This window comes from Dreissena polymorpha, chromosome 3 (assembly GCF_020536995.1).
Source record: "Dreissena polymorpha isolate Duluth1 chromosome 3, UMN_Dpol_1.0, whole genome shotgun sequence".
Taxonomy (NCBI): Eukaryota; Metazoa; Mollusca; class Bivalvia; order Myida; family Dreissenidae; genus Dreissena; species Dreissena polymorpha.
The window spans coordinates 110,528,647-110,672,244 of NC_068357.1; the positions used below are offsets into that span (position 1 = coordinate 110,528,647).

General features: G+C 33.9%; 5 protein-coding genes and 1 long non-coding RNA gene across 17 annotated transcripts; 5 read left to right on the forward strand and 1 right to left on the reverse strand.

The window, feature by feature from the left end:
- The first annotated feature begins 10,760 nt into the window (after positions 1-10,760).
- LOC127871004 (calmodulin-beta-like) lies at positions 10,761-18,851 on the forward strand. 2 transcript variants are annotated; one of them, XM_052413608.1, is made up of 6 exons: positions 10,761-10,839; positions 13,529-13,556; positions 14,560-14,703; positions 17,726-17,843; positions 18,268-18,395; positions 18,649-18,851. In XM_052413608.1, the coding sequence occupies exons 1-6, from the start codon at positions 10,837-10,839 to the stop codon at positions 18,675-18,677; spliced, it is 450 nt and encodes a 149-aa protein (XP_052269568.1). In that variant the 5' UTR covers positions 10,761-10,836; the 3' UTR covers positions 18,678-18,851. The 2 variants fall into 2 exon arrangements, with proteins under 2 accessions (XP_052269568.1, XP_052269567.1); XM_052413607.1 differs by lacking the exons at positions 10,761-10,839; positions 13,529-13,556 and having other exon boundaries at positions 14,520-14,703.
- A 16,406-nt stretch (positions 18,852-35,257) lies between these two features.
- On the forward strand, positions 35,258-36,930 carry LOC127873026 (uncharacterized). Its single transcript, XR_008045899.1, has 3 exons — positions 35,258-35,319; positions 35,640-35,686; positions 36,735-36,930. It is a non-coding gene; the product is annotated as an uncharacterized LOC127873026 (long non-coding RNA).
- A 1,985-nt stretch (positions 36,931-38,915) lies between these two features.
- On the forward strand, positions 38,916-40,859 carry LOC127874354 (uncharacterized). The gene is made up of 3 exons (XM_052418614.1): positions 38,916-39,029; positions 39,165-39,236; positions 40,452-40,859. The coding sequence occupies exons 1-3, from the start codon at positions 38,943-38,945 to the stop codon at positions 40,788-40,790; spliced, it is 498 nt and encodes a 165-aa protein (XP_052274574.1). The 5' UTR covers positions 38,916-38,942; the 3' UTR covers positions 40,791-40,859.
- Positions 40,860-42,575: 1,716 nt separating this feature from the next.
- Positions 42,576-70,661, forward strand: LOC127871006 (uncharacterized). 2 transcript variants are annotated; one of them, XM_052413617.1, is made up of 9 exons: positions 42,576-42,690; positions 44,648-44,675; positions 53,061-53,129; positions 53,526-53,575; positions 57,613-57,823; positions 58,214-58,297; positions 58,489-58,560; positions 60,894-61,160; positions 70,155-70,661. In XM_052413617.1, exons 5-9 carry the CDS (start codon positions 57,647-57,649, stop codon positions 70,251-70,253), a joined length of 699 nt encoding a protein of 232 aa, XP_052269577.1. In that variant the 5' UTR covers positions 42,576-42,690; positions 44,648-44,675; positions 53,061-53,129; positions 53,526-53,575; positions 57,613-57,646; the 3' UTR covers positions 70,254-70,661. The 2 variants fall into 2 exon arrangements, with proteins under 2 accessions (XP_052269577.1, XP_052269578.1); XM_052413618.1 differs by lacking the exon at positions 58,489-58,560 and having other exon boundaries at positions 70,155-70,652.
- Positions 70,662-70,815: 154 nt separating this feature from the next.
- LOC127871005 (paramyosin-like) lies at positions 70,816-102,569 on the forward strand. 7 transcript variants are annotated; one of them, XM_052413611.1, is made up of 18 exons: positions 70,816-70,892; positions 74,553-74,681; positions 75,192-75,254; positions 75,543-75,626; positions 77,061-77,144; positions 78,761-78,823; positions 79,623-79,685; positions 81,053-81,115; positions 81,905-81,967; positions 83,283-83,345; positions 84,717-84,779; positions 85,992-86,054; positions 91,489-91,531; positions 93,075-93,208; positions 95,633-95,834; positions 96,042-96,131; positions 96,240-96,311; positions 101,103-102,569. In XM_052413611.1, exons 2-18 carry the CDS (start codon positions 74,575-74,577, stop codon positions 101,439-101,441), a joined length of 1,659 nt encoding a protein of 552 aa, XP_052269571.1. In that variant the 5' UTR covers positions 70,816-70,892; positions 74,553-74,574; the 3' UTR covers positions 101,442-102,569. The 7 variants fall into 7 exon arrangements, with proteins under 7 accessions (XP_052269571.1, XP_052269569.1, XP_052269570.1 ...); XM_052413609.1 differs by having other exon boundaries at positions 70,863-70,892; positions 74,539-74,681; XM_052413610.1 differs by lacking the exon at positions 70,816-70,892 and adding an exon at positions 70,947-72,907.
- A 5,306-nt stretch (positions 102,570-107,875) lies between these two features.
- Positions 107,876-126,647, reverse strand: LOC127871007 (heat shock 70 kDa protein 12A-like). 4 transcript variants are annotated; one of them, XM_052413619.1, is made up of 10 exons: positions 126,510-126,647; positions 125,281-125,374; positions 123,098-123,184; positions 122,104-122,142; positions 121,621-121,788; positions 120,624-120,752; positions 120,049-120,279; positions 119,303-119,465; positions 118,729-118,949; positions 107,876-114,159 (listed from the first exon to the last, which is right to left on the reverse strand). In XM_052413619.1, exons 2-10 carry the CDS (start codon positions 125,344-125,346, stop codon positions 113,320-113,322), a joined length of 1,944 nt encoding a protein of 647 aa, XP_052269579.1. In that variant the 5' UTR covers positions 125,347-125,374; positions 126,510-126,647; the 3' UTR covers positions 107,876-113,319. The 4 variants fall into 4 exon arrangements, with proteins under 4 accessions (XP_052269579.1, XP_052269580.1, XP_052269581.1 ...); XM_052413620.1 differs by lacking the exon at positions 126,510-126,647 and adding an exon at positions 125,873-126,024; XM_052413622.1 differs by having other exon boundaries at positions 113,998-114,159; positions 118,863-118,949.
- Positions 126,648-143,598: the final 16,951 nt, after the last annotated feature.

Below are 143,598 nucleotides of genomic sequence, written 5' to 3' on the forward strand. Positions count from 1 at the left end.
ACGGATGTATTGAATTGTTACATCAAGAAAATTACAAAACTTCACGTCTGATATTTAGGAATGCTGTAATACAGTGGGTGCTATTTTTTTTATAAAGAAAATCGGTACAGTACTAACACAACAAGTGGGGCTTTGATAGACAATACTGTTGTGTTCCGAGCGATTGTAAATATAACTTGGTAGTGTAACCTTCAATGAACCGACAGACGACGTTTCTGTGTTTACAAAATTTATCGATGTGTAGCCGGGTTGTGTATTGAGAACACAAGTGGGTTGTCGTATATATGTTTTATTTTATAGATGTCTATAATATTGAAAATGATGGCCAGCGACCTGAGGACTTAAGTTTTAAAATAAATATATGCTGACAAATGGAAAATGCCAACATCTATCTCTTACGAGACTTCATGATGAAATGATTATAAACTAGAGTATAAAACCATTGAAACTCTATAGTTAAAACATCTCACATAAAAACATGCAGTGTTAGTAACTCATTCACTCACCACTTAGCACCCACACTGATACTCGCTCACATTCTTGCATGGGTTAGTAATATTAAAGGATTAGTGTCAGTGTGAATACCCTGTTACAGATGTAACTTATGAACACACATTACTATGGAACGATATGTTTAGGCAGATTGTCATTCAACAATGTGTAAAATAGCTCCTGCTCACAAGCATTAACATATAAGTTTGCAGTATCTAGACTTTATATTTAATTCAGTAAGAAAAATGTTCATTGTTTACATTGCGTAGATCAACTTAGAACTAAACACTGCGAGCCCAACATATACTTCAATAAGACGCTATAATGCATAATAATTGTCTTATTCTTTATATAAGCTTTTACATTACAAGTAGTAGTTTAAAATATTCAAAATAATCTCATAATAAATGTTATTTTATTATTTACTTCAACAAAGTGAAGGAGTTGCCTTTAAGATGTTACGTTGCAAACTGAAACTGACTGAAAAATCAGTCCCTTATATACTTAGAGCTCTAGGTCGACCAAAAACATGGTCGGTCGACCACAAACATGGTCGACCAAACGCTATCGACCTACCGAAATGTAAATGTCGACCAAAATGATGGTCGACCAGACGCTGACGACAAAAATAATCAGTCGATGACGTCAAAAACATGGTCGGTCGACCACAAACATGGTCGACCAAACGCTATCGACCTACCGAAATGTAAATGTCGACCAAAATGATGGTCGACCAGACGCTGACGACAAAAATAATCAGTCGATGACGTAGCATATGATACACGTATTCTACAGTTCCTAAGCAACGCTGGAAGCAATATGGCGGATGAAACATTTTCCGATTTTAACAACAAAGAGTTTAAAAATAAAAATGAGCTGTTTAAATACATTTATGACAAATTTTAACAGCAATGACATGGAATATATTGCATAGAGCCTGATCTATCTAGTAAGTACCATGAAATAAACGTAACTTGACTTTTAAACTGATATTTAAAAATCTTAAAGTCAGACATTTAGCGACTAAACAATGTTACCGTGGACATGAAACGGAGCGGCATTTACACTCACACTGTGGCTAAATACTAAACACAGAACCTACGTATCCCGAACTCGATAATCCAATATCGACAGAAGAAATTATAAAGGCAACAAAACGGTTGAAAAACAATAAAGCCCATGCGGGTGACAATATTATATATGAATATTTTACTGAAACAATACATGTCATCGTCAGACCGTTAGCAATATTGTTTAACTACATACTTGATAAAAAGCGTTTTCCACGCAGCTGGGCATCCGGAATCATAGTACCAATACATAAACGGGGTGACATATCAGACCCAAATAACTATCGCGGAATTACCTTAATAAGTTGTTTTGCAAAATTGTTTACAAGCATATTAAATGAACGCCTTAAACAATGGGCAGAAACAAATGACATTCTGACGGATGCACAATTCGGCTTTAAACCAAATTGTAGCACGGTCGATGCAATATTTATTCTTAATGCACTTATAGAAAAACAGTTTCAAAATAAAGATAAACTATTCTGCTGTTATATTGATTACCGGAAGGCATATGACGTCATCAATCGCGGTAAATTATGTTGTAAAATGATAAATGTGGGCATCGACGGTAAACTTTTAACACTTATTCGATCTATGTACGATGAAGTTAAATTACAGGTCAAACACATGGGTAACTTATCAGACATATTCAATAGTAACGTCGGCCTTTTTCAGGGGGAGATAACGTCGCCCATATTGTTTACTCTATTTATTAACGATATCGAATTCGACTTGCAAAATGGAATAAACGCCGGAATTACACTAGATCAAATATCGATTTATTTATTATTATTCGCTGACGACGCGGCTCTATTTTCTAAAACCCCGGAGTGTCTTCAAGAATCATTAAACAATTTAGAAACCTACTGCGATAAGTGGAATTTAACGGTTAACATTGAAAAAACTAAGGTGATGGTATTCCGGAAAGGAGGTACAATCAGTAGAACATTGAAATGGACATACAAAGGTCAAGAAGTAGTAATTGTGAATAATTTTAATTATCTGGGAATTGTCATGTCAAGCGGTGGATCTTTTGTACCCGCAACAAATACATTGTATGGCAAATCTTTAAAAGCCATGCATTCTTTGTTCAACTTAACAAAAGATATGGACGTACCTATAAATGTCATGTTAAATCTTTTTAACGCATATGTATCATCAATTCTAAACTATAATTGTGAGGTTTGGGGATTTATCAAAGCGGAAAACATTGAGCGCGTCCATCGTAAATTTTGTAAAAGAATATTAAATGTAAAGATGTCAACAAACTCATTATCGCTATATGCCGAAGTTGGTTAATTCCCCTTGTATTTAGACAGATATGTAAGAATCGTTCAATACTTTTTGAAATTATATACTGTAAAGCAGGGTAATTGTATTCTGAAACAAATTGTTATATCACAGAGATTAGACATTGAACGCAAACATAACACAAACAATTGGTCATCAAAAGTACGGGACATTCTTAACCAAACCGGTTTTAACGATGTTTGGTTATTCCCCGAATCTGTGAACCCTAATCAATTTATCCCGTTATTTAAAAACAGATTACGAGACCAGTATATCACTAACTGGAACGTAAGTGTCACATCATCTAGTTCAATGATTTTATATAAGGAATTTAAACCAGTATTCGAAAGATCGGCTTATATTGATATTGTTGAAAATAAAAAAACATAGGAACATTATAGCTAAATTACGTTTGTCATCTCACAAATTATTTATTGAAACGGGTAGACACCAGAACATTGTTAGAGATCAACGTAAATGTATTTTATGCAACCTTAATGATATTGAGGATGAATATCACTTTGTTCTTTCATGCCCTTACTATGCCGATGTTAGGAAAACATTAATTCCAAAGTATTACAGATGTCGCCCAAATATGTTTAAGTTTATCGAATTACTTAATAGTTCAAATAAAAATGTGTTAAGAAAATTAGCCATGTTTTGTTTAAAAGGCTTTGAAATGCGAGAAAATGTCTTATATATGTGAACATGTTTCATTGTAGTATATTTTATTTACTTGATTGTATTTGTAATTCATAGATGCACTTTGACTATACTGTGTTTACTTGTTTGTCAATGGTCAATTGCGTTTTGCCGATTTTTCCAACAAAAAAAACTGGAAACTTACTATATATTATATATCTTTCATAAAGCCACTAAGCGTATAAGAATGTTATACGTGTTGCAAGCATTAAACAACGTTTTTACAGTATGTGGTCACCCAGTATTAACCTCTTCCATGTGACATTCTCACTTAAACATGTTGTATGTCATTCTTTTTTGAATCGATCTTCCTTCGAATGATGTATATTTTGTATTTAATTATAACGCATGCTGTTATTGAATATGAATGTTAACGACGATGAGCTGTATATGCTTAAGTCAAATAAACTATTCTGTTCTGTTCTGTTCTGTTCTGTTCTGTTCTGTGAATGAACAAACCCTGTCACGTGACCCCAAAAGTCAACGTCAGTAAACGTTTTACGAAGGAAAACAACCGCACCAGGTAGGTTTTTTGTCAATATCTTCGCTGATCGTCCTCTGGCTTTCATACGACCTAGGGCGGGCAATAAGGCATGCATATAGCTTGCGATCGGTATATCACGCGTTGTGTGTGCTGCTTTGGTTTTCGAGAACACTTCTGCGCAAATTTTCATTTAAGTAGCAAACGTCAGTAGTAAAACATAAAAGAGTCGGTGTTTACACAAATAAACGATCACAGAACTATCTATGCGTTACCGGACGAACATATATTACATATTTCTTCGCGTAAATAAACGAAAATATGTATCGTATAATAAATACACGTTTAAAGAGAAGAAACAAATATGGCAAACGTCAGTAGTATATTTAAGAATGGCAAACGTCAGTAGCCAAAAAAAGCAAACGGCAGTAGCCGAATATATGCAGGCGTTTCATTTAATGCAAAACACGGAAATAATGCAATTTATACTAATTTAGAGTTAGATATTACAAATTCAGATTGATGCCACAATGCACGACATATATAACTTCCGCAAAAATCAACAAATGTAACCTTAATTATTTGTGCCTTATAATATGTTAACTGTTAGAATATTTTCTACATAAATTAGAAGACAACTGCAACCATAATTCTGCCTATTGCCTTATTATCTTAAACAAAAGTTAATAACGCAAAACAGTATCTTACATTGAAAACTTTACCGGAATAACAAAACATCGAAATGGTGAATTACTAGTCTTCTGAGTGAGATGTCTATACGTATAATTTGCATATTTTAATAAAATGCTGTCGCTAATAAACGAATTTTGTATACAGATTATTTACATCCATACAGAAATAGGCTTTATAGGATGTAAGCTGATGCAATTCATCAACACCATAACGTCTGAGAGCGTGTTTATCTTACTGAAATACCTATTATATAAAGCTAAGATTATTTTTTGTAACTTTTTTTGCATTCTCAAATCAACTAATTATGCAAAACAATTATACCAGTGTTATAAGGGATTAACTGTTTAATACAATCACGCAGAATGTCGCATAATCTCTGAGCATATACGTCACTTTGGTGTTAGCTTGTCTGTTTTCTGAACGCAATATCGCGTAATTAAGTGGGCGGAGTGATCGTCTTCGGACTTCCAGCCGAGATGATAATATAAACCCAAAGCGGGGATTAAGCTCATGAATTCGGGCTCAAATGAAGACATATCAGATTATCGATTTCTACTTAACTGTTAATGTTATGCAGAATATTAAACAGTATAACCTAACAAACTGAATAATAGTGTTAACTATTTCATCTTAAAATGACTTGATACATTTCACACGAAATATTCTCGTTATTATATCATGTTTTATTTACTAATATTATATTCTTCATTTCAGAGTTGTTGGGGTACTATAGTGACAGATGCCCGTTAAAGTAACAATCACGCTAAAAAATATCGAATATTTCGTTAAATAAAGCTAACCCATAAAAAAATCAATGTTCCTTTTAGCAAAATGCAAAATTTCAACGTTAGATGTTGTCTGGTAGAATTGATTTAACGAGATACAAAATGCTCGTTTTAATTTTTTTGTGGCCACAAATAATTCCATTTATATCTCCCGTGAAATATTCGAACATTTACGGGCGAACACGAGACTGGATACGGTAAGCGTCGGAAGCATGACGTAGCTCTCATGAACAATCATTCTGTGAAATCAAAATGAATTCTGGGTAACTGGAACTTAGCGAATGCGAAAAATTGCTAAATTATGCAAATGAACGCAACCCGAATGAATCCGATCCTGACTCGAAAGCGAAAGTAGATTACATCGTGGAACGATATTTAGATATTTAGATGCTTAAAACTTGCCGTATGCTTGTAATATAACGTTTTTTGCATCAATGTTACTTGTTTCTAGTGTCTTCCTATTGTCATTAACCATCGTATGGTACTACTTGTTGTCGAATGTTTTTATATAGCATAATACAGTAGACGTATGTATTGGTGAGCGTGATAGTGACTTTAATGACATTATGAATGTATTGGTGTGAACATGAATATGTTCCGATACTTATTAAAAATATCAGTTAATGCTTCTTGTCGTTTACTTAACAAATACTCACATGTGACTGGTGAGGTCCTCTTTTCTACTTCATTGCTTATCACAGCATGAATATTTTGACAAGCCGAGATGCCTGTCCTCGTGCAGCTTTAACCCCCACTTGGTTTTGAGGGCATCTCCACAAAAACGACACACATGTGACATACCTGAAATACAGGTTAAATATACCGATTAAACACTAACGGTATGCATTATGTTAAGAAACTTTACACAGCTAATGTATAATGTAAACACAGTATTCGAAGATATAGACATTGGATAGCGTTTAAGAATATAATTTTTACGGGGTAATTATTTCTTGTTACAATTAGAAATTCGAAACGAATAATAGGATTTTAAACTTCAAAAAGTCGCAAGTAAAATGTAATGTAATCATTTTATGGCATCAATGTATAATTTATAACAGCTGACAATGACTGTTGGGAAATTAAGGTAGCGCACCTCTAATGGGCACATATCCAAATATAATCTAAGTAATTATTTTCTTAATCAGCATCATTTCACTGAACTACATGCAAATTTGTAGGTAGGCTTTCCATGCTTTTTAAAAAAATATACCGATTTTTTCAAAACCACCCCCACGCTCGGCTTTTGTCCAGTTTATTTTCACCCCTGGGGTATATAAAAGTTCCATAATTCATTCAAATTTCCAAATATGGGCATGCAGTTGGTGTGTACAGATGCTGTAAAGGTGTTTAAAGTTTAAACAAGATGAAATAAGTATTCTTTTACAGACATTTATTTTTTACAAATTTTTATCTATGGAAGAGCGCCATGAAATGTTAGTGATTTCAGCCAAGTAAAAATTGGGTCGGTTAAAAACAAAGTGTCATAAATTCAAAATAGTATCATTTAAGTCATATTTTAAACTTAGTTTTTATAGAAACACTATATACAGCAAAAATACCAAGAAATAGACAGATTTACCGTTTACTTTTTGAAATAAAAATAAAAATGCAACATGCATGGTTCGTATTTTCAACAGTAAATCACCCAATTTCGCCATAACGTTGTTTTAATTTTAATAATTGAAGAATGTGCATAAAAATTGCAACATATTTAACGATAAATATAGCTTATATGCCATATTAAATCAAATTACGTTAGAAAATAAATAAAACGCGTCGCAAAAAAGTATACGTCGTCGGCAGGATTCGAACCTACGCGGGAATATCCCAAAAGATTTCTAGTCCATAGCCTTAACCACTAGGCTACGGCACCTAATAGTAGGCTCTTCAACCTTCGAAGAAATCGCGGGAAATCATTAGAGGTGCGCTACCTTAACATGAACAACACGCGTGTCGCGCTCGCACCATATCATTTACCATATTCGTTCATAAACGTGCAATTTCAAAGGAACTTGTTAACTTTTCGTACGTAAATTTATTTATACAGCACAGTTGCAGTTCTTGTGTGTGCGTGGTAATAAATACTACCAAGCTTATAAATCTTACTGTTTTGAACAGAAATATAATACGCGTTAAAATAAATGGCATTATATAAGTTAACATAGTTATGGGTGTGTCTAAAAGGTAGAAGGACCGCCTGCATATATTCGGCTACTTCCGTTTGCATTTTTTGGCTACTGACGTTTGCCATTCTTAAATGTACTACTGACGTTTGCCATATTTGTTTCTGCTCTTTAAACGTATATTTATTACCCGATACATATTTTCGTTTGTTTACGCGAAGAAATATGTAATATATGTTCGTCCGCTAACGCATAGATAGTTCTGTGATCGTTTATTTGTGTAAACACCGACTCTTTTATGTTTTACTACTGACGTTTGCTTCTTAAATAAAATTTTTCGCCGAAGTGTTCTCGAAAACCAAAGCAACACACACAACGCGTGATATACCGATCGCAAGCTTTACGCATCCCTTATTGCCCGTCCTAGGTCGTATGAAAGCCAGAGGACGATCAGCGAAGATATTGACAAAAAAACTACCTGGTGCGGCAGTTATCCTTCGTCAAACGCCTACTGACGTTGACTTTTGGGGTCACGTGACAGTTTTTGTACATTCACAGTGACTCAAGTATGAAAGAAAACATGGATTAAGGACTAAGATAGCCTGATTTTGGATATAACTGGAGCTTGGTTCTGGATCTTACGAAAATCGTACTGTTATAAATTACTGGAAGGGCTAAACAATGCCTTTTTTGTGAGTTGTATCAGTAATAATCTACAAAGCATGAAAGAAAGGTAAGTTTTTTTAGAATAATCACTCCCCATAGTAGAAGATTGCAACAATACTGTTGTTTCACGTTCCATCGATTATGTCTTATTTTGCGTTAAACAACTCATTTATTATGCCCGATTTCGAAGAAGAGGGGGTATATTGTTTTGCACATGTCAGTCGGTTGGTGCGTCGGTCGGTCGGTCCGTCGGTCCGTCCACCAGATAGTTTCTGGATAATAACTCAAGAACGCTTAGGCATAGGATCATGAAACGTCATATGTACATTGATCATGACTGGCAGATGACCCCTATTGATTTTTCAGGTCACTAAGTCAAAGGTCAAGGTCACAGTGACTCAAAATAGTAAAATGGATTCCAGATGATAACTCAAGAATGCTTGCGCCTAGGATCGTGAAACTTCATAGTTAGATTAATCATAACTGGCAGATGATCCCTATTGATTTTCAGGTCACTAGGTAAAAGGTCAAGGTCACAGTGACTCGAAACAGAAAAATGGTTTCCGGATGATAACTCAAGAATGCTTACGCCTAGGATCATTAAACTTCATAGGAACATTGCTCATGACCGGCAGATGACCCCTATTTATTTTCAGGTGACTAGGTCAAAGGTCAAGATCACAGTGAGTCAGTAACTCGAAAAATTAAAATGGTTTCCGGATGATAACTCAAGAATGCTTACGCCTAGGATCATGAAACTTCATAGGTACAATGACCATGACTGGCAGACGACCCCTATTAATTTTCAGGTCACTATGTCAAAGGTCAAGGTCACAGTGACTCGAAGCAGTAAAATGGTTTCCTGATGGTAACTCAAGAATAAAGAATAATTAGGACTAGGATCATGAAACTTCATAGGTACATTGATCATGACTAGCAGATGACCCTTATTGATTTTCAGGTCACTAGGTCAAAGGTCAAGGTCACAGTGACAAAAAACGTATTCACACAATGGCTGCCACTACAACTGACAGCCCATATGGGGGCATGCATGTTTTACAAACAGCCCTTGTTAGACTAGGTTCACTACGTTCGTTTATATATTAGCATGAGGTATATCAATAATGGGGTCAATTAGTGCGTTATTGAAAATGAAACATTACGATCAGTCAATATAATATTTATTCAAAAGAGGTACAAACAGGTAAATTGTAAGTTGTTGTTTCCACCAAAATCTCCAAATAGCAGGTAATCGGTCAAACGTATATTTTTTGTTGTTTACTTTTTGGGCCATTTTTAAGATACACACATGTATTTCCACTTTATTAAGTTTTTTTCTTATCATCAATAATAAAATCTCTAAGCAAAACATATATTGGTATATTATGTAACAGTGAAGTTTGCGAATATGATCTAATCTAGCAAACATTTTATCGGAAACTTAGCATGGAATAACAAAACCAGGTTCGGCACCAAAACAGAACTTTAGATCCCTAATTATGTATCGTGTTCTTATGCGACATAATAAAAACGTGGTCTCCAGGTGCATTGTGGTCTTCGTGATTCGGACTACGCCTCTTATTATCGAAACCCGACTGTATTCGAGCACCAATCACATAATCTAAGAAGCATAAACTATAAGAGCGACCGATGGTGGCGACTGCAAGAAGCATAAACTATAAGAGCGACCGATGGTGGCGACTGCCCGTATTTTAGTGGCAGATATCAGTCTAAGAAGCATAAACTATAAGAGCGACCGATGGTGGCGACTGCCCGTATTTTAGTGGCAGATATCAGTCGCATATTTAATAACATTACATATTCTTTTTTTATTTGTCACAAGAACAAAGTAAGAGTGTTTTTCTTAAACAAAAGTCAATGATAACGATTTATAGCGTCGGCAACATTTCTTTTGTACGTACACTAGTACTTGCCGATAAAAGAAACTAAAGAGTTGTTGTATTCTTGTAGATTGTCTTTTAAAAAACATCTTCCTTTAAAATTGACCCAATTAAAGAGAAGCTATTGGAAATACGTTGTTAAACAATTTAAAAATCACCACAAAAACACAATGTTAATAGTTGGCAAACATAAAATGCTGTATCACTCCCAAATATCAACGTAATCCTTATCATTATGCAATTTGAGGTAATTATAATTCAACAAATACACGTAAATCTGACAAATATTTACTCTGCGCTATTCACAATTGAAGAGATTAACCATAAATTATGTGGCATAATGACTCCATTATATGCGATCGAAATTTCGTATATCCACCTGTAAGTTCTATATTGTGTATTATGGTTTATAGGAAAATTTGGTTTCTCGTTAAATTTAGTTAATATTTAAGAGGCTTAAAAAATTAGAACTAAAATCCGAACTAAGCGCCCGGTTTGCCTTATAAACCGATTTAAGAAGGTAACAGTTGGCACCATTAATGTGTGTTGTAGGCGAGAAAAAATTTATTTATAACTGAGACATCATACATAGTGTTTACAAAACTAATTGGGTTATAACATCCTGCTATAATGGTAAGCCATGTGTTTGTTGCTAGTACTTTAACCGTGATTTCATGCGTGATTCAGATCTGTATGTTGGTTTTATGGTTTTCAATATCCGATAAAAATAGTTTTTATTTAGCTATGCCAATGTATTTTGACCAAAATAATTTTAATATATGTCGTATATCCACCTGTAAAGTCTGTATTGTGTATAATGGTTTATAGGAAAATTTGCTTTTTCGTTATAGTTCAGTTAATATTTAAGAGGCTTAAGAAATTAGAACTAAAATCCGAACTAAGCGCCCGGTTCGCCTTATTATCACGGGAGGGGAGAAGGAGTGGGCCCCACCATCCTGCTTTTCCATGGGGGGGGGGGGAGAAGGAGTGGTCTAACAACCTGCTATTTCACGGGGGGGGGGGGGGGGGGTCGAAGAAGTGGGCCGCAGCAACCTGAACCTGCTATTTTACGGAGGGAATGGGCGAGAAGTAGTTAGCCGCAGCAACCTGCTTTTTTACGGGGGTTACGGGGGGGGGGGGAAGGAGGTATGGGCAGCAGCAACCTGCTACTTCACGGGGATGGTAATGGGCCGAAGCAATCATCAATTTCAAAAGGGTGAGAGAAGGAGTGGGCCCCAGCAACCTGCTATTTCAGGGGTGGGGGTGGAGAGAAGGAGTGGGCCGCAGAAAACTGTTATTTCACGGGGGAAGGGAAGAGAAGCAGTGAGCCGCAGCAACCAGCTTTTTTACGGGGGAGGGGGAGAAGGAGTGGGTCAAAGCAACCTGCTTTTTCACGGGGTGGGGGATGAGTGGGCCGCAACAACCTGCTATTTTACGGGGGTGGGTGTGGTGAACAAGTGGCCACGGCAACCTGCTATTTCATTGGGGGCTGGGAAAAGGAAGGAGTGGGCCGTAGCAACCTGCAATTTCACGGGGGGGGGGAGAAGGAGTGGGGCCGCAGCAACCTGCAATTTCACAGGGGAGGAGGAGGAGTGTAAATTGGATTTTTGCTAAGAAGAAACGTCATTTAAACGAAAAATGTCATACAAGCGGAAAGTGTCGTCACTGATTAGCCTGTGTGGACTGCACAGGCTAATCTGGGACGACCCTTTACGCACATGCATTATTCCCATTTTCTCAGAACGCGACTCATATACATATAGAACGCCCTACCGGAACCAGCTTGCTCTGCTCCTTCTCTCTCTCTCTACCTTCAAAGCAAATCGAAACAATGAAAAAACAAAAAATCCACATGCATTACTACGACGGTGAGTGGACGCTTTATATTTTTCACAGACGTTTGCGAATACATTGTAGCAACTTAACGCGAAAAACATATTGGAAAGTCCATATTGCCATTGTGGAGTGATTGAACATACATATCGCTTTTTCGACATTTGCCCAGTTTATAATTAAAAAGAGCAATCATATTCACATTCTGTCCAGTTTCCAACCCTTAACTTTGCAACTTCTTCTCTTTTGTGTCAAAGACGGATCACACGAAAAAACAAAAACAAAAAAAAACACTGATATGTAAACAAACATGTTCATTCTTTCGTACACGAAATAATACATTTTAACATTACTCCAATATTCTCTACCAATTTGATGTCTTTTTATTACATAAAGCAAATTAATAATTATGATGTATGTAAACGTAAAATCTTTCCCTCGCTAGCTATATTATTATGTTACAGTGTTTGTATCATATCCTATATTATTTTCTTTTTCCTATACTGTGTATTTATATCTTCTTATATTCTACACTTTTTATAGTTTTGACATTTGTGTACGGTGTAGTTTCATGGTCATTTGTTTACACCTTATCAGCAGCACTTCCAACTGAAAGGAGAGAGACACTAGGGAAGCGGACAACGACAACGAGCGAGGCATGGTATTGTATTGCGCATGGGGGGTAGGGGGGGGGGGGTGGGGGGTTAGAGGGTAAGGGTAATGGTAAGGGTTAGGGGTCGAGTTTGGGTTAGGGTTAGCCTAAACCCTAACCTTAACCCTAACCCGACCCCTAATTCTAACCCTAACCTACCCATAACCCATGGTCTCCCCTATATCAGACCATGCTCGTTGTTGTTGTCCCCTCCCGAGACACTTGCAGTCCTAATGTTAATCATATTTTGTCCAAAGTAGTGTGTTTTTAATGTATTATATTGCTTAGATAATGTCTACGAATAGCTAAACTAATATTGTTTAAAACGAGAATGAATTCTTTTAAGAGCTCGAATAACATGTTTACACAATTCCAAAAGCATAACTTTAATTAGAAAACTGTACCGCAAATTGAAGTTTAATTTGCGGTCTCGCTGATAAGTCGTTGATAATATAATATAATATTTCCATATTCTTCTTTTAATATGGAAAGGAACAAACACTCGGCTATTGGTTGTTTATTATTGTTGGAATAATCCAGTACAACTTACAAAGGAGAAAAAAATCTTATTTAACTGAAATGGCTCATAAATTATACTTCTTATCTACAAAGAGGATTACGTTTGTCAAGTTCACAAAGCAGTTACAAAGTTAAATTTAAGGAATCCAAAATGTCTGTCAATCCGATCGCTTTATACTCGTTTTTTTTTTTCTAAAGTTCAATAACCACGTGTTTCACGTCTATTTGCGCGGGATAAATTGCAATAACCAGATCCCAAACGCTGCTTCGATGCTTTATACATGTTACAGCATTAACGTATTTCTATTGTCATTTCAGACCAATATCGACGCAGACAGACTAGCAGGTATGTGTTTGAAGTAGTGTAAATTACATCTCATTTGACACATTTAGGATCTGAAACAAATTTTCATTTCAAATTATATTATATTGAACTGGTTCGGTGTTTTTTTACCACATGTTATTCAACAAATGAGCAAAGAAAATTAGTATTTACTTAAACGACATAATAAACCCAAAGCGTAGGTTACACTGCGTGACGTCACTTTACTTTGAGACGCCATTTACAAAAACTAACTTTATTTGATTGGTCTGTCATACAAAATCTAATCAATGGCATCAGAAAGTTATATTTCACATGTTTAAGATAACCATATTTGTTAATGGTTTAATACATGGAAAATAAGGCATGGTATGCGAAAAAGTCGATACCGCTGCACTCTCTATCAGTAAAATAATACTGATGCACTTTGTTAGATAAGTCAATACCGATGCGCTAAATATTTTACAAGCCAATACCGAGGCACTATATAATTATGACGTAAACCAATACCGACTCTATATTAAATAGGCCAATAGAGACACGCTCTATAAGCGATACCGATGGCCTCTTTACTAGAATAGCCAAATCCGATGCATTCTATTTGAAATAATCCGACACCATTGTCCTGTATATGAAATAAGCATTAATGCACTTCATAATCATGAGATAAGCCAAAACAGACGCAATGTATATCAAATTAACAGACAGCAGATCGCTCTATACAATAATGTCATACACGAGATATATCAATATCGATGTACTCTATGAAGCCTATTGATGTACTCAGATTGTGATAAGCCTAAACTGATGCGACTATTACTATATAACCTTTGTGTGAAATTCGTTCCGACGAGTTAGTCATTCGTTAACTCGACATTATAAGTCGCTTAAAACATTTACACAGTCGCGGGAATGAGTAACTTTGTCGTTCTTATGATTACATAAAAACAGTTAAATGTCACTTAAGTATCACCGTACATGATACAGATGGCATGTACATGGCATGTACCAAAAACTTTTCTTTCAGAATACAAAGAAGTGTTTGCCATCTTCGACAAAGACAACGACGGTACGATCAACGTAAGCGAGCTCGGCAGGGCCCTCCGGTCTCTGGGTCAGAACCCCACGGAGAAAGAGGTGCAGGAGATGATTGAAGAGGTTGATGTCGACGGTATGGGATGAGGCCACGTGAAGGGTTAACTCTATTTATTTTATGCTTTCCGGTGGTTTATAGAGAGATATCAGTGAATTAAAACTGATAATTTCACTGTTTCAAACAGTGAAAATTAACAGTGAAAATTATTGATAATTTTCACTGTTTACTGTGAAATGACGTCATTTTTTAACGAAATAACGTTATTATCCCAGCGAAATTCTTTAGTTAAACTCTTTAACAATGTATAGAAACGGTGAAAAAAAGCATAAAATAAAAAGAAAATTTGTTGGATTCGGTGGAATATCGATTTCGATTCTGTCGTGATCATAGAATATATATATTATCAATCGTGTTTGGGCCACTCGTGAAAATTTTATTTTCTATCATCACTCGTGAATTTAAATCGATAATCAACCGAATCCAACAAATATCCTCTATGGGATTTATTCAACCAATAAGTGTTCATTCGGTTGTTTTAACATATTTATCAATGATAAATATAATGGTCCCCTTGTAGTTTTTGTGAGTATGTCTTTTTTTATTATTTACAACGCCGATCGTCTAAATGACAATCCTTGCTAAACCTACTACTATCACACATTATCATTAAAAGTAAGCACATATCATTTAAAACACATTTAAACAGACAACATTCTCTCTTCTGTCTTATTAAAAAGACCTTATGGTTGGATTTTGTTCTTTCGAAAATGACGATAATCGCTACGGATAGCTCAGTTGGTTGTACGCTGGATTACAATCCGGGGATTGCGGTTTCAATCCCAGACCCGGTCCAAATACTCTGGCATTGGCCATAACATCCCTTTTACGGCAATTTGTCCCCTTCTTCGGATTCAAGAAGGGCATTGCATAAAAATATGAGTCGCATTCTGAGAATACTGGGTATAATTCATGTGCGTAAACAGGCTAATCAGGGACGATAGTGTCCGCTTTTATATCATTTTTCATTTAAATGTCTCTTCTTAGCAAAAATCCAATTTAGGCGGAAAGTGTCGTCACTGATAAGCCTGTGCGCACAGGCTAATCTGGGACGACAGTTTACGCACATGCATTATGCCCAGTTTTCTCAGAACACTGCTCATATTCACCCAGATAAAGCGTGAGTTTGTAATCGGATCACCGTAATATGACTTAAATTACCGTAAGTTTTCGGACACTTAAATGGATTTTTTGTGTCCGAAAATTCAGAAATGAAAATTATAAAAAAATACAAGTGTTCGACACTTCTGAGACAAACCTTACAAGTTTTGAAAAATATTAAGACACACTAAAAAGATCGCATTCACGATACGAATATGCCATGTGTATATATATCGTGTTTTGTATATTTTTTTAGACAGACTTTGAACCGCGGTTTAAAGTCTTGAACCCGAGTTTAAGGAAATAATGTGCAAACGGCACTTTGAACCCGGGTTCAAAGTCTCTTAACTATATAGTTAACTGTTAAACCGTGGTTTAAGGCATTTAAAGTGCATTTCGCTTGCAATAGTCCGCAAACTTATTTACGGTAAAAACGGCAAAAACTCCAAATAAACAAATTCACCGACAAGCTTTCAAAAATTACTTTAAAGATCAGTGGACAGAATTATTCGCTGGTTCCTAATAGTAAGGGAATGTGCAAGAAACACCACCGAACATGCATGACATACTTATGTTATTAGAATCGGACCGTTTTTTCACCATTTCATAAAGATTATTAATAAGACGACATATAATTGATATTAAAGGGGCCTTTTCACAGATTTTGGCATTTTTTAACTTATTCATTAAATGCTTTATATTGATAAATGTAAACATTGGATCGTAAAAGTAAAAAATCAAGAATAAAATTTAAAAAAGGAAAAGAACATTGCCCGGAGCAGGTTTCGAACCAGTGACCCCTGGAGTCCTGCCAGAGTCCTGAAGTAAAAACGCTTTAACCTACTGAGCTATTCCGCCGAGTACACATTTTTGACGTATTTTATACCTTATATAAGCAATCTTCGTAGTTGCACAAAATTTAACGGCAAAAACAGAACTCTCCAAATTATTCAATCGTTTCGCGTTGCAACGCTTTATAATTTTTAGGTTTTAAAATCGTCAAAAGATGCATATAATGGCTATATAAGAGCATGGTAAATGTTCAGTATTACTGTTTCCTCACAAATATCATAACTAAAACGAAAATGTGCGAATCTGAAACAACTTTTTTCAATTTTGTCAATTTACCAAAGCGTGAAAAGATCCCTTTAAATACCACACCCTTGTTCAAAATAAAGCGAACATACCACCTATTCGTTTCGAAATATATTTGATATTAATCCCGTGTATATCCATATAGCTGCAACTTATAACCCCTATCCTTACGGCGAATAGCCGCTATATCCGCTGTCATGTGACCGTTTTGCTGCTTTTTTCTACATATATTACTTTCCAATTATTGACGTTGTTAAATATTGAAGGCTGCTTTACAAGGACTAAGATCTTATTTGAAGATTATGTTGGCATAATGTACTGATGTTGTAACTAATTGAACACACCGATAATAAATTGTCCCGGTTTCTATGATTACAGCCGCTATTGCTATGACCATTATCCCCCTTTGCTATGATCGAAGGCCTCAATCGCTATGACTATTATTGGATTTTGTATACATAATATTCGCTGTTTGGTGAACTAATAGCCGCTGTTTCAATGATTGACGGTCCTTATTGCTGCGACTTCCAGCCGCTGTTCATAAGACTAATAAACGATTCAGTAATTAGTTATCGCCTCTGTATGTATAACCAATAGCCATTGTTTCTCTCATTAGTATGCGCCGTTGCTATGACTGATAGCCGCTGTTGCTAAGAATAATAAGCATCGCGGATGTTGCAACGGTTACTAGTCGCAATTGCAGTGACAACTTTACGTCTATTATATGGCAAACAACAGCTATTGATACAATTGATAACATCTTGTGTCATGCTCAAAAGACACTGTTGATGTAAAAGATAACCGCTATTGCCACATCTTAAAGTCATTGTTGCCATGACTTCAGGAAGCGGATGTATAGAGTTTGATGAGTTCTGCAATATGATGGAGAAAAAGCGCGAGGACGCAGGCGACCCGGAAGAGGAAATGAGGGAGGCTTTCAAGGTGTTCGACAAGGATGGCAGGTAGTGATACATTGAGTAACAATTATATCGGGCGCTTATACCTTCGTCATTAATTTGCAAGCAAACTATTATTTATTCTAAGTTTTTCGTGTGTTTGTTCGTTAATTCATTCATGACATCATATATTAATTCATTAATTTATTCCGTAAATTAATTAATAATTTATGGACACACTGTTTCCAATGCAATCACAAGAAGATTGTGTTTGTGCTAATGGTCAGTGGTTATGATGGCGATATCAAACCTATCTGATTAGGATAGAACATTTTGACCTATTTTTATTTCATCCTTTTTTGTATTTATGATGTAAAAATAATTCTGATTGGATGACTGAAACCCATTCTTAATTGATGATTATGACGCCCTATCGCTTGTGATTTGATTATGATGTAAACTGCTTCTGATTGGTTGGTGATGTTTTCAGCGGAACAATCAGCGCAGAGGAACTCCGGTTCGTGATGGCCAACCTGGGAGAAAAGCTTTCCGATGCGGACATCGACGACATGATGAAGGCAGCAGACACAGACGGGGACGGAGAAATCAATTACCAAGGTATGTCGTTATTTGACCTAATGTCATTGGACTGTTCTGTATCAAAGAATAGTTCGATTTAAGACGTAACAACTTCAAATTTTAAGGAGAGCGACGGTCTCTTAACACACGAAACGGTTGATACACGCAATTTTAAATACAAACTTGATTGGTTTTGGTCTTATCAATGTAAAACTTTCCTTTCCTTCTTCTCTAACTCACCCTTCGTAATAATCGTCAGCTTTTGTTGCAGTCATTTTATTTTTATTTTCAGAATTCTGCGCCATGATGAGTTCACAATAGCTAAAAGGGATTGTACGTTTCCATTTGGTAGTTATTTATACACATTTCTGCGTTTCATGCATTTTAATTGTGGCTTTATTTAAGTCATTAATAATATACATTTAATCGTGTTCAATCATTTTATCACACACATTGTTAAGTAACGATTTCTTATTTGTAAAAATGCAATACATTCACGAGAGAATAAATTTAATTTAAACAAAAGGTTTTCGTTTACGAAACGGCACAAACACCTTGTTAATTGAAAATGATAAGTTGCATATTGGTTATATTAATTAGCGGGATTATCTGCCTGCGCCTGTATGATAATGAAAAGTCCTGGTGTGTTTGTTTCGTTTATATTTTTGTCGTTTTCAAAAGTATTTAAGTCCCATCATGGAAGTTTCTAAAAAATACTTCAAACTTCCTAGGTTAGATTGTTTACAGGTGATTGGTTCACATACCTAGGCCATTAACTGACCACTGCCCTAACTGAAACAAAATTATATGGGAAAACCCGTAGAAAGGTTTTCATAAAGCATCCTCACACATGTTCCATTGCGGGATGGTTATCGAACCCGCAATCCTCGGAGCTATTGAGCTATTGACATTTACATTCTCTTGTGTTCTGATGGAAACGGCATTTCATCTTGCTTTCTTCTCAATGCTCATACTTCTTCTTACATGAACAATGCTGTGTTCTTTTTAATTATTCCTTTTTAATATAGATGCAAAAGCTTTTGTTTTGCATGTCAGTTAATTTCTTTCATAGAATGGACATATTTCTTTGTTTTTACTCGCGATAAATTACCAAGTCGACCTTTCAGAGCATTGTTATAAGTTGCAGTTCGCCGAAATTATTCTGATTAATCTGAGTCATCTCTATAAGCATTAATTACTAGTACGTTATCATTTAACTCGTAAAACACGTGAACGAACAAACCCAATTATGAATACAGACTGAATATATGCCTAAAAAATTCCCACGCATCAGGTTAATGTGGGCGAGCTATACATTACGGTCAGTGACAGATAATGTTGGCAAGTTACCCATAACGGTCAGTGTCAAGTTATTGTTGGCGAGCTATGCATAATGGTCAGTGTCGGGGGTAAGTGTTAGCGAGCTAAGCATAACGGTCATTGTCGGGAAAGTGTTGACGAGTTATGCATTACTGTAAATGCCCGGTTAATATTGCTGAGCCATGCATAAGGGTCAGTGTCGGGAGGTGTTGGCGAGCTATGCAGGACTGTCAATGTCATGTTAATGTCTGCGAGCTATGCATAACGGTCAGTGTAAATTTAATGTTGTGAGGTATGCCTTACAGTAAGTTTCATGTTAGTGTTTCCGAGCTCTGCATACTTTTCAGTGTTAGTTTAATGTTGGCGAGCTATGCACAACGGTCAAGTCCGTGTTGGGGAGATGTGCATAACGGTCAATGTCTGATTAGTGTTGGCGAGTTATTCATAACGGTTAATGTTTCAGAGCTATGAATGGTAAGTTTTGACCAGCTATACAACTGTACACGGAACAAATATACAAGTTTGACTTAAAAAGTGCAGATTATGGGAGGCAATGTGGTCTTTTCTGGTTTTATACTGCTTTTGCGTCTTTTCTAGTTTTGTTGTAAGAATGTTTCATATAGAAATGTTCTTGTTAAGAATAAACTAATTGATTACATTAATAAAAAAATCATTATATTTTTGAATTACAAATCAAACATAAAATCATAAGCAAAAGTAAAATGAGTTAAATGCGAATCAAAACACATTGTAATGTGAATGTGCATCTTTATTCGAATTTATTAAAGCCGTAGGTAAAATAATAGTTTTTTAAGTCGTAAACACAGACGGACGGATAGCGAATAACAAAGCCAGGTGGCTAGAGGAAATATTATATCTTATTTAATTTTGTTTCCAATTTATTAAAATCAAATGCTTCAAGAAAACCACGTGTTTTACGCATGGGTAACGTTAAAGTCGACTTGCGTGCAATTCATGGGGGAGCACGTGTATTAGCCAGCAACAAAGACGCATTGATAATATTGCAACGCCAAGATTTAAGAATGAATAAAGATGTCATTATTATCCCAAGAATGATGAAATTAAACGTTTGTTTTTTAAGTTAAATGGATTTATTTCTTAAATTAAATTGCAATGACAAACTTTTTGCTATCAATCGATGACTAAAAAATGAATGATTTTTTTTTTCTCCAAAAGAGCGTGGGAATTAAACGGTTTTTGTGTGTCGTGCATCTATGTGCACATGACAGTCAAACGGAACCCCGTTAACATGATCATTTAATGTGTTTCATTTGTTTCTGCATTTCCACTTGTTCCAAAATAGACGAATTGCGCCCAATTAAGATACACAAATATCTCAAATAGGGAAAATGTCACCGATAGAAATATTTCAGGGGTCCCCTTCTTCTGCATTGTGGGTTACTAAACTCAAAACTATTCGCCGTGCACAATTTAATTTTATTTTGCTATACGCCGTACACATCAGGTTCTATTTGCCGTACACAACGAAGTGTATATTTTAGCCAAACATTTGCATACAAACTAGATTTTTGGGCTGAAACTTGCAAAAACCGATTGTTTTTATAATTCTACTTGCACACCATTGAAAAATTCGGCAAAATTAGCATACTTTCCTCGGACAAAAGGAAAAAAGATGTCCGAATGAACTTAACTTTCGGTACCAGATAGCTGATGATTGATCTATTTCAACACTCGAATGTATTTATAAAGTCCAACTACTTACGATAAAAGTTTGCTATGTCCACTATTAATTTGTCACACAGTTCTTGGAAAACGTTCGCGATAAAAATGGTACAACTTATTCTTTTCAAGAGCACTGCCTCTTGCGTGATGTTTACTTTCGCTTCGCTGGTCATCTATTTCCGGTGGTGATGATAGACGGTGAGTAAGTTCTACTCCCGACCGCGGTGAGTAAACATATCTCAGTAAGCATATAAAGATCTTTACAATTTCAGGCTGAGTTTCAATTTGGATCTCGTGCGTCCAAAAACAAGGTCACCAGGTCAAATCTTAGAAAAACAATGTAACTGCTCTTGACATTTCAGATTCAGTTTTTAAGAAACTTGTTCATAAGGCTTATTTCGGCAATACCAATAACTAGTGCGAGTCTTGGTAACGTGCATTAAAATGAGCTCATCAGGCAAATGTAAGAAGAACATTTTAATCCCTATAGGAGTAACATTTGTTACGTAATGTGTCTTAAATCGGTAAGATTGTTATCTTTAAAATGTTTATTCAAATTTAGATCTGGGTCAGATACGTTTGAAAACTTGGCCACTAGGTCAAATTAACCAAACTAAGGCCACATTATTGAATCAGGTTTGGTTTAATTTGGTCAGAACGTTTATCTTTACAGTTTGAAGGCCACGTTTGAAACTGTGTCAAGTGTGGTAAAATACTAGATCACCTGCTCAAGTCTTCATCGATTGGTGTGCTTAGGGCGCTAAAGGGCCCGTATGACCTTCCTGCTTTATATATTTATTTGCTGGCTTGAAATAAATTGTGTTGGAAAAAAATGGAGATTGTATTTGAAATGATGCTTTCCTGGATCGCTTATTAAAAGATGTTTCCTACGGAATCCGGTTAGGCCGTCTTTAATGACGTATTTTACGAAAATATGCGAACCAACATTTATAGGTGCGCAGGTTCACATGCTGGTTAATAAGTTTGCATTATTTCAGTCTTCTAGCACAAATATTTTTTGTATTTACGCGTGACACGAAAACAGTGCGACGAACGGTTTACGGCCTCAAAGACAGGTACAATTATATGCCCCCCCCACACACACACTCCCTTCTAAAGTGAGCAAAATATTAAGTCCAATTATGTAACTTCGTCAAAAAAATAAATGGACCAGAACAAAACTCGAATTTTATCAGTAGGTCACGTAGGTAGCCCGAAACTTCGTAAAAAAATCAATGGATTATTACGATTACAACTCAATCATGGATTTAAAAACTGTCTTTTTTTAACTTTCCAGGACGTTTAAGTCCGTTCTTCTTAAATCAGTTTCGCGTACGCAGTAATTTATGTCAACGGTAACAATGTTAATCAGCATTGCATTTCACAGCCTAACAGTTAAGTGCATTTAAAACATTTCAATGTATTGTAATTGCCTTCCTTTTCTATGTTTGGTAATGTATTCTTAAACGATTGCGTGTTACTCAAAGAACTCAAATTTACTCACTTAAAACAGACATTACAGAACTTCGTTAGAGGATGTGTGCCTGCAGCAAGGTGCATCATCCAAACTCACATACAATCTTCAAAGAAAAACGAATTATCGTCAAATATAAGTATCAAGGTTCAATAAAGAATAACTAAATAAATAGCTAAATAACTGAATTGTCGCTTATCAACTTGCTTGAAAAAAAAAACACCAGAGTTTTCTCCCCCGGTGGGAGTGGCAAAGTTCGCAATCAGAGGAGCAATATACTGCGTGGCGGTTAAATATTTGTGGATAAAAGAGCTTATATATAAGAGACCTATTACGGAATGGAATATTTTGTCACTTACAAAATACATTTTGGCCGTGCTCTGTAAAAAGGGTGAATAATGCATGTGCGCAAAGTGTCGCCCCAGATTAGCCGGGCTACACAGGGACGACACTTTCCGCTTTTATGTGTTTTTTTCTTTCATTTAAAGAAAATGTCTTCTTAGCAAAAATCCAGTTTATGCGGAAAGTAACGTCCCTGGTTAGCCTGTTCGGACTGCACAGGCTAATCTGGGACAACACTTTACGCACATGCATTAAACCCTATTTTCACAGAGCACGGCTCATTTGCAATCAACGTTATTATAAAAAAGTATGTATTTAAATTATGAAACCAAAATTATTCGTCGGGGTCTAATTTTCTAGGATTTGTCTGGGTCTGCTCAACCCCGAATTCTAATGTTCTTACATCGATTTCTTCCTGAATCTTCTGACCAGACGTTATAAAATTTCCAAGAATTAAAAATCCAACAAAAATGCCCGATTTAAATGAATCGACAGTATTATGTCACATTACTCTGATAGCAATTTACATACGTCTTTTATGCAATTTTCAGGGAAAAGGTTTGGAGCAAAATTTTATCCTCATTTGCATCAATTTAATAAATATTTAACAAGAATACAAGCACAACGGTCACAATAAGTGTGTAATATAATAAAACATGTTGATGGCCAAATAAAGAATATATTGCAACAGACAATAAATAAAGGTACTACAAAAGGGCAACTTTATAATGGATTTAGCTAAAGCAGAATAGCAGGGTTCCCCCTTCTACTTGTTAGCCTCACCCAGTTAAAATATTTGACCCCTTATATGGTTATACAATTGCCTGTCCATACAGCGTAACCCCATTAACCTAATGCCTATTGAATAGCATAACCTGAGTCTTATCGGGCGTATGGCGTTAGTTAAGCTGGTAGGAGAATTGTTACGGTGTTTGCAAAAAAAGCAGCATTCTTTTGTTATACAGAATTTAAAGATAAGAATTGTGTTGAATCTAACATATTATATATATTAAAAAACAAAACAGAAACGAATCTAAATTTACGGGATCAGTGAGCTTGGGCAAAGCGATATGCATGCGTATATACAGTCGAATAATACAATCAGCGTGCATTCACTTGAACATCGACGCTTGATATTTCATGTTACTTCTGCGAGATGACCGGGGAATGCGGCTTGAAGATCAAGCTCGCACGTGTATCTCGCGGACAGCTGTATGAAGTGCCGCGGGTTTGTCTGTACCGGGTTAGGCCTAGAAAGTTGTTTGTTTCCACAAACCAGACGGAGCCTTATTTCTAGAACCTACCCTAGAGGCCTAGATTTTTTATTCATGGCTGAGTTCCGATCTGCGTTTTATCATATTCGCTAGACTGACATTAAAACAAATGTTAAACACCGATCTGAAATATGTCTCATGGCATTACGTATCCTTATCAAAGTAGGGATAACATGTTGCATCGTTAATCTCCTTTGAGTTTGAACGCATTGCACGAAATGCAGTGACATATGTTTAGCGAGCCTGTCTACCCTTTCTTTGGAGATATAAATGGAAGCCAACACAATTTTGTTTTGGTTTTACAATTAATAACTTACAATCAAACGCATTTACGTTATTTTCACCTGTCTTCGTTATAATACTTTAGAATTTCGATTTTCAAACCGCGTTCCATGTTCACAGATTTGCCCATCGAGAAGATATTGTTCCTAATGAATAACTAGGAAGACAAGTCTGTTCAAATTCTTGTTTATAACAAAGTTTTGTTTGTAATCTCAAGAACTGCTACCAATACTTGGTTAAAACTACCTGTTTGATTTGTAACTAAAGTGTACTTACGCCATCTATTGGCGGTAATAATCAAGACATTTTATTGTCTTACATGTTTTTGAACTCGGTGCGAGGAGAAATAGAGAGTTTTTTAATATTGTATAGGTTTCATCAACAAAGACGTCAGTATTAAGTGATTCTTTGCATGAGTTGAAATTAAATTGTGGCTGATTTCTGTCATATCGCATTAAATTGTGGCTGATTTCTGTCATATTGTTCTGGTATGTTGGCGTACATGCACACGTCAAATCCACCAACACACCAGAGTCATATGGGTGTAAAAAGCGAGCAGAACATTGTTTTTTTTATAAATTGTGTTAGCCCGCACTGATTATGCTGCGCGTGTTCAAATATTGGCCAAGAAATGTCAACACGCGTCTGTGTTACACGTGCTCTGAATACATGTATAACAAACAGCACCAAATACAACAACAATCTGTGCGTTGTGACAGGCTCAGGCGTATGACAGAGAAGCTGGCGCTCCCGGACCACTGCAAGATAATGCCGGACGGCTAAAAATGCCTTTTGGTCAGCAAGGTCAGTCGTTTCCGGGATTTCGATAACAAGCCGCTATATTTCGGAACTCTCTCTAGGGACCATCATCATCATCATCATCATCAACATCATCACCATTACCATCATCATCATCATTATCATCATCATCATCATTATCATCATCATCATCATCATCATCATCATCATCATCATCATCATCATCATCATCATCATCATCATCATCATCATCATCATCATTCCCTTGACTTGTTTTGCCGTTGGGCTTTGCATAACAGTCTTGCACAGATTGTCGTGCCTGGTGACGTGTGTCGGACCGTATTTGGTACAAAAACGAATATGTACAAGTTTGTACCATATTCGGCCGAATATGGTACAACTGTCTAATTGTACCATATACGTATCTGCAGTTTTGGGGTAAAATGCCTGACCGAATATGGTACAAACTTGTACCATATTCGGATGAAAAATGTACCACATTCGTTCCGAATATGATACACACTCATCATCGTAATCATCATCATCATCATCATCGTTATCTCATCATCATCATCATCATCATCGTTATCTCATCATCATCATCATCATCATCATCATCATCATCATCATCATCATCATCATCATCATCACATCAATTATCAACACCCCAATGATCATCATCGTTGTTATCTTTACCAACACCACCATCATCATCACCATCAAAACCAACATCATCATATCCATTATCATGATCGTAATGGTGATCACAAAAGTTTTTTTTGTGATGATAATGACAGCGATGTTTTCGGTCGATAATGAGGATGTTGTGATGATGATGACGACGATGAGAATATCATCATCATCATCGGCCAATAAACATCGCCATCATCATCATCACAAATATTTTGTTATCATCATCATCATTATCATCATCGTCGGCCGATAAACATCGCCGTCATCATCATCTAAAAACTTATCATCATCATTATAACCATCATCATCGTCCGATAAACATCGCTGTCATCATCATCCCAAAACGTTTGTTATCATCATCATCATCATCATTATCATCATCATCATCATCATCACCACAATCATCAAACCCCAATCATCATAACCACTGTCATCATCATCACCACCACCATCATCATCACAATTTTTTTACCATCATCATCATCACAAATGTTTTGTCATCATCATCATCACATATTCATTTTACATTTTGTATTTTATAATTTGTTTCATTCAAGAGATTCAACAAACTTGTACTTTTTTCATTTATTGGTATACTGACAGGATTTTTCAAAGTAATATTGAAGAACATAGAACAGCATTTAAATTTTAATCCAACTGTAGCATTTTGACAAGACATAATATACATATATACATTCATTTTAGTAGCAGCCAAAATATCCCAAATGTGCTTCGTAAAAAGTTACCAGTAAATGAGCAAATGACAACAAATTTCCGGTAGAAGAACATAATCATCAATCACAAAAATAACATAACAGGTTTCCAAACACCGATATACATGTATATTTCACCTGTAATGTCTGTACATGACATCTATGATATCATACCAACCGATTCCACTAACACGCAAACGCAGCCATGCGTTTGCCCATTTTGGCCCCTTGATGATTTCTTTTATTGCCGAAATAAGACCGCTGTTTCTGCCCGCTCTTGTTAATAGGAAACGAACGCTAACAGGATTTCTGTTACTAGTATCTAGTCCAATATCCGGCCGAATGTAAATTCTAGGTGTTTGCAAACTCATTGACCTTATTAAATCTCTAAAGGGTTTGCCGACCTTCGCCAACACAAACTGGATTGACGGGTTTGATTGTATGCAGAACTTAAAAATTTCAACTTGAATGTGAAGTGGTAACATCAGAAATGGAAAAGTCGTTCGCTTCTGTGCCCTCCTATTGTTTATCATATCTTGAAGCTCTTTCAGGGCTGAACACACAGAGACGTCACCGTTGTCGCCAGAGTCACCGTTGTCGCCGGAGTCACCGTTGTCGCCAGACGCAGCGTTGTCGCCGGAGTCACCGTTGTCGCCGGAGTCACCGTTGTCGCTGGAGTCACCGTTGTCGCCGGAGTCACCGTTGTCGCAAGAGTCACCGTTGTCGCCAGACGCAGCGTTGTCGCCAGATGCAGTGTTGTCGCCAGACGCAGCGTTGTCGCCGGAGTCACCGTTGTCGCCAGACGCAGCGTTGTCGCCGGAGTCACCGTTGTCGCCGGAGTCACCGTTGTCGCTGGAGTCACCGTTGTCGCCGGAGTCACCGTTGTCGCAAGAGTCACCGTTGTCGCCAGACGCAGCGTTGTCGCCAGATGCAGTGTTGTCGCCAGACGCAGCGGTGTCGCCGGAGTCACCGTTGTCGCCAGAGTCACCGTTGTCGCCAGACGCAGCGTTGTCGCCTGACGCAGCGTTGTCGCCAGACGCAGCGCTGTCGCCAGAGTCACCGTTGTCATACGACTGTTCTAAGCGTGATATTATGTCCTTGTACACGCGTTGATTGATACGGATACTAACGTAATGCATGCCAAATCCTTCTGGGAAATACCCCAATGCAATTGTTCCAACATCACCATCGAACTTTCCATCTGCTGACACAATTGATGAGTGTTCTAGTCCTCGGGTAGAAACTACCAGGCACTGCAAATTATATTCTCTCATAAGTGCAATGAGCGTGAGGTTGTCGCCGTATGTCCCATTCTTAGACATATTCTTAACGTATTCATCAAATGTTTCATCATAGACAAAAGTTTCATAGAAATATCTGTTTTCTACAATGTGATGGACTGCTTCCTTACGTAAAGCATCTACGTCTTTGTATATACCAATTTTACCAAGTTGATGCGATATAGCAGCAAATTGACAATTTCCATCCGGATTTGGGTCCATGGCAATATTCACCCCATCCAACAACTGCAGATTTTCATGGTGTGTTAAAACATGATAGTACTTAGTTCTGTGATTTTGTTTCTCTGAGCGGTTCTGTTTTAATGAATGTTTTTTAATTTTTCGTTGTTTCTCTAACGCAACAGTTAGGCTAGTCATGTTTTCGACCCCAACCGATTTGCTTACGAATCCAAGTTCGGGTTTGTTCGGTACTTGAAATGACACGATATAAACACCATTTCGTTTTACTTTTTCTACCTTGCCTTCGATAACATATCTTTTGGTTGGCACCCTGGATTTTCGAAAGGGATAGCGAATTATTACTGTCTCTCCTACTTTGTACTTGCTTGGGGAAGTTGCGTTTTTCAACAGCGACCTGTAAGCCTTTTTATTTGCTCGCCGTATGGTTTTCTTTATTTCACGAGAACTATGACGTTCTTTGGTAAAAACATGACTTCTTCCGTAGTAGGCTTCAAAGGGCGTGAGACCCCCAAGAACTCGTTTGAAACTTGTGATTATGGCATAGGCTAAATCTTGAAGCCCTTCGACCCAGTTAAATCCACGTTTACTTTTTGTTGCAAATAGAATCTTGGCCTTTATAACACTGTTTGACCTTTCACACTTGCCCTGTGATTGAGGATGATACGGCCTACTATTGATCATTTTGATGTTGTACTTGTTCAACAAAAGTTTCATACTAGGGCCTTTAAATTCCAGTCCGTTGTCACATTGGATGATGTCAGGGGCAAGGTTAACCATCAACACGTCCTCTAATGCCTTTGCAACTTCACGCGAACTCTTCGTTTTCAGGGGTTTTGGCATAACGTACCTAGAATAAACGTCCACGACTTGTAGAATATAACTGTATGTGGACCCCTTGTAGCTAACACTTTGATTTTTCATGTTAATTATGTCAATCTGCCATCTTTTGCCTGGTTCCTCTTCTGTAATTGTCTTTGGCTTTGGCTTGTTTGTAAATCTCGGATACTTCTCATGGTAATACTTGCTATTGTACAGTATTTCAAGGATAGCTTGTTCCGAGAACCCCGTGTAATTTACTTTCAGTTTGTTGTAAATAACCCTTGCTCCACATCCTTTGTTTTCCATGAACATCTTCTCAACAAATCTAGGAAGATCTTCTTTCACAAGGACTTGCTTTCCGCCACACAATAAAGAACCCCGGTCACCAAGCTCGAAGTCCTTACGTTTTCTAATCATGGCCAAACAATTATTCTCTTCAGGTGTCCGTTTCTTCACAGGGACATCGAACGATCCGTTTAAACATCTGACAATAATGTCGTACTTCGACCTGGGCAAGCACCCTAATTGCTTCCTTTTTCTCCTAATTGCTTCCTTCATCTGAAATAATATAATAAGTTATTATACATTTATACTTCATTAGTTAATAGAGCTTGTATTGAACACCGCGTGTCGAAAACGAATGTCTCACGACATGAGCTGAGCTAAAATCACTCGTCTGATAGCTCCGCTAAAATTTACAATCCGAACTTCCGGGCAATATGCGCAATGAAAGTAGCAAGTACTTCATGTAAAGTTTCATTGAAATCCAACCGAATTCAAATTCAGGGGAAAAATAGCGGGCAAACTTATGGCGGTCAACGGACAAACGGTCTGTAGAAACCAATGCTACGTGGATGGAAGGGATATAAAGAAGGGGCCCTGGGGGCCTAGGTCGCTCACCAGAAGTCACGACTAGGCAGGGTTCGAAGGTCAAAGACCTATAAACTCCATAAAATTTAAAATGTTCAAATCTACAGATTACAGGAGCTCGATCTGATTTTGGTGGAAAATACACTTTCGAAAAAATGACTGTAGCTTAAATATTTTAGCAGTTTAGGAGTTACGCACCCGGAAGGAATGCCACGGACAATTGGATAGACGGACGGACAACTGCAAATGCACTCTGAGGGGGGGGGGGCATAAAACATAAAAATCAATGCATGTTAAAACATCAATGCATATTAAGACAACTGAAAATTAAAATTATGTACAGTACTTACTGTCAAGAATTCTTTTGAAGTTTGAAGAAAGTTTGGATTTCAATTCTTTCTAGTCGAAAATCACAACTTTTCTTGCCGACCGCCAAGTCAAATATGGTTACTGACTTCTGAGTAAGACTCGTGTGCAAAATTCCCGCCTTTTTAAAGCGGCACGTTATCAAAGAAAAAATCGGAAACTTCAAAGCTTTGTCGGCTTCTCAGCAATATGACGTCGGAACGACAAATCAACTTTACAAAGTAATGTTTAGGAATACAGTCACACCTGTCTAAAGCAGCCAGTCAAACATCCTTATTTTTGGAGAGATATATTCATTTAAAAGAGCTCAAAATCTCTTAAATCGGATTTTGGTGAAAATACACTTTCGAAAAAAAAAGTTTTAAAAATTTGAAAATTGCTATTAATGATCTCCACGAAAGTATCTGGCCCGCCCGGGAATCGAACCCAGGCCGCCTGCGTGCCAATCTGACGCGCAACCGACTGAGCTAGCCGGCGAAACAGTTACACAACCAGCAAAATCCATGTAAAGTGTGGTTAGGTTAGCTGTTTCTGTTACTGCTAGTTACGACGACGACGACGACGACGACGACGATGATGATGATGATGATGATGATGATGATGATGATGATGATGATACTTTTGTCACTTCCAATATTAGGTTAATACAATGTATTTGAGTTTGAAAAAAAGTTTACACATCGGCAGACTATTTCATTTATTAAGAAATACATAATTTATGTACCATATACGTAGGCCATTTTCATTTTTATGAGTTTTTTTGGTATGTACCAAATACGTTTTGGCGAGCATAGAAAAACTTATTCCAACCGAATATGGTACAATGTTTGTACCATATTCGGTCGAAAATTGTACCATCTTCGGTCCGAGTATGGTACATTTGTACCATATTCGGCCGAATATGGTACAAATGTACCATATTCGTTTTTGTACCAAATACGGTCCGACAGACGTGTCCAAACCAAGCCAGCTTTCGTCATTTAACGAGCCCAGTAGGGGCTCTTGTAGACTAACAAGTGTTGCTGCCATGTTCTTGACGTACTCGTTGGTCTTGTTCTCCGTGTAGGAGATGCGGAGCAGTTGTCGGAGACATCAATGTTACAATGCCTGTATCCTGCGTTCTGTGCGCGTGAAGCGTCAAGTGTCGCAGCCGTAGAGTTCTTACTCAGTAACAGTGTTAACGGCAACGTTAACTCGGTCTGTCACCTAGCGTCACCTTTGCTCCAGATTGCATTACGAGACCCTAGCCTAGCCCTAGCCATGCTGGACGTGGCCCGCTCTACAACAGATATAATTCTCAGCTTATGCAAGAAATTCAAGGCCGAATAGGGAGTCTCAGCGGCAAATGCGATTGGAATCCAGCTTGATCGAGACTTCCAAATCTCTCTCAGATACCACTTGACCATTAAAATGAAGCATCAAACACAATTTAATAAACAACACCATAATCTCAGTTACACATTTAATCCAACGCTTATAACGATACAAATACAATGAAATGTACATTCACTTTCTGTGCCCATTTCCATTAATCTTTACTCTATTTAAACCACACAATTTTGGGGAATTTTCGTATCGTACTCTGACCAAAAACACGATCTACAAAATCGAATCACTGATCAGAGCGATGTTATTTCTTTTCAAGTTTCCAAATTTTCATGACCAACACATCATCCGAAATATGTTTTGGATTTAAAGGGGCCTTTTCACGTTTTGGTAAATTGACAAAATAAAAAAAAGTTTCAGATTCGCAAATTTTCGTTGCAGTTATGATATTTGTGAGGAAAAAGTAATACTGAACATACCATGCTCTAAAATATCCATTATATGTTTCTTTTGACGATTTAAAATCCTGAAAATTATAAAGCGTTGCAACGCGAAACGATGTAATAATTTGGAGAGTTCTGTCGTAGCCGAGTGGTCTAAGCGATATACTTTTACTCCAGGGGTCAGTGGTTCGAATCCAGTTGAGGACTACCTTTTTTTCTTTCTTTAATCTTATTCTAGTTTTTTTACTGAGACTTTTTAGATCCAATATTTACATTTATCAATATAAAACATTTAATGAAAAACTTCAATACATGCCAAAATCTGTGAAAAGGCCCTTTTAATCGATGCTTAAACGTAGATTTGACATTCCGAACGACATAATTATTCACCAGTGAGATAAACGTTTAGTATGGTCGCCGTCCGATTGTGAATTTCCGTTGGCAACACTAGAAGTTTAAAGAACTCGTGGCTATATTGAGAAGTACCGTACACTTATGGGTTTTCTTTCACGCAAATGTATAGTCATTAGACGGTTTTTGCGGTGGTCATTAACAACTCCAGACTGAAGCAGTACACAAAGATACCCTTTCTGTTATTTATACAGTAACTTGTCATCCATGTTCGTTGCATGACTTTAACATTCTTTGTTTAAGTTTAAACTTTCTTTACCCATTAACTCGGCAGTCCCCTTAAGTGATGAATGAGACTGATGTGTAACCTTTCTCACCTATCTAAACGGAGGTAGTTAACGCCACGCGTATCGCGCACCTCGCGGTAAGAACTCCACCGTACATCATTTGTTATAAGTAGGGATGGCAAACCTAAGCAAATCCGTTACCGGTTAACCTGTTTCGATAATCGAGCGTTTAACCGGTTAACCGTCTGTCTTTGTACCGCATGAATGAAATAAAAACATCCGAAAAACGTATACGTTCATAAACAATTACATGTATGCAAATATACTCTATCATGCCTTTCTTATTGTGTAAATTTAAGTTCTTTGAGTAACACGCAATTATTTGAGAATACAGTACCAAACATAGTAAAGAAAGGCAATTACAATAAATGGAAATGTTTCAAATGCACTTAACTGTTATATAGTAGGGGTAAATAACCCCGATTTTGGCCGGTTTTGTTACCGGTTTTACACTACCCCGATATTTCACATATCTATACCTAACACCTTACTCGATCTTTTTAAGATGGGAGCAGCACTTTCCGCTAAGTATTTGTTTCGGAATATGAGTTTCCATGGCAACAGGTTTGAAAATGATGGGCACTATTTAAAATCAATGTCAGTCTGGTCGCATGTGTGATTTTGATGTAATTTAATAAACCATATTTATGAGGGATAAGTAAATTATATTTTCAATTATATTGTTTTCCATTTTGTCCTCCTCTAAAGGATACCATGGCAACCAAATTCTAATTTCTCCTTATTTTTTTAAACTTTTTTTAATGGAGCACATATCATTTTAATCCTTCTTTCTAATCAATAGATGATTATCTGGTCTTAATGTTTGCTTATTAAATTAATCAACAATTATAACAATACATTTGGACACACATTTAATTGCTATGGTTACCAGAATATTCATAAATAAATCCAAAACTCGGTAACTATGCTTATAATTTACTCATTTATCAGTGGTTAAAGAATCAAATTTTCCAATAATAATGCCAAAAGTTTTGAGTTTATTCACTATACAGTTTTTGTCTTATTATTCATATAAATTACATATTTAGGGGACTGTTGATTTCCTTTTTTTAATAAATATTATTGAAAATGTTCTGTGTTGCCATGGTAACCACCCTGAAATACATCTTATTTTGGTGTAAAATGTTTTGCATTAACAGTTTTATTGATTGTTTTGCTTAACCATGTGTTTTATGATTTTCATATCGATAAAATCAGGTAGATTAAAAAAAATAAAGAAAATTTAATGTGGTAACTAAGGAAATTCTTATTTGTTTTCATAGCAACAGACAAACATACACACAAGTCAGTTGGCATTGTGATGAAAATACATCATCAGACACGTTTCAGACATTATTGTGCGGAAGGTTTGACTCAAATGCAAACACAACATGTAAGAACTGCTGTCGCTCAGTGGTAGCATATATCACTTTTCATGTACAAAAGTTACTCAGTTACTTCCTTTTGAAATATTACACCATTTGTACATTATCAACTGAGAAGCAGACAATAGTTTACTGATTATCCAAGGAGGGATTTTCTGCCATTTCAAAGGGTAAAATTGTTATATATATAATATTGTAATATTGTAAAATTGTTAAAAAATTTTAAAATTATTTTAATTATTTTAAATTTTAATTATTTTAATTATTTAATTTAAAATATTTAAAATTTAAAATAAAATATTTAATTTTAATTTATTTTAATTATTTAATTATTTTAATTATTTTAAATTTTTAAATTTTTAAATTGTTAAAATTGTTATATATATAATATTGTAATATTATAATATTGTAAAAGGTTTTTTGTAGTACTTAAACTGGAAAAGACCCTGCAACTCCAACCCCCAAGTTTAAATTTCGGGGCTGATTTTATGAAAGCCAAAACCTGAGCTTTCATTTAACGATTGGCACAATTGCGGATGGTTATACTAATTTAAATGTCATTTTTTTAAGTAAAGTGTTTAACACACGGCTTTGGAGCTTGCACAATCAACAAAGTCTATATTCTTTGAGGTTTTTGAAATTAATTCAAATGTTAACATTACGTTCACGGTTGTATTTCAAGGGCATATGTCAAACAAAATCATTTAAATGATGCAATAAAGCTCGTTCAAGCTATAGTTCCCTCATTTATTAGGACTCCAAAATATCTTGGTAAACAATCTTAACCTCTATTAGACGGCGTTTGTTACAAAAAAAAAAACAAGCAGCTAGGTAAAGGTCTTTAAATTTTAAAAGGTATCCCTTTTAAAACAATGCCATACCTTTCTGGACGGGTTATTATTGTAAAATAAGACTTTGCTTACACTGACACAAGTACTACTCTTATCATATTACAGATGTTACTCTCATGAAGAACACATCAGCAAACTGTGCAGTGACGCGAACAACTATAAAGTAGGGTCATAGTATATTAAAAGTCAAATTCATGTTTATTTCTTAAGATGCAGTTTCAACGATGCAATTTAGTCAGCTAAGACGGGTTTGATATCTATCTACGAATATTATCTATTTAACACTTTAAATGATGTTCACGTATTTCAATAATTTTAACTTTCTCATCTTGATCTGCATTATGATGTATATAGCTCACCACAATATTAAGCAGATGCACCAATCGCTTTCCGAATACTTCGGTCTTATTTCTCTTCAGATGTGCAACTCGCTTTATTATTGCTTGCTATTGTTTGAACTGCCCTATTATTGAATCTTTTTAGGTCAAAAATATACAACTTGAAGAACACAAGAAGCTGCTACAGGACAAGTTAGTGAATATTTATTTCTTGTTGTACAATTATTATGTAAACATAGACCTTAAGCTGACAATATACGATGACACTACTCCTCTAACGGGACAATTTTTAAGTGACAGACCAACGCTTTCATTCGCCGATTGAATTCACAATGGCGATTGGTTAGTTTAAGGTCGTTGTAATATGTAAAGGTTAAGGTTTGACATATAGCATTTAAAGCGTGTCTGACCTATAAACTCTACAAGCCTAAAAGGTTTGCGAACAAATAATTTCACTCGTGTTTTAAATACTATAATATTTCTTGGAATAAAATTTTAAACTTTGTAAGAAAACAAAAACAAAAACAGATGGATGTCTTCATGGTCAATGACAGACGTACATGTTAAGAAGGCTTCCTTTTTAGACTCGGTCATTCTTTGACATTAGAGGTAAAACTAAAGTAATTATATCTAACATACTGTTATTGTTCCCCAACGATGTGATCACGCTTGGTAATAATGTATTTCAGTCGGTTAAACAAATCCGAGTACTTGCTCGATTCGAACTTAAATTTGTGGAACTGTTTTCCTTGGAAATCGACAAAATGTATTGTATCACAATTAATAATAGCACGGCAGTATTCGATTATATGGCTGGCCATAATATTAATAAGATTGATTAAGATTCGATATAAAATAAAGTTTATATCACACCGCACACGTAATTGTTGACGTGTTACATAAATGGTTACTTTTGTAGGGACCCATTTTAAATAGGGCATTAATTACAAAATTATCAACACATTGTGCTGTAAACCGGATAGTAATCGGTAAAATGGGGCTTTCAGTAAAATAAATTGCTCCATACATTCTTTCTGGACGCGTTTGGGGAGCTAGTGTCCTAATCGCCAGCGGTCTCTTTAGTGTTTTTTTTTTAAACGTTTCGTCTCTTTACAACTTTATTTAATCAGAAACGTGTGTGATCGTTTTTTTTTCAATTCGCAGAACGCGAATCGTTAATTATGAATTGGAACTTATCCGTATCGATGCTTATTTATAAAATCGCATTGTTATTTAATAGGGTCGACGTATTGTATCTAAATGCTTCAAAATCAATGGCCAAAAGTGAACACTTAGAAAATACCAACGATAAGTATTCAAACACACGACTGGCGGAACGATTTGATGGGAAGGTTTAGGATTCATGGTTGGATTTATGTGACCTTCTGAACGACGTTTTAACGGAATGGGAACGTGTGCAAGCATTGTCTAGAATTATTAAGGTAAGACAATATATTAAAAATGTGTAAGAAAAACAGGAGATGACCTGATGATAATATGATATGATTCTCATCCGAAATGCGTTGGGACATAGAAATGTAAGTCGTTATTCCGTGTGTCCGTTCGTGCGTGTGTCCGACTGTCACAATCTGGCTCCTTAGATAACTCGCTCAATTTCAATAAATGATAATTAATTGGATACACTGTCTTCGACTGCTTCTTGTTTATATTGTTAGTCATGTATTGAAATACTGCTCCAAACTGCGTTTTCTAGTCTTATTAAAGAGTTTAACGATTTTTTCACGTCACAATTTAAGCATGAGTTTGTATTAGAAGGCGAAATGAACCTGGTAAAATAAGGAATTATAGTACCAATTGTTTTTTTTACAATTGATTTAAACCCAATCAGAATAACGCCTTTAAATATACCGAATTATTTAGTATATGCTCTACAACTATTAATGAAATGATGCTGTTAATCACGAAAATATCTAAGAAATATTGGTACGGATGAAAATATTTTTGTCAGTATACAATCTTTAAACAAACCCCTCCCTTCTCGCGAAACAAATATTTTAAATTGGGATATATTGGTGTTTTTCCGAAGGAGATTGTTGTGTCCACTCCGTTCGTTTATTGTTTTATTTAGGTGTAAGGTAAGACCGCTGTTACTAAAATGCTGTATACATTAAAAGATTCATATAAATCATCAAATATGTGGTCTGTCAGCACAAACTGAAATAATTAGGAACGCACGCAAGACACTACCAATTTATATGCACATTAAGAATTATAACACGGTTATACATGACCATTTATCTCTCAAGAGTCCGGCGACAATGTGACCGTTAATTAACAAATGCATTGGAGAATGGCACTAAGTACTGCAATAAGCAAAGTATTATAATAAAACTTGCGGTGACCGTTCAGATCGTTTGGAATTTCTACGAAGCCTTTATTATCCAGATGTCGAACCATAAATTTGCTACTACTGATGTAACACAAGGAAATTGGGTTTGATAACGAAACGTTTTACGGGCAAAAAAAAACAACAGAACATAAGAGTGATACCCAAATTTCATTGACACATATTTCACAGAAGGGACTCATGTATTGTTTTTAATACTACCAATGCGTTGATTTTCATCGGTAGAGTGGTAGATAACAATCCAAAACGTCTAGTTGAAAATAAATCAGCCAGTTTTGCGAAAACACGAAATAAATACAGAAGGCAGCACAGAACGGGCAGAGCCTTTGTTCAACATAATGAGTATTGCGAAATTGTGTGTGTTTTTACGATTGATATTCGCGATAGATAATACATATAACTAATATGCGAAAATCAAATTAACGCAAAGGGTCACCGGCTTTATTTTTAATTAACTTTAAGATACCCAGTATAACAAGGCATGACTGCTGCTTAATATATACTTGTGTCAAACTGATGTATTACCCATGATTAAAGCTTAAACTGACACAATTCCTGTAATTTCGTGGACAGGAATTTATATTGAATAAAAACTTACATCATTTAAATGGATTTAATTATACAAATGTTAAATACAAATGTTTTTAAAAATTGAATTATTATAATTCATTTCATTTTCAAGTGAATGCTGAATTTTATGAGAAGAGTACTAACCAAGAAGGTATATTTAAACTTAATCAATCAAACTGTTTTTTATAAACACAGGGCCAAATCATGTCATTGTTTCGATCGAAAATGTCCAAAAACGCTTTTGATTGTATTTGAACTTTTAAGATTTTAGTAGTGTGTTTCTGCATTTTATAGATATATACACTGCCTGGCAAATTAAGCCGAATCGATGCATAAACGCCATCGGCGTTTAACGAAGTAATACGTCATTTTCCTAACAGTTTATACACCAATGCAGTGCAGAAAAAGTATATGCACACTTAAATGAAATAAAAATATACTTCCAAGCTTACTTTATATTCTGTGTTCGATTATTAATTGTGTGAAACAAAATTCAGCTTGGTATCCGGAATGTTTCAGAACATATCGACTAAATGCACCGAAAAGGCTGATACAGATCTTCAGGGCATCACCTGCAGCTCTGAAGTGGATGAGATGGTAATCAACACATTCATTACAAGACTGTATTTCATTTCGTTTGTGGGTATGCTTTGTAAAACATATATACCCCGACAAAATTGTAAGTTAATCCAGCTTAAGAACTTGAATCCTACACACCTTATTCGTATTCAGGAAATGAACACCTTAATGGACATCCGCAGAAGATGTGGTCAAACCGAAAGTAAAATGGAGGCCGTCGTCAAGGTACAATCATAATCGTTCTCAAATCCAAGAGTGTAATTCTTGTTGAAATCTGAGTTAATGGGTTGGCACGATTTGCTTGAAAAATCTGTGTCGATAAGGTGCTGAATAAAATAAATGATTAAAAACATAAAACAATAGCAACAACCCATAAACATACATCATTTATTCAATCATCAGGCATGCATTGTCGACATAAACAACCGATTAGTAAACAGTTAATCAGTTATTTCGGCATCGCCAAGAAACCCTGCGTAGAACAATAAGGTAGTTTTCTTTGTCATAATGACGTCATCGTATGTGTATCTTCCTTTTTTAACCAGGTTTTCCGAAGGAAAAAACTGGTTATTAGATTGCCGAATATCGGCGGGCGGGCGGACGGGCGGGCGAAACAAGCTTGTCCGGGCCATAACTTTGTCATTCATTGTGAGATATAACAATCATTTGGCACATTTGTTCACCATCATTAGACGATGTGTCGCGTTAAAGAATTACGTCAATATCTCAAAGGTCAAGGTCACACTTTGAGTTCAAAGGTAAAAAATGGCCATAAATGAGCTTGTCCGGGCCATAACTATGTCATTCATTGTGAGATTTTAAAATCATTTAGCGCATTTGTTCACCATCATTGGACGGTGTGTCGCGCAAACGAATAACGCCAATATCTCCAAGGTCAAGGTCGCCACGACTACAAATATATTTATTTTCAAACAAAGGGGGGGGGGTAACTTTGAACAATCAGTAACAATGCACATTTTGAGTAGGTCTCCCTTTATCAGACTTTTTTTCAAATTGAAATCAAGGTCGCCATGAGTAAAAATAGATTGAATCTTACACAAGGGGGTAACACTGCACATTTTGAATTGTTTCCCCTTATCAGACTTTTTTTCAAATTAAAAACCTTGTTTTGTGACAATGTTGCCCCTTGTCTTGCTATATCCTTTGGTTTTTTACAAAATAAAACGTTTTGTTTGAGAAAATGATGGTGTAAATGTCGAGTAAAGATAAGTTTATTTCCATTCCACAAAAAGAGGAAACACTCGACAAGACTTATGTTTAAGATTTGCTCGCTTATATTATATGTATACAACACTAACCCAGTATAGTGTATTTAACAACAAGGGCATATTTACGGTGTTGTATTTGACATGGTTGATATTGTGTGTATCGAAAGAAGTTGTTCCTTACGTATCATATATTAGAATTAAATGTTTGCAGGAAATGGCTGATAGTGTATGGAGTACTGAAGATGTTCTGATAATAACTGAAGCAAATCCTACTGACGAAACCATACAAAGCCTCCGTAATTTTATACACGATGTAATAAAGATTTGCTGGTTAATGGCCATATCACAGCCTCCCCTGATGCTCAATTTTGAAGTTGAAGGCACCATGTATACACCCCATGTCAAGGAAAGGTTTACGGAATATTTGACCGAGGATGCTGTGGAATCGATCTACAAGCCGGGTACCATTTTGCTAGTTGTGTGGCCATCAGTAGAAAAAAGGAACAAAAGGGGATTTTTGAAGAAAGGAGAAGTTATCGTTAAACCTTAATCTGTTGTGATCGTTTAATATTTTAAAACGCGTTTGATGTTTCTACATCAATATGGCAATAATGTAAAGTTTGTTGCTTAATGGCATAATATTTATCGGGTTGTGTTTCTTCTAAGCATATATTGTTTGCAATTAGGTAGTAGCAAGTGGTCTTATGTATTTAGTGTTTTGAAGAAATGAAACTTACGTGATTTTAATACTTAGTTGTATGAACCCAACTTCTGTTGTTCATTGTATGTGGAATTTTAGTTTACAGCGTGATGCACACGCTCCTTATCGTATTCAGGATGTGAATTTGCTTGGTTGTATCAATTATAATCTATTTATGTTTGTTTTATTTCCTTTTTAAATGTAACTTGCAATATATATTAACGATGGAGCGCTTTTATATTTAGGTGCAGTTGTTACTTTTTAAACAGCTTTTTAGAATATGCAAAAGCAGAAACGTCTTAACGGTTAATTAGGAAATACAAATCTAAAACATCGCAAAAATGTTTATTTGATTCTATTATTAGAAATGGCCAAAGTCACTGGAAGAAAAACAATGTAATAAACAGACTTACAATTAAGCATAGGGTTATGTTAATGGTCATACGTTCAACGCGCAAATAACTGCGTTCACTAATCCGCTGAAACTATTGAAAACATTGACGTTCATAAGTATGGAACTCGAAATTTCACAGAAATCAATATTGAACACACTACGCTGTGTATGACAATAAAATAACTGTTTTGATGGTTTCTTCAAAATGGAAACTTATTCCCATTATCAAATTCTTTTAGTGTGTGTGTATGTTGTCTTAGTACAGTCTTCAGATGCTGTTACCATTAGAACTATTTTTCGTGCGTGGATGAAACATATTTGCAATCTTTCTTATTTTAAGATTTGTTAAAAACACATGTCTGTCACAAACTTGTTAGCTTTTAAATACAAATACAAAAGTATTTTGTTTAAAAAATTAGCAAAGAATGCTATTTATTTGATTCATGTCATGTATATTAACGAATATAACAAAACAGGCAAAATGTAATTCAAAAATGTATATAGATGGGCTATCAAAAGTAAATAAGTCGGTACAGCATGTATTGCACGGTTAAAATATGTTTTTCCTGGGAATGATGTGTTCATTCACGGATGATGACGAACGTTTTGAACAGAGCAGTGTGAGAGAAGGCTAAACGTGAATAGTATAGATCTACTTCGATAGAAAGTATGGTTTTACATGTTATGGTTCCACAAAAATAACGATGCAAGTTTATGTTGGTGCATTTAAACAACACATAGAGCGGATATATTTATAGTAGTGTGACTGCAAACATAAGAGCTTTCAACCATAGATGCACATTTATATTTCAATGTTGATATTTGCAACAACCTCAAGTAAATTCGCAGTATTTTCCCCAAATTGTCAGAAAATTACAACACAATTCCTTGCGTTTTAAAGCCAAAATACTATCTTATAATGACCGATATTTAAAACTTACCGTAAATGTTTAAAGTTTTGTTAATAAATACAAGTGCTGAAAATGTCGACCACCGACTTTTGTAGTTTGTTTTATCTGCAACCCGTTGGTTTATCGACGTACATAAGGCGTATTTGCGTGCATTCAGATACAATATATATCGTCAAAATGACGTTAAGTGTACTTTTTCGAAAAAACATGGTGCTTTAATCATTAACGGGGATTGTGATTTGTCACGATTCAAGTATTATTAAAGCAATTTACGATTTCAAACCTAATATAAAGAACTATACCTACAGCAGTTGCGACAGTTGTTCCCCTTTATCTTTGATTGACATGAGTATAATCCAAAACGAAGGTAAACTATATACAAATCGAAAGTAAACTGTACTTTTAAAAATGGGTAAGGGATTTAGCACGTGTAGTTACAAAATAGGTAAGCTATTTTATTGATTAGAAGTGTGTCTGTAATGAATAAATAATGTCCTTCTTCTGATAAGTATCATTCAGTAAATGTTGGACATTAAACTAGTTTTGTATTTGATTTTCCGTTTGTTTGGTTTGTTACTATTTTTGGCTAAGGCGATCACAGTTGTACCCTTGAAACATTTTAGGAATATAGTATTAGATGCAATATAATGTGTCATACATAAATTTGAAATCTTTGGAAAACAATGCAAATGATGACATGAACATTCACGACCGCCTATTGTACTAAGTCAGAACGTATTAACGCTTACCGAGCTTAGTCTTTTATATTTATGCATTTATTAGCGTGGTTACACAATTTAACGTCGTGTTATTATATTGCGAATCCTTCGTGTTTAGAATAAACTTAATCATAAAATTGGGCATTATTCGATTTATGTTGTCAATTTATGAAGATGATTAATAGTAAAACGCATATGGTATTATTGTTTAATGGCCAGGTATAACAATGATCTTGACTTGATTAGAAATCTACACATGATCTGATAATTGGGGACAGCATATCAATTTCAAGTATTCAATTCGCATGAACTACTAAGATAAAAAGGCAATGGCAAAGCATTCTTCGAGAACAAGAATTAAATTGGAAACAAATATTTATCATGCCATATAAAACAACTATAGATAGCACAATGAGAAACTTTCAATATAAATATGTCCACAGAATCATAGCTACAAATAAATACCTTTTTAAGTGCAACCTATCCAACACAAATTTATGTGATATATGCAGCGAACACATTGAAACAATAGAACACCTTTTCTGGGAGTGCAAACATATTCAAACTCTATGGAACCAGTTAACAACTTTTCTAGAGAAACAACAATTAAAATTAAAACTGTCTCTCTTAAATATCAGTTTCGGTGTGAATACTTTTAAAATACCAGAAATTAATAACACTGTGAATCACATTATCATATTAATGAAATTTTTTATAATTAGCTTCAAATACAAAAAACAAATACCTACTTTCAACTGTTTTATAAACTATTTAAAACTAAAGATCCAAATTGAAAAAGAAATAGCCATCAACAACGATAAACTTCATATTTTTGAACAAAAATGGAAACGCATAAACTTTCATAACCCAGTCCAGTTGTCATCCACCTAACTCTACGCAACTCATCTATAGGATTGATTATTACATTTAAAAATAACAGCATACACCACATGCAACCAAAGCAAAAAAAAAACATTATATCCTAGCATATCATGTATAATATGTGTTTGATATTATTACTGTTGTATTATACCACCTTTGTTTTTGCTTATGCACATATTTACATTGTATGTTTTATATTGAATAAAAAAAAAAAGATAAAAAGGCAAGTTAGTCGAACATTAGAGAGCTGTGGTTTAAACTAGTTTTGAACCTTACGAACTGTAAACACTTGTACAAAGAAATAAAACGTCGCGTTATGGATATGGTGTCCGCCTAGCGACAGGGTAGTCACGGGTTCAACCCCCACTACGGGAGCGTTCTTTAGATCTTCCTCAAAAACACCAATTACTGGTTCTAGGCCCAGGAAACGGACACGATAGCATTTCAAATTAGCCTATGGCTTTCTATACAATCGAGCTAATATATGTATAGGTTTGCAACTGAAAATAAATAAGATCAAAGTATCAAATACAATGTTTGTATTATTTAAAAAGTAAGTACTGACAATTTTAAGGTTTCGGTTGTTGTTTGATACACTGTGTAACACGGGTATAATTTTCAAATGATTGATAAATCTTTTTAAAATACAAAACATTAAACAAATCGACAGAACTATATGCATTTAAAACTCCATGTTCAATAAGCAATTTAACGAGCAATAATCCGAAATGAAAATGGTATTCCATTTTTGTATAATGTTTTATAATATAATGACTGAATGCGATGCTTTTTATTTTTAAGACCATGGGTATTCCACAGGCAGCAGGAGGTAAGCATTGTTCATTATCATTTAATTTGGCAATTATATAATCTTAGTATTATTGTTTTTGTGTGTCTTTGTTATATTCAGCTTGCATCGGCGTTAAAACAAACCTGTATGAATATTGATATATATTGTCTCTTTCCTTAACCTTCTTTTTAAAACATGCCTCTTGAGACTACAATATAAATAGATAAAGCTAACGTTTTATTATTATTAAGTCTCTATAAATGAAAAACTATTTACATTCAGGTTACAATATAACCTTAAAAAGTTTAATGTGTAGTAAAACTTTATCATAGACTGTGCATTTAATTGTAAAAGACTTTGTTTTATTTTGTTGACCCTGTAAAAATTCAGTACAATTTTGGTACAATAATTAAATCGACAATGTTAATAATATGCAAATAATAAGTTTCAATGCACATTTTACAATTATTTAGCACTGATCATTCATATAAAGCTCATTATATGTGTATAATTTATACATTTTAAGACCAACATGTATACTTATTTATGAATATATATTATGCAGCAAAAATTTAGAAATCTATAACAACATAAACGTGTCAACGTAACTACGTGGTTTCACATAATCACTCGATAGGATGGACGCATTAGACAGACAATTTTAAATTGACGTAAACTTGGTTATAATGATACCTTCCCAGATACACGCCCATACTGCTGCTAGATGATATATCTGTTTCAAAATGCTAAGTATATAATTTCACAAAATTTCATATCAATACATTGGTGATATTAAAAAGGTCAAAGCAACTAATTTCTTATCCGTTATTGAAGGTCGCTCCCACTAAGGCATCCAAAGTTTTGCACACACAATTGCGCTTTATTATCCCCACGCTTTTTGAAAAAAAGGTGGGGATATTGTGGTTATCTCCGCCGTCCGTCCGTCTGTCTGTCTGTCTGTCCGTCCGTCCTGGCCACTATCTCCTCCTACACTAAAAGCACTAGAACCTTGAAACTTACACACATGGTAGCTATGAGCATATGTGCGACCCTGCACTATTTGGAATTTTGATCTGACCCCTGGGTCAAAAGTTATAGCGGTTGGGGTGGGGCCGCGTCAGAAATTATCACTCATTTTTTTAGGTTATTTTACATTTACTTCTTTATTTCTACACCGATTCACTTCAAATTGATACTGGACCTCTCTTATGACAATACGGTCAATCTCAACCATGCATGGCCCCATTCCCAACCCTGGGGCGCCCCGCCCACATAGGCCACACACCAAAAATTTCCATTTACTATAATTTTTTCATTTCTACACGGATTCACTTCAAATTGATACTGAACTTTTGTTATGACATTAGGGTCAATCTCAACTATGCATGGCCCCAATCCCAACCCTGGGGCGCCCGCCCACATAGGCCACACCCACCAAAAAATTCCATTTACTATAATTTTTTCATTTCTACACGGATTCACTTCAAATTGATACTGAACTTCTCTTATGACATTAGGGTCAATCTCAACTATGCATGGCCCCATAACCAACCCTGGGGCCCCGCCCACATAGACCACACCCACCCAAAATTGCCTTTACTATAATTTCTTCATTTCTACACCGATTCACTTCAAATTGATATTGAACTTCTCTTATGACAATACAGTCAATCTCAACTATGCATGGCCCCATTACCAACCCTGGGGCGCCCCGACCACATAGACCACATCCACCCAAAATTGCCTTTTACTATAATTTCTTCATTTCTACACCGATTCACTTCAAATTGATACTGAACCTCTCTTATGACAATACGGTCAATCTCAACTATGCATGGCCCCATTACCAACCCTGGGGCCCCGCCCACATAGACCACACCCGCCCAAAATTGCCTTTTACTATAATTTCTTCATTTCTACACCGATTCACTTCAAATTGATACTGAACTTCTCTTATGACAATACGGTCAATCTCAACTATGCATGGCACAATCACCAACCCTGGGGCGCCCTGCCCACATATGTCACACCCACCCAAAATTGCCTTTTACTATAACTTCTTCATTTCTACACCAATTCACCTCTAATTGATGATGAACTTCTCTTATGACAATACGGTCAATCTCAGCTATGCATGGCCCCATTATCAACCCTGGGGCACACCTAGGTCAAACATTCGGCGTGGGGATACGCGTCGGCCTCTGCCGCGCCATTTCTAGTATAAATATTGTGGTGATAATTGCTTCAAGCATTAGGCCCCAAGTCATTAACAGCCGGCAGCCGGCTAAATTGACCGTTTCGAACACAAAATGGGTACCTTAAGTACCTACTCTATACCGTATTTATGTATACACCATTTCACCTTATAAGCGCACGCTGACTTATTTAATATTGGTAATAATGGTTTATTAATCAGAATATACCTTCAAAATCAATATCCGATAACTTGTTTTGAAAATGATGCTTACTGTATAAACACAAATTTGTATTATTGGAATTGTATTTTACTTCATGATTGTTCATGTAATGTTATGAGTGGTTGTTTAACGAATTACAGTGCATTATATAGAGAAAAAAAAACAAAAAAAACTTGTGTTTGTGAGTTTTGAGCAAAAATAGGTTATAAAGACAGTTTAGATCACTTTGAAATGGTATTGGAATAGATGCAATTTTTGTGCCTGATTACAATTACTTTAAATTGTGTTGTTGTGTTTCAAGGTGTTCTGATAACAGTTTGTGTTTCTTTAAGTTTGCAAATTAAATTCCTGCTTCGCATATCGATGATTCTTAATGGTATACTCCATATGAAAGAAACGTGTCAAGTAATGAGAAGTCGTAAATTTGATGAATCTAAAATTGTGAATTGTGTATCCAAATTAGCTCAAATTAAAAAAACAAAAATAAATTGGTGAGAGGCATGACCTTCAAAATTAACGCGCGAAATTACAATTACAGTACTGAATTTACAACATTAATTCATGAAAAACGGGTAATTGATAGACAACATATGGATATATTTTTTTTAATTTTACATTAAATTCTAAAGATTAGATTTTGCATAATCATTGTATAACCCTCCTAGAAAATTAACAAATCCAAACGGCTTGCCGCCTAAAATCTCACATTAAACTTCCAGAAAGGATCGTAATGACATCCCTGTTATCAGAATATTGAGTCCGTTTTAGGAATTGAGTCTGCATTTACAAAAACAACGAGCCCGTGTATTGAACAAAAGTATCAAAATACGAGATAGTTGAATTTCTTAACGATATCCAACTAATTTTACTATTCACTGAAAAGAGATTTTCCGATATACAAGTCATTTATCTTCGTTTCGCTACTATTAACTGTAACCCAAAGATAGCCTTATCTCCTTAGTTGATTGAACTTTTTTTAAACTTTACACTTTCAAACTTACAGCATTTCATCAGAAACAAATATTTATCATAAATATCAAAGCAATTTGTACCAGGCACGATTTCTATAATAAGAAACTGTACTCTTAATAAAATCTTGACCAAACTATACAGACTGTGCTTTTAGTTCACCTGAGCACAACGTGCTCATGGTGAGCTATTGTGATCGCCTTTTGTCCGTCGTCCGTCGTGCGTCCGTCGTCAACATTTGCCTTGTGAACACTCTAGAGGCCACATTTATTTTCCGATCTACATGAAACTTGGTGAGAACATTTGTCCCATTGATACCTCGACCGAGTTCGAAACTGGGTCATGCTGGGTCAAAAACTAGGTCACTAGGTCAAAAAACAGAACAACCTTGTGAACACTGTAGAAGTCACATTTGATGCCCAATCTTCATGTAACTTTGTCAAAATGTTTGTTTTAATGATATGTTGTTTGAGTTAAAAAATTGTTCCGGTCCATTGAAAAGCATGGCCGCCAGGAGGCGGGCAGTATTCCTTATATGGCTATATAGAAACCTTGTGAACACTCTAGAAGTCACAATTTTTTCCCAATCATCGTGAAACTTGGTCAAAACATTAGTTTTATTGATATCTCGGACGTGTTTGAAAATGGTCCAGATCGGTGAACAAACATGGCCGCCAGGAGGCGGGGCAGTTTTCTCTATATGTATATAATAGTGAAAACATTCCTTATATGGCTATATAGAAGTCACATTTTTGGTCCAATCTTCATGAAATATGGTCAGAACATTTATTTCGTGGATACGACGGTTGAGTTTGAAAATGGTTAGGATAAGTAAAAAGACATGGCCGCCAGGGGGCAGGGCAGTTTTGCTTTTATGGCTATAGCTAAACCTTGTTAACACTCTAGAAGTCACATTTATAGTCCAATCTTCATGAAACTTGGTCTGAACATTTGGTTTTATTACAGCTTGGCTGAGTTTGAAAATGGTTTCGGTCTGTTGAAAATATGGCCGCCAGGGAACGGGGCAGCTTTGCTTATATGGCTATAGTGAAACCTTGTTAACACTCTAGAAGTTACATATATAGCCCAATCTTCATGGAACTTGGTCCGAAGATTTGTTGTATTGATAGCTTGGCTGAGTTCGAAAATGGTTACGGTTTGTTGAAAAACGTGGCCGACTAGGTAGCGGCAGTTTTCATAAAATGACTATATTAAAACCATGATTACATTCTAGTTGTAATGCGGATGTTGGTGCATAATGATGATGATGATGATGATGATGATGATGATGATGATGATGATGATGATGATAATGATGATAATGATGATAATTATGATGATACTGGTAATGGATTCAGAAACATTAATGTCAAACCCAAATATCTAATTATAATTATTGCATTACTCAAATTAATTATTGCCATTACTTATGATTGTTATCTATATCTTTGCAGAAATTTAACATAGTGGTAAAACCAATTAAACAACAAGAAGGTTTACATATGAATCTTATTTGACTTTTCATTCACTTATCCTAGGCTACTCTCTATTAAACTCATTTATACCTGTGCCTGCATTGTGGCAAGGTGGTAATTGTGTAACACTCCTTGAAATCGACCCCCATTAACTGGTCACTTTCATCAAAGACCTTTGTGTTGATGTCAGATGGAAACCATTCATAAGATACATAAGACATTACAACTTGAAATGTTTTACCCCTACAATTTCCAGTTAGTCAGTAGTTTGTGTGTGATTATGAAAGATTTGTGATTTTAGCAGGTTTTATTGTTGTTTCAATTGGAAATATCAATGCAAGTCGAGTCCTAAAATTGTTCCAGTTGTTTCAAAACACTTTGTCAAAAATGTGAACAATTTGCTAGTAAAAAACAACAACTTATCACATCTTTTAAGAAGCACAAACTACTGTTTGAAGAAAAGTTGATTTGCATTTGTTTTTGCCAAAATAATATATTTGTGCTACAGATTTTTTTTGCATTTTAATTACAAATAGTTTGATAGTTGTTTTGATATGATACGTTTTCAAATGTCTTGTGTGTTTTTACTTCTATATTTGCACACATTAATAAATATAAGAAAGATCAAGTGATGTTTTGTACTATAAAAGATTAATATTGAATTTCTAGTAGCTGTACATATTCTAATACTCATTTACTTTTGAGCTCACCTGAGCACAACGTGCTCATGGTGAGCTTTTGGGATCGCCTTTTGTCCGTCGTCCGTCGTGCGTCAGTCGTGCGTCGTCAACATTTTACCTTGTGAACACTCTAGAGGCCACATTTCTTATCCGATCTTCATGAAACTTGGTCAGAACATTTGTCCCGATGATACCTCGACTGAGTTCGAAACTGGGTCATGGTGGGTCAAAAACTAGGTCACTAGGTAAAAAATAGAAAAACCTTGTGGACACTGTAGAAGTCACATTCGATGCCCAATCTTCATGTAAATTTTGCCAAAATGTTTGTCTTTATGATATGTTGGTTGAGTTCAAAAATTGTTCCGGTCCGTTGAAAAACATGGCCACCAGGGGGCGGGGCAGTATTCCTTATATGGCTATATAGAAACCTTGTGAACACTCTAGAAGTCACAATTTTTGCCTAATCATCATGAAACTTAGTCAAAACATTTGTGTTATTGATATCTCGGATAAGTTCGAAAATGTTCCAGATCGGTGAAAAAACATGGCCGCCAGGGGGAGGGGCAGTTTTCTCAATATGTATATAGTGAAAACATTTGATCACTCTAGAAGTCACATTTTTGATCCAATCTTCATGAAATTTGGTCAGAACATTTGTTTCCTGGATACGACGGTTGAGTTTGAAAATGGTATAGATCGGTAAAATAACATGGCTGCCAGGGGGTGGGTCTTTTTCCTTATATTTATATTTTAAAAAAGCTTGTGAACACTCTAGAAGTCACATTTTTTGCCTAATCATCATGAAATTTGGTCAAAACATTGGTTATGTGGATACCTCGGACGAGTTTGAAAATAGTCGTGAACATTTGAAAAACATCATAACAGAGGATTATTATGTTGATGATTGGTTGGGGATGAAGTGCAACAAACGTATTTTTGCCATATGAAAACCCTTTATTAAATAATCTCAAAATTTTAAGTAGTTATATTGATTTCACAGAAAATTACTTAGGGGAGAAACAACTGTATATAACAGTTTAGAGTCAGGCCCCAAATTCCTGTGCTGGCCACTTTTCACACATTTTGTTGCATGTAATTTAATGACCGCAGACCAATGAAATTACCATTAGCCACAGCAGGTACCTTATTATCTCTGACAGTTGCTTGATGCCTATACCCTTGTTTACAGCCCTTTGCAGTGAACAGCATGGAACAACAATACAGTGGTATCAATATAGAGATAAACACATAAATACATCTGTCTGGCATTTATTTTCGTATAAAAATCAGCATGCATACTGCATAAAAAGAACAGATTACAACATTGAAGCAAGCTCTTGAAATAGCAAAATTATATATTTCCAAGAACGGTTTATACAATATATATAAATTTAATGGACGTGATATTTCATATTTCTAAGCTTTAAGTACAGTGATGCCTGATTAAACTTACTCAATATGGCTATTATTTAACTTATAACTATCACAAAGTCCCAGTGTATATTATGAATATCAAGCAGAAAAAGTAAAGATATGTACGTAAAAATATCCTTTACAGCTTAGGCAACAACTGTTGTCAAAATTCAATTATATTGATCAATAAAAAATAGATTGAAATATTCTCCAACTTTACCGTTGAACATTTTTTGACAAAAAACTATCGTGTCTACATGTACACATATCATATCACAGATATACTTTGTTCAAGAATTAAAGAGATAGAGAAAATGTTCTTAAAACCAACTATTTGCGATACTTATGATATTAAATGCAACTTGTATTTGAGAATAAATTTCACAATTAAAATGCATTTTAGTTTTGCATGGGTTGTAAATAAAGAGTAGAAGCGTAGAGGAATTGTTTACAAACAACACTTACAAATGTGAATAATTAACAAAAATTAAATGAAGGATGAAATTTCATTTTAAATCAGAAATACAGATTGATATACAAAAGTCATGTAGGCCTATATGGATGATATGTGAAATACAGTATTATGTGAAAGTCAGAAATACCATTATTCTAATTAATTTTATATACAGACGTACGTCATGTATGATATGTGAAATACTTGAAAATCAGAGTATCATTGTTCTTAATAACTTTGATTGGAAAAACAGTGAAAACGTATTTTAATAATAGAGCACACTAAGTCTGTACTACCGCCTGTATGCTCAGCACTCGTCCTCTTTTGAAGATTTTACACTACATAATCGAACTATAAAGCGCAAGTTAAGTATGTACACCCGTCTGTATGAAGTACTTTTATTATTTTGAACTCCACCTTCCAAGAATAGTTTAGTTCCTTTGGGTCTCAGGTGAGCGCCTTAGGGCCTATGGCCCTCTTGTTCTATAATTCTATTAGATATTTCGATAACGAGCCAGATCGGAAAAAGAACATATGAGTTATTGCTTTTTCTAATGAAAACATACTGCAGCCAAAATTAATGCATTTCGTGCAACGAACACTCATTTTTAAGAACTTTACCAGAGTTCCAATGATCTAAATGAAAATTAACAGCGCATTAACTTTTGTTTGCGAAAAACTGCAACTTCATCGTTACACTTGTCGTTTGCAAGAACCAAAGTTTAACATTAAATTTTCAATCGAATGTGGGGAAGTTTTTCGTAGGCCATGTTATGTAGCTAGCATAGCTTCTCTATTTCATTGGTACTCGCATGCTTCGTTTGTAATTTCTTGTTTAGTTGTCAGTTGTCAATATACGGCTTTGTTTAACGTATTATTAAGATTGTCGCAAGAAAGTTATACGTTGCAACGACAGTTAATCTCTCATATGAATGCATTATCGCTTTGCAATTATCATGTTGACTTAATATTATGATATTTACTTCATAATTTATATTGTTATTGCTTTATTTCAGGATTTGCAAGCGCGGCTCTTTGAGTATGAAAAGGAAATATCGACGTTGACAGAAAAAGAACAACACTATGTAAATTCAAAACATTTAATCGTGTACATGTATATGTTAAAGTATGACACATGCTTGTTTTCAAAAGACAAAGTTTGTATTACAAGAGTGTAAAAAATGTAAATACGTTTACAAGCATGACATTTTCTATAAAGTTCCTTAGATAGAGTAAGAAGCTTTTGTTATTGAACAAATCACACGTTTTGAATAATAAAATAAATAGTGTGTGGTGATGTTTGCATTTCGATTGCTGGAAACAAATAACATGTAAATAAGAGATGCATATGATAATATATTTAAACTTGTTATTCACAAATACATATAATATAATTATCAAACGTTCATGAAACATATAAATGTGTGACCATACACGCGTTTTCGTATAGAGTCTAACATATTTACAACTATGTTTTTCAGGCGTTGCAACGGGAGCAATTTGAAAACGAAATATCGAGGTTGAAACGAAAGTACGTAATTAAAGCTTAACAAAATTTGTTGTTGCACATTTTACTTAAATATTAAAGTGACTTATATATACAGTCCATTTATATAATTGGGTATATCTGTACTACATTATATTTATACTCAATTTAAATATTTACTTATCACCAATGTCTTTTTTACCGAACTGTGACGTGCTATTTTACACCCATAAACAAAGCTTTTTCTGTGTTTTTATGTTAATTGATTGTAACATTATTGTGGTTCCATCTGATTTAACAACTGCAAGCGTAGCTCTTATGTTGAAACAAACAACATTTTTTTCTTAGATTATTTTTGAGGACTAATGTGTGAACTTGTTTATTGTTAAAACTTGAAATGTGAATATATGGTTGTTTGGATATAACATATGTATCAATAATATGAGTACGTATTAAAACGGATGTACAATTATTTGCTGATTATCTTAGACATTTTCTTCAGGCTTTCCGTTTTATTATTCTAAACCAAACCTAACAAAGGAAAATCTAAGGTCATCTCTGCTTGGCTACTTAAGTTGGACAATAATGACCGAACTGAACTTTGAAAAAGGATCTCGATCTGTAGAAAGGTCTAAGAGGAAAGTAACAGCAAAATGAGAAGACAGATTGAATCATACATTTAAAAGCAATCATATTCCGTATAAAAAGGGTCATGACAATAAAATATATGCCTTATTAAGCATGGTGCATTTAGTAACCCGGTTATTTACCCTGTATTAGTTGTTCAGCCTGTATAATTATTGGGTTTATGTATGATGTATATGTAAATATTATACACACTTGGTATTAATGTAGAATATAGTTATTTACATAATATTAACCTGTACTCTTTTGTCGAAACTAAGATATGCAATGTGTTACAATTAAGTAAGCTGTTTCATTTGGGATGATCTCAATAATGATAACAACATAATGAAACATGTTTTTTATTGTGGTAATCATATAGTACAATACAACAGGACTGAACTTTTCAATTACAAAAGCTTGGCACTTCAACTTAGATACCTTCAACGCCTGGTCTTACCCAGGATTGTGTTACGGCAAATAGGCATATATCCATAGTTGGCATTTGGTTGCATTGTTTTTCAAATTATATTTGTCATATAATGTACTTTCTACATTACTCCAGGGCTTAAAAAAGCACACACCGCCAATAATCTGAATTTTAAGTCCAGGGGTTAACCTGAGTTGAAATTTTAGTAATCGTCTCGTCTTATTAGCTCATCTATTTTTTTTATTATGAGCTATTGTCATCACCTTGGCGTCGGCGTCGGTGTCGGCGTCGGCGTCCGGTTAAGTTTTGCGTTTAGGTCCACTTTTCTCATAAAGTATCAATGCTATTGCATTCAAACTTGGTACACTTACTTACTATCATGAGGGGACTGGGCAGGCAAAGTTAGATAACTCTGGCTTGCATTTTGACAGAATTATGTTCTCTTTTTATACTTAGAAAATTGAAAAATTTGGATAAGTTTTGTGTTTAGGTCCATTTTATTCCTTAAGTATCAAAGCTATTGCTTTCATACTTGCAACACTTACTAACTATCATAAGGGGAATGTGCAGGCAAAGTTATGTAACTCTGACTGGCTTTTTGACAGAATTATGTACCCTTTTTATACTTAGAAAATTGAAAATTTGGTTAAGTTTTGTGTTTAGGTCCAATTTTTTCCTAAAATATCAAAGCTATTGCTTTCATACTTGCAACACTTACTAACTATCGTAAAGGGACTGTGCAGGCAAAGTTATGTAACTCTGACTGGCATTTTGACGGAATTATGGGCCCTTTATACTTGAATATTTGGTTAAGTTTTGTGTTTTGGTCAACTTTACCCCTAAAGTATCATAGATATTGCTCTTATACTTGGAACACTCGCTAACTATCATAAGGGGACAGTAAAGAACAAGTTGCATAACTGTGGTTGTCATTTTTACGGAATTATGGCCCTTTTTTGACTTAGTAACTTTGAATAAATGGTACATTTTGTGTACAGATCCACTTTACTTTTAAAGTATCAAGGCTATTGCTTTTAAACTTTAAATACTTTCATGCTATCATGAGGGTACTGTACCTGGCAAGTTGAATTTTACCTTGACCTTTGAATGACCTTGACTCTCAAGGTCAAATTATTAAATTTTGCTAAAATTGCCATAACTTCTTTATTTATGATTAGATTCGATTGATACTTTGACAAAACAACTCTTACCTGACATACCACAATATATTCCACCCAAACCATCCCCACGCCCCCCCCGAATCCCCCCTCAATCCCCCCCATTTAATTTTTTTTAAAGATCATCTAATAAATGACCATCACACCCTCACACTATACCCCCCTCACTCCCCACCCCAAAAAAATAATTTTTATGCCCCCGGTAGGGTGGCATATAGCAGTTGAACTGTCCGTCAGTATGTCAGTCAGTCCGTCCGTCCGTCCGAAAAAAAACTTTAACATTGGCCATAACTTTTTCACTTTTGAAGATAGCAACTTGATATTTGGCATGCATGTGTATCTCATGGAGCTGCACATTTTGAGTGGTGAAAGGTCAAGGTCATCCTTCAAAGTCAAATGTCAAATTTATGGTGTCTGTCCGTCCGAAAACTTTAACACTGGCCATAACTTTTTCAATATTGAAGATAGCAACTTGATATTTGGCATGCATGTGTATCTCATGGAGCTGAACATTTTGAGTGGTGAAAGGTGAAGGTCAAGGTCATCGTTCAAGGTAAAATGTCAAATATATGGCGTCTGTCCGACCTAAAACTTTAACATTGGTCAAAACTTTTTTAATATTGAAGATAGCAACTTGATATTTGGCATGCATGTGTATCTCATGAAGCTGCACATTTTGAGTGGTGAAAGTTCAAGGTCAAGGTCATCCTTCAAGGTAAAAAATAATAATTTTTTTTCAAAGCGACGTTCTCATGAAGCTGCACATTTTGAGTGGTGGAAGCTCAAGGTCAAGGTCATCCTTCAAGGTCAAGGTCATCCTTCAAGGTCAAAGGTAAAATTTTTTTTTTTTCAAAGCGACGTTCTCATGAAGCTGCAGATTTTGAGTGGTGCAAGTTCAAGGTCTAGGTCACTCTTCAAGGTCAAGGTCATCCTTCAAGGTCAAAGGTAAAAAAATAATAATTCAAAGCGGCGTTATCATGAAGCTGCACAATTTGAGTGGTGGAAGGTCAAGGTCATCCTTCAAGGTCAAGGTCATCCTTCAAGGTCAAAGTTAAAAAAATATAAATAAATTCAAAGCGGCGTTATCATGAAGCTGCACATTTTGAGTGGTGGAAGTTCAAGGTCAAGGTCATCCTTCAAGGTAATTTTTTTTAAAAAAACATTCAAAGCGGCATACTCATGAAGCTGCACATTTTGAGTGGTGGAAGTTCAAGGTCAAGGTCATCCTTCAATGTCAAGGTCATCCTTCAAGGACAAAGGTCTTTTTTTTCAAAGCGGCGTTCTCATGAAGCTGCACTTTTTGAGTGGTGGAAGTTTAAGGTCAAGGTCATCCTTCAAGGTCAAAGGTAAAAAAAAACATTTTTTTTTCAAAGCCGCGCAATAGGGGGCATTGTGTCTCTGACAAACACATCTCTTGTTTTTTTCAAACATGGTTAAAAAACACAAATATTTATTTTTATTATTTTATTTTTGAAATACCGTCCAACCATCCCACCCAAGAACCCCCCCCCCAATTTTTTTTTTGTTTTTTGCATTTTTTTGGCATTTTTGGAAGATAATGTAATAACTGACCACACCCCCACACTTTACACCCCTCTCCACTCCACCCCTCCCGCCTTTGTGATTGAAATTGAGATAGGTCCCTACACCTTTGAAAAGAAAAATAGATGAGCGGTCTGCACCCGCAAGGCGGTGCTCTTGTTATATTTGTCATTGAGAATGTCTCTGCTTTTCCTACTTTTCCTCAAACAGCCTCTCTTTTGCCGTATTGTATAATGGAAACTAGTTGAAGGCTTGCGTGCATTGTTTACTAAGTATCAACATTTTAAACATAGTGTCCATCTGTGCAGATTAGACACTTGGTACGCTGCTTGTTCTGAGGAAATGGAGAGAAGCGGATGTATGGAGAACACCAACGATGTGCACAAGAACAGTAACCTGGCCGACCGGTTCGACGGCAAAGTCAAGGACTTGTGGCTGGACCTGTGTGACCTTATATCCCTTTACTTTCCAAATTTGTCAGAGCTAGATCGGTTGAAAATATTGTCCTATATTACTCAGGTTAGCGCCTCGCCATTGTTCGGTATTTGCATATGCACAAAACATGTGATGAAATGGTTATAGCAGCTATAATTATTGTGGCACTTGCGACCTAATCATGGTTGTCTAACTGGATATGATTTGTTTTGTTTAGGATTTCTACTTGTCCTTTTAAAATCATTTTTTTTTTTAATTTACGTAGGCATGATTGTCTTAGAGGTTAGCTAATCATTTACCGCTCGTCAGGGCGATCAGTATAGTCCGAAGTCGATCTTAAAATATTTAGTTATTCTATTGAATACGGGTAACATAAGATACCACATTATCTCGGTATGAAACATTTATAATAGGATAAAAAGTTCTGTACTATTCTTTGTTATTATGAGACTGCGTTGATTTTGCAATTTTCAGTTCGTGTATCAACAATGTTCTCGTAAAGCTGAGAAGGCCATTCAAAGTTTTACATTTGGACATGTCGAAATGGTGACGAAAAAGGTGGTTATAACTCTACACTTGTATCTCTTAAGTTAAGTGTTTGTTTATATGAGCTTTTCAAAGTGTTAAAACAGAAATTACATAACTTTACATCATATGAAAAGAATCCATTAATACCCAAATTGCCTTTCTTAAACAAATATGATTCTACATGTAATATTATGTGTTTATTTATGTTCATATGAATATAGGAGCTTAACATACTTCTTGCCATCCGAAAAAGAGCAGGTAAAGCGGAAAGAACTAGGGATGCTATTGTGCAGGTAAACAATTATTATGTGTGTGTTTTTATTATGAATTATTGTCCATGGGGCCTGGTCGGGTCGGCGGGCGTCTTTATCCTTGTATCAAATTATAACGTTTGCACAATATGAATGGATTTTCATATAATGTGATAAATTATATAGTCTTTGAACTTATTACGAACATAAGTTGAATTTTTCATCTTTCTTGTACATTGACTGATACATTATTTTGGTTTAACATTATAAAAGGTGTATTTGCAATTCGTTTTTTAACAGAATATTACATAACAAATATCGGACGTAAAGTCCAAACTATGTTATGAACGTGCTGCAACATGGTTGTTGCCCTAGCGACGTTATGATTATCTTTCTAAAGTAATCCTCCTTAAAATTATTTTTATACAAATTCAAGAGTTCTTTTAGCGATAAGACATACATTTGTCTTACACATTATTCTATATGAATCCGATTTTTGACATGTTATTAATTGTGTATGAGTATGATAAAATAAACCTATCAATGTTATAAATTCGTTTTTTTTAAACTGAAATACCACGATTGACGCCCCTTTCGTGTTTCGTTAATTTATAGTTTAAGTAGCTGGACACATTTTTCGGTCGACACTTTGATACGTTGAAGTAAATGTCGTTTTGCGGAACACAAATAATTCTTGGTTTAAAATAGTTCTAGATTTGTTTTGAACTTAATTAGTAATAAGCAAAAAAGGATAATAACAAATGAAGTAAAACATTACAATGATAATCTGGGTGTAATCAGTCACGTTGAATGTGTAAAGTAAAATCGCATTTTAGGCTGTGTCATTCGTGCGATACTATTTCACTGAACCAACTCGACTGATACAAGTTCTCAATGCAGCAGACTAGAATGTTATTCTGTATGACGTGTGCTCATTGTCCTGTGTTTAGTGTACATAATTGATTGCTTTAAACCGAGTACAATTTAAAATGACTTGAGATGACAAGTCTAATTGAAATGATTATCGTGCATAATAATACAAGATCAAGGTCACTTAAACGGTCAACATTCGGATATACTAATGAACGGATTTTCTGAAGTGACCATAATGATAACAACTTGCAGAAACGACATGCATGGAGTGAAAGTGTGGCGGGGAAGCATTATTCCAAGTGAGCCAATAGTAAAGCCTAAAACGAAATATAATTTGCATACATCCGTTTCACTCGTTCAATTTATTGCATATATAATTTTGAAATCAATTGGAAATAATGGTAGGCTTGTGGTGACGGCGCGTTACGTGCTAGAACAAAAATTCTTAAATAAGTTTCTCCAACAGAAAAAAATAACTCTTGGTCAATAATAATTATAATAATTTGTCAAGAAATGATGGGCGAATAACCATATTAATAATGTGCCTAAAGAGTGACCATGGCGATTATGAATATTTTGCGTAAGCGCCAGTTTCTTAATCAAGGCCAACGGAACATGTCGCAGTAAAAGTCAAATATTTGTTTTAATACTATTAGACTTTGCATTTGGACTTACACGGGTTATTTTAGACAAACTTTTCAATGGCATACATCATTAAAATAATGTAATGAACTCTTCTATATTAACCTGTTATTAATGAGTTGATTTTTTTTTTTTAAGACAATGTCTTTGCTGAAGACAGCAGGCTACCAAAACTGTTCGAAGCTCAATATTAAGGCAAATATATATTCAGCAAATTAATGAAAGTTTAATTATTTGACTCGATAACGTCATGAAGCATATTGCAGTGAGAATACCATCTAATTTTCACGTTTTTCTTTTTAAATAATAATGTACTTAATTCTTACATGGATAAGATTCTATAGCTAGCAGGAAAACACAGAATTTATTTCAAAACCATACCAAGACCATTAACCAAAGATATTTTAAGGGTTTACAATATTTCATTATGTGTGTTCTGGTTGTTTTTGTAAATGCTTTGCAAGGCCTTCTCTTCACTCGGATACTTATGCCAAAGCATCACTCTTTTATTTAGTGTTTTTTAATCAAAACGGGATAATCCACCTTAGAAGTCTTAGATTATTGAGATATTGATCGTAATCAAAACATGTAAAATGTATTGGTAGAGCGAATCCTGAATTTTTATTTTACAAATTTATTATAGTTCGTGATTATTTTAATTTTTGATTGGCTGAATCTCGTATTAGCCGAGTTTTCATATTTATTGGCGAAGTTCACGCTATATCACGCTAGCCAAAACAACTATATTCTAGTCCTATTATTACATGTCAAATAGACTAATACTGATAACATTATTTAGTTAATCGTGGAAATGAATTATTAATAAAGCACTTTCTATAATCATAATGTTATACTTTCAGGAAATATACGACAAGACAATGAAAACGGAGAATGTAAAGAAAATAGTGAAGCCTCAACATTCCAAACTTACGTCTACGTTAACAAATTTCATAAAAGAACTTGCGGATGTTTGTTGGTTGATGTCGATCTCGCAACCAGTATTGTTCCTTAATTTTGAGTTTAAAGCTTCAATGACAGAAAAGTTTGTAGAGTATTCCGCGGAAGTTGCGCCAGATGTCGATGGAAATCTAAAAACCGGGGATGTTTTGTTGGTGGTGCGACCATCGGTAGAATATAAAGACGGAAGTGGATATTTAAAGAAAGGTTTAGTAGTTGTAGTTCCTAAATGTGTGGAAATCATTGTTTAAAATAGAAAGTTTTATTTATTTGCGTTTCTGTGATATTGTTAATAAAAGAAACTTGTCAAAATATATACGGTATTGAACATTTAAATTCATTGTGTATTATAGTTTTTGTCATTACTTTCATCAATATTGTGAAGAACATTACACAAACCAATAGTATTATTCTAATGCTTTTATAGAAAGAATATTATTACAGAAGATGCTATAATATGTTAGAAATTAGATTTACAAAAATGTGAACTAATTATAATATGACGTAAAACGATACTTGATGTAAAAAAGCAAATCAAACGTCAAAACTAAAACCTAAGTGGGAGTCGAACTTACGACTATGTAGCCATACAAAGCAACAGAGCATACATATAGCGCTTAAACTATCTGCTTACCGGGTTGGCTAACTCAGTACGTCGCTTGACTACATAGATCGCGAGTTCAAACCTTAGCCCGGCTTCGCATCGCTTTGCGCTCTTCGGCATTAACCTATAATATATATATATATACAGGATTTTGAAATACTTATATATGTGTAACGCTTAACGCCAAAGTATTTTATCTCATAAATATCGACTCCAAATAACGCAGTGTTATAAATTTTAATAAAGACCGAAACAAGCTTCAATTGGCTGCAATCTGTTTTCTTCCACCCTTATATAGTTATATCTCTCTTTGGCAATAACTAGAATTGAGATATAAATACATTCTGCTTCATAAAACCTCTATATTGTGTAAGTTGATCACAGTTAATTTATTGCAATAATATATACACTAATCTAGACAGAAATCTTTAGTATGCATGTATGTAAACAAATAATTAAGATTAGCCCAGTTATTATCACGATAAGTGCGGTGAGGTTTGTTGTGCGTATTGGAATGCGATGTGGTAGCATGTGTACATGTTGTCAAAATTTAAGAACCTCTGCGTATCCACTGTTGCTTTTCAAAGTGTTGTCTCAGATATAATTTTCTATGATTAATATACGTTTTTGGTATCAACGTTTTACAAATAATAACCATTCATCAACTATGAAGGGCTTTTTTTAAGTTTTATGCTCAACCAGTGTGCACTTAAATGTGTATGTTATCGATTTGTTTAGATAAGGACGTAAAGATTTGCACCAGTATGTCCTTGCGTTCGTCAGCCGTCAGATCTTTGCTAAGCGCGTACATTAAATATGCATAACAGAGTGGACGATAAAACAGTCTTAAGAAGCATAACATTAACATATAAAATTGCGTTCTAGTGTTATGGTGCAGTATTTGTGTTTTCGACATAAGGAGAGTTAAGTCCCTTTTTTGCACACACGCCATATTTTGAACTTGTATTGCGCTTTAGTTGTAAAAATGGTTTCTGACGTTTTGAAACTTAAGCTTATATTTACTAGTATAAAATTTGCACCTGTGTTTTTTACTAATGGTTTCCCAGGCATTCTTTGCAAAGCATACTATTAGTGTCTCCTTAAATGCAACAAGTAATATTGCTTGTTCGTAGTTTCATTTTATCGTTCCTCAAAAAGTTGTAACTCTGTTGCTCTGGTATCTTTCCTACCATTGAGTAATTAAATGGTAATCAAATGGTAATTAAATTGAATGCGTTTTAATTCCCTTTTATTATTGTTTAATTTGACTTACAATGTTATGAGGTTAAATTTTATTTACACTTAAATGTATCATGAATATTACTGGGCCAAGTGTGAGGTTTAAACCCCCAATGCCGTTTTGTTCTGTTTTGTACTGTTTGGGCAATCGGCCGCTTATAAAGGACCAACTAATTGTTTATAATAAGAATTCAATACTGCTCCAGCAGCTGGAGTTTCACTTCTTTACATTGTGAGATTAACTGTATTGGCATATAAATCACCTTATTTAAGAATGCAAATGGGTACTTGTATGACTTTCTTCGCCATCAGAAGAGCTATATCCGTGTTAAGTGTCGGCAGGTGATGACATGTGTACCGACGGACCACGACTGGAACCCGCGACTAGTCGTTACTAATGCGAGTAAGATTTCCGGGCCGCTTACACATCAAATTCCCGTATCCAGTTTTAGTTCGGTACCATGACACTGACAAAAATACCTTTTGGATATTCTGTTAGATTTACGCCATGTTATATTCATGAAAATTATCATATCTAAATGTACCTTTGTGTATCGTGTAGCTTTTTCCTTTCGACATTTGTGGAGTTTTGATAGAACATTGCATACGGCGGTGTTTGTGTTAGGTGGACACACCGTTTATCGGTGTTATAAATTACACAAATAAAAATGGTTAACAATGTGGGTTATTGATAAAAACGCCGAAATATAGCTTTCTAAACATTTAATACACGTTTTGCGAGTAATTGATCACATTCCGGGTCCCCATACTATATTTGGTAGCATGGGAGTTGTCGTCTGAATGACCACTGTCAAGAGGTTTGTATTGACCGCTCGTTTATTGAGAATATGCGTTTGCAGTGTTCAACTTCGCTTTGAGCGTTAACAACACATATGCCGATTCTCAGTTGATATCTAACTTAATATTGTGTTTTACAACATGACGAGATTCTTGTACATACAAAGCATATATTACAGCTATATAAATCGGGATACTATGATACAAAATAGCTTATTTTATGTCACAGTCGAAGCCATTTTCATAGTCACATGTAAGGTATAAAGCAACACAACTAATTATTTTATCCATTTATCTGTTTTGTTTTAGAATATGGAAATTTATCACATTGTGAACAGTGTAATCTACGGCATACACTGCTTGTTAACGATTTTACAATTGTATTGTTAATTTAAATCACAATTGTTTAATTATTCGAGTTTCCTATTGTCTATGATTTTGATTTGTACACTAATCATTATAACTGTTTCTTTTTGCCTTGCACCTAGTTTCCTTCGTTTGTCTCTCTCTCTCTCTGTCCTGAATACAGCGCTGGGCAAGTTTTTTTTGTCGCTTTTTACAAAGAGACGGATAGAGTTTCGATCAGCGTTTTGCTATTCAATTAGACTTACTCTTGCACTTCTTCTTCAATTGCAACGTTTTTGAATTTCAACCTTTTTTGAGTGTTTGTCGTTGTCGAACAAACATTAAATAATGAAAAATAAAAAGGAATGAAATTATGAGTTAACATGTTATTAGACGATGCTGTCAGTGTTCAATTAATTAAATATTCAGTAACATGTATAAGCCATTTATAAACTATGAATAATGCATATGCCTCTCCATTTTTCAACTAAGCTTTAACCGTAGACAACACTTATCAATTGTCAACCATTGGTGAAACTTCAAAGCTCGTTACTTGAATTTGATCAATTGGGCGCCACCGAAGCACCTCGTTTAAAACACATTCAGTATGAAACCCACCCGAATTAACTTACATTAGCGTTGATAACACGTAATAGACCAGGGCGGATAAAGAACTGTTCGATTCAAGCAATAGCTTGTATTGAAAACAACACATGAAGACACGATACATTTTAGATTCGGAGTAAATAATTGGCACTTACAACAGACGAAAATTTACTGAAAAGCATTCGAAGACCTGTGCGAGAGAAAACAATAAAGCAAGGCATTAGGCCAACATTTTTTTATTGTTTGTTTTACGGGAGCGCCAGACCCTATATTGCGACAAATACAAATAAATATAAAAGTCACTTTCGGGTTTTTTTTTTACATTTCACACGCCGACCTGGTATTTTATTCAAAGCTTGAAAAAAAATAGCACAGCTTGCCGAAAGTGGTTTTAAAAACTTGTTCATAATACGGATTGTTTCGTTGTGCCCAAGTGACTTGTAAAGCGTCAGCGATTTTAATTGGCTACTTCAGCCAAGTCCACACGCTATTAGCCAATCGGTGAGTAGTTTACAAATGATTTTCATTTTGTATTTTTGTAAACGACATACGTGAACAATAATGTGGAGCCTGGCGAATATTTTAAGATAAAATTAATTAAAGATGGAGAAGAAGTCAATTCAATTCAAAAACTAAATCTTCATAACACAGCTGCTGACTAATATTAAGATAATTAGCGTGTTTGCAGAGGTTGCACCGAACATAACAATGTTGTTAGAAGTTTTGGATAGGTTTATGCGTATTTATTGCTACTTATTAAAATGTATATCCTTTAATATTTTTATTGATACAAATCCACATCCCGAAAATGTCCAAGAATTAATACTCTACGTAAATTTATGATGAACTTGAGGACTAAACCACAGGCACTTGCATCAATAATCCCATTTTCCAACCACCCGTATATAATTATACTATTTTTAGAGAAAAGTATGCAACACATCTTCTGAAGAAAATGACAGTAGGTACAGATTTTACTATGTTAGTCAAAGTCACACAAATAGGCGTATAGAATCGGTCAGTTTTGGCTGAATTATGGCCCTTTGTCTTTTTTTTTAACTTTAGATTTGTTTGTGTCAAAACACGTGTTGTGGGGGCATCAGTGTCTGTTACACATTTCTAGTTTAATTTAGTGTCTAGACCAAGGATATTATTGTATACATTTTTAAAATCTGATGCCCGTGAGCTATTGTTCTACTTTTGATGAAAATAACTTTAAAATTGACAACATTCAGTACTATTATAAATAAATGTTTGTTACTTTTTCCAAGGTTAAAAGATGCTGCTTGACGACATATGCTTCTACTGTGGTGATGCTACAGATTTGGTGGACGATGATGACATAGCAAGACTGAGAGATCAGTTTGGGATAGTTCACCCGATATGCAGTGTGTGTAAACTGACCAAACCAGTGAAGACAAGAAATGTTATAAAATCTATCAAGCAAAAATAGTCTTGTCATGTGATGTGTGTCTCAGTTAACATGGTGATATTGTGTTAACATAGTGATATATGGTCAAATATATTTGACTCCAAAGTTGAATAGTAAGATGTTGTTTGTCTATTATGCTGATTTTCATAATTTGTCAAAACATCATTTTTTGTCCCCAGATGTGAAGTTACATTAATTTGATAATTGATATAGAGAAGAAAAGTGTTTAATATTCTATTCCGAATTAGATCTCTTTGAAATAATTTTCTGTCCATGGTTACTTACACATTGTGTTAATAAAAATCTGATATATAGTTAAATGATACTGTAAATATATTAAGTTATACCCCTGCGAACAAAGTTTGATAGGGAGTATATTGGAGTCACTCTGTCGGTCAGGTCATTTGTAAGCATACACATTTCAATGTGTTAAGTTTGTGAAGCAAACTACTTGCACATATTTAGCGACTAAATTAAAACTTCACATATGTCATCACCATGAAATGTGCAACACCCTTGTGTCAGTAGTGATTTGCCCTTAAACATAACGCAACAAAACGCTATGGAGAGTATTTAGAATGAAACCAAGCCTTAAAGATTTTGGAGCCAAAATGGTCGCAATCGCCCCAAGGGCCATTTACCTGTTACATGGCTCAGTTTTTTCTCATGATTGATACAAATTATCATGATATACATGTAAAGCAAGTCTGTTGTATAAAAAGTAGTTTTTACTGTGCATATTCCACCCATGGATGAAAGATAGAAAGTTGGTTGTTAAAGCTATTAAACAATGTCAAAAGTGTTTAAGTCTTTTTTTATTTAAGTCAAAGGCATGCTATATGTGTTATAAACATACATATGATATACACTCAACAAAAGTTTAACGATATCTATACTACACTACACACCTGGCTTGTTTAGTCTCTATTAAAGCAATATACATGTAAAAGGTGCTTTTACATATAAATGTATATAAAAGTATGTTTACTATTATTATAAATAGCTTCTTAAACAGAGTAATGAAAAACACTTAAAGGTTAATGCAAGTTAACATAATGTTAAATTGGCTGAGATTTTAAATTTTCAAAAATAAAATAAAATTCGGTTAAGACAGTTTTATTTTTATTATTTTGGTGGGCTGCTCACTTTTCATTATTTTATTTTTATTTATTCCCCCCGACTCATTTTGTTTTTGAAAAATTTCCCGTAAAAAAGATAATAAAAAGATGTTGGCCTTAGCTATAAGCATGCACTGCTAAAATAGCTTTCTCGGAATAAGCCTGATTCCTTAAAACAATTCTGAATACAGAGATGATCCACTTTCAATATCCAATTTCTTACTAGATAATTTCCTACTTTCCTAGACAATTGCTTGCGGATTAATATCTTGTGATACTAATTTTTCTTTCAAAAAAATATGCACTCAAAGCCTACAAAATAATGACCTACGGGCCACACAAATCAGGTGTATGCCATCCTATACGCGACCCATGACTACTAAAGGGGAATCCGTTTTTGTTAGCTTAAACATTGTAAACCACTTAATGTTTATCTTAACATTATAAACATATATTGTTGTACTTATGTCGTTAGCAATAAATCATGGTGAATTCATATGTTGATGTTTTGTTAACATTGTTAACAAAAATTGTAATAAAATACAAAATAGTATATGTGTTACAATATAATGGGTAGATGCGATTATTAACTGTATGTAAAAGGGGGTGAATGTTTTTTAAATCGTGGCCATTAGGTGGCGGTAATTAGTCGCAGGGCGGAAGCGATGATTAAGAACAGAATAGAACAGAACAGAACTTTATTTAACTCAAGTTACAATTGCAAAACATGAGTATACAGAACAATATAGTAATATAAACATATTTTTCACATGGCATGGTTAGGTGAGATCTTCTAAGGCAAACTAACATACATTTTCCTAGGTAAAAATTATTTAGGGAATCGGAAAGGGGGGTGGGTGTCCAATTGATTATTTGACCTAGTTATTGGACTTTTACCTGGGCGTAGTACATTTTAAATGTATAGTATCCTCAAATATTAAAACATAATATAGGTTATTAGCAAGCGCGTTGTGGAGTGATTGGCGGGTGAAGTAGACATGGTCACGTGATTTAATCAGGTCAGTGTAACAGACTTTAAAGTTTTGTTGACCATTATATATAAAAATAATAGTTCCAAGGGTCCATTAAATAGGCAAGATTCCTGTGTTCACAATCAGGGTGAAAAGATAAACATATAGGGGAAGCAATTTATGGCTGGTTGCTTTTATATATTCATTACAAATGTTATCTATTCCTGTTGCTTTACCATTTTTGAGAGATTTCATGCATTAAGTGCTTTCTTCTAGGGTTGTTTATGAGTTAAGAATATTTAGTGAGTTATTTGCTATATTAAAATTATTTAGGATATCGGTTTCATCCGTGCAATGATTATAGTTATTACAAGCTTCTTTAAAATGTTTATAAATGGCTTCTTCTGTTGGCATTTCTGTGGACTGCCTTCATTAATTCTATATATATATATTTCAAGTAGTAGTTTTCGGGCATTTACTCTGCATATTTCGTAATTTATTTTTATTATTTCTATTTAAATACATTTATAAATTTATTCATTGTACTTTAAATATTTTTTACAAAATGATTTAAGTATAAATGTATTTTCTTCAGATGGGTTTTGATTATATTTTCCCTGCCTTGTTATTGCGCTTTTTTGCCTTTTTGCAATGTATTCCAAACCACGGCTTATTTTTATTATGTTTGGTAACATATTTATTGTTTAGGGCGGGAATGTTTTTTCAGCACTATTAATAAAAAGTAAGTTTAAATTTTCTGTTACATTATCAAGATAGGATTGGTTAGCTGTCACTATATTTTCTGTAATATGTTTAATGATATTATTTATTACATCATCAGGTATATTTGAAATGCTGTTTGAGCATTATGATCTCCAAATAAATATACATATGAATATTTGTTACATATATTTGGAATTTCGTGTTCAAACATTTCATAGTCATCATTACTATAAAAACGTGACGTCATTGGAGGCACATAGACTGTACCAAATAATAGATCCTCGTCTTAATTTTTAAATTTACTACATAATGTTAACCAAATTTAGTTCTCACATTGAGTTTCAATAACTTCAATATATGGAAATATACAGTTTTTGACAAATGCTCCTATGCCGCCGGATTTTCTTAGTGGTTTTTACTTTCTATGTATATTAATATATGTGTAACCGTCAATTTGGATGACATCATACTAATCAAGTTTAGATTCTTATTCAAACAATATGTCATAGTCATGTACAAGGAAGATAATTATTTATTAAACTTGTTCAATGTCATACATCATTTAAATTATGTAGTTTATTATTCTTATATTAACATGTTATTAATGTGTTGAATTGATGACCTTATTTTTGCTGAAGACAGCAAGCCAAAACTGTTCGAAGTTTAATAAAAGCGAAAATGATAGTTGAATTATTTTACTCGATAACGGCATGCAGCATAATGCAGTGTGAATACCATCTGAATGAACGTGTTTTTTTTAAATGATAATTTACTTACTTCACACATTGATACAATTCTATAGCTAGCAGGTAAACAACACATTTAAAAAAAAATAACAAGACAATAAACCAAAATATAGTTCAATTGATTTACAAATTTCATTCTGTGTGTTCCGGGTTGTTTTTGTATATACTTTGCAATGCCTTTTCTTCGCTCGGATACACATGCAAAAGTAAAAATCACATCATTATTTTGTGTTTTTAAATTAAAACGGTTTGATAAAACACAAAAGTCTTTAAATAGTGAGCGTTATCAAAACATATTTAGAGTTTTGGTAGAGCAAATCCTGATTTGTTTATTTTACAAATCTCGTATTGTTCCTGCTTATTATAAATTTTGATTGGTCGAATCTCTATTAGCCGCGGGTGTCCTGTATTGGCTGAGTTTTCATATTTATTGGCGAGGATCACGCTGTATCACACAAGGCAAAAAACCAGATTCTCGTCAAATATTTACATGTCTGTCTTAGACTTATAACCCTATTTAGTTCATCATGGAAAATAATTGTAAATAAAGCACGTTCTATAATCATAATGTTACACTTTCAGGAAATATACGCCAAGACAAAGACAACGGAGCATGTACAGAATATAGTGACGCCTCAACATTCCGAACTTACGTTTACTCTAACTAAGTTCATAAAATAACTTGCGGATGTTTGTTGGTTGATGTCTATCTCGCAACCAGTATTGTCCCTTTAGTTTAAGTTTGAAGCTTCAATAAGAGAAAAGTTTGTAGAGTATTCCGCGGAAGTAACGCCAGCTGTCGAGGGAAAGCTAAAAACCGGAGATGTTATGTTGGTGGAGCGACCATCGGTAGAATATAAAGACGCAAGTGGATATTTAAAGAAAGGGGAAGTAGTTATAGTTCCTCAATCTGTGGGAACGACCGTTAAAATAGAACGTTTTGTTAATTTGCGTTTCTGTGATATCATAATAAATAGAAACTTTAGGACAATATATACGCTATTGTACATTTTAAATCATTTTTCATTTTATATTATATATATATTATTTTTATTATATTTTTTTATTCGCATCTAAACTTTCTTTATCGTATTTTTTATTCGACACATTTTTTAAACGGATTGAATAAATATATTCGATCTAGATTATTGCAATTGTTTCTAGCATTAATGACTTCTCTAGCTTCTTGAACGGCCTCAATTGTTTTGTAAGTAAACCACGGTTTTATTTGCCGCTGAACACAGCGAACGACAACTCTGTCTTATACTTCGCCAGTTCTATTTGTAGAAATCGAAAGTTGGTACATTTGCTGTAGAGCAGGTAAGAATTAACTATTTTTACGAACATTTGTTACTGTCTAATTTTAATATTTCGTTTCAAATGTTCATCAATCAATTTAAGCATGATGTGTGTATACAAGACATAAAATGCAAGATTAAGAAGTTAAGTTAAGGTGTTGAGACAGAAATTTCTGGAAAACATTATGAGTATAGTGTATTCTACTAAATTGCTTTAGTAAACATATCTTATTATCAGCTATTACGTTTCTTTTAAAATTATTCTTTACCAAGGAACAATACAAACATATAAGTTCGTAACGGTAACAGTTAATATATTAATCATTAATTGTTTTCGGTCGAGAAATAGGGTTTTACTTAGACTAAAGTAGAATGTTTTGTATTCTATTTAGCAGTTAATTAGTAATAGTTATACATTGTGCAAATAAAATATCACCAGTGTTTGAATTGAATATAGCATCTTATCTTTGTTGATATTGATAGAGGATACAAATTGCGATTTATTCGTGGGTAGATCACTGATAGCCCAAATTAAGTACGGTTTTGAGTTGTTAGCTGACGATAATGAAATAAAACTTTAACTGTAAACTTTATATGTTTGAATCTATCAATACAGCACAATGTGAATAACTACTTACAATAAATTTAGCATTTAATGCAAGTACCACATAATAATTCATTTTAGTAGACGTTCACAACTTTAAATTGAAATGTATTAGATCTTCGTTTATTAACACAACATTCTAACCAGATAGACGATGCGGACATGACACGAGACAAAAGGCCCCGTAACTGTTAGATACAACTTTCTATCTGTATTGCCCTCTGCATCAGGGGTTGCCTTGAAAACTGAACTCTTAGACTGAATCGGATGTACTAGCTTTGTTTGATACTACAATGCTAAGGCAGTTCGGCTCGAACATCTATTAACAATAACATATTGCAAAATTACGCCCGTCTTCTCTACATTTGACCTAGTATAAGCAACACACATTATTCAAAACATATTATGAAATCGTATCCTTGTTTCACGTGTTGCGAAATACTTATTTGTGAACAAGAAACTGAGCTCTGACTTATTTGTTTTATCTGCTGATTGGCCTGACGTATTGATATCGGTTGGTATTTTTAAAGTACTGTCTGGCATGTTTTGACTGTTTTTATTTATTGATTAAGTTTCAGTCAGAGTTTCTCTATGACTTTTACCCATATTGACAGTTTAATGTGTGCCTTTATCAAGTGGCTCATTGAACACACTCATATATATTCCAAACTGGTTTGGAAGTCTTTGTGTGACAACTTCCGCAAAAGATGTAAAACTAATCGTAATGCAATAAAATGAAATAACGTTTTATCTTTAATGAGTTAATCACTACAAATTATCTTCATAGAATTTTATTGTAAATTGTATCGATATCACTTTTGCGTATCTAACATTAAAAAAGACACATCGCATTGAGTTTTATTAATATTTGTGTTGTTGTTTTACTTGACTTGTTTTTGTTTTTGTATATTTATATTTAGTGCACGTTTTGACATGACCTTTGATCGGTGACATTTCCATAGGAAGGTGTGTCTAAAAAGTAGTCCCTTTTTTACATAACGTCATCAGCATAAACACATTCATTCTTAATATTTGCAAAATATGTTTTTGGCTGTTGTTGATGCTTTCCGGTGTTTAAATGTCAGACATCGTGGTATTTAATTGTTTGTTTTGATGAATCTGATTCCTTGTTTTCACAATAAGATATAACTTATTTGTTAAATCTAAGTAATATGACCTTCCTCCACATATCGACCGATATATGACCTTCATGTTGAACATGATAACAAAATGTATAGTGCATCGTTATATCAGGCAGATATCAATGTAGTGGTATGATAAATTAGTGGTATGATAAATCATGGTTCTTCCTTTAATGGACTGTAACGAATATATTTTGCAACACAATGATTATTGATATTTAAAAGAGTTTAACAACGGCAGTGTGCACTGGATACGTACAAAAACACGCCCACAGTACTACTATGTCCGAGGTAAAATTAATATAAAGTGTGTGCCAAAACTGAATTGGTTTATGTTTCGCGGACCAGTTGATGTCTATTGTAAACCATTATTCTGTATGATAGTTATCGTAACACATGTATTACCATAAAATAATATTTGCTTAGATATCGACTATATCATTGTATATAACTTACATGTTCCGTATTATATTAGCCGTGAATACCCCCCCCCTTTGTAGAATAACAGATTGGCTTGTTGTCTAGTTTACAGTTATATTCAATTAATGTTATTTCCTGTGGACGAACAATTCTCATTAAATGTAATATGGGCATTATGCGCATGTATATATAGAAACAAAAAAGATTATCAATGCTGATGATGTTGTTTATTTTCCACAAGACAACACGAATCCATAATTTAACATTTGTTGTTCAGCTATGTACAGAGTCATTTTACAAAAATGAAATCAGTCTGAAAAGAACAATTTATTGCAGAATCACAAACGACAAGTAAACAACTTCATTAATACTCGGTAATACAATGGTGTATGTTATATATACGCATAGATATATGTGTATATTGATAATAATCTTATTACAAATAAAAATAACATATAACGCTAAGAAAAACAACAATTCAATCAAAAACATTGCAAAATAACCTACCGAAAATAACCTTAATTATAAATGCCAAATCAATAGAACGTTTTGTAACATAGAAAACACAGAACTACTATACTTTGGAATTGTTTTGCAATAAACACGCATCAACATTTACTAATATTTACTAAATAAATGTTAAAAACGTCTTTGTATTCTCATTGTTCTGTTTATTTTTTTTTATCAGATCTTTGTAGTACTTTATTTACATTTAATTGCATATGCTTGACATAGTTTAAATATCGCACACTAAATCCCTAATTTCACGTTCAATGCAATGCGTACCCATTCTGTTCGCAGGTATACACGAACAGCTAGACTTTATCAAACAACGACATGCATTTTGTTAATACAATCGTTGCTATTTACTACCATTCACTAGACTAGCAATATTTGATCATACAAATCGTAACTAGAATTGTATTGAGTAGTTCGACAAATTTAATTTCGGATTTGAAGGAAAGGTGAATGCAGATATAAGTTTTAAATTGAATACAATCACTTGCATTTAAAGGAATATGTTGTACGTGTAAGCATAAATTGAACGTGTTCGTATGTTCTTTATAACATGACATCAAAACTAATATTACTTTTCTCTTTTTTCGTATACTTATTCCTACTTTCGATTTCAATGACATTACAATGAGTGTAACTCAGATGATTCTTGTTCCATGTTTAACATATATTATTGAATGATCCCAGTAATTTTGTGTTTTTTTTTTTGAATTCATAACCTGATATTTAGCATAATTGATCGCCTTGTGTATAAGATACGTGTTGTAAAGTTCTTATAAAAGTTGTTTCCGGATTTTTTGTTATGACCTAAAAGATTCAGCGATTGCTGTGACAAACATTTGGTATATAGAGATCCCGGTTGTAAAAACAAACGTTCATTGTTATTGTTAATACTGTTTTGCTTCTATGAATGAGTACTTATTATCCTTTTCAAAGTAGCAGCTGTCATCTGTTATTATAGCACTTGTTAGTGTATTCACCTGTAGGTTCTTTTGAGTAGAAAACTACATATCGCAATCAAAATGTCGTCTGACCTATCAAGACCAATTAAGCCAACTGGTCGTGGGAAAATCAACAACGATCAGCCTCCATTGACAGAAAAGCCTGGTAGTCGAAATTCAACTCGCAAGTAAGCCATCTTCGAATTAATTGTAACGTGTAAATATACACAACAATAAAATTATTCACTGGCAACATGTCAGTCTCAAATAATTCTGTTAAAGATAAAAGGATAACGATAACAACTGGACGATAAAGATATATTGTATAATTTCATGATAGTTCGTAAAGCGCACTGTCGATTAAATATATCTTTAGTGAAGTTCAAGTTTTCGACCGATCTCCTTAATGTACGTGTTGCTATTAAGTTACGAGTACGACAGTTAATTGGATACTGGAATCAGGCGCTATGGATGTCTAAATATGCTCATTAAATGTTGCAAAATCATTTAAAAATATGTCAATTCTTCAGCCTGTGAATTTTGACTTTATGGTATGTTCTTTTCTTTTATTCTTTGATACAGCAATTACGACTTGAAGCTTGTCTACAAATGTCAAACAAGAGTTCAGGACAGTATGTGACCATGCAATGCGCTGTTGGAATTATACCATTTACAAATACTTAAATTTATTATTTAAGGTCTCCTTCAGCATATGCTGGAAGTGATATCGTAGAGGATGACATTGAGAATATGCAAATGCAGTAAGATTTTTTTTCGTGGATGTTTATCAGCTTTAAACGTTGGAACGTTAAAGAAATATTCCGGTAATAGATCGTACAAAACTTTATATTTCTTGCTATTTTATCTCAACTTTTCTTAAAAATACTACGAATCAAATATATGTTAAGCTAGTTATGTCAAAGATATTTGATAGCTTGCAAAGGTTCTTACATTTAGTAAACCAAAATTACATGTCAATCCCACATAATGTTTCTGAGGTTGATCCCATCTGCCAAACGTACAATCACAGAATTGCAAATGAATTTTAGACTGCAGAAAGTTTCGGCAGAAAAGGAGAAACAAAAGGAAGATTTGGACCAAGCGAAAAAAGAAGTGTCTGAAATCCATAACAAGTAACTGTCAGCATTTATGTATGTTCTATATTGTGTATGTGATTCTATCATATAGCGCTTTTTGTTCCTTTTTGTTTTGAACAAAAACATGTAAAGAATTACATTTAACGAATCAACCATTTTATCACTTGTGATCATGTTTTAACGTGATCAAAAACATGTTTGGTTATGGTATTTAATCTGACTTTGAATCTTGTCGATTGTGATCATCAGTTACCATGATATGCCTATGGTCTGACTGTGGTATGCCTGACCATGTTTGTTTACATTAATATATTTAATGAAATTTGCCATGATTGTGGACACTTTTTCAAGGTTTTTCTATGAATTACAATAAACTATGGTAACTTTTTTTTTTACCATGATATCATCTATTACATATAGAGGATATTTGTTGGGTTCGGTGGTAAATCGATTTTATTTCACGAGTGATCATAAAAATAATATTTTCACGAGAGGCGCAGCCACGAGTGAAAATATTTATTTTTTATGATCACGACTGAATTAAAATCGGTATTCCACCGAATCCAACAAATTTTCTTTTTATTTTATGCCTTTTTTCACCGTTTATTTACATTGTAAAAGAGTTTAACTGGAGAATTTCGCTGGAATAATGACGTCATTTCTTCGAAAAAATTACGTCATTTCACAGTAAAACAATATTATAATATAATATCGATAAAGAAATATCCATATTTTTCACTGTTATTTTTCACTGTTTGAAACAGTGAAATATCAGTTTTATATAACTGATATTTCTTTATAAACCACCGGAAAGCATAAAATAAATATACATATTATTACATTTCATATTAGCAGCATGTTTCCATTGATACACTTTATTCTTAAATGATAGTCTAAACGTTAATCATTGTCACGGGGTTACCTTTTTCGTGGTTGACCGTAGACTACAGTCGGAAATAAATACATTTTATTAGAAAAGTATCTTTAACGAAAAATCGATAATTAAAATCTAAACTCTATATATCAGCTAAGTTCTAATTTAAAAAAATGAACTCATTAGACATAAACAGCGTTCATCCTCAGCAAAGTTTTAATACCACGCCTTTCCTTACAATGCTCCTTATTGGAAGTGCGTTGCTTTAGATAATAAAATGATTCAAACTACCCTCGTAGGAAAATTACAAAATTACTTGTATTTCAATAAAATAGTTTCTTGATATTTAAAACATGTTCAAGCAGGTATTGACTGTATTTTTTTCAAAGTGTTGAAAGGCAGAAGGAAACTATATAAAATAATGTAAAACTATTTGTGTACATTTTACTAATTATTCAATGCGTTAACAGTTCTAAATTTATTTAGTCGTTTTCTTAATAAATTCAGGACGATACCATTAAGAAAACTTAGTACTTATTGCAGAGAACCTTATCTTAGTAATGGAATCAACTATTAATTAATAAACTATATTGCAGGTTGCAGATCGTAATCCACGAGAAGGAGAAACAACAGAAAGCATTAGACAAATCTACAAAAGACCTGTCGGAACTACAAAAGAAGTAAACTGTTTTGTAAAAAACACTACTCAAATAGACAATTTATCACTCTTACCAACTTTTGCAGCAATATACTATTATAAGAAAAACATATTTTAATAGTTCTAAGTTGTTTATTTATGTTAATGACTTAGGAATAATATTGTATTCGTTGTATATAAACTTAATAGCAGTCACGTGACAAACCAGGTTGTATTACCTGTTGTTGCGTAATATATGTGTGACGTCACAACTTCGTTCTCAACTTGTACAATCACGAGTTAGGACGCCATTTTTTAAATGGAAGAAAAATGGAGAAGTTTATGGGTTTAGTGACCGAGAAACTGGACAAAGTCGAACATATACTGAATAACGGAGTAGCAAAGATGTATAGTTCACCAGTGGACGAGAATCCAGGCGGATTATCAGTGGGTCCTAGCAGTTTTGCTCCCACGAGAGACAGCCACGTTCCTGTGGCCCCCGGGGCCGGTTTTTTTACCGCAGCCGGGACATTGCCGACGAACATCCAGTGGGAATTTTCAGCGTTGAAGGACTCTCTTTCGCGAGTGAGGCTTCCGGCTGAGCTCAAACCTAACGAATCCCGTCAAGGAGTCCTGAGATCAGAACAACCGGTCTTGAACATTCTTACAAAGTGCAGCCGGTATAGTGAGACGTCAGCAAAGTTGTTGGCCACGCTCGAGCCAGGTCAATCTTTGACACAAAACACATTGGATAAGTTGTTCCTGATTTCCCACGCTCAGTGCATATACTTGCAGGACAAATACGCGGCTGTGATTGTCAAAAGCCAGTTTGACCATACAACCTCTAGATTGTTTCGTGCTCTTCAAAAGAACACATCAGGGTTGAACTCGCAATCATTAGAAACGTTGCGGTCGACCGCAACGTTAGCTGCAGCTAGCCGGCCGCAACAAGCAGGTTACTCTAACAATCAGCCAGCTAGAGGTCGTGGACGTGGATACGGTCAGCGCTCTGGAGACGTTTTCAGTGGATTTCCTCATCGAGGCTTCCCGCATAACCGCAGGGAAGACAATTCTTCATCAGCGGCAGCTGGGTTAAAGGACGAGTAGCTTTCCTTGGATTTTGATAACCAATCACTGGTGCGTGTGAATTACGGATCGTAAGAACTACATCAAGCATGTGACGTAAAATGTGTGTTTTCTTTTGAGATTGTTCGTGTAGTCCATCCTTTATTCTGCATGTATGTATGTTTCACGTTTTAAACCAAACAATGACTCATGGGCAAATATATTTTAGCAATCGCGGAAGCGCGAAGCGCATTTTCCTTACGCAGTGTATAAAACTAAATACTGTTCTGAAACATATACATAGTCAAACGATGCTGTTTTTTCATAACGTTGGCGAAAAATGCTTCATATTTATGCAAGCGGTATTCTTTGATTAATGTTGAGTTGCTGACAAACATGTATTGGAATGATAAATTATAGCATTGTATACGATTTCTAAATTTCAGGTAATCATATTATAACATTAAATAACATTTACATTTGGAATTAATATGGTATCTTCAAAAGGGCTGAATAAATTATATGTTACTTCTTTGAATTTGTTTAGCCAGTAAATACACATTATGTTAATTCAGTGCTGTAAATTGTGTTTAGGCTAAATGCTGCTGAAACTAAGATTGCGCAACGCGAGAAAGAGTTCTATGAACTTCAGTCAAGGTAAGAACATATATTTGTTAGTTATAGCAAACACTTAATTGCAATAACCTGTGTAGGGGTATATAGATTATGTAAAAGGTTAAACTTGCATCGCTCAATTTTGTGTCATTATATTATAACGATACAACAACACTTACATTATCTTTCCGTTTTATGTTCAACAATGATGAGGATATATACGTTGTATGTGATAAATATATCATTTCTCGTGTAAATAAATACACCAGTTCAACTCATTGTGTAATCAGATTAAACGTTGCTGAAGTTTAACGTACGAACACCCAAAAGAGCTCAAAGTTCTTCAGTCAAATTAAACACATACTTTCCAGTTCATCTTATTATGATAAATGGCATCGGTAAGTAAAATAACAAACATAATTATTTACAACTAGTATGACCTTTGCTTACGCTATGGTTAACATGTAATTCTCTTTAGAAACATGAACTAAATACTAAAATGTGTTTGCGTGTACGTAATTCCAAAACTTGTCGTTCTAGTGTGTATAATTTTCTTTCTATTATGTTCTAGTGTTCTTGTGGTCTATGAAATAAAACAGAGTTAAAGTTAGATTCATATATATATTATGTATGGTGTATGTGCTTATTACTGTTGTGTTAGTATATTAATTTGATACAGTTTGTGTAAACAATGTATTACGATTAAATTCGAGTTACCTTTCGGTATTCATACCGTGTTTTCGTTGGGTCTTTAACATATTATGAATACACATATTTTGTAATTTTAAGTCGTTTGTAATTAAAATTATCAATGCCTGTTAGGGTATTGTTTTGGTTTAAGGTCAAGACAAGCTGAAGCTGAGTGTAATCTACATGAAAGAAAGCTCAATGATCTTCAAACAAAGTAAGAACGCATTGTCTCCGATAATGTGCATATGGAACCACTGAAGTAATAACTAATACTTATATGTGATATCATGTATTTTGCATACGAAGTGGCTTACAGACCAGACGTAAATATCATATTCAAAAAGTATTATACATTTAGACAAATTATAAAACAGTGGATTATGGATTATAAAATTATAAATTATAAATATAAAATATAAAATTATGGATTTTAATTCGCATAATTTTGTCTATCATGCTTGTAACGAAAACCTGAGACACATTATAATTTTGCCATTCTGTCGTGTCTAATGTAAAAACACACGCACAATCGCACACGCACGCACACACACACACACGCACGCACACACGCACGCACACACACACACACACGCACACACACACGCACACGCGCACACACTCACACACAGAACCACTGGTAAGAATGATTGTTAGCAACACGTATAACAGGTCAATGATCTTCAGACGAAGTAAGAATATACCTTCAAATACAAGTTTTATGATACTGTGCACCTGACATCATTAGATAAACACTTCTATAAACTGCTGAAGCGGCGCATTTTTCTTACGAAGTGGATATAACTTAATAATTTTATGAAATATAATACATTACCAAACGATGCTGTTTTCTTCATAGCGTCATGGTACAATGTTTGGTGTTTATTTAAGCGGCATACTCTGATTTATGTTGAGTTGCTGATAAACAAACATGTTTTGGAATGAATTAAGTATACCTCCACAAACGAAGTTTAGGGGGGTATATAGGAGTGAGCTTGTCTGTCGGCCTGTCTGTCGGTCTGTCTGTTGGTCTGTCGGTCGGTCCGAATTAAGTGTCCGCTCTCTAATTTAAGTTGTTTTCATCCGATCTTCACCAAACTTGGTCAGATGTTGTATCTAGATGATGTCTAGGTCAAGTTCGAATATGGGTCATGCCGAGTTCAAAACCACGTCACGGGGTCACGCTTTGCACATTCAGCATGGTGTCCGCTCTCTGATTCAAGTAGTTTTCATTCGATCTTCACCACACTTGGTCAGAAGTTGTATCTAGATGATGTGTAGGTAAAGTTCGAACATCGGCCATACCGGGTCAAAAACTAGGTCAGGGAGTCACTTAGTGCGTTTTAAACATTGAGCATGGTGTCCGCTGTGTTTGAAAAGACAACATGCACAATATTCTGTGTCAATGCGGCATGTTGGGGTATTCGTCATGTCTGTTACAAAAGCTCTAGAAATATGATTGTTAATAAGAAATATTTCAGTCTCTCCGATCACAGTTCATTATCACTTAAGGTATCGGCGCAATATTATAGATTTGATTGACCTGTAAAATGTACATTTGCAATCGGTGACTATTTATTCCAGACTTAAAACTGCTCTGGCTGAATGTAACAGAGGCAAGCAAGAGTACAAGGATCTCAAGGCACAGTAAGATTATATTTTCTGGTGCTCAAATTTACAAATCGAGATAAGCATTTAAATCATTTATAGAACATTTTGCATTAACATATGCATACGTCTTTCAAAATTGATTGCAGAAGCTATAATTACACTATAACCGGTCAGACATAATATTAAGTGAAGGCGCCACTGGTTTGTCCATCGGCAAGTTGTTTTGTTTTTTCATGAGTTTACATCTTTCATCTTATTTCCGTGGTGTTTTTCCTTACGCCGTTGTTAACACTCACAACCCTTAAGTAACTTACCTGCGCGGTTAATGCGACCGTGTTTTTTCCCGCTCTACTTGATTGGTAAATGTGTTCTATGGTTATCGTTGTCTTTCTTGTATTATCTAAGGATATGGATAATATTTAGTGAAAGTTAGTTGCAGAGATAAATTACATATTGTGATTTATTAGTATTTTCTTCATTGTATTAAACATCATTTTATAAGTAGGACATTGTTGGAAATAATAAGCTCACTTGCATTCTTCGGTGAAAATTAATACAAGGGCTATTGTCATAATCGACGTAAATTGTTCGTTAATATAAACACTTGTCCTGTAGTTTGTTGTGGTTTAGAGGGGGTATGTATTTCATCGCAACTTTGAATTTATTAAGTATTCATTCTTGTTTCTTTATGTTACTAACCACTTGAGCTGTTTTGTATAAATTAAAAATCTTCAAAAGGGCTGAATAAATTATATGTTACTTCTTTGAATTTGTTTAGCCTGTAAATACACATTATGTTAATTCAGTGCTGTAAATTGTGTTTAGGCTAAATGCTGCTGAAACTAAGATTGCGCAACGCGAGAAAGAGTTCTATGAACTTCAGTCAAGGTAAGAACATATATTTGTTAGTTATAGCAAACACTTAATTGCAATAACCTGTGTAGGGATATATAGATTATGTAAAAGGTTAAACTTGCATCGCTCAATTTTGTGTCATTATATTATAACGATACAACAACACTTACATTATCTTTCCGTTTTATGTTCAACAATGATGAGGATATATACGTTGTATGTGATACATATATCATTTCTCGTGTAAATAAATACACCAGTTCAACTCATTGTGTAATCAGATTAAACGTTGCTGAAGTTTAACGTACGCAACACCCAAAAGAGCTCAAAGTTCTTTAGTCAAATTAAACACATACTTTCCAGTACATCTTATTATGATAAATGGCATCGGTAAGTAAAATAACAAATATAATTATTTACAACTAGTATGACCTTTGCTTACACTATGGTTAACATGTAATTCTCTTTAGAAACATGAACTAAATACTAAAATGTGTTTGCGTGTACGTAATTCCAAAACTTGTCGTTCTAGTGTGTATAATTTTCTTTCTTTTATGTTCTAGTGTTCTTGTGGTCTATGAAATAAAACACAGTTAAAGTTAGATTCATATATATATTATGTATGGTGTATGTGCTTATAACTGTTGTGTTAGTATATTAATTTGATACAGTTTGTGTAAACAATGTATTACGATTAAATTCGAGTTACCTTTCGGTATTCATACCGTGTTTTTGTTGGGTCTTTAAAGGGGCCTTTTCACAGATTTTGGCCTTTTTTTTAACTTATTCATTAAATGCTTTATATTGATAAATGTAAACATTGGATCGTAAAAGCTCCAGTAAAAAATCAAGAAAAAAAAGAAAAAAAGGAAAAGAACATTGCCCGGAGCAGGTTTCGAACCAGTGACCCCTGGAGTCCTGCCAGAGTCCTGAAGTAAAAACGCTCTAGCCTACTGAGCTATTCCGCCGAATACACATATTTGACGTATTTTATACCTTATATAAGCAATCTTCGTAGTTTCACAAAATTTAACGACAAAAACAGAACTCTCCAAATTATTCAATCGTTTCGCGTTGCAACGCTTTATAATTTTTAGGTTTTAAAATCGTCAAAAGATGCATATAATGGCTATATTAGAACATGGTTAATGTTCAGTATTACTGTTTCCTCACAAATATCATAACTAAAACGAAAACTTACGAATCTGAAACAACTTTTTTCAATTTTGTCAATTTACCAAAGCGTGAAAAGATCCCTTTAACATATTATGAATACACATATTTTGTAATTTTAAGTCGTTTGTAATTAAAATTATCAATGCCTGTTAGGGTATTGTTTTGGTTTAAGGTCAAGACAAGCTGAAGCTGAGTGTAATCTACATGAAAGAAAGCTCAATGATCTTCAAACAAAGTAAGAACGCATTGTCTCCGATAATGTGCATATGGAACCACTGAAGTAATAACTAATACTTATATGTGATATCATGTATTTTGCATACGAAGTGGCTTACAGACCAGACGTAAATATCATATTCAAAAAGTTTTATACATTTAGACAAATTATAAAACAGTGGATTATGGATTATAAAATTATAAATTATAAATATAAAATATAAAATTATAGATTTTAATTCGCATAATTTTGTCTATCATGCTTGTAACGAAAACCTGAGACACATTATAATTATGCCATTCTGTCGTGTCTAATGTAAAAACACACGCACAATCGCACACGCACGCACACACACACACACACACGCACGCACACACGCACGCACACACACACGCACACACACACACACACGCACACGCGCACACACTCACACACAGAACAACTGGTAAGAATGATTGTTAGCAACACGTATAACAGGTCAATGATCTTCAGACGAAGTAAGAATATACCTTCAAATACAAGTTTTATGATACTGTGCACCTGGCATCATTAGATAAACACTTCTATAAACTGCTGAAGCGGCGCATTTTTCTTACGAAGTGGATATAACTTAATAATTTTATGAAATATAATACATTACCAAACGATGCTGTTTTCTTCATAGCGTCATGGTACAATGTTTGGTGTTTATTTAAGCGGTATACTCTGATTTATGTTGAGTTGCTGATAAACAAACATGTTTTGGAATGAATTAATTATACCTCCACAAACGAAGTTTAGGGGGGTATATAGGAGTGAGCTTGTCGGTCGGCCTGTCTGTCGGTCTGTCTGTTGGTCTGTCGGTCGGTCCGAATTAAGTGTCCGCTCTCTAATTTAAGTTGTTTTCATCCGATCTTCACCAAACTTGGTCAGATGTTGTATCTAGATGATGTCTAGGTCAAGTTCGAATATGGGTCATGCCGAGTTCAAAACCACGTCACGGGGTCACGCTTTGCACATTCAGCATGGTGTCCGCTCTCTGATTCAAGTAGTTTTCATTCGATCTTCACCACACTTGGTCAGAAGTTGTATCTAGATGATGTGTAGGTAAAGTTCGAACATCGGCCATACCGGGTCAAAAACTAGGTCAGGGAGTCACTTAGTGCGTTTTAAACATTGAGCATGGTGTCCGCTGTGTTTGAAAAGACAACATGCACAATATTCTGTGTCAATGCGGCATGTTGGGGTATTCGTCATGTCTGTTACAAAAGCTCTAGAAATATGATTGTTAATAAGAAATATTTCAGTCTCTCCGATCACAGTTCATTATCACTTAAGGTATCGGCGCAATATTATAGATTTGATTGACCTGTAAAATGTACATTTGCAATCGGTGACTATTTATTCCAGACTTAAAACTGCTCTGGCTGAATGTAACAGAGGCAAGCAAGTGTACAAGGATCTCAAGGAACAGTAAGATTATATTTTCTGGTGCTCAAATTTACAAAATCGAGATAAGCATTTAAATCATTTATAGAACATTTTGCATTAACATATGCATACGTCTTTCAAAATTGATTGCAGAAGCTATAATTACACTATAACCGGTCAGACATAATATTAAGTGAAGGCGCCACTGGTTTGTTCATCGGAAAGTTGTTTTGTTTTTTCATGAGTTTACATCTTTTATCTTATTTCCGTGGTGTTTTCCTTACGCCGTTGTTAACACTCACAACCCTTTAGTAACTTACCTGCGCGGTTAATGCGACCGTGTTTTTTTCCGCTCTACTTGATTGGTAAATGTGTTCTATAATTATCGTTGTCTTTCTTGTATTATCTAAGGATATGAATAATATTTAGTGAAAGTTAGTTGCAGAGATAAATTACATATTGTGATTTATTAGTATTTTCTTCATTGTATTAAACATCATTTTATAAGTAGGACATTGTTGGAAATAATAAGCTCACTTGCATTCTTCGGTGAAAATTAATACAAGGGCTATTGTCATAATCGACGTAAATTGTTCGTTAATATAAACACTTGTCCTGTAGTTTGTTGTGGTTTAGAGGGGGTATGTATTTCATCGCAACTTTGAATTTATTAAGTATTCATTCTTGTTTCTTTATGTTACTAACCACTTGAGCTGTTTTGTACAAATTAAAAACGTGTTGTCTCCTCATCGTTATTTGGTTCTACATGTTTTATATTAATATACGCTTTTGTAACTATCATGAACGTACACATGTCGCTTTGTTTTGTGAACCTTTTCATATGATTGCGAATCGATCATGTTTAAGAAGTGTGATACATGTAATAAAATGATAGGAGTGACATACCTGAACGCATATTTCTCCTTTGTTTCTCAATTCGTATTCCGTACTTTGACGGAAAGCATAGTATATAAAACAATAATCAGTAAATCATAGTTTATCAGTTGTTCATTGCATGATTGAAAGTGCTGATGCTGATTTTATGAAACAAGAGCACGAGCTGCACAATCTTAAGGGAGAGTAAGCTCATTTGTTTATTATTGTATGGCAAAAAAGAAACATTTTAGTCACTCCAATCACTTGAGGTATCGGCGCAATATTATAGATTGGAAGTTACATAAATATACAACGGTATATCATTGTTGTTATTGACCTGTAAAATGTACATTTGCAATTAGTAACTGTTTATTCCAGACTTCAATCTGCTCTGACTGAGTGTAGCAGAGGAGAAAAAGAGTTCAGAGATTTCAAGGAACAGTAAGAATATAGTTTTTGATGATGACATCTTTATAATAAAAACAAACGTGCAAATCATTCAATGAACGATTTGCATTTTCATATACAAACGTCTTAAACATAGATGGCAACATTCATAATGACACAATGGCCGTCAATACGTAATAGCAACCGATTTAATTAAAGATATTCTTATATATCGAGGAAGTGTATGCGCTATGGTATATACACGCGATTAAGTAGGTAATGCGGGCGACCAAACACTCGAAGCGCCATAAATATCCCTAAAACAGATACCAAGTAATGACTTTACCCAGAAAACGTACACAATAGTCTCTTAATACGACATGCTAGGTTGTGTTTTATATTATTTATTTACTTATGTATTTATTTTTGTATATACTTATAACAGCGGATCATTCGCTGCGATCTGCTTTAAAGTAAAAAGTGTTAACCATTAATTAGCAAAATACATTCATTCTATTGCCAACGGAATATAGAACTTTAGTTAAACACAAAAACAACCTCAATGTTTGGTGAAAACATATTTTAATTGATATTTAACGACATATCTTTCGTGACCGATCATCTAAAAATACAGGTTAAAATCACTTAAGATTGTTATATACAAGTAACAGGTAACATTATAAATAGCTGACGAAAGTATAATACATGAATTTAAAGTGTATATTGTTGAGAACGTGTTTGACAAGTGCATGTCATTTCCTTGCTAAAGTCACTGTTAAACATTGCAATGTGGGTGTGTCATCAGGTCAACTATCATTTAAAAACTGAAAAATAGAATGTCGTGAATTACAAGATAAAGCGTTAACAAAATTAGCTTAGCGCAAATTGAAGATGTCATTACCCGCGCCAGTTTAGTGATATCGGATGCATATTGTTATATGACCGATAACAGTGCGTAAATAACTGAAATGCCACTTGTATTAGGGTTATCAAGTGTTAACGGACAGATTGGTTAAATAATGTTTGTTTATTTATATAAATACAACGATTAGATTATAGGAACATAATCACAAGTGAGCTAGCCGGCCCGGTGCAATGCTTGACGCTGAATCAATTGAGGTAAACTTGAAAAATATTTTAGTGAAACTATATTTGCATAAATTGCATACCTATAATATTACAAATACTACTGCTGAAACATGGGATAATGACCATTTCGCCACATATGTCGAACTTAGCATGTGTTCCAATCTATCTCAGTTTAGATCCAGTGACTAAAAAGTGTATTCGTTCATGAACCTTAGACTCAATACCATTCTATGTTTTGCATGAGCAGTTTCAATTCGGTCATAACTGAAATTTCATTGATAGGACACCGACTTAAGTCTGTCAGGAATAATAATACTGCTTTTAATAGGTAAACATCCAATTAAACCTGTATGCGACACAGTACTAATAAATCTTAACAGTGTTTGTACAGCAATATTTATCGAATATACTTGTCTATCTGGTTTCGTGACGCTTAAATGCATGTTCTTAAAAGTTAGCTTAAGATCAAATTCCCTTTATTATAAACTTCAAATGTATATCTCATATTCTTTATAAACGCGTCCATTATGATAGAGAGTCGTCCGGTTCTTTTGATTGAAATCGAAACAAACGTGAATAAAAATATGCTCTGCGTGTTTTTGATTTTCTACACTAGACTACATGTTAAATAAAGTTTTACACAAAACAAAAATGAAGAAAAAACTGCAATAAAAGAAAAGAAATATATAATAAAAACATGTTCAATTTCATTTTCACCCCCTGTGATTGTCGTTTATTTCAAATCTGAATTTAAACGTGTATAACTTGTTATTATTGCTGCCGCATGTATGAGTTGCGACAAGCCTTTTCAACATTTTAAGCCATGGTTATGTTTGCTCATGTTCCGTTCTATAGCGGTTACACCAAAGTTCATCACTTTTGTGCATTTGTGTTTATGCTGAGAATGTATTTGGGTACTTTCCCCTTTAAGCTACGAATGGCATTAATAATGTGTTCTTCATGACATGCTACGTATTTTATAAAGCAATGCTTGATACAAACCGTTCCAAGGCGGTAAATGTTTTTTGTTATTTAGTGTACAGTCGCTCAGTCACTAACCTTTTATAAAAACAATGGCGGATGAAAACAAGCATTTCTCTCTTGATGTTGTTCTGGACTTCCAGAAGCCCTTTTTTAAAAATTCATCCTGATCATTCTGTCAAAATACGAAATCTCTGTTAATCATGTACAATTAACAACGCATTATCTTCTGCTGCCTGTTTAACAATTCGCACGAGGTGCTCATGATTTATTGTGGTGACAATTTGGTGTCATTCATTGTGTTTCTTGTGGCACCCAACAGCTTGCTTCAAACGACTTCTCTTAAACTACTTTACATGATTTGATGAACCTATACAGGATTTATCTTTCGATGATCCTCTTTTCAGAGCTCACAGGTCCGTGGAATATATAGATAAACAGGCCTAAAACTAAATTGTATAAGGGGAAACACTTCAATGAAACTGTGAAACCGTAATGCTCCTAGGTTTCATATTATGTATTTGTTAATGTAAAATACTCATTTACAAAGTTTGCACCAATCATGTTCAATTGCAATTTTAATTGCGGCGATGTATGACGTTGATTTATCACAATTCACACGATTAATCGATGTTTTATTTCTCATCATTGGTGAGGAAGCGGCTTTAAATTAACTGTATATATCACTTAATCGGGTACCTGATCTTTGCTGCCATGTTGTAGTGTAGGTATTGATACGACCAAAGCTCTTAACATAACACCGGTTTAACGCAAATTGGTGACTGTACGTTATGTTATATATGTACAATGTATACGATTGAAATGAATGAAGTAGCTACGGGATTAACTGAAGAGTTCATATCAGCACTTTTAGGTATACATGCATACTGCAACAAGCGCTTTCAAAGAAAATGGGCATATCAAACCTATTAAGTTGATGGAGAAAGGCCACGAACCATTGCTTCGATGGCTGCTTTAGGAAATACCTGGACAATTGCGTTTTCTTACAATAAAGGAGGCCTCTGATGATAGCCCAAATGCGTCAAAGAATGTAGACTTGTCAGTGTTGCCGCCCTGTAAGCAATGTCTTCTGCAACACATCCGTAGAGTGAAATATCACGTTGGCATATATTCATGAATATGCAAATGAGCTAAATATATAATTTGGTTTTGAAAATAAAGCACAATGTTTAGCCTTTGCTTAAACACTAATTTGTTGTATTACGATAAGATATAATAATGATGTGATATAGTCGCCCTGGTCCTCCGTTTTCCAATTTTGATTTGCGGTTGCCATGGAAACTGGTTGAATCAGATATGAAAACTTTTAATTGAGTTCATCTTTGAGGACAAGTGAACAAATTTACTTGCTTGAGTTACTGAACAACTTGGTATAGGTGAAAATTAATCCCGGGGGGGGGGGGGGCGGCACGGAGACCCCTATTAGGACATATAACAGTATCGGGCAAAAACCTTTTTTAACCATCCGCTTATAAAAACATTCATTTTTAAAATAATAAAAATACATACTTTCAAAAAAAGGGACAAATCCATTAAATAAACAGAATTCAAAATGAATACAAAATTTAAAAGTTCAATACAAACTCAAAGAAAACATAGATCACAAAGGGTTTCTAAAACATATAGCTATAACAAATCACATGGTTGGATAATATTACAGTTTTATATTAGGTATTAATAGTCGAAGATATATTTTCTATGTGTTTTTATTTTAAATGTATATGATAATTGGAGCAAAGTAAGAAATGCTACTAAGTTACTTTATTCATAATACCATCGCGACATAATTCTTGTTCACGATCAATACCGTTTAATATAATTGAATCAATTCGTTAGAGATGGGATGATCGCCTGAAACGTTGTAATTGTTGATCAGATAAGCAAATAATTTTAACAAGATTATTCTGATTTTAACACACAAGAATTAAATCCGTTTTGAAAATTTCCCGACAGTTTATACACAAATGTAATGCTGAAAATACTATGCGATCTTTAATACTGGTTAAGTTGACTGAATTTGTGTTCGCCATTCCGGTATGTAAGCTTTGATAAGTTAACATGTTATGCTAGCGCAATACTTCATACTCCAAAAAGCAACTTCGCTTGCATTAACGGAATGTATATACTATTCTTTGCTGGATTTATATTTTTCGTAATTTTAACCAGAAATGGATGGCATTTTCTTGACATCAAATTAAATGAGCAAGAGAGAAACAACCAAATTTACTTCTTTAATCCAAGTAGTTCATTTTTAAATGGACCATGTAATATGTCTGTATCGTTCATATTGTATACCCCACACCCCCCCAAAAAATACATAAAAACATAAAGAATATGAATAATTTCAGATACAAATGATAATATTGGAACAACAATATAGTTTGTTTTGATATATTAGTGAACTCGGTTAAATATTGATAATAAGTTGAAATAAGCTTTACTTTATTGATAATTGTAAATTGTAACCCAATATTTCATATTGTGATTATATGTTAAATGTATACCTCGATAAAGTAAATTTTTTACACTTATTTTTTGTTCTTAATTCATTAAACTATTTATTTTTCCATACCATGTGATAGCAATTGCTATCAAGGAAGCGTATGCAAAGTTACGTTCATTTATACTTGATGTTAAAAAAATTATTTAATATGGCAGGTTATTTATATTGCCAGAGGACGAGAAGGGTTTTACAAACTTGTTCACATACTTCCTTCATTTGCGCGACTAATAAAACAATACCATTTTGCAAACTGCATTTGCAAAAATAGCAAATATATAGAGCATCATATTGCCAACACTACAGCCGCATTTAAATGGCCATTTTGCGACACCCAACGCACATGATTTTATCAATATAGACTTCAGTTCCGCTGCCATGTAACAAACGCGTGTTATAAGTGACGGGAAGTAAATTCAATTAAATGCTGATTTGCTTTAACTGGTAATTGTTTGGTTAAATTTTTTTTTAGGTTATTTTACTTTTTTCAAAAACTTAAGATTCATTTAAAGTAGACTGGTTTTAATCTTAAATGTCGAACATATTTTGAAAGACATCGCTTTTAACTGATTGAAATACTTATATGTTCTTCTGTTATAGACCGTTATATTATTTGCTTAAACGCGATTTGTTTCATGGTTTAAAGTGTCTGTTTAAATACAGTACACATACTAAAACATGTAGATATACGTAAGATAAACTAGCTCTCAATATACACTTCATATTTTTATCGCACAAGTAGTTATCATCGAGTGCAGTTATCACCGAACGGAATACATGTTAACGGCATAATTTAATAATTTACAAATCGGATTTTTAAATGCGTTTTTAAATTTACACTTGCAAATCGCTATTTGTCAGGCTGTTGTGTTAATGTGCTATCATTTGTCTTTATAGAACCATGGGTTGCTTTCCAAGTAAGCGTTGCGCAGAGTTGGAGGTAAGAAACAATTTGACCGTTTGAAGTGGATGTGTAATTGCATTTAACAATCCTAACGTTTATAATGAAATTCTTTAAGAGTGAAAATTGAACATGTGTTTACAGTTATTGTCGGCAGCGAACTATTTCAAACTGATAAAGTACAGGTACTTTACACAGAAATAATTGATTTTTACGGATTTAAAGTATTTTATAAAAACAAGACGCGATGAGGATACATTACCCTTAAATTCTCAACGTACTTACCTCGCGCCAATCAACAATTAGAATATCAGACCTAAACTTAAACTTATTTTTGTGTCTCAAATTTTAAGTTTAGCTCAACTGAATATTCAACATTTAAAACATTTAAACTTAACTACTTGTAGATGAGATGAGCGTTCTTACTTTTGCGTTACCGTAAATATATCCCACAATTGAATAAATAATACATTTGTATTATTTTTATATGTAGCGATTTCAATTCATACTTTACATTTTTATTAATTAAAAAAAATCTAATTTTTATATTTTACTTTTTCGTTAATAAATACAATAAAAAGCATTACATTTTCAATCAAAAGCTCAATACCGTGTACATATAATTTAATGTAGGGCCTTTGCATACAGGTTTTTCATTTTCATATACTTTTCTTAGCATTGAGCCGACAAAGGTTTTATTACACTCATTTGTGAGCGTAGGTTTAAAGCGACTTTGAATTCGGATTAAGCTTTGTATGTACAACTCTACGGTTCCATCTTATATGTTTACAGTTTATCTAATGTCGTTTGCGCGGTATATATTTACAATAACATCATTTAATTGTTTGTATATTGTCTTGATGTTGTTTATTTCAAGACAATTAATGAACATGCATCGATTCAATACAGCTTAGCTACGCCCCTACTGTACTGTGATAAAAATGTACGTTTCCACTTGAAAATGATGTTACATAAACTTTTTTTTATGCCGCCGGTTTTAAAAAGTCTTCTTTTTTGTATTAAACTAGTGCTTTCATGCTTGATGTATGTGTGGACTTTTCTGTCAGATATTTTACAAACGGATCATTATCTGTAATAAAAGTAAAACAAGTGTTTTTTTTTTACTGTAGACACTCTTTAAATGAATTGTCTTAAAACAGTCCATGGGTTCTACAATGTGGACAGTATTGTGTTGCAAATATAGCGCCCCTAATCATGTTTTGGCACTGCATTTGTAATATAAGATGCTGGTCGACTAAATCAGCGGAAATAACAGTTCTTTATGTTAGAGGTATATATATGTTTTTGCATAAGATTCTATTTCAGCCATGGTAAGGCTTTGTCCACCATTTTAAAGATTCGAACGAGTTTTTGTGACTGCCTCAGAATGTTGAGTTCCTATCTTAAATTAAATATCAACTTCGGGATTCATATTTTTCATAGTATTTAAATTATATCCAGACTAAGCTCAAGTTGGAAGTTGAGAACAAAAGTGTGTTTATGTGTGACAATTTGAACTTAAAAAATTATAGTAGTGTGCCAGGCTTTTTCTGTAACGTTCATATTGGCGTTAATGTTCCAGAGAGACGTAGACGAGGAGAAAGAACGTTTTATAAAGGATAAAGAAAGTTTTATAGGGCAAGTGTTGCAAGCAATGGATAGCAAAGATGAGGAATTGGCGCAAATGAAGAAAAAACTAGAAGAACAGGAGCGAAAGTAATTGAAATTAAATTATATACTTATTTTATTTGAAAACGCAATAAGTTATTAATGAATCTCTGATATAAAAGTGGACAAACTACAAGTTCCGTATGTCGCTACCCGACCTTTCTGATTTAGTATTTCCACCACAGTGGACTGTTTTGAAGAGGAAGTTGAATAAGAACGTAAACAGAAAATGACTCGATAACGATTCTTATTTTTAAACAACGGAGTCAGTTTAAGTACGAACTCCAAATTAAATTGAGGTAAATGGGAGTTTCAAAGTCTCCGAAGTAACCGTAATTTTAACACATTTAAGGTAGCACCGTCAATCGGTGAGATTCGACTTGCTAGTGTACTACAAACACTATGAAGGATGCCATGTTATCCTATAATATCTCACACACCTTTTCCGTTGCAGCGTTTTAATTAAAGTATATGGCACTTTGACTTCGTCTTTGCCCACATTCAAACGCAGAAACGTTAGCGAATTCTCTTACAAGAAAGTGAAACGGAGTTTAAATCCTCACAAGTTAAAAGGACGTAGATAATATATTTTATCGCGTTTCCAGTTTTGCTTGCGCGACTCAATATTGCATTTTTAATATACATTACACATAATTAGAACATTATCCAAGATGTGTATGTTTAGCGTTTAAAATAATATTGCCTGATATGTAAGACACGCCGTGTATGCTTGATGATTTTTGGGAACAGACAAGGCTGTTAACCGATATAATACCGCCGGTGCTTTTCAGTGACCGTTCCAAGGCTAAACCCTCGTTTTAACAAGAGATGTGTTTATCAGAAACACAATGCCCCCTATTGCACCGCTTTGAAGCCATACATTTGACCTTTGACCTTGAAGTATGACATTGACCTTGACCTTTCACCACTTAAAACGTGCAGCTCCATGAGATACACATACATGCCAAATATCAAGTTGCTATCTTTAATATTAAAAAAAGTTATGACCAAACGTTAATGAAGATTAAAGTTTTAGGAAAGAAAAATACAATGACATTTGACCTTTGACCTTGAAGGATGACCTTGACCTTGACTTTTTTCCACTCAAAATGTGCAGCTCCATGCGATACACATGCATGCCAAATATGAAGTTGCTATCATCAATAATGCAAAAGTTATCAAACTTTAACCGAGGTTAGAGTTTTTGGACACACACAATGAATGAATGAATGAATGAATGAATGAATGACAGACAGGCCAAAACAATACACTCCCGATATTTCGATCCGGGGCATAAAAATGCTTAAGTGATTTCATGTATCGTTTTACTTAATATTATTAATTTCTCTTTTTTATTACAAGTAGTTTTCTGTTTTCTGTAGTTTCAAGTTTGAATATATTATACTATCGTCGGAACCCATGTTCACTAAAAACACGCTATTTTTTAGGGGCCTTGGGGTATCACGTTAGCTGAAATTCGTATATATAAGGCGACAAAATTCATTGGTTCGACCGGCTTTCTGCACGGAATTTAAACACAAAATAACTAACGCGTTTTTAAACTGGTACATGCAAGAGGTAATCGTTTTGTCGTTTTTATCATTATCCGTTTTACTTCATATTCCGTTATCTGATAAGAATAATCATTTCCTTCCAGGTTTAACTCACCATTGTATTTAGTTGCATTACTATATATACCGTGAGTTTCGATGATGATTCAAGTACGGCATGGACGGTATTCTTACGTTACACTAGAGCAGCACACAGTTCATATTCGTTTTATTCATGATATTTTGTTTACATATATCTCTGCCTATAACTGTTTACGACATACATAAGCCACTCGAATGAACATTACTCATGGAACAATATACTTGCCCAATATTTCCTATTTAGTATATGCAAATTAAATATATCAATACACAAACATATTATTGTGATATCGTTACCAATTTGTTTGCTCTTTTCATCCTTTTGGATGGCATAAAATTGTGGATAACAACAATAATTTCTCTCCATAGCTTCTTGAGTTTAATTTTTTAATATAACGCACAACTGTTTTTTTTATATTTAATATGAGATAACCATCTTTTTATTTATTTTGTGTTAGTAAAATATAAATTATGATGCATGCTACATTTTGTTTGCGATAATAATCTCCTTCATATTCCGTTTTACAATACGTCGGTTTTAAAACTTTGTTTAAACGTAAACTTACATTCGTTGTTATTTTAACATTGCTGTAGTATTGAAACAATGTTGGACTTTTTATAATATTATATTAAACTGTTTATGTCCGAAATCATGAACAAATATTTAAGGTTAAACAACAGTAAACGTAATGTTTTATGCGAACATATTAAAAAAGTGCTTATTTGTGGTTTATCTTAAATATGCAATGGGCTACACACGGTTACATGTACAAGTTAGACACCTAATGTAAGATGTGTTTAAATACAAATATATTGGCAGGCTAGATGCCTTCTACAAGGGCAGTGCACAGATTATGAGAGAGAGTGGATCCCAGGAAAATACGAACGACGAGTTCTCAAATACCCGTCTTGCAGAACGCTTTGATGTATCACTGAAGAGGAAATGGCTAGACATATGTGATGCACTTCAATTAATAATCAACGAAATTCAGAAACTGACAACACTTTCTGTAATAATGGAGGTATATTTAATTATTTATATTTGATTAATTGGCCAGAATTTTAACAGTCTCCTATATAGAAGGAATAATAAATAATACAATATGTTATATGACTATTAAATGTATTAGATAATGCTTTGTCATAAATTTTATCGTTTCATTATGTATTTTCTTTCTCTATTACAACATATTTTGAATGCATTGTGTACACGTATTGACACATTTCAGAGAGTCTCCAAGCACACCGCCCACACGGTTAATGATACGGAAAAAAATCTCGTACTATTAGCCCATTATGCCAATGAAGACCAGAATGAGGTTTGACATTTTCTTTTTCCGACTGGCGTATAGAACTAATGAAAGCAATTCGTTTTATTTGTTCATCATTTCAACAGTTGGTTTTAATAAGTTTGCTTTCAATTTCAGGTTCGGCACGCCATTCAAATTTTAAGACAGAGACTTGGTCAGAAAAAGAGCACACGGGAATATGTTGTTAAGGTGAGCTGAAATTATGATGATTGTTAAAATTGATTTGAGTACTTTCAGTAACTTCAGATATCATGGCTTGATATAACTTAACTACCATCAAAAATGGCGTACATCAGCTTTTAAAGCTGTTAAATGTTTTAAAAATTGTGTGCTTCCAAGTTCTTTATGGGGTCTGTTGGTGGACGATGTTGCTAGCTGTGTGCGTAAACGGCTTTTAAACTTCAACAACAGGTAAACGTTGTTGATCAATTTTGCATTAACACTGAAATGGAGATTTATTTAGAAAACCCCCCCTGAAATTATTGTTTTTTAAAATGGCTGACCTTTTAGAAATAACGAGCGCTGGACAAATCGGGGTACGAAAATAAGTACCACTTCCGCTTATAAATACATGGGGTTATTGTGTACACCCAAATTATCGTGGAACGCGGCGCAAGATAAACTGAGTTCACAACCTCAAAAAGCAATATTATCAATGTATAGTTATAAAGGGACTTTAAGAAACTTCCCTATTAAAGAACTCTTTTTACTTTTTGAAATCATGGTAAAGCCAATATAGTGTAACTGCTTACAGATATGGGGATATGAATATGTAAATGCCATTGAAACTGTCCAAAATAAATTTTGTAAACGCCATCGGCATGTAAGGAAAAATACGAATACCTGTATCGCCCTTGGCGAATGTGGCCGACTACACTTATCTGTTGCATATTTTGTTAATTGCATTAAATATTGGTGTAAACTGCTAATGATGCCTGATAACAGATTTCCTAGACAATGCGATAATATGTTAATATCAAAAGATAAAAAACGCCGGGCGTACCTTCTGGGCAACGAATGTAAAATCCTTAATATTTAGATATGCTTTCGGGTGAAGACTGGATCTCTCAGGATGTTGGAAACGTAGATTTATTTGTATGCAATTTTCGTCAGCGTATAATTGATTGCGTCACCCAAAATTGGCACAATGACATTAGAAATACATCTAGAGGTAACTATAAGAACTATAAATCTCCACTTAACACCGAAAAAAATTTGCAGTTGGAATTCGCATATAATTTGAGAAATTGTTATTTTTAGCTCGACTTATAAATATGATATATATTTAATGGAGCTATCCTACTCACCCCGGCGTCGGCGTGAGCGTGAGCGTTGAAATGTTAAAGTTTGCGTACCACCTTAAATATTTGCTATGTCCCTTAACATATTGCTTATATATTTTGCATACTTCTTAACCAATATGACCCCAATATAAAAACAAGAGCAGACAACTGTATCAAGCATTTTATAAGAATAAGGGCCTTTTTTCCACTAAGAATATGCATATTATTGATAAATCTATGTTAAAGTTTGCGTACCACCTCAAATATTTTCTTTGTCTCTTGACATTTTTTTCTTTTTATATTTTGCATACTTCTTTACCAACATGACCCCCATCTATAAACAAGAGCAGACAACTGTATTCATGATTTTGTAAGAATTATGGCCCTTTTCCACTTCAAATATGAATAGTTTTGATTATACTATGTAAAAGTTGCGTACCACCTCAAATATGTTCTATGTACCTTGTCATATTGCATTTATATTTTGCATACTTCTTTACCAACATGACCCCAATCCATAAACAAGAGACGACAACTGTATCAAGCATTTTGTAAGAACTATGTTCCCTTTTTATACTTAGAAAATTGGAAATTTGGTTAAGTTTTGCGTTAAGGTTCACTTTATTCATAAAGTATCAAAGTTACTGCTTTCATACTTGCAACACTAACTAACTTTCATAAGGGAACTGTACAGGCAAAGTTATGTAACTCTGACTGGCATTTATGGCCCCTTTTATACCTAGATAATTGAACATTTGGTTTAGTATTTCAGACTTGAAAAACTCATTAACTATCGTTAGGGGACTGTACATGGCCAGTTGCATAACTCTGGTTGCCATTTTAACGGAATTATGGCTTTTTTTGTCTTAGTAACTTTGAATATTTTGTTAAATTTTGTGTTAAGATCTACTTTATTTCTAAAGAATCAAGAATATTGCTTTCAAACTTCAAATACATTCTTACTATCATGAGGGTACTGTACCTGGCAAGTTGAATTTGAACTTGACCTATGAATGACCTTGATTCTCAAGGTTAAATTAATACATTTTGCTTATATTCACATAACTTCTTTACTTATGATCAGAGTTGATTCATGCTTTGACATAACAAAATTTTTTTTTTTTTGTTTTCCCTTATTTTTGAAAGAGCATCTAATAAATGACCACACCCCCACACTATACTCCCCTCTTCACCCCACCCCCCACCTTAAAAGATTGTGTTTGAAACATGGTAAAAAACAACACACATATATATTGATTTTATTTTTGAAGGACCTTCCAACCATACAACCCAAGCTATTGCTATCAAACTTAAAAAATAAAATCTGATTAGTTTGTTTTATGTCTTTACAAATGTTCAATCGATTGTGGAAAATATACATGCACTCAGAATCGTCTATAAAGTACAACATCTTTAAAACATAAGCGATCAATATGTTTCAAGTATGGTCTTCTTCCACTTCGAACATGACTATATTACATTGACCTTATTGAATATGAACAATTTTGATGGTTAACGTTATACTGTCAAGCACTCGAATAGTCGAGCGCACTGTCAGCTCGTTTTGTTTTAACGAGAATAATTTATATATTATTGATTGTGAATACCATGCGTTCTTTCAATGTAGTAAATATGACGTTGTCCGTTGAAAATTTCTATATAACTGGCACATGGGTGGTAAACCTGTACATGACTTTTATAATCTGATGAAAAAACAGATAATGACACTTTTTTGAAATAATGTTTGTATGTGTATCACCTGTCCAAAAATATATGTACATACTGACATTCCCAAAACATGTGAGTGTTTCATTCAGGATAAATTGAGCAGAATCCTCACAAACTTGAAGACTTTATTTTACATGTGTGCAAAAAAAGGTTGTTTGGGATAATGTGCATTACATATCTGTACTTAAATCTTCTCAAATTGGTATAAACATATCATGTGAAGACAATTGATGTGAAATTGATTTTTTTAATTATGTACTCCTTTTCATTTATTTATTTGTTTGAACTCTTATGGTTTTTGGTAAAGCACTAATCTGTTAAATACACTTGTACATGATTTGGTAGATTTTGTACTTTTTTATCATATATTCCGGAGCTTAATATGCAATGTTAATTGGAGGAAGCAGTTTTTTTCTTTTCGTTAGGGATGCTGTTGCTCAACGTGCTATATGTTTGTTTTCATTATTTAATTATATGATTTCTGGGAAAAAGTAAATTATTTGGGTTCTGAAATCAAATATATGTTCTAAAAATTGAAACCGTTTTCTAACCATGTTTTGAAAAACAAGGTTTTAATTGTGTACTTTATAAAATAATTGTTTAATAAGTTCTTTTTGAATATGCATTCTGCTGTCGTTGAAAGACGTGCGCACATTGCCATCCGTGAATCAAATGTTTTAGAAATTTAGATTGTGAATGTATTTTTTTTAACGTCTGTTTGTTTTAAATTCTATTTGAATATTAATAAACTGCCGTATTTATCGAGCAGGATTGTGTAGATTTGTTTAAATACAACGTTAATTCTAACTTACTTTAAGTGATTCAGTGAAAATGTCAATATTCATCAGATGTTTCTTATAATAGCAAGCACACACAAGGGATACGTGTTCAGTTTTACTTTACGTAATGAAGATATAACGCACTTAACACCAATATAACTGTTTATATATAAAATTTATTCTGTTGATATTTTACATTATTAATTTTTCGTCGACAGATACAAATTATAGACTTGCCGTACTGAAGATACGAACGGAACTCCAATTATATACTTTTTTTAAAGAAAGAAACTCCAAAATGGAGTCAACGCAACTGTTCACTGCACACAATTATAATAAAACCCAGCCATGCACATGTATGCACAAGTAGTGGGTCAGTGCATGTCAGTGCATACATTAATGGCAGTCGTTTGTATGATAAGGTACAGCCAGTTAGGTAGGCAATACATGAAACAAGTGACATTATGATATCGTAAATGGAAATACAACGGTCCATCACATACAGGTTTTTCAACAATATCCATTTAACATGGAATAAATATCGGCGGAAGTCCACGTTTGAGAAACCGCTAAATTGTTTATATTGATATATTAAAAGGATTCATTTAAAAGTTTTGGAAATTATATATTGCATAAAAGCATGTCTAATTAAATGCATTTTTTACTTCACTGTTTTAAAACGAAGAGGTAATCTTTGATTTTACCATGCCTAAAATTGAGTTTGCCACTTGACGCAAGTGACAACCGACAATTGTCAGCAAACCAGCATTTTGGCAAGACCCTGGATATGATCGATGCTGAACTGTGCTGCATGTATAATTAATGTGCTGTCGCAATCATTATATATATATAAGTTTGTTTCGACAAATATGTACTTAGCAATATTCACCTAAATTGATGAATACATAACGAAGAACTTTTAGTGTTTTTGTTTTACTAAATGGTTTTAATGAAAAACACACATGTCGATATTAAACGAAAATAGATTTCACTTATTGCAAATATGAACTCATCTTCAAGTAACCAGACATTAGCAGCAATTCGGATTTCCTATAAAAAAATACAGCCCTATCACCATCATTCAGGTTATGCAACTATACATTCCATTTTTGATGCAAACCGTTTGTTCAAGCATACATTTAATTGTTTTTGCCAACATGTATATAATGAAAAACCCTTTTGTGTTACAGGATATAGTCGCTAAAGTGAAAGAAGATGAAACTGTTACGAGTATTTTAACCCGCAACAATGTGCCTGATGCAACGGTCGCCACTATAGAAAGATTTATGTATGATCTTGCGGACATATGCTGGTTGATGTGTATTGGTAATCCGCCTTTAAAACTGAACTTTGACGTTAAAGGAGTGGATTTCAGTAAGATCGACAATCGATTTGTTGAATACGCGATTATTGAGAACGAGTTTTCTGACGGAAAACCCGGAGCAGTGTATCTGGTAGCTTGGCCCTCATTGGAACTTGAGGACAACACAGGATTTTTGAAAAAAGGCGAAGCTATAGTGTGCAGATAGAAATTAACTGTGTAACAGAAACGCACATTATGGTAATATTACCGTATGTCTTATTTAAAGGGACGTTTTATGGGTGAAAAGTTTATTATAAAAGCCCAATATTATCATAATTAAATAAAAGATAGCATTAAGACATTTAAACATGTTTATTTCCTATGTTAGTTGTAAAATTCATGTATTATTTATATTCTAACTGATGTTATTACAATTGTGTATATTCAAAAATGTCAAATGAGATTTTTTTGTCAACTGTTTTGACAAATATACGTAATTTATTGTTACAAAAACACTCAAACGCACGCACGCACGCACGCACGCACGCACGCACGCACGCACGCACGCACGCACGCACGCACGCACGCACGCACGCACGCACGCACGCACGCACGCACGCACGCACGCACGCACGCACGCACGCACGCACGCACGCACGCACGCACGCACGCACGCACGCACGCACGCACGCACGCACGCACACACACACACACACACACACACACACACACACACACACACACACACACACACACACACACACACACACACACACACGCACACACACACACGCACTGTGTGTGTGACAAAAAAGTAATGTTGAGGGACACATAACGGCTGAATTTGATCTGTACTATCAAAAATTCACAAATATTTGAAATACAAAATTCAAGAATCATTATCAGGAGTAATACGCTTTTTAAAATCTGCTACTCGCTTATTAAAGGGTAGCGACCATTGCCTTTGACATGCATGGCAATACGTGTTTTTGTGTTATGTTGTGTTTATGTTGTCGCCTACAATGTATAGGAAATAGGTTAGTTTCCTGAAATAAAGACCAGCGGGACTTAACACCAAATTCACTTCTGGTAATATTTCTATAGTTGGATAATACATATTTTGTTTTCTATAGACAATCAAGGATATGAAGTTATGGCTATTATGTAATAATAATTGTAATAGCCTAATTCAATGAAAACAAATCTGCATAACTCTTGGATATCGTCGAATACAATGTAGTCGACTAAACGCGCTCTACTTAAATCCGTTTAAACTTACATATTTAGTAATATATTGGCTTTTTTCATATAACATGCACGTTAATTTTTGAAAAATAAAATGGTTATTTTATATGCGTTTGTTATCGTCTTACACTACAATAGCATCGATAACAATTCACCATATCATTTGTTTTTAGAATTGTTGTCAATAAATCTTTTGTTGTTTTTAATAAATATTCTTTTAAAATAAATATTACTGACATCTTTGACGCTCGTAGATATACTCTGTAGATAAGTTAAGTTCTTTAATAAGGCTGTTTACATGCAAACTTTAAAAAGTACATTTCGTTAGTATCGAACTAGTTTTGTGATATAATAATGTGTTGTCTTATGAAGAGTACAGATGAGTCTTATCAAATTAATTGTACATACACATGTATACCCCAAATTGTACAAAGTCGACAAACTACTATATAAACATATTATCTTCTAAGTTAATTACAACGAACAATTTTATATACACTTCAATAGCCAAATACACATATTTATCTTATTATTTTATGAAAAGGACAGGTTATCGCATTTGCGTGGAGGTAAAATGAAGAACGGCACTAAAGAAAAGTAGGTTTTCTCACCCGAAAATGTGTGCCTTAACTAACAAATCAAATCTACCCTTATCGACCTTCTTTAGCTTATGGCATTTCGTTCTTCCTGATCCCCACACTAACGATTTTTTTCGGAATAGATATTGCGCTCAAAAATTACTCCTACATGCATACTTGAACAACTCTCTGTCATTGAAACTAAAACTATGGACAGACGCACAGAAGCTCATGGTTCTTCCTACTATGTATGTATAAAACAATAATATTTTATCCTGAATTGCAGATTACGTATAAAACAGCGTGCGCTCTTACATCGTGAGTCACATTAGTCATTCAAACAAAAAAAAGCTTCATTGTTTTCAAGAACCGCGAGATTATATAAACTGACACTATTTCTCCGATGGTCACAATGTGCCATTATGGGATATTTCTATTGTATTTCCTGAAAGCACATCAAAAATTAATATTAAAAGGGATATAAGATCGAAATGACCAATTTATAATCAACATACACAAACACGCGGTGACCTAGAAAGCACAGCCACTTGCGCTCCAAATTAAAGATAAAGATTAATGATCCATCAACACAGTTAAGTATTGCCCCAATTACTCATTTATTTGTCTCTCTTTTTACATTTTTGCCGAATCGATGAGAGCAGGACGCCCTCGCTTGTGTACCGCTTATTAATAACATAATGATTTATCATGAGAACTACGCCGTGCTTCCGATGCTGCCGGAAGCCAATCTCGCGTTGTCTCGTACATATTTGGATATCGTCGCGAGAAATTCATATGGAATATATTGTCACACACAAAAACACAACAGAAAAAACTACATTGGCGGAAACCCAATACTAACGAATTGTAACATAATTTAAACTATTGGAACTTTTGTTAAACAAAATATCTGCTACCATAAAATGTGTAATTAGGCCAGTTTAGGCCTGTTTGATTTGTTTCCACTACTTATGGTTTCCGATCTTGTGTTGATTTACCTTCGTTATTGTTGCAAATAGAGCAAATTCAATAAGGAGAAACAGCTTTAATAAGCTGTGGTTTTGCAAAAGATATCACGAACACAGAAAAACAACGGAATGTTATTACAAGGGTTGTTGGTTAAGAATGTAAACACAAAACGTTATTTGGACAAACTTTTAAAAAAATTACAAAATATGAAAAGCCCTCCCACTAGTTGACATGCATCATAATGATTTAATATAGAGCGCCGCTGTCCTGTGTAGTTCCTAAATAAACTTATATTAAAAAACCCGTCCGTCGGTCGATCAAAATCTAAACAATAAAGTAGTAATATATTATATTTTATGCTGCCATAAACATATTCATGAAAAAGTTACAAAGGTTGACCGACATACCAACTGCAATTCGCATCTGCCAGTATAAAATGACCATCATGTAACATTTGATAATCCATTATGCCATTTATGATATATCTCTTAAATGTTAGTTTGTAGTCAAATTGTACTGTGTACTTTAATTTTGACATAACTAATACCAATTAATAAATAATTCCAAATACGTTTATTATTAAAAATGGCGACGGAATGCACACACGCATGATGTCTTTATATAATCCAAGTTATTTCTTATGCAAGAAATGTTCAACCATTGACCTTTCAGTGCCTGGATTTCAAAATAGTGCCAACAGTAAACTGTTATATACATCCCCTGTTGTGTGAGAAGTTAAAGATCGCACTTAATACAGCCAGAATGTGTGTACATTATTATTCTTTAATTAAACAGTTAAATTTTATAATACGTGAAATTAATTAATTACATAAAATATATAGTTATACAAGTAAACTATGTTTAGTATGCGTTTACTTGTTAATCATAAAGCTTACAGGCATATTGATTTGATGCCGCTTTCCATTTTACACCTTTTCTTTGTTAATTTCAAAGCATACTAGTCAGATATCAGTTATGTAGTTAAAATGTGTGATAAGACATAAACACAAAAACTGAGTAACGATTGCAATATATGGAATATATCCCTTTTATTTGGCTCATTCACAGTCTCAAGCTGAAATAGTTGGCAAAGTGCCATCAAGCGTTAATCGGTCTAAAAAGGTCTATGTAGATGAAAACTATGTTATATCGTTAATATATTATGACTGATCTGGATATTATCCGTTATTAGAGAAATTCTTTACATTAAAAAAAAGAAAAATACGATCCTGGGTGTAAGGCTTCTTTGGACGGACACAATTACAACAGAGCGACCACTTTACACTGTTCGTCGTGTATATAGATTTATGTCACACAATACACGTTTGCAGTTTTTCGGTTTGATAGTTTTTTTAAAATGTTTTCTTCGTTGTGTCCTCTAAATGTGGGATTCATTCCGCATTGTTTTTGTCCGTCAATCTGTACGCCTGGACTTGGTGCCTAATGCGTGTTTACTCAGTTTACACTACTCATCTTTTACCGCTGTGGATTACGCTCAAAAGTTCCTATATGAATGTATCTTAAACGATGTTTGGCAGCAACCAGTTTGAGAAAAAAAAATGGCCATTCCGCTTTTTTTGACGATAAAAAAATAACGATCAATAGATAATTGCATTTCCTGCGCGTGTGCGGGCGGTCATTATGCGTCGTCAATTCATTGGTTTGATAGAGGCTTTGTTTTAAAGAAGCCTTTTCACAGAACTTGGCATGTATTGAAGTTTGTCATTAAAAGCTTTATATTGATAAATTTAAACAATGGACCTAAAAATCTCCAATGGAAGAAAACAAGAAAACAATTAAAACAAGAAAAAAGTAACCCTCAACTGGGCTCGAACCACTGACCCCTGGAATCCTAGAGTAAAAAGTCTTCCGCTTAAACCACTCGGCCATCCGTACTTATGCTATGATGGCATGTATTTTTAACCTTATTTAAGCTGTCCTCGTAGTTTCACAAAATATAACGACAACAACAGATCTTTCCCAATTATTATTTCGTTTCGCGTTGCAACGTTTTATAATTTTCAGGTTTTCAAATCGTTAACAGATGCATACAATGGATATATAAGAGCATGGTGAATGTTCAGTATTACTATTTTCTCACAAATATCTTAACTAAAACGAAACTTTGCGAATCTGAAACAACTTTTTTTTTAATTTTGTCAATTTACCAAAAAAAAGGCCCCTTTAAAATTGTGTTTGCATATAGCTTAGAGTCAGACTTAGCTTTGCCGTGATAAAGAAAGTTTTGAATGAAACCATGTATGCACTGTGCGTCTGAATTGACCAAATACCTTTTATTCAAATAATTTCTTAGAAAATCACACGAAAGCCGAAAACGCTTAATGCGTAAGCGATATTGCATTTTTAATGAACGTTTGTTAACATAATCAAGTACGATTCTGAGCAGAAAAAAGGTAACAAAACCGAAGGGAAACACCTTTTGTATTTAATATGTCGTTATTCAAAACAACTTTCAATTTCTCTTTTAGTATGGGAATAATGACATTCTAGAAACATAAGCAGCAGATAACGTCTGGTATGCATACCATCGTCTTTCATTTAAAGCAAATAAACAATACAATTCAAACAATGTATGCAACATAAAACATTAAATCATTAAAGACGTAATGCAAATTTTGCTCCACCTAGAATTTGATAATTTTTGGTATTTAGGTAGAACCATCTGTTATGGATAGAAAAATAAAATAAAAATCATGGGTCACCGGTGTTGCGCTTTTTTTATTCGCACTTGAACAACAAGCATATTTTAGCACAAGAACAATTCATCAATAAGGTAATAACATACAAACTTTTGTAAATTAATGATAAAAGTGTTGGAAAAAACCTATATTTCTCACAAAATATGTAATACCGATTTTAATTGACTGCAAATATTTTTTTAAGACGAATCGATTGATTCATTTTTTAATCAATTTTTAAACAAAAACAAAAACACAATAATTTCAAATATGAACTAAATAAAATGCATCAAAGGCATTTTTATTTTTACATGCCCTCCTGCACCTAGATTTTTTCCAAATTAACCTTAATGTTTAATGAGTTATAACTTAATTTAAATATAAAAAGAAAACAATAGGTCACCGGGGTCGTTTGTTAACAATTTCAGTTTGACTGCATGTATTAAAATACAATTTAAAAACGCAGCGGAAACCATGTATTAATGGTGCAGGTCAAAACACATACTAGTACATGTATTGCTGTATGCCAATGAAAAAGTAGATTTAAATGTAAATGAAAACACGAGATATTTGTAACAAGATCAATAATAGTAGGTAAATACATCATCCAACTTAAAAAAGATGTATACAAAACATTTAAAGGGGCATATCGACAGTATTATTTTTAATTCTTGACATGACTTGACCAATGCTTTTATATATGCCAATTCAAAAGTAGATTTTAATTTAAGTGAAAACACAAATAATGCGTAGCAAGATCAAACAAATATAAGTTTATATTGAATCAAACAAAAACAAAACAAGATAATTTAATACATTTAAAGGGGCATACCACTATTTTTTGACATTCTTGACATGATTTTACCAATTTATTGTTGTATGCAAATGTAGATTTGAATATAATGAAACTGCAAATTATAAGGGATGTGTATCGAGATCAGTACATTAGGTTAATTAAGCATTCAAATAAAACAATACGTATACAATACACTTAAAAGGGGCATATCAACGGTATTAATTGTGATTCTTAATATGACTTCACCAATTCACGGCATATCATGTGTATGCATTAATGTATATAAACGCAGTACCATATTATTGGAATTGCTTGGAAAATATATATGAAAAACAATTTTATCTTCACAGTTCGTGTACGATAAAAAATCTAATCCAACACAAGTGTTTTATTTTTAGGAAAACGTTTACATACAACAAACAAGTTTGCATGTGAATAAACATACTACAGAAGGCAATTATGGCGTATATGTAAAGCAATGAATCACTACCTATGAACTCGTTATCCATAACGAGTTTTTTAAATTATAAAAATCTATGAGTTCTCGATACGCCACTGTAATGTAAAAATGATGGAAACTGTATTTTGGTTTTAAATCTACAATGACTCAGATATTTTAAAGTACAGAATACATTTTAAGAACGTACGCGGTTGTTTTTATTATTTTTTATTACATATAGCATATAAATGTTTGATCTGTCTTTTGCTGATATTAAAATAAAATAAAAATCGAGGGTGACGGGTGATTTTTTTTGTTTTATTGAGCTTTGAATTAAACGACTAAATCTATTTCAACGTGTGAGTTCATCACGCAAATATTCCTTAAAGAACAAAACTAAGCACACAAGTGAAAAAATGTTGAAAATAATGTAATTCTCAGTGTCCATTATGATTATGATTACAATTTTATTTAATACCATAAAACATCAAACGGATATCAACAAGGTTAATCGGAAAATAAAAAAAATAAATCTTTTTTTACTTTCAATTCTGAATACCTTACCGCATACAGATTTCATTCCAATTTACCCAAACGGCTCGTGGGTTATCAAACAGAAATAAGAAAACAGATTAACAAGCAAATTACTTGTATTCATATCCCCCGCAACATTTTGTTTGTGATAGACAGGCGGACAAACTGACGTACAGACGAACAAGGCAAATTCTATATCCTTCCGCCTTTAGACGGGGATATTTACTAAGTCACCGGGTTCTTTTGTTCACTATTACAATTCAAAATACAACTCGCAGTCAAACAATAAATGCTAAGTCCCAACATATCAGGACTGAAAATGCACTAAATAAATAAATACGTAATCCTGTTTGCTCAATATAATGCGGGTCATTGTTCTGTCAAATGTAAAGAAGAATAAATCTTATTGAGAATCCATTATATACATGTACTTGTATTTTAAAGGGTATTGTTTTCCCATGCCAGAATATGGGCCCCGTCAAGTTCCTCAATGCTACGCGTGATCCCATGTCTTGTCTTAAGTATTTCAGCGTGTCACAAAAATAAAAAAAGGGTTTCACTATTTAGGTAGAAAGATTTAGATTGCATTGCATTCGTGTAATATGACGTTATGTGTGTATTATAACTGGCTTTCACGTGCGGTACCGGCGTTCGTTCAAATACTTTGCTTAACGATTGACCAGCCTTTAAATGCCTTAGTGTACATCAATGTTGTTATCTAATCAATTGCTTATCAAAAATAAACACAATCTTAGTTTTGTTCGAATCATATTGGTCAGAGAGAAATAAATTAAGCGCAAAAATTAAATAATTTGCAAGTATTATATACACGTGCGGCATGCACCAACACCCGCACATGGTTCAGAAGTATCAGAGCGTCGAGGATGGATAATTTTAATTCATCAGATATTCTATGTAGTAAATTACCTCAAACAACATTACATAAAAGTTGATATCTTAAGCCGATGCTTGGGAAATTAAAGTTTTCCGATTTATTTTGAAGCATAACATGACACGCAAATAACGATTTTGATTATATTTTATATATAACACATTTACTTTGATGGCATGTTTTAAATATGTGATGATTCAATGACAAAAATTGCTTAACTTGAAGGAAAGCTATCCGTTTAAACAAGTCGTACTTGCGACACAAACATTTTCAGTTATAAGGAAGTATTGACTGTTTTCCGTAATGAGATTCTTGCTTGTTGTTACAAACATGCGATAAAAAAGGTTTTTGTAGTCGCAGGAATGATGGTCGATTATTACTGTGTTATTAAGGGGCTACAAATTGGTTATCAATTTTCTAAACTTCATAATACTTTATTTCTTGGTATCATTCCTTTATTGAATATGCATCCCGTTTGTATTCGAAAATCCGAAAAAGCATACACTTATTGCGAAACCGGTGTTACAGTCAAAACAAATTTGCGTAAAACTAAACTACCGCGTACGTCCTTAAGGCTATATGTCTGTGCATATGCTAATCAGATACTAAAATTCAGTCATTTTTTGCAAAAGGTGTGCTCGAAAAGTAGCATGTGTTTTCAGTGTTTCCATTCAGAGACAATATCTCACATATTAAAGCATCATTTGCACAAACGTTAGCTATAGCAAATAAAAGCATGGTATTAGCTGATGATATTAGCGTTTTATGTTTTATCACAGTTAATACAATCACAAACTGTACTATTTATCATTAATTTTACTCATTAAATGTACATGCGTTTATATTTGTTTTGTTATAATATACATCTCGTAAACCAATGCTCTGTTCGCATTACTTTTTATTTGGATGCGTTTGTATAGTATATTAAACCATAATAAACCATCATATGTATTGTTTTGTATACCATTGTGGAATAATATACCACATCCAAATTAAAACAAAACATAAAAATTAAAACAAAAATGCATATTGTTTTGCGTACACTTTTCTGTAATAATATTCTACTAATCAACAATAGAAACACAATGTGATTATCTTTGTAGAAAGATGAAAAATGAATTTAGAAAATTTGGGAAAGGACAAACATATTGTTTCAAATAAAACATGCATAAACATCTGCGTAGAGTATGGATTTAAAAAAGACACCGATTTTGAATGTGGGACAAATTATCAAGATTATAAAAAGTAAATCTGCTAATATTCAAACAAAATTTATATATGTGTTTTATTTATATTTAGAATAGTTACACACTTATAGGGGAAATAACACACGTATACAGGTAATCAAAAATGCATTCACTGAACAAAATTATTATTAAACAATATATACTATATTAATATACATTAAGTAAATCAAGGGTAAACAATCAACAATCACAAAGAAAAAAACAACAACATTAATTATAAATAAGCAAATTGCTATAGGCACGTGTGTACTTCATGTACTATTCGAAGTTTACACAAATACGTGTTTATTACACGTTTGCGGCGTTTTAAACTATTAGCATTGATAAAATAAATTATAGACTGAAATAACAGCATAACCAAATTGATTTTGTTTTCCGATTTCCGCAGCATTTTATTAATTAATTAAGAAGATTTTATTAATCCTTTGTTTCAAACATAAACATTAATGTTTCAACAGCATAATCAAAATAAAATAATTGTATGTTTTCAACTACTATTACCTTATATAAATTGGGACATTATTTACATTATTAACAAAGGTGCTTTTCATAGTCTGAGGTTAAAACGCTATACACAAATTCATAATGTAGTGTAAGTTTAGTTTGACCACGTACTATCACAAGCAAAATGTATTAGTAATATTCTTAAACCCCTTGGTTGAGATGAGTATGATGAATAAGATAATGAACATAAAATTAACATATTCTTATCAATTTGTATAAATCTTTCTTAGCTTAGAGATAGATCTAGTTTCTCTTTTTATTAATCTGGTTGCAGGATTTTGATACCGAAGTTTTTTAAAATTATGGTATATATGTTGCTTAAATTTAATATTAATTGAAAATTGTAAGGGAAATGCAGTCAGGTTTAAAGGAGCTCAAAACCACACAATTTGCTCACAGGTATTAATAAAACATAATGTATTTGTATAGAAATTAACCCCACATTATCACAATTCAACGCAAGCAGCAATAAAAGAGAAAATATTTCAATTATATTTGCATTTAACGACTCAACAGTTGAATCCAGACCAGAGCAATCTATTTATAGAGGTTTGAGACACACAGAAATGAAACTAAAACAAGTATCAACTACTTTAAAGTAATGTATTTACAACCGCGCTTTGTACCACATAAAATAAAGTGTAAAGTCACCCGCGTTTGCATATTGGTCAGATACACATAAAAGAGCTTTGATGTACCGCCTTTTCCTGCTTTTCGGTAGTTTTCGTTCTTTAGGTGACTTTTTATGTGTCTGTAATTTGACTGCATCCTTGTTGCTTTTGTGTACTTGTTGCTTAACTTTTCATAATTAACATTTAAAGAATTGTTTTGCTGTATGTTAATAATTCTCAACAATGGGAAAATAGCTGTGTTCATTACTGATTTTCCAAACAATTTACCTCTTAAATATTAAATCATTTTACCCTACACTAGGCCTTTAATTTTAAGGCATTGCATTTTAAAAATATAAAATAATTGTAATGATTGTTAAGACAATAAGTGTATTAGGTTTTTTTTCTTGTATGATTCCTACAAACGGATTATTAAAAATGGCAACAAAATACATCATCCATATTGTTTCATGATAGGATTTATATATGATTAGAAAAATAAAATCAATCACAAATATAAGTACAAATAACATAATATTTAAACCCATTTACCGTATGTTCAAGGGCTTTACAGAAATGTTTTCGTAAAATTTAAAAAATTCAAAAAAGAAGAAGAAATGTAAGTTATTTGTACTAAATTCTTGTCCTATTAATAATATCATCAACCAACAATTTGGTTCCCACGCACGGAACACTTTGAATTATTGAATGATGGAGAAACATAATACAATTGATTTTACATTACTACCATATATCACTTTATAATTGTTTTTCTTAATTTATTGTAAACATTAAGAAAACGAGGAGAACAAGAAGACAAAAAAGCCACACACGTTAGGGGGCTTTATCTACATCCCGGTCCTTTTCGGAACACTTAACTTACTCCGAAAATAAACATTATAAAATTTACTGTAATTTAAAATATGCTTAATCATGATTGACATATGGGAATAATGACCCTCCTTACACATTATCAGGATTCTTATAAGCATTCACAAGCTCTATGTGAGGCACGTAGAAATTTGCCTGATTAATAGGAAAAAAAGGTCACCGAGATATAATTGTTGTAGCAAAACATTTGCATTTCAACCCGGTTGAACGTCGGACTTTTGGTGCAGTTCATCTAAGATTATATCCGAGTGACAACCGATATGGCGATTTGTAAACGAATGATTGTTGTCTCTCTTAGACTCTTAGTTCATATTCCGAAAAAGTTACACAATAATACAATCATTTAAGTTGATACTACATTCGTTTTAAAAATGTGCGTGAATTTGGTAAGTATATTCATTTGCAAAAAAGGTAAACTGTTCCGTAAATATGGGTGAGGGTTTATCCAAGTCAATATCTTGATTAGGTCACCAGCGCATTTAAAGGACGTTGAGAACATACTCTCATAAAAACTCTCGACCATTCATTACTGAAATGACATGTTGCAAATGTAAACATTATCCGATTTAATTGTCCTAATTAAGGGTATACATCCGACTACAACTCATAAGTTACATTAAACAATTGTCAAGAAACACGTATAAAGAAGAACATACTGGTATTTGTATTGTTTGAACCGTGATACTGTCACAAACGCTTTCACATTTTTAAGTATTTGAAGTATGTTTTTCCTGTTGTTGTGTTTGTGGCTTTAACTTCAATCTCTGTTCCTCCAAATCGCATGGACACACTAACCGCTCGATTGACGTTTCTTTCGTCATCACGTGGTGGAAAATCCACATCGAACTGACCAATAAATATGCATCCCTCATCTGTGGTATGGCTGGGATCAGTTTTGTCTGACGAAAACATATAAATGGTTGCAACTGTTTGATTTGCGTCTGCTGGATAGTAATCCTTATCAACTATCCATTCTCCACATGTTACTGACTGACCGATCGTTACGTGCTTTCTAAATACTGTGTTTGCCCACACTTTTCCTCCGTCTCTAAATGTTAAATCTTTATTATGTCTTTTCTTATCATATTCCATTGTACAAGCTACCCCATAGGTTCGCGGCATTATACGTGATGTAACAATCGCCTCGTTGTGACCAAACAGTACGGCGCCCTTTAGAATAGAAAGTTCTGCGTCATCAGGTCGGATTACAGGGATGGAACGACTCGCAAGATTGTCCCTTATTGCATCTGTTACGTAATTTGAATTTGCAAATCCTCCAACTACAACAACAGCCGTAACTTGATGTATCAATTGCATTTGTTCCAGGATGTCTGTGATAAACTCACATATGTCTTTAATAACAATGTTAAAAAAGGCAAATACTTTTTGTATTGGAATATACAGCCGTGAATTCATAAAAGATAATCCACTTGCTTCAAGAACCTCTTTGAACTTTTCACCCTTGATTTGTTTGAACAGCAATACGAGCTCTTGTGAAATCTGCACTCGAAAATATTCTTGTTCGTTATGAGGCCCAACCTTTGAATTCAAAGCATTATTCATAATATTTACAACCTCAATAACTAAACATACATACTGTTTGCGATTTGTTTTATCTTGCTTATGCATACATTATATTTTTATTAATATAAGTTTCTAACAATAAACGTTTTTACTGTACATATAAATGAAAATACAATTTAACCTCATGGCATTGCAACTCAAATTAAACAATAATAAAAGGGAATTAAAACGCATTCAATTTAAATCCCATTTAATTACATAATGTTAGGAAGGAGACCAGAGCAACAGAGTCACAACTTTTTGAGGAACGATGAAATGAAAGTACGAACAAGTGTCAACTATATCCCTTCTATTTATAAAAAGATTTAAGAATATAGCATTATATAGTTAATATTTCAGATCATCATCGTACAAATACAGGAAGAAGCAGTAATAATGGGTGTAAAAGGTCCATATTACATGGCTTGGTTGTTATGTGACTGCTTAAAAATAATTAAAACATGAATTAACATATCGCCAAATTTAAATTACCGAAAATTGTAAAATGCATGCTTAAACGGCGGAAGTTCTAAAAAACAAGCACGAGCCGTTTTCATCACTGGAATGTCCTTTGTAGGGAATATTTGTATCTAAATAGTATGGAATGCTTTTGTATAGAACCATTTGCGACACAATTTAGGATTTCAGTAAGAACTTCTGCCACCGCATTAATCGATATAGAAATAGATATTGGTATAATACAAAAAGTTAGCGCTTGTGCCAATGAAAAAAAAACAGAAAAAAATAACCAACTCACCTTATCTTAACAATTAACATATACCGATTGAAATGACATTATAAGATCCTTTATCTAGCCATAGTGAATTCACAGACATAAATTGCCCTATTAAAGGCCCTTTAAAGGTGATGATCCCTAGTTTTAAATATTTTTGCATATTTTATTTAGAAAGGTTATCTAAAAATAATATATATATGCTACTGGACATTACCATAACAAATAAGCAATACAACTTGGTTGGAGCTAAGAATACAGTATCCTCCAAGTCAATTGTGTTTACAAACAATCAGTTTATTTACATCGCTGTTTACTCAATCATGCCGAGCGATTTCGATCCGGTTTTCCGATAACAAAATATGATTGGTCGGCACAAGACCTTGTGTATCACGTTGTGTGTGCAAAGTCGCAAAATTATAATCAAGGCAAAAGTGAAATCAAGAAAATGAAACATATATTAAAACAAGTATGCATGATGCAATTCCATGTAAAACAAAATACTGTACAACAAAAAATATCTTACCGAACTCATGCTCTCTTTTTTTGTTTACGCGGATATTGTGTTAATTGTACTACGTCAATTTATGCGTACTTTACGAAAGAAGCTGAGGAACATCGGAGATAGCGATACTGTACGGAAATTGCAAAGTTGTAAACATTTCTTCAAATTATGAAATGGGTATATCTTCCATAATTCTTGACAACGTTGCAGGTAAGCTGTGTTATTATTATTTTTAATGCAAGAGTAACTGAAATCCGGTAAAAATTAGACCAGTTAATTTGCATAATAATTGGGTTTGTCACCGTTTACGAGCCTTTAAAATTGAAAACAACACATTTTCTTCAAAAAGTATACATTGGTATAAAAAGCTATGTCAAAGTAATTATATCGCCAACTTAATTGTATTCATATTTTTATTGTTCAATATTATGGTTGACTAAAAAACCTTCATTTCTTGTGTTTAGTTCTAAAATATAATCGGACCCCATTTATCGCGGCATTCATTGTATCGCGCTATTTAATAACTCTAAATATTTCGATACCACTGCTACTTACCGGTTGTTTACGTTAGCAACTTGCAGAGTTTGGCTAAAAAAGTGTTTACTTCTTAAAATAATTTTGACAGTTTGCGGTCGTCTGTTAAATTTGACAAGCACGCCATTTCCGCTGTTGAAAATAAAGTCTACGGAAGCCCAAAGTAATAAAATATTTTAATATTGAATGACAATTTTAGCAATCATTTTAAAATGCAAAGTTCAGGTTTTGTTTTTGATTGCATGGCAATGTAAGAGAATTTGAACTAATAATTTTGTTCTATATTTCAGGACCATCAACTAAAAAAACATCGTCTGCTGCATGACAGAGAAAACCTTCAGAGGGCGTTTGCGGCCACTTTGTGTGGTGTTTCTACGTACATAGCCGCAAGGATGTATTCTGTTCCGGAAACAACCCTTCGGGACAGAATAACATGTCGCGTTGATGCTGATGCAAAAATTGGACACCAGACCATTTTCACAATGGATGAAGAAAAACGTTGTACGACCATATTACCTATATGACAAAAATTGGATTTTGGTACACAGATACATTTGTGAAATAAATGGGGATAGATTTTGCGCGGAGTCTTTGGGAAAAGCAATGAAACCTGACAAAAAAGCTATAGTGATAACTGGTTTTATGGATTGTTCAAACGATTGCCTGAGCTGAAGTCATCAAAACCTCAAAAGCTAGATCTTTCACGAGCAAAGACGTCAAGAGAAACACTCAATAAATATTATGATGAACTTTTCCATGTTCTATCAGAGAACAAAATAATATATAACCCTCAAAATATATTAAATATCGACGAATCTGGAGTCACCAGTGAACATATCCCACCAAAAAGCAAATGCAAAAAGGACACTGTTCCAAAGAATATCACCTGCACACGGTCATCAAGAGTAATCATCATATAAGCTGGTTGTGCTGCTGATCAAAGTGTTCCACATTATTATGTCTTCCCAGGACAACGTTGAAACGACAAATTTAAAGGAATATGTCCAGGGTCAGCAGGGGAGATGTTTAAGTCTGGAGGGTCCGATACATTAGTGTTCCTGAACTGTCTGACGAACCAGTTAATTTTCTATATTTCTACAGACAGCGAATATCCCACACTCATACTGTACGATGGTCACCGCTCACACTGGGCAAACGCGAATAATGTCATCCTTTTTGTTTTGCAACCTAACTCGAGTTATTTAACCCAGCCCCTGGATGAAGGCATTTTAGGGTCTTTCAAAAACATCTAGTATTATCAGGAGTGTCAGCGCTTCATGAAGATAAATCCTGGCTTGACATTACAAAATACAATATTACCGATCTAACATCAAAGCCCTATCTGAGAGCCCTTTCTGCAGATTATTTAACATCAGCATTCACGAAGACTGGAATATCACAATACAACAAATCAGCAATAAATGACTACAATCGTTGATGGATCAGATATTACCACCGAACCAACAACAAAATGTGAAGGAAAACCTAACTTGATGCAGAATGCTGTTGATTCAAAACAAGATTCTGAGTCTCCAGCTGTTGATTTTTTTACCAAAATCACTCGTGATCCTTTAGATAAAAAAGGACACATCATAGTGTTATAAGCCGAGTACATCTGGACTCAGTAAACAACATGTGCCCATTTTTAGTCATGAGGATGCGAACAGCAATGGTGACATTGAGACTGACTCTGAAACATGTTGCGTGCCAGCAGATATTGACAAGTTTCCATACAATACATTGGTGACATGCGGAAAGTGTGAAGTATGTCCACATTGGACTCATTTGTAATTATGCTGAAATGTTAGAGGTACATGTATACGATGGACACTGAATTTCTGTGTCCATATTGTGAATAAACATTTTCACTGTCTTACGATTGAAACCACAGATTAATTCTCTGTGTAAATGTTAACACTGATTAATATTCTTATTTCTTGTATACAAATTTGTGTGAAATATTTAAAGTGATAACAAACTATTTTATGTACCCGTTTAAAAGTTGTTCGGCAATTGTTGCCTTTCATACTTGAATTTGAATTGTGTTTCCTTTTGTAAAATTAGCGCGAAATAATGTAGTGACCTAGATTGTACGGACATTTTGACAGGTATTACCTGTTTGCTTTTATGTCAATAATTCTCACTCCAAAGTGAAATAAATGTGATTGATTTTGTAAAATTATGTTTTTTTAGGGTTTGAATCTAAATTTGAGGTTATAAATCAGCGTTTTTGATAAGTTGTCATTGATTTTAGCCGCGATACAGTGAGGTCCCATGATAAACGCATGGTTGCGCAGAAAAGCTGGCCTTATGTGATCTGCTTATATAAACAAATACGTGTGACAGCAAAAAATGCTTTGATCATTTGAAGATCAAAGTCGCTTCATGAGAAGTTAATGATGCATTTATTTGTAACAATATATCATATAGTCAGTCACTTATTGAGGATGGACATGTGTTTAGACGCAAAGGCTTAAAGCACGATCTTCAAAAAATAAATTACTACGCATAGGCCCTTTTACATTTAAAAATAAGGCTACTCTCTATGTTTAGTCACCAATATGACCATGGGTTCTACAAACACAGACCGCGTTTTGTTTTTCGAAAAGCGGAAAGCATATATAATGTGATAACAATTGTTATTTTATTTTACGATATAAACTCATGTGTTGGTTGTTCGCGGTGTGAAACAACTTGATCATCGGCGTACAGACTGTTAAGAAGCTCGACAAAAATATTCAAGGTGTATGCCATTCTAGGCATATATGCTCACCTGACGTTTTTGAGTTTCAACGTCCATTTGCATGTCGATGAAATCCATTTTGTTCTTGACTTGAAAAACATCGAATATCTCATGGCCAAATACTCCCAAAAGCATATTGAAGACCTCGTCATTCACCCTCATACCTCCCCACGCTCCACCTCCAGACTTGTGGACATGTTTAAGGCTGGAGTCAGCATTTACTTCCACTGTTGTTATGTCAACTGTTCCACCTGAAATCATACACGACATCGTTTGGATAAAATGTAAAACATGTTATGAAACTTAATCTGGTAACTTGTAAAACAAGCAAGTATAGTACACCATTTAACAAACGAGCAAGGTTTAGGTAAGCGTTTCAATGTTCAGTTTATAAAACAACATGGTATAGAACTATTAATACACAACTATGTTTGAATGTATGGGTAAGTTTATTTTTATAAATGTAGGCACTGGAAAATAATAAGAAGAAATCGTCAACGAACCTATTTCACGGTAAGCATACACAAATAAAATATTGTATACATAACTAAAATATAATTAATATGCACTCCATTTACATTGTTTAAACATAAAATATTATTACCTCCCATGTCAACTACCATTACGGTCGATCCAGGTTCGAAGGCGTATTTTTTGTCTAAATTCTTTGCAGTGACAAGGAACTGGCCGTGTGGAAGTTTTTGACAGTAGATTGCTGCGCATTCCGGTTCTAGAGCTATTGTAAGATTACTGTCTCTTATGTTAGCCTTTAATAAAATGGTCAGAGCTAAGGTATTATTGGCCCAGTATAATGTGTGTAACAGGAGCAAACAATATAAAAATGTATATTCTTAACTCAGATTGTTAATGCAATGATAGTATTGCAAGCGATGATCACAGAGTATCCGTTATGTATAACATACCCTTCTTTTGTTATAAGACCATGAGCCCTTCTCAAGTATAATTTTCTGTTTTATTTTTGTATATAACAGCCATATCAAAGCTTTTGTTTGCTTATTGGCTGCACCATGGCGGTTGGTTAAAGTTAAGAGATGTAAGAAAATTGACATTTTCCAAGTATTGTTTGCTTTATTAAATGAATGATATTTTTATAACGCGACACTATGTTACCCTTAATACACGTGTTTGTCGTGCATTAAGGCATTGGCGGTTCCCTTTTAATTGATCGATTCATTTGGAGAAAATCCAACTTAAAACATGTATAACTAACTCTATAACCGACACAAACTTGTATGCCAGCCTGCAAAATACGTAGTAAACATATTGCGTTTAGAGAAAATTTTTCAATAAATCCCAGACAGACCCTATTATCCTGCTAACTATGATTACCTGTCTTGCTGCTTCTCTCATGATGCTCTTTGCTGAGTCAGTCCAAATAGCCGGAATTGTGACAACCCATTTCGTTTCCGATTCACGGTAATCACGGTAATCAGCGTTATTTACTTTAAAATGACTCAGCGCATGTTCTTTGAAATATGTAATCACACATCCAAATACAAATGACGCAGGAAGATGTCGTCCTTTGTAATCTTCGATTGTTTGGTTGAAATCTACACATTCCTATAACACAGCTTTTGTTGACATTATATATTATAACGAGCTAATGTAAGTATACAATTGCTCCGAGAAATTTCATCTTTTAACTCCAAGCACACATACATGAAATTTATTAAGTCTTAATAAGTCTTTAATGAAAATTCAATACTGCTCCAGCAGCTGGAGTTTCACTTCTTTATATTATATCGTGTAATAAAGCATAAAATTAAGAAACAATTAATATATGTGTAAATAGGAAATATATATCCGATAGTTTATTTTGAATACTTAAAAAGTAGTAATTCTATGTGGGAAACGGTGATATTGAATATTATAAAACGGTGTGGTCTGTACATTAAATTTGTTACCTTTTTTCTGTGCAAAGTCATCTTGAAGCCTTGGAAAAAATACCAGTCCTCGTGGTCTTTATGGTTTTGCTCAAGTGTACACAACTTTTCTATGGCTACGTAGCCAAAGGCGGCAATCGTCTTATCTGGCTACATAAAAGCAAGTTTAAGAGAATTGTTAGAATCATACGTGCGAATATATACTGTATACTGTAATAAATTGTCACACCATAGATGCAATGAAATATCCTGATTTAAGAAGGGGCACACTAATATCAATAATACTTAAAGGTAATTTTGTTAGAACCCATTTCATTACAAGTATGCTACTATGTTTGTTCGTTGTAGGGAGATCAGTTATCACTATGGGTTATATATCTTTAAGAAATATGCTAATGTTTTATATACGCAAATAGCGTATATTTTGCTTTATTTCCGCCATTTATTTAATGTATATTTCGTACTCTGAATTTTAGAAATGATTGTATGTTACATTATCCAGATAAATGTTGAGTTCTATCAACGAACTAGTATCTACTTTTGACTATTGCATTATGTGACGAGACGTTCGGAAGCGGCAAAGTAAGTATATATAGTATACATGTTTATTAAGTTTAATTTAAACCTATTTATTTTAGCTCGATTTCATATGAGGCCTGAGGCTTATTTGAAACGCTCTCGAGTCCGTTTCCTGGAACTGTTACCAGTAGTTGGTATCTATAGGGAAATCTCAAACACGCTCCCACCGTGAGGATCGAACCGGTCACATCTTGATCGTAAGGCGGACACCATATCCACTACACCACTTCGACAGGTTTATTCTGACCTCATCAAACAAATATTTACAGAAAATCGTCATACACTCAAAACGTAACGAAACGGAAAAATGTCATTTGATATAATTTTCCATAAAAAAACAGCTGCGCTCGAACACATGACCGGGGTGTATTTTGTGCTTTTTTTATCAACCTCTTTGTGCTCGTAACCCATTGTGGTCATATGTTTGGTATTATTTTACCTTTAACAGAAGAGCTGTCAGTGTTTTCTGTGAAACACGTGATCCATGTTGCCAGTGGGGATTTGTTTGTACTGCCAGAGGCGTTTCTTCATATGCCCATCTCCAAAGCCAGGCATACCCGCTTGCAAACGATCCTATATCTATTGCAACCACTAGACAAGGCGTGGTCTTAAACAAAGTAAAAAAAATATAAAACGCACAAATACAATATTCGTAAATGTATTCAGACAAATAGCTGATTGTACTCTGAGTTTGTGCTATATTACTTTACACGTGTGTTTATGTTATATTTATATGACATCGTGTGTTTTAGTTATTGTCTCATGGTGCTGTCTTCATATGTTTGTTTACCTAACGCAAAATGTTGACCAAAACGACACACAAAAGTATCCTGAACAAACTAAAGAATTTCATATCACACACAGCTTTAATCACAATATGCATTTATATAAATAAACTGTTTGATAAATATATGCTGCTAACCTTATCCACTGCCTTCGCCATTACAGGTACCGGTGTAACCTTCGAAAAAAATATAGATATATCACTTACGTTTGCCGAAACGTGTTGCGTCGGATTCGAAGATGTAGGCTTTAAAAATAATATTACAGCGATGAACGTTCGTCTTAACTATAATGGTACAACAATTGTCGAATATTTGATTAGTTACCAAGTATATGACCCCATTAAAACCAACCTGGAAATCTGCCAAATCATTCTGACTTACTTTCAACAAGGTTTGAGTATAAATGTTTTTCCAATAGTGGCTGCAATATTTTTTATAGCGCATGACCCGGTGACGTTTTTACATGGTACGATACATGTCATTCAGTCAAAAAATAATTAGACCATGTTTCATCAATATCAAACAATATATGTTGTTTGTAGGGTGTATATTAGATGTTAAATAAGATAGTGTTACCTACTTTTTGAGTCCGCTTGACCAAGAATCATACTATGAGAAGGTATTGCTAACATTAACATTCTTACAAAGTTTAAAAAAATGATACTTAATGTGAATGCAAGAGTGGTAACAAGTTTTTTTCTAAGCCTATACCTGGCAACCTCGGTTTTACCCCATTTAACTCAACACTGTGGATTTTTAACAGATATTGTCATTAATAAATGTCTTGTGACAATATGTTATTTAGTTTAGCAAAACTGTGTCCTGTATAATGATAATGAGCTAAATATTGACGCTGCTCGACGCTAAACGCACGACGACGAAAGATCGACTCCGACTGACAACAGTAGCCTCTGTGTTCATGTGATCAAAAATACTTAACTTCCTTTGCCAAGCAATATGACAAGACTAATTAATACATCAAAAGACGTGAAAATGTTATTTAAACTTTCATGTGTTTTGCACAATGGTATTTGTTCATGTTGACATGTTGGTGCGTGTTAAAATAATTTATAAATACATTCCATATTTTAGACATGAAACACAAAATTTGACCCATTGGCTGGATCTTACTTTCAAAGTTGATGTGCTTGGTAACATTTGTTCAGCGATCGCCGTTACGTCTGACGTTGTGTTTTGCGTTTCTTTTGGCGTTGGACGCTGAAAAGAAATATTTTACTTTTCTTTATATTGTTAAACACGAATATACAATGTAGTATAAAGTCGTTTTAATCGGCCTGTTTAATAATCTACAACATTTCTCTTAGAAATTAGTGGAATGTATAATCTAAAATGATCAATACATTGTTTGTGTGCCGAGCGTGTTTGGTTGCATTGTAAAATAATGCAACATGATACATCACAATAGTAATACACTTCTTTGAAACCATGTAGCGCATTCACTAAATATTATTTAGAATTTATATTTGTACTATAGTTATTAAGTAGCAAGATTGTCTGAAAATGATAAAGAACGTTTGACTTTTAACATTAAATTTCTGCATTAACGTTTAGCCAAAGCTTAAACATTGAAACATGTACATAATTTTGGAATACATGACAGCAGTCTTGTTTGTAATGTTTGTAATATACATAATAATTTATTAACGATATTCAAATAAATGTGTTTACATGGTACTTTGTGTCACTAAGAAGCGTTCAACGGAAAAGCTAAATTGTTACATATTATGTTTTTTACCCTAATTAGTTTCGAACACATGAGAAACACTTAAATGGAAAAAGGTGCAATTGGAGATTCTGCTACTTTTAATCAACATTATGTTGAACATGTTATGAATAGTTTAGTTGGAAAAGGTACCATATGACTTACTGTGCCTTATACTCTCACGATTAAAACATGTTTATTGAACCACATTATTTTGTAATAACGTTGATAATGTTGTTCCTCTTATACTTATAAAAACGTTGGGACTTCTAGACTAGATAGACATACAGGACAACTGCCAAGCCTTTTCGCGGTTCTTTTTTTAACACGCCCGAATCATTATCAACTTGACTGAGATCTCAAAATACGTTTTATCAAGCTGTATGATGTTTGGGCTAACTGTTTAATTTTCTGAGTCTTCGCATGCTTTTAAGTGGCCCTGTTTCGATATCCGCTGAGATATCTTCCCAACAACAGCTTCATTATAATTTGGAAATAAATATTGCGTTAGTACCGTTTATCGTTGTATTTAAGTATGTCTGTTTATCGTATAGGTCGAATTGTTAAGCATTTACATTTACTCATGGGTAATAAATACATATGGGGAATACATATTTAGGTTTAAATAATATCCCTCAAGCGAATCCTTAAAAAAAGAAATAATCGAAAGACGTCATTGCCAAGTGGGTAGACTAGTATAGAGCACACTGGTCGCATAGCATAAGGCCAATCATTGCAAGACGTGGCTCATATGTGCATACTTCATACTCGCTATGAGTTACAGTTATACTACAAAGTTATAATAATTAGTTATAGTTACTGGCTATAATAATGAGTTATTATAAGTTAAGACCGTGAACTTTCGTTTAATCTCTATTTCTCTTTTTAATTATTGCACTGTTTTTAGATAACGCGCGTGATAGATTTTAGTTTATAAATTATAGCCATATCTATTGCTATAGTTAATAGATTTAAAATCATTCAAGTAATATCTTAATAATTTCGTACTTGCTTCAAAGAAAACAAAACTAGCAACTATTACTTTTGTGTTTAATGAGTGTTCAGTATGCAATGATATTTAACTGACTTGAAACAAATAACGACAATAATAACTGTGAATATAATGTATATGTATATACTTTCCTAATCGCATATTCAATAGCCATGTAAGAGTGTCTTGATAATTAAATAAGGCTACGGGACATTGGAATATCATATTTCTGGGCAGAGTCAAAAAAATTTAACTACGGCAAAATAACGCACACTCAAATACATAGAAAACTATCAAGTTTAACATATCGCACATATTTTTTTCCACATAACAAAAATGGCTCAATATCAAACAATCTATGAAGACTGAAATATGAAAACATAATTGATATTTTCGAGGGTATGTTTTACTACAACCAACTGGTAAAATAACTTTTATATTTGGCTGTTCTACAATAGTTGAATGTTTATCCTAATCGACGGAAGATACACGTTTAAATGAAGAGTTAATGTAATGTTTAACAATTAATAAATAAAACAATTAAACTTGCTAAACCTATTAAAAAGCTTCAATTTCAAAGCAACATTAAACGCTTTATACCGTGCGAGGTGTCTCTGCAACGGATCGTTCTAATGATGATGCTCTTCTTGACTCCTTTTGACCCATTCCTGATATGTCGCACCCCTACATATGCCTGAACCAAACCGATATTGTTTTATTTGCAAGAGAAGTAAAATGGAATAGTTCGAAAGACTTATTTAAACGACAGCACATGTTTGCTCATTGTTGCTATACATGTGTGTAATGTATTCACATTATTGTGGTCTTGTCGCTTAAAACATTGCATTGCAAAGTTGTATATATACTTCAAAGGTCAGGAATGTTTTTGTTTGTTTCATGCATACCAACCTCCAAAACCCCATATTAGTAAGAACAAAACAGAACACACGATCAGAATTACATCTTCACATTTCAAGGCTTAAATGCTCACGTCAAAACCGTGCTAAAACAATTTCTCAAACATTATGAATTCTTCCGCAAACTGCTAGATATCAAGCAATTTTAAGATTGTGTTATTCTGAATAATTTTAATAACATAATTATTTGTACAGTCATGTTAATATTCAGCACGTGACAGATAATCGACATTGAATCGCATACATACGAATATAATATAGTATTCGTTTCTTACTTTGCTTACATGTACACGTGACTCTGGGTCAATAGCATTACCCCCGGATAATGTTCGCATAGCAGTGGTGTATATAACATTTAAATTCGAGGCACGTCTGTTGTTAATCAATTTTCAGTAGGAGTCCTTAGCATAACATCTTACTTATTTTAATAATAGTATTTACTTTCTTCATATGACTATCAGTTACGATAATACAAAACACAACCCTTGACATTTGAATGTGCTATATTTATTTAGTTTAAATCTATTTATTTTATCTAGCATAGAAAGCCTAAGGCTTATTTAAAACGCTATCGAGTCCGTTTCCTGGGAGTAGAACCAGTACTTGGTATATATGGGGGGATTCTAAAGAACGCTCCCACATTGGGGATCGAATCCGTGACCTCTCTTTCGCTAGGCGGACACAATATCCACTACATCACTGCATTTATTTATTTATTTATTTATCTGTTGAGTCAGAGCATCTATATGCAGGAGTCTCCTTCGTATGTAACTAAACTAAATAGTTTTTAAAAAAGTGTTGCTATAAAACAATGACTAAACGGTTTCCACTCCATAACCATAGCTAAACTATCAATGGTTTATCTGTTGCAGTGAATAAACAAACACTGGTATATACAACATAATGATTTACCTTAACATCCAAACGAGAACAGCATAAGGCCTATAAATTGTAATTAGTCAAATTAAAATGACACCGCATATGTACAGATAAACTATTATAAATGCAAGCAGCACGATAAAAATAATGTGAGTCGAATGAGCACACGAGATAACGAGTAACGAGGCCATTTGTTTACTTTAATATTATACTAATCATGTGCTGTGTGATAAATATGATATGCATCCATTATCTAAACTTGACAAGTTGGCCTTGTACGCCTGTACAAGTAGTTAATTGTTAATGTACTTTACCGTTGATACTTTTGTTGAAAAGACCTTGTATGTATGCCTCACTATTGTTTACGTAATATTGTTTGTATGTAGAACAACGTCTCATACGCATTTGTGCATATACTTTATATCAGTTGAAGAAACTATTTTCATTGTTAAACAGATACACATTATCTCATCTACTTCAAAAATTGTCTCACCTCCTATATAAAATGTTATTCAATACTGATTGCAAACTTTCGACATCAAAATTGTATGATTACAAAAACTAGACTGATGCTAAAAGGATTGCATTTATTTGCAGGCTAGACGTAAGTATTGCTGTATGAAGCACACATTTTAAAAATAATTAAAAAAAATAATACTCATTATGTGCATTGAGTAAATCTAACTCGCGTAAGTTCTGTGAGAATATTTAAAAATATAACCTAAATATAAATGATAAAAATAAAATTAATCTTGATGAATGTGTGAATCATTTTTAAAATATGTCAGCAATACACAACGACAGTTTCGTGATGATGATGGTCAGAACTCAGCCGACGGGGTATATATTGATGGTCTTAATTGCTATTTGTCGATTGAAAGAGAATCAACATTGGTTTCTTATATAACAAGAGATAAAAGCAGTAATCTTTTTGTCTTTCAGTATATATGAGCCTGGTAAAACACGCTAGTGTTAATGTTCCATTTTGTTCTGTCGAATCGTTGGTAATGGTTAAATATTCCACCCCCTCTAACCATATATTCCCCTTCAGATGTGCGACATTCTTGTTCCAAGCAGACTTCTTTTATTTCGAATAGGTATACATTTTAGCTTGAGTTTTAATATGTACTTCTTAATCAATGCCTTATAAGCGTTTTATGATAAATATTATTTATGAGGACATTTTGTTATTTTAAACAATTTAAACTATTGAGTAAACATGTCACATAGTTAAAAACTTGTCAAAATAATGTTGATTGTTTATTCTTACCCGACCGACCCTAATTTTTGTGGCGACCGTAAACTTATTGTGTTAAGAGATTTTGGATAATCCCGCGTTTAAAAAAAAAAGATTAACCAAAAAGCTTTGCCTAGCAAAGTACCCTATTTAATGATATTTTAATGCAAGCTGTATGGCCCTATTATTCTGTAAACTTCATCAAATATACGAATGTGTAGCTCTATAGCAGTGAAATAACACTGATATTCAAAATTACGTATACATAAAGCGTTTCAATTTTTAAATGTTCACTTTTTGAAGTTGAGCAATACGGTTTTACGCATAACATACGGTACATTTTCGCCTATAACAAAGTCATCAAAATATTTAAATGTATCTGCTGTTTCATACTTTTGATATGCACATTGATTTATATTGTAAACTATAATTAACCATGCAATATGTCCTTCTTATCTGATTATCATAAACATAACTAATTTTAGTTTGCCCCTGTGTTCATATGCCCAAAATATTGCTCAAATAGCTGGACAAAATATTTGTTTTCATCCATGTTAGTCGCAAGATATTAAATTAAAAGGAAGTGACTAAATTACAAAATAACGTTTGACCTGATTTGTTACATCTTCAGCACGTTATCACTCGCACGTTACAATAGCGGTTTTGTTTACGTGAATGTTTAGTATAACACGTATGTGACCTTGCATGTTGATTGTGAACACATACGTTTAATTAAATATCTGTAGTTGTTAAACAGATTGTGTGTGTTTCCTGCAAACTTTAAGCTGACTTTGAAATTGGAGGTCGGAGTTATGGAACTTGGTCGGTGACCTCACACAATTATCCCGAACACAAGTGTAAAGTTTCAATTGAATAAATGTATTATAAACAGTGATATGGAGTTGCTGCCAGTTTACATTAACCCCATTTCTAAGGTAAAAAAGGGGCACCATTCTGCTATATTGCATTTAAGAGTTAATGAACTTGGTCAGTTATTTCGAATAATGACCCCGTTCACTTATGTGAAGTTAAAATATATACCAGTAATATAAACACTGATGTGGAGAAGTTGCGCATTTACCAGGATCAAGTCTCAAAGTACATTAAAGGCATACGTGTGCTAAGTGGAGGTGAAATCTGTGAGACTTGATTAGTGGCCACAACCAATGACCCCAAACACATTTGTAACTCTTTCATTGAATATATGTTGTAGAAAATGTGATATGGGGATTTCGCAAGTTTACCTAAACCAGAGCAGTACGCGGATTCCGTCGGCGACGACGATGCCGGAATCTACGCGAGACAGTCGTTGCATAGACATGCTTAGAATAGAAAACAACTTACATCAATGTTCTGCTAATTATGAACTATCATTGGCAACATAAACAGCCGGATTTTATACGAAGCAAAAATATTATTTGCGTAAAAAATGTATTTTCTGTGAGGCTGACTGTTACAATGATAACTTAAATTTACATTTTAATGAAATATTCAACTAGAACCCCTGTCACAACGAAATCAAATACCAATTCAACAACTTTTACCTCACTTTTCCGAGAATGAATGAAGTTAATAGTGATATTTTCTACATATGTCATTCAGGTTCAGTCGTGGCTCTTATCATGAAAACCGTCGATTTAATCTTGAAAGATATGGCACACTAGTTGTAACGTATCGATACGGAACGCACTGATACAATATGAACGTAGGATACTTCATAATTCGGTGAATCTGATCTTGCTTCAATACCCTATCGACGATTAATTCTAACCTTGTCATCATCCATACACTTTTAAAATGATCCACTAACAGGTTTTCTTAGCACATACACATAAACAATCAAATCATTATGGGATATTCATGAACTATTATTTTTCTACAGCGTTATTTCTTTCATACATATGTTTGAGTTCTTCTACATTCAATTGGATATATGTGTGACAAAAACAATGCGTCATCAAACGGTCCTGGCCCATTGTGCTCCTTAGTGGGTTCTGACTAAACCTCAACAATTACTTTATTTTTATAATTTAAAAAAAAGGGCAACAAAGGTTCATGAAGGTGCGAAATGGTCAAAATTCCGACATAGAATGGTTACAGATCATCCTTATTGTACCAAAGTTGCTTTTTAAAAGCAATCGAAAGCAAGTAGAAGGCAGATTTTTAAACTCTAAGTTAGTTCAGAGATTAACTTAATCTGTAGTGAAATAAGATTAAAACGCGGGTATTTTACGTATATGTAAAGAAATGAAATATGTTTAAGTATGCGAGGGAATGACTTTGGTTCATCTTTCAATTATGATGACCGCAGGCTACAGATTCGCCCCACTGTCAACCTCCAGATCCGCTAGCACTAGGACTGGTTAATGCACGGTAATTTAAAGTGTTCCTCTGTCCCTAAACTTTCAACAAGGCTTTTTGACTTGTCGTCTGCAGACATGTTGAGTCCAGAACCGGTATGGTTGAGTAAAACAATTGGGATCCACTAAATATATTTATATATGTGTTCATTATTTAAACACCTCCGTGTTACATTTATTAATTACACATTTTCAAAACATATGTTATGATAATTTCTTATAAATTTTGATGGAGCCGGCATGTTTTCCTTTTTGCTTGACAATGCTTTAGACGTTTTCATTGCTGTTATTTTAATGTTTTACAAATATTTTGCATTTATTAATTTAAAAATAGCTAAAATGGAACTTAAGAAACGATAGAAGGGTAGAAATTCTGGTTTACATGCATATCCAATAGTGTTTTGGAAAAACAACTTCAAGTGTATAAACATACAATGGTACATCGAGAATAACAGGTTACTGCCTTATCTTTTTGTAATATATCAGGCAAGGCTTAGAATAATATAACGGCGAGGCTTGCAGAGCCGTTATTTTATTCGTGCCGAGCCTGATATATTACAAAACGATCAGGCAGTAACCTGTTTTTCTGTTTATCATACATCTAAGTCTCCGATTGTAAAAAAGAAATTATGAAAAATATCGCTAAAAAGCTGCAGTTTTAGCGGTAAAGAATATGACTTGTGTCGTTTGACGTGTTAATAATGACGTCATGAGCACGCGCGTTTAATACTTGTAAAAAATGTTTTTTGCTGTGTGTGTTGCATTTTGTTTATAAAATATATAACATCCTGGTATCAAATTGTTTGTTTTGTTGAATTCGATTCCACTAAGAATGATTACTTTATAGTTGATTCCGAGTAATATGACCATCCTCCACACATGACTAATATAAGAACTTCCTTTTGACCATGATATAAAAAATATATCAGGAATCGTTATATCAGACAGATATCAATGCGGTGGTATGATACAAATTGTAATCACCGCCTCGGATCGGTCATTACAAAGCATTTGGGCTTAAAACCGGCTTGAGGGCTAGCCGAACCTCACACATACGTAATATTCAATGATTGAAGTTTTGTCACACCTTATATTACAAACTACTGGAGGTTCTCTCTGTAATACGAATATATGTGTGCATGCACATGCAACACAAATTATTAAATTTCTTTCAGTTTTCAAGCACTGCACTCAGACTGTTGATAAAACGTACACACATCTTTCACATGTTGTCAATATATACCATTAAAACCAGGATGAGGTTGATATAGGATTGGCGTCAAGAACAATAGGATCAACGGGCTAATTGTTTCCGTTTTCTGTAGTTCGTCGTACGTCGTCAAGTTTGTTTCTGAACACTCTTAAGGCACATTAATTGTCCAAACAATCATTAAAATTGCATATCGGCCGAGCTCGAAACTGGTTAAGGCGGGGTCAAAAACTTGGTAAGTACAATTAAAAACAACGATTATGAGTTCACTTAAATTCACCCCTTTATAACCGATCAAGCTGAATCGTGCTGGGAACATTAGTTTTAGTAAAATCGAAAGTTAACAAAAAGGGTACAAATCTATTGAAAAACACGGTCGACATGGGGCCTAAGTACACTGAAACCTTTTCGAAAGTCACAACGTTTGTTCTGTATGAAATATGAAAAACAATGCCGTCAGGGGTTAAACTGAAAATAAAGATAGCTGTATTCTCATCTCGATTTAATTTCTTTCTGTAAACATACTTTAGCAAGGTGTGCTACTTTTTATTTTGGGACAATTGCTGTTTTATTTTAACATGAAAATCAGCTGTTCAACCAGTATTATAAAGTAAATCAATATCAATCAATATCAATTAAAGGTTGTGTATACAGTTAATATTTTCAGCTCCATCTACTTTTTAAATAGGCAGAACACGTATAATACTACACGTCATATGAATGTTAACTTAAGATTCACATATAATTATCAAGAAAAAAGTCAGCATTATTGTATTCATGGACATATTTGATTATCGTATTGCTATAATACAATATTGCATAATTAAGGCAGTGCTTGCCTAATGGGTACTTTTCCAGAAACAAAATTAGTTATTATTTCCAAATCGTAAATTGTATATCACAAAATATTGCAAACTTTTGATACTATTTAACAGCCGGTTCACGTTTTACACTTGGTTGAAAATACCTCTCCCTGGACTCATTTGGGCATTGTTTTATGGATTTACCCTATTTACAAAATGTTTAGGTTTTGTAAATGGGATATACATATATTTTGAAAATTTACTTAATAAACATACGAAATTTGATTGTGCTAGTAGACACAATAGGAAAAAGTGTCAGAGAAAGCGACTTTGTGCCTTTGATCTCCAATAATATGTGCACTTATCTGGATACAATGGCAACAAATAGTTCAGTGAAAAGAACCTTTAAGTACGTGTTTTGAGTCTACTAGTGGGACGAAATGTATATAGTGTACATATTTATTTTAAACAAAATATTTTCTACATACTTATTGCATTTTAGGAAGGTTTACCATTTGTATATCAAGAAATAACACTTTGCCTACCACCATTTATTAGCATGCTATGAATGTCTGTATAGATTTATATCACATCTATTTTGGGGTTTTCAAGTTGTTTATGAACAACGACCATTTTACAGTCTGATATATGCTGAACATCTGCAAATTGTGGCTTAATATCGATATAATAATACAATCTTAAGGTCAACCAAAGTCCAAAGGCAACCAATGCATACACCCGCACTTCACCACAAAATGTCAAGGTATTTTCCATCTTACATAGCAACAATATATGCTGTATTGGAGACACTATAAACATTTCCACCATTTACATACATGTTACCATAAGCATCAACCGAGATGCCAGCTACTTTCTAAGCTTCATCAAAATTCGGCACTGCAAGCTTCACAGATTTCAGGAACTTGGACCCGTTTTCAAATCCACGACAGAAATCTGAGATATATCTGGAATCACTGTACCTCGAACTGAAAAAAGCGCAATTCTTTTTTATGAATTCAATTACCCCTTTTTAAGTTTTATACGGACGCCATATAGGATTGTTTGTTAAGAGAAACAATCAATTTTAAGGACAACCAGCACTTCACAAAAAACGACTCTTTAAGCGCAAATTATCAAACAAAACAAGTATCGTTGAACACGATGGATGCTTCCCTTGTTTGACCTTGAGAAAATCTAGTATTAGCCTCGGTGAACTTGACCTTGACCCTAGTGACCTCAAACCTCATCAAAAGGTAGAAGTTCATGCAAGGTACCTACATGCCAAATATGTAAGAGATCGGTAAAATATTGAAGGCTCTATAAACAACTTTACAAAAGTGTGACGGAAAATCTATTTTTAGCCTCGGTGACCTTGACCTTGACCACAGTGACCTCAAACCTCATCAAAAGGAAGAGGTCTATGCAAGTTACATACATGCTAAATATGTAAGAGATCGGTAAAATATTAAAGGCGCTATGAGAAACTCTAACACAAGTGTGACGGAAGGAAGAACGTAAGAAAATAAAGAAGTAAGGAAGGACAAACTTGAAACTATATGCTCCCCGAAATTTTCGGGGAGCATACAAATATGTGTTTCATGATGTAATATGATGAAACGTTCATACTCTAAATAATATAACATTCTTATTGATATGTTTTATTTTATACGCATGGAAAAACGTCCAAAAACAAGTCTGTCTTATGAAGATCTATTGTTCCAAGGTCGAATGCTACTTAAACTGGCTCTGACCCAAACTTGACAAGTTTGAAATTGTCTCTGACTGCTCTAGACACTGCTTCCAAGTGAAATCTGAGACATGCCCAAGACCTAAATAAAAAGTAACCAAATTGCAACTCAATGTGTCAATAGGTCACATAAATTATTGATACATAATGCAGTTCTAAAGTGTCATAATTTATAAGCTACAATTGATAGGATATTTATTTGCTATATAAAATGTGAATAAAACAAACAAAAGTAAAGTGTCTACCATAAACTGCCTTTATTTTACCGCAGAACAATGTTGGCTATCGGTATCAAATTCTTTTTGTTTGATTTTGTAGACCGTCCGGTCTTATTACGCACTTTCATTTTGAAAACAAAATGTCAACAGCCATGATTTCAAAAATGATTTTCTTTTAAAATGAATTAATTTTAATAAATTTCATTTTGAAGTAAATAATCTTAAGAAGATGACCACTTTAAGTTCTAAAATAAAAGCACACACATTCATTGCGTGTTAAGGTCCAAAATTAAAACTCACTATTTTATTTCGTATTTAAATTATTCTTTCCGGACTTTGACGTAAATATCCAATCGTTGCCGAACGCTTTCCGAATACGGCGATATCGCCCGAATATTGCCGATCGCATGAAGTCCCTGTTGCCCCAACCCTTTATTGAATGATGTAAATATATATAAGATAAAACAGAACAACAACAGATGTATAACAAACATATATATACTGACATGGTTGTATGTTGGTATTATCAGTCTAAATGATAATATACAAAGCAAGTTAATAGTCACTAAGTGACTTTATAATAAAACATTGTCTTTAATTGGCAAGGTTTTGATGTGTGTATTATCTGGAGCGTAACAAAGTAAATTATCAACAAAAAAAATATAAATATTATTAAATTAAATATTATATTAAATATTAGTATACTAAATATTATACGCATTGGAAAATTATAAACAACATAAATTCAATGTTATCAGCGGGTCACGAATTTGGCAAACTCCTACTATATGCTTTGGAGCGGAGTCAATATGGAATCAATACCAATCTATAATTGATGTGGCTCATCTTATTAAGATACACGTTTTAGAGCGATGCCAGATGATAATACAGATACTATACGACAAGAAAACACCAAGTAAATTACTCATTGCTTATCCCGCTAATAAGTCATGTCTTGAGTATGCGGGCAGCCCAATGATTGTTGTATGATTTCATGTAAATAGCGGACTTCTATCCTTATTCGTCTATCACATATATCATATTACTTCGCTACTTTTGAGCACGTTGTTGTGCACAAGATCCCGTCGGAAATCGTACAAGTCTTCCTTGGGTGTTTCGATCTATATTAATACTCTGTTATTCAGTAGAGAGCAGATTTACGTACACGGCCGGACATTACGGTAACAAAATTTGTCATTGTTTTCGGGCCAATAGGCCATTACATTTGGCTTATAGTTTAGAATATTTTACGAACATTGGGAAACGTTGTGTTGCAATCAAATAAATAAACATAAATTGTTATGAACATTGAAAATGACTTGCGTGTGTTTATTTTGAGTGTCAAAGACTATGTCACATTTTAATGTATAGGAAACGTAAGAGACTTAAACTGTATTGATGAAAGTAGTCATTCCACAGGTATGCATTGTCTTTTATGCGTTTTGGAAAAACAATACATCACAAACAACATGTATTTCAGGGAGATGACTTTTTAACTTCAGTACGTGTTTATCGGTAACATAATCAATCAACATAATGGAGCGCTCAAGTAGACTTGAATGAAGACCATAGTTATTAAAGGGACTGTCCAACAGATTAAAGCGTCGTACGACGCGAATCGATATTTTGGGAAACTACGAGGATTGCTTATATAGCTAAAAAATACCTCCGCCTCTGACGTGAGCGTGGATGGTCGAGTGGTAAAGTCGGTAGACATTTTACTCCAAGCTTCCATGACTCTTGGGGTCAGTGGTTCGAGCCCTGTGGAGGTTAAGATTTTTTCTTCTTTTTTAAATTGTATTCTTATTTTTTACTGGAGATTTTTAGTTAGTTCAAATGTTTAAATTTATCAATATAAAGCATTTAAAGCAGTAAATGACAAGCTTAAATACATGCCAAAATCTGTTGGACGGCCCCTTTAAAATGCGATCTGCATAAGTATATAACCGGAATTATGATGAATAAAAATTGAACGACATCTGAAAACATCCCTATTTTGTCAATACATATAAATCATGACAAAGCTCAAACATATTGAGTTATCATAAAAGTACTGTATAGTACTAAAGATGGCTAATGACAAAAAAGTGAAACAACATAAAGGGGGGAAAGATTATGTTCTTAAGTCACATAGATAAAACATGTAACACACGACGTAGAATATTCGAACCTAAAAAAGCGCCATAAAGGGCAGACGGAAAACGGACTTAACGATAAAATCTACACCTTATTGAACAGTTAACATTCTGTAAAATACGTTTTATTACTTTCATTATTTTATAAGTTATTCGTTCCGTTTCTATGCGACATTCATTACGGGTCGGAAGGGTTTTCCCATGGTAATGAGTAAGTTTTAACATTTCATAACTCCATGAATTATACTAATTTTCTAACATAAGACACAACGATCCGACGGATAAACGAATCGCTTAACAGGCAAAGGAATATCATAATCCCCCAAATAAAATTGGGGCACAAAAATAAATACTTTCAGATTCTTCTCCTCTGAAATCGCAAACCGGAAAATGTATATCTATTATATATTTACACATTCCAATTGTACTATTTTTGAAACACGTTTAAAAAGAACATTAATATTTTGTAAGATCCACATCTAGATTTAAGAACAAACACTGTTTCAGGAATAAATCATTTTATGTGGCTTAGAACTTTTGCCAAGCCATTAATAAATGCGCAATTGTCTTTTAACATTTCAGTTTTCAACTGCTGTACATATATGGGTTAACTTTGGGAACCCATTTACTGAGCGACCGACAACTCTGCTCTTCACAGAGTTGTCAGATCTATTTTTGGAAACACAAAGTTAGGGCGTTTTTTGTGTGACGAACAGTCTTAAAAGCAGGTTAAACGTACTGTTGTATTTTACTAAACGTTTGTAGTTGTTACTATATAGCATGCAATTTATCGATTCAAAGATAAACAATTATACAATTCAGTATAATGATAGCGGACTTCTCACATACACCAGTGTTCAAATCGAAAGTGAGCGAAAATCGGTCACATTTGATGTCATTTTATTTATTTGTTTGTCGTGAATACTTTTAGCCAATTGGTACATAACTGTCCAGCGACCCGGATAGTCATTTCACAGGGACCTGTACTATTTTAACTTTTGTGCTTGTTTAATTAAAAGCATATGTTATTAGCCATTACTGCGATTTCCATTATCAAGTGCGTTTGTTATCGTTCAATCAGGTAACGGTAACAGTTAATAATTGTGCTTGTTCTTTGTCGAGTCAAATGACGTCACATTGTTTATCGTAGCGTATCGTCTTTGCTTGGTTTGATTGTTCTAATGACATATTAGTATTGCTCGATTAAGCGATACAATTTGAAGCGTGAGCGATCAATTTATTGATAGCGGATCATATGCGATATGAACGAGTGCAATGTCCATATAATGGACCGCGCGTAGCTTGATAAGGATTTATAGTACATCTTTAGTAAAATGAGGGATATGGAGTAGGATTGATAGTACAACCTCAGTCAACTGAGAGGTATGGAGTAGGATTGATAGTACAACTTCAGTCAAATGAAGGGTATGGAGTAAGATTGATAGTACAACGAAAGTCAAATTAAAGGAATGGGGTAGGATTGATAGTACACCTTTAGTCAAATGAAAGGTATGGGGTAGGATTGATAGTACACGTTTAGTCAAATGGCAGGTATTCAGTAGGATTGATAGTGCAACTTAAGTAACGGGAGGTATAGAGTAGGATTGATAGTACAACTTAGGCAAATGCGAGGTATAGCGTAGGATTGATAGTACATCTTTAGTCAAATGAGATTTATGAAGTAAGATTTATAAAACACCTTTAGTCGAATGAAGAATATGGTGAAGGTTTGATAGTACAACTTTAGTAAAATGAGGTAGGAATGATAGTACAACTTAATGAAATGGGAGAGCTGAAGTAGGATTGATAGTACAACCTAAGTCAAATGAGAGGTATGGAGTATGATTGATAGTACACCTTTAGTCAAATGAAGGGTATGGAGTAAGATTGATAGTACAACGAAAGTCAAACTAAAGGAATGGGGTAGGATTGAAAGTACACCTTTAGTCAAATGAAAGGTATGGGGTAGGATTGATAGTACACGTTTAGTCAAATGGCAGGTATTCAGTAGGATTGATAGTGCAACTTAAGTAACGGGAGGTATAGAGTAGGATTGATAGTACAACTTAGGCAAATGCGAGGTATAGCGTAGGATTGATAGTACATCTTTAGTCAAATGAGATTTATGAAGTAAGATTTATAAAACACCTTTAGTCGAATGAAGAATATGGTGAAGGTTTGATAGTACAACTTTAGTAAAATGATCTAGGAATGATAGTACAACTTAATGAAATGGGAGAGCTGAAGTAGGATTGATAGTACAACCTAAGTCAAATGAGAGGTATGGAGTATGATTGATAGTACACCTTTAGTCAAATGAGATTTATGGAGTAGGATTCAGAGTACAACTTTAGTCAAATGAGAGATATGGCGTAGGATTGATAGTACAACTTCAGTCAAATGAGAGATATGGCGTAGGATTGATAGTACAACTTCAGTCAAATGAAAGATATGGCGTAGGATTGATAGTACAACCTCAGTCAAATTAGAGGTTTGGAGTTGGATTGATAGTACAATTTTAGTCAAATAAAAAGGAATGGGGTAGGATTGATAGTACAGATTTTGTCAAATGAGAGGTATGGAGTAGGATTGATAGTACAACCTCAGTCAAATGAGAGGTATGGAGTTGGATTGATAGTACAACCTCAGTCAAATGAGAGGTATGGAGTTGGATTTATAGTACAACCTCAGTCAAATGAGAGGTATGGAGTTAGATTGATAGTACAACTTTAGTCAATGAGAGGTATGGAGTAAGATTGATAGTGAAACGCCGGTGTGACGGGGTTTATAGGACTTTTACTGAAGCTTTTTTGCATGCAGTTGAAATGCTGTTATGGACACGAATCAAAACACAACATCAACACATAAGTCTTTCGGACACATGTTGCGAATGTGTCATTTTCGTCATCGTTATGAGCATGGTATTAACCTAAACATGGCAAGTTTTACCCCACCGGAATATATGTTGCAAAATTAGAACTTGGTACGGCGAGACTATGTAATGAAGAATTGGTAAATACAACGATGTTTCTTTTCATACGGACTATAAAGGTGATTCAATTGATAAAACTTGCGAAATGTACATGGTGTTTTATGTGCCTTACATTTAATTACGATCTTTTATAAAGCAGCTACTGGCCTTTTATTGTCGCATGATTTTCGAAGATTTATATTTTGGTCCGTCTTGTGTATCGTCCATTAAAAGGTTGCTTGACATATTTGTCTTGTTTTTATAAATAAACAAAAATAAGTAATTAAAATAATAAATTTCGTATCATAAACACTATCTCCGGGGACACTTTAAAAGGGCGCAGGAAAATCAGTAGCAAGATAATCAGTTTTAATAAAACATATATAAGGTCCCGCTACAAGAATACATGCTTGACGACAATGCGGCATACATAATGAACACTGATCTTTGAAGTCAATGTCGTGAGCCCGTATACCACAGGCATGTATTAAAAAGTAATTTTTTTTATTTTGTACTGAACGTTTTCATATTTTAAAATTGTCACCAAATACATTTCTGCTGGAAAAGTGAGAAAAATCAGTATTTATACATGTAAATTATTAATTTGCGGGATAGAAACCGTTGAAGAGCTCCGTCAATATCACGATTATATTCCAGAAACCATGAGTACGAATGAAAATGCATATAAGTATGTTTAGAAATAACATCAACATGGGGTATTAAGATTCGGTCATTAGTAACTTAATGTGTATGCTTTCTTCGGAGATTCAGGTTTATATAATTGCTTAACACTTCTCCGTGGGAAGGTAGATCGGATGATCGGGCGGTCCATATATAATTCGTTCCCGCTTTATTTATAGAAAACCTCATTACTTACATGCATGCAAATTGGTATGATTGTTCATTTGGAGAAAAGCAAGCTTGATTTAAAAAAGGAACACAGGTTAAGATACCAAGGGCTTGTAACAGTAAATTCGTTTCGCATGACATCTTAAAAACGCCCTGACATCAAACATGAACATGGTTGAGTGGCCTTATTGAAAAGATCAGGCATTTTGATTTTAGCTCCAAGGTTACTGGTCAAGATCGCAAGAGCTTGTATTACGAAACTGGTTTCTACATCATAGTATTAATATATATTGAACTTCGATTATCTGTATTGGTATGCTAGCAAGTTTGAGAGGTTATAAAGACGCCTATGTGTTTATGTCACCAGGTCAAAGGTCAACGTCACATTAGCTTGTTATAGAAAATTTCTTTCTTCACGATACCTTTATATCGCGTTTACCAACACTGAGCATTAGTATAGTGATTACCATGGTAGAATGGAAGACGCATATTAAATTTAAATTGCCCAGGTTTAACGTACAGGTCCGTGTTAAATGACTTTGGTGTCCAAACAATATCTTGCGAACGCTTTCACTTATTAACATCTAAATTGGAATGCTAATAACATGTGAGGTAAGAACAATTAATTTTGAGTTCTTCAGGTCAAAGATCAAAATAAGATAGATTAGTAGCCTGCTTTGTTCTGTTCCATGTTCAGAGAATGTTTATGGTAACATCAAATAGTGTGGAAGCTTTTAACACCATTAGAATAAATGTCATTGACACTGGGACGACTTGTCTTCATGTCGGAGGCATAATTTTTAAATAAATATCTATTGATTGGTAGTGTTAGTTTATTGTTGCATTGAATCGATTATCTTTTATGCCTTAGTTGTGATACATTGTGATATATTTTATAGAATTTTATAATGATGCTTTTCCTTTTATTAGCTGGGAATCATCACGTATTCATCTAGGGTATACCATGCTTCGTATACCGTTCAGGATACCGTAATTATTGCATTTTTATGTTTAAAACTGTAATCCTTCATTCCACATATGCCGTTATTTAAATGACAAATGCTACATTTATTTGTGTGATATGTTTTACGTGCTTGTTCGACATTTTCTTTCTTATACATGAAAACGTAAATATATTTTATTCTTATTTTTAGACGCATATGTACTGTTGTCGGTTTGCCGATTCTTGCCATAAGGTAATACTTACCTATAATAACTTTATGACATCTTTTTTCGATAGGCGCTTAAGGTTATTTACATTTGACGTTATATTAAATATCGGTTCTACTTTCTTTAAAAGCGTTCTACTTTATTTTCAATTAAGTTTCATATTCCGGATGGTTTGGAGGAAAGCGCCGAGTGCAGAATGTAGTGATTTGCAGGTATGTATGTTCCTTATTTGTGATTCGGTATGTTTAAATATTATAAATGATCATAATTTGATGTTTTTTATAGTTAATGTTTGTATTTGAACTTAAATGACATTTTCTCTGATTCGTCTACTTGTCAACACTTTCTTAAAACTTTTCAACACAAATATTATTTTTCAAAACTGTGTTGATCTGTTTAAGGGGTGTTGCTGCAGTTTTGCCTTTTTTTTCCCACCAAATAGATTTTGTTCAAAATTTATATTCAAGTACTATATAAAAATACTATATGAAAAATGAAATACAAATATAAGGTCACCGGCCTTGTTTTGATTTTATTCACCATTTTATAACATGTACTCTTTCATTTAAACTGGAAAATCTCTAATTGCCTCAAACCAATTAATAACCTATGAAATAGACAACATATAAATATTATATAAGCTGAGATACATAAAATACCATTTAATTAAACAACGCAATGCCACAAAAATAGAGAACATAAGTTAAATTTAAATTTTTATTTTTATTTTTTTTGTCACCCAAAAAAACATCATTTTTTAACTATTTTTAACACCAAAATGTAATTTAAAAAAAAAATCTGTAAAATAGAATTCTGCAAAACTGCTCAAATATGTTCATCTACGTGTTGTCATTATAAAACACAAATAAAACAGGGGGTCACCGCACTTTTAACTGAGATTTTTTGTTTTAACTATCCCTACCGTCTACGTCAAATTTTATAAAAATACATCAATTAGGCAAAACCCAAGTACCGGTACATAGATTGTAGGAAATATGCATAAACATTAGAAATTGATTACAATCTTAACTGGGATCACAACAGCTTACCAAAAGACATTAATAAAAAACAACATTTAATCACAAACATAATGCCATACAGTATCAAACTCGACCTTAATCATTAATAACTTATATGTAGTTGTTCACAGATTTCGACTTGTTTTGAAGCTTGTGATTAAATGCTTTGAATTGATAAATTTAAACGACATGACTAAAAAGCTCCAGTATTAAACAAGAATGAAATTAAAGAAATAAAAAAAAAGTTAAAAAAAAGTTAACCCCACCTGGGATCGAACCACTGACAATTGAATAATGAACCAACTCGGTCATTTCTGATGATACTGGGAACAAAAATATTGAGTTGTAATAATAGCATCATCGGTGTTGCTATAAATATATTCTCGGTTAAATAAACTGCCGCAACACCCCTTTAAAAGGATACTTGTATTATTGTTGTATTAAGACAACATTTGATTTTAAATGTTAAAATATAAAGGGAATTAGTTTCATGGTAGATTATACTTGTACATCTCACTAACGTAACGGAAATATGGAAATGTTCATTTTTATCAATCGAGAAAATTGGTCTTAATATATCGCTGTTATACATGGCTTGTATGCTTACCGATAAGACGAATAAGCACTATGTATTGAATTAAAGGGGTAACGATTTGTTTTTCACGTTTGTATCATTAAAACTTTGCTGAAATTTAAGGAAGTTACTTTTCGAGAGAAAGTTCCAATTCAGTCGGACTCGTCTCGTATTTTGTTTGTGAAAAGTCTTCAAGCCTGTAAGTAACCATTTTCAATATCCTTTTGGTAACATTAACATATTAATGTGTTAAGTAAGTTATTTTAACCGCATTATATAATATTTGACAGATGGAGGTTGACAGTTTGACGAAGGAGGTTGACAGTTTAAGGAAGCAGATCGATATTCTTAGACAGGATAATGATATGTTACGAAACAAGTGAGTTTATCTGCGCAATATCTGTGTTTCAAATTTACCCATCATATTGTCAAGCAGGTCTCTCGTAAGTTGTTTACGGTCACACAATGCCAATATCACGTGTGGCGATTGCAAATTAAATTAATCTCTGTATACAACCTGTTGTTCACCATTGTCCTGCTTGCTTACGAATTCGTACTCCTTTACACTGCAACGACATTTCCTCATCTTGTATGAAACGATTCTAATAAAATGTTATTTCCAACAATAAACGCAAAACAGAACATTTTCAAGCGTAATTATCGTGCTTTTAATCTAAGTATGCGTTGTTGCTGGGTAAACATGTTGCCGATGTTATACCTTGATTCCGATAAGGCTCAGAATGATTTAGATCGTTACATAAATTTTACTAGAAGATACGGAATATTATTAGATTGATTGAGAGGGAATTTGAATTTTTATCGATCCTGA

Coding starts and splice junctions, on each gene's coding strand:
- LOC127871004 (XM_052413607.1), top strand. CDS start 14,520: ATGGCATGTACATGGCATGTACCAAAAACTTTTCTTTCAGAATACAAA. Junction 14,704..17,725: donor TGAAGAGGTTGATGTCGACG/GTATGGGATGAG, acceptor CCATGACTTCAG/GAAGCGGATGTATAGAGTTT. Junction 18,396..18,648: donor CGGAGAAATCAATTACCAAG/GTATGTCGTTAT, acceptor TTTTATTTTCAG/AATTCTGCGCCATGATGAGT.
- LOC127874354 (XM_052418614.1), top strand. CDS start 38,943: ATGTTTCAGAACATATCGACTAAATGCACCGAAAAGGCTGATACAGAT. Junction 39,030..39,164: donor GCTCTGAAGTGGATGAGATG/GTAATCAACACA, acceptor ATTCGTATTCAG/GAAATGAACACCTTAATGGA. Junction 39,237..40,451: donor AAATGGAGGCCGTCGTCAAG/GTACAATCATAA, acceptor AAATGTTTGCAG/GAAATGGCTGATAGTGTATG.
- LOC127871006 (XM_052413617.1), top strand. CDS start 57,647: ATGGAGAGAAGCGGATGTATGGAGAACACCAACGATGTGCACAAGAAC. Junction 57,824..58,213: donor TATTGTCCTATATTACTCAG/GTTAGCGCCTCG, acceptor TGCAATTTTCAG/TTCGTGTATCAACAATGTTC. Junction 61,161..70,154: donor TGTTGGTGGTGCGACCATCG/GTAGAATATAAA, acceptor TTACACTTTCAG/GAAATATACGCCAAGACAAA.
- LOC127871005 (XM_052413611.1), top strand. CDS start 74,575: ATGTCGTCTGACCTATCAAGACCAATTAAGCCAACTGGTCGTGGGAAA. Junction 95,835..96,041: donor CACTTTCTGTAATAATGGAG/GTATATTTAATT, acceptor GACACATTTCAG/AGAGTCTCCAAGCACACCGC. Junction 96,312..101,102: donor CACGGGAATATGTTGTTAAG/GTGAGCTGAAAT, acceptor TTTGTGTTACAG/GATATAGTCGCTAAAGTGAA.
- LOC127871007 (XM_052413619.1), bottom strand. CDS start 125,346: ATGGGTCAAAAGGAGTCAAGAAGAGCATCATCATTAGAACGATCCGTT. Junction 121,789..122,103: donor TGGCGAAGGCAGTGGATAAG/GTTAGCAGCATA, acceptor ACTTTGTTTAAG/ACCACGCCTTGTCTAGTGGT. Junction 120,280..120,623: donor TGACTTTGCACAGAAAAAAG/GTAACAAATTTA, acceptor GCTGTGTTATAG/GAATGTGTAGATTTCAACCA.